General features: G+C 40.2%; 3 protein-coding genes across 5 annotated transcripts; 1 reads left to right on the forward strand and 2 right to left on the reverse strand.

The window, feature by feature from the left end:
- Positions 1 to 10489: 10489 nt before the first annotated feature.
- Positions 10490 to 40815, reverse strand: PARP3 (poly(ADP-ribose) polymerase family member 3). Of its 2 annotated transcripts, XM_070937071.1 has the most exons (12): positions 40246 to 40815; positions 39612 to 40109; positions 28100 to 28326; positions 27141 to 27266; positions 24374 to 24565; positions 20978 to 21113; positions 20105 to 20331; positions 18071 to 18238; positions 17771 to 17857; positions 16738 to 16915; positions 11094 to 11240; positions 10490 to 10997 (listed from the first exon to the last, which is right to left on the reverse strand). In XM_070937071.1, the coding sequence occupies exons 3-12, from the start codon at positions 28298 to 28300 to the stop codon at positions 10828 to 10830; spliced, it is 1632 nt and encodes a 543-aa protein (XP_070793172.1). In that variant the 5' UTR covers positions 28301 to 28326; positions 39612 to 40109; positions 40246 to 40815; the 3' UTR covers positions 10490 to 10827. The 2 variants fall into 2 exon arrangements, with proteins under 2 accessions (XP_070793172.1, XP_070793173.1); XM_070937072.1 differs by lacking the exons at positions 27141 to 27266; positions 28100 to 28326; positions 39612 to 40109; positions 40246 to 40815 and adding an exon at positions 24745 to 24867.
- RRP9 (ribosomal RNA processing 9, U3 small nucleolar RNA binding protein) lies at positions 40781 to 57131 on the forward strand. The gene is made up of 15 exons (XM_070937073.1): positions 40781 to 41041; positions 41615 to 41700; positions 42089 to 42189; positions 44416 to 44483; positions 45768 to 45809; positions 47589 to 47715; positions 49185 to 49309; positions 49860 to 49952; positions 50942 to 51042; positions 51751 to 51885; positions 53216 to 53278; positions 53366 to 53511; positions 54880 to 54959; positions 56133 to 56206; positions 56949 to 57131. Exons 1-15 carry the CDS (start codon positions 40865 to 40867, stop codon positions 57052 to 57054), a joined length of 1524 nt encoding a protein of 507 aa, XP_070793174.1. The 5' UTR covers positions 40781 to 40864; the 3' UTR covers positions 57055 to 57131.
- An 8009-nt stretch (positions 57132 to 65140) lies between these two features.
- Positions 65141 to 110930, reverse strand: GRM2 (glutamate metabotropic receptor 2). Of its 2 annotated transcripts, XM_070933703.1 has the most exons (5): positions 110460 to 110930; positions 80196 to 81033; positions 77800 to 78866; positions 68638 to 68812; positions 65141 to 65214 (listed from the first exon to the last, which is right to left on the reverse strand). In XM_070933703.1, exons 1-5 carry the CDS (start codon positions 110928 to 110930, stop codon positions 65141 to 65143), a joined length of 2625 nt encoding a protein of 874 aa, XP_070789804.1. The 2 variants fall into 2 exon arrangements, with proteins under 2 accessions (XP_070789804.1, XP_070789805.1); XM_070933704.1 differs by lacking the exon at positions 110460 to 110930 and having other exon boundaries at positions 68632 to 68812; positions 80196 to 80901.
- Positions 110931 to 140935: the final 30005 nt, after the last annotated feature.

Here is a 140935-nt window from a genome sequence, read left to right on the forward strand (position 1 = left end):
AGAAGTCCACTGGGTCCTAAGTACCTCCTACAGGGAAGCAAAAGTGCAGGTTGTTTGATTCTGATTTTATAAGAAGAGATGGAGTCTGAAGGCACAATTTTCAACTCTGCAGGCAAGATAAATTGGGTATGGGTGTTCCATTTAGTAAGAAATGAATGAAAAATTTGTAAATTATTGTCCTCATAGGGTGCTGGTTGTAGAAAAATTAGATCAATGGCATTCTTTCTCGGCCCCCTAGGCTCCTCGTAGTATTATCAAATATTCTTTAAAAACACTGATTTGTATTGGCAAATACAATTATATTGTATTATGAATGTATCTTTTAATCTTGCTCTGGCTTTGATGAGAAACTTGACAGATACAGTATAGCCATGTCCATCAGTTTATTTATTTTTCACATTTTTGAACCACCCATTTCCTTCAGACATATACATTAAGTAACTGATAGCTTTTTCTTTCATTTATTATCCTGGATGACTTTGAGTAGGACCAGAGAGTCTGTGCCTTCTAGAGATTTTGCTAATCGACTCATATCGGCCCCAATTAGCATGGTTAATGACTATGGAAATTTGCTTACAATTTGCTTACAATAGTGCTGTCCAACAAGAGAAAATGTCTTGGGGAAAAAAATCACTCTCAGTCATGATACCTATAGAGGTCTTTATCCTTGGATATAAACCTCTCAATAACTGCTACAGTGCTTGACATGTGATGTAAACCTGTCACTCCCAGCCCAGATACATGCTACTAGTTGAATAAACCATTTTCTGGCTTCCTTCCTGCCCTACTTGTATTTTTACAACTTTTAAAATTACTTTGTGCATGAGAAAGAGAGAGAGAGAGAATTGAGAAGCAGGCAAACTGCAAAGCAACATTCTTGTCTCCAGGAACACTACTAAATCCAAACTGGGCCTCAAGCTCTTCCAGTAAATCAAAAGAAAAGGCAGCTGCATCTCAATGTTTTTTTTTCTGAAACTGCCCAAAAAGGACAAAGGCAAGTAGGGGTATTAGAGATCATCCTGCAAGGTGAAGGACTAGAAGGGGAGACAGTAACATTTTGGTAACTTCATGCTTTCCAAAGATACACCATACACCATAGCAACTATAGCGGGGGCTCATCAGCTCAAGAAGATTGGACTAAATAGTATTTCTGGATTTCTACGGTCAGAGAATTAACCAATGATATTTTAGGTTAAGAATCATCCAATTAGTCATGAATGAAGAACATAGGACTTGTGTTCCTCTAACCGGAAAAGATAACATCTAAACATTTTTGGCTCTGGGGTAGTGCCTTCTTACATTGCATTGCACGAGACAATCTGTTTGGAGACTTGTTGGGTCAGATGATGACACCAGATGAATTACCATTACTATCCCAGAGTAGTCAACCAGATGCTTTAAGGAAGTTGAATAACCTGGACATAAAAGCTACAATTATCTCCTGCTGTGGCTTTCAGACATTGGTGTTCCCTTGACTCCAGCCTCCAAATCGGGAACTCTAGAAAGTCAGGTTACTAGGTGCCACTGGGGAGGCATATGGAAGCCAAGGCATACACAGAAGCCAAAGTGAAACAGCAAATTCTGGAGCTCTCCTCCTCCTGAGCAGTGGACCTGCTACCTGTTCAAGGCTTTTTGTCTTCCAATGCCTTGCTTCGAGAAGCAGTTGCACCATTTTGATGCAGATATCTTTCTTAGCATCTCTGCCCTTCAAATTCACAGAGCTCTTGGACTATTGCCACTACTTTTCTGCAGTGGAAAAAAATGTTGCCTGAAGTTTAACAGCTTAGTCAATACAGCAGGTACGTGTTTCTTCTGAGGCAGTAGTTACTGCAAGCCCAGGAACATCCGGGCCCTTTCTTTCTTGGACGAGAGAGTCCTCCACCCAGTCCTTGTTCATCCCCCTGAGAAAAGGAGATTACTTCATCCTCATGGCAGGACCAGCCTTAAACACCATCTCATATATTTCTGTAATTCCCAGTTGAAAGCATCTGTGTCATTTATACAACTTGTGGCAGAAATTGAGACCTAATTTAAAGGCTCCGGTATCCATGGTCCAATGTAATGAACAAAGGAAGAACACAAATGGCACTTATTCTTCATTAATCATGTGTACACTTCAGAGGAGAATTATAACTCTCTCTGTACGATCCACAAATGGCGGCACTTTCAGTTAGGATGACGCAGGACACAACTGTGTACACATTGCTTTACCAAACACAATGCCTTTCCCAGTTTAAATGCTATTTCCTTGACTATTTTGCCATTGATGATTTAGAGTGAGTGAAACCTGGAAAACACTTTCATCTATCCAAAGAAGAGATAATAGAAAATAGAACCAGAATACCAAATATCGTAGACAAACAAGCTCTCTTTGGTTCCTGTAAGACACAGGTGATCTGCTGTTGTTGGTAACAAAACAGTTCTAGCTAGGAGCTTTGAATGGGGTTTATAGTGCTAGTTTTAATAAAGACCAAGTTCTCATACTGTAGTAAACCAAATTGTGGTTTTACTTTGATTTATTTATTGTGCTGTATGAGACCAGCCACCCGTGCTTTATGGTTTAGTGTGTGACTTAGTTTTTCAGATTTATTTAGGACTGGATTGGTGCCCTATGCAAACAGAACTATCATTACCAAGCTATGGCTAAACACAATAGTATACAGCTTTTTATTCTTATATTGAGCTTAGTAAGAAAAGCCTCACCAGGACTAGTAGCCAATTGATAATTCTTAATGAGTTTGTCTAAATCCTGTTTAAAGCTGTCTAGGTTGATAATAATTGTCAGAATATCAATAGTATATACCTTAGCTTACTTAGACAAGTTGATATGCTTCATCACAAATTCTTCCCCTTAGCTTTCTGCTAAAGTTAAAAAAAAAATTGAATATACCTTGCAAATTTGCTGCAGTCTCCTATCAAGGAAAAAGTGGCTAAAAGATTTTTTCTACAATGAGTTAGTTTTCTATTGGGGTGGTGGTGCTTGAGGGTTTTCTGCTTTGCTGGGATTTTACTCTTATACAAAAATAGAATTAAAGCTTTGAGTAAATCTATTCTTGAAGTTTAAAGGGATACATCCCAAAGGAGCTGAATCGCTACAATAGCTGAAACACACTTTTTTTAAAAAAAGAGAGATGATACTCTAAATATGATGAATTAGGTATTCATTAGGTATTTTTTCTACTGGAATTTGTACATAATTAGGTACATGGTACCAACATTGAACAGATGCAAATCTGGGACATTGTGTCATAATTAAACATCGTTAGCTTGTTTATCAATTAAGCTGATTAGTGACAGTTTTCATAGGAATCCAAAAATGAAAGCACCTATCCCAAAGCACTAATTCCAACAACCATAAACACATATAGACAGATAGCAGCATAAAATCATAGGGATAGATTTGAATCAAAATACTTCTCCTTTCAAAAATTTAGGGGCTGATCACAGGGGCTAAACAGTTTATTTAGGAGCTGTGATTTTGAAAGAGATGATCTAATTCTGGCTTTCGGCTGAATCACATCTCCTTATGGTTGGGTTGGGGTTTTATTTTTGGTCAACTACAATTAAAACCATTAAGTTTTATCTTTTGCATTATCAGGCAGAGTGGGATCCTGCACAACTAAGTCCATACAGAGTGTTTCCATGCACACATGTAGGAATAGGAATAGGCATCAGTATATTCAGTGCATGCATGATCAGGGCCAGGATAAAACATAACGGTGATTGAATTAAAATGTACATAAGCTTGAATCAACACAATTGATACAATTATTCCCTGTATTTTTAATAGTTTCCCTTTCTGTCAAATAAAAAAAAAAATCACAATTGGTTGACAACTTTTGGAGAGGCTTTTAAGAGCTGGGTCCATGCCTGTGGTGGGGCCTTGGAACTCTGGCTGGGCACCTCTGAGGTGGATCTATTCTTGGTGGTCTCTATCTACTTTAATCCGTTCTAGTTTTTAATCTCCCATCAACAAAAATATATATATATATATCTATAGCAGCTATTTGCAGCACCCCAAATATTGATTCCGCCCTGGCTATTTCTAAAGCTTTCAATTTCCTTGTAACATCAGGTAGTGATAAGCGTGGTTCTCAGGTGGCTTGCCTTTACTGAGTCTGCCTTACCTCTCTTTCTTTTATCACTTATTTGCATGTAAGAAGGTGTGTTCCTAGACTTTCATGTTTGCTTAATTAATTAAATGTTTGCACAGCACTTGGTGAAAAAGTGGTTCAAAGAAAACAGATGGCACTTGCTGCCTTGTTTCTTTCCAGGAGCACTGATGACAAGTGATCGAACTCTGGGGCTACCAGTTCATTGGACTATTTAGCAATTAGACTTAACAGTTTATTTTAGCACTTTTAAAATGTATTTTACATTGACTGAACATTTATTGCTCTCATTGAACACAACACATCAATATGTATGTTTACAGAGGATAAAACCTTTAGCTGGCCGCTCTTATTCTCTGAGTAGTTTCCATCCAAGTCATAATACTTTCTTTGGCCTGTCTTTAGCAGCTATGTCCCAATGAAAACAAAGAGTAATTATTTAGCAGATAGAACAGATATGAAGATGAGACAACTAAGTCCAAGGAAATATCTGTAGTTGCTTGATGGAGAGATAAGTCATCATTTACTTGTAGACATAATATGCTCCAAAGGAAATTGGAAATAATGGTGAAGCTCTACTGTTGATTGAAGCAGTGTTTTTACCTTAAGAAGCCAACAACCTCCTTCAGTTCAATCATGAGTACACCCTGGAGTACTTCCCGGACCATTTTAGAGGTTGTACCATCAAGTCATGTTTAAGTTCAAGTTTAAGTTTATTTAGATTTATATACCACCCTACTCCCGAAGGACTCAGGGCGGTGAACAGCCAAAGATAAAACACATACAGTATAGAATTAAAAAAACAATTTAAAACATATTAAATAAATTTGGCCCATACTAATTAAAACACCCTTGTTTTTTAAAAATAAATTAAAATTAAACAATTAAAAGGAATTAGATGGCTACTTTAAACAGGGGTAGACATATTCCCTGCCCATCAGTTCTTGGGCAATATCTCTCCTGCAATGCAATTCTGGTTTGAGCTGGAGAAGACTCCAGCCCTTGGTTCTCACCTCTTTGTCAGATCTCAGAGTCAAGCCCTGATACAGAGACTTAGTTTTGATTGGGAGGTCAACATAGATAGCAATGAACTGGGTGTGGGAGCAGGACTGCTCAGACTATCAGGAAGGCTGGCCCTCAATCTGGAGATTTTCCTACACTCGCTCCATAATTTTAGCAGTTTGAAGTGGCTCTTGCTGACAGAAATAGGTGTCTCTGTGTTTAAGGGATTGTGTAGGGCTGCTATAGGGAGAACCAGCTCTGATTCCTTCTTCACTGGACAACTGCCCCCTTCTCTCAGTGCTAATTAGCTGTTTGTTGGGCTCCCTTTGATCTTTAGTGGGGCAGTAAAACTTCATGTTCCACAGTAACCCAAGCTCACCAATAGAGGAGTTGGGAGCTGCATAACACTTTCTCTTGTTGCACCAAACAGCTCCCATCATAAACCAACAATTAGTGAAGCTATATATGTTTTATTGATTTGTTGATAACAGTATTTAAGATATGTTTTATTGTTCTTTTTTATTGTACACTGCCCAGGGACACCTTTGTCAGATGGAAGGCTACATAAATCTGATAGATAACTAAATAAATAAAGCCGGGAGTGCAGTTTGACAGACGGCTAAATAAGCCCTTCTATCAAAACTCTCCTGCTCCCTTCTCCAGTCCCCAGAAAGGAGCGTGATCAGTGAATACCCTCCCACTATCTAGAAACAGTTTGTGAGAAGGAAAGGCAAAAACACCAGGCCAATCCACTAGTCCCCTTCCTCTACTTGCTGAAGACAACACCACTTGCATGATAAACCAGAATGGACAGGACAAGGATGGTTGCAATAAGAATAGCAAATTTATGCTGATAGTTTTCTTCCAGCTAAGCAGGGACTAGTGGATAGTAGTTTAAATTTAAAATGAGGAAAGGAACTTGTTCTCTAACCCATTTATTTTATTGTTTTGTTAGAGTTTGCCCCTCCATTACTAAACCATGAAGCCAAGACAGGCAAACCAATATCGTTACCATTCATTCCATCTTTTGTTTGTTTAGGAAAAGAGAACATATGCAAATGATAAGTCAAAGATAGGCATTATTAAGTTAGAGCTCTGGGTTTGAAATCATAGGCCTAAAAAACTAAAAATAATTGTTTAATGCAAAAGGAAACCAAGTTTTTGGGATTCATTTGATTTATTAGATCTTTAAGATCCAGCAATCAGAGATGGAAAGCCAATCATCATGGAATAAGGGCAGCTCGGGAAATGGAGACATATATAAAATGAAAAAACTGGATTTGTGTTCATATATTCTTCAAACCATAATCCAATAGTCAGAAGAAGCCTCCTATTCCATTTCCTACAAGTCACAGATCAATTTTTAAATTGGCAGTAGAAAAAAAAAATCACATGGCAATTTATATGCATGTGAACAGCACCTGCTTTGAGTGACATATACAATTAAACAGCTGGATTTTCCTAAAGCAAACAGAGTAATGTGGTCTAAGAAAGAATAGGACTTTTACCTCATTGTTCATTGCATGGAAACCTTGACATTTAACATATGGTCTAATGACATTGAGACCTGATATTTCCACTTATTTTGCTATTAAAATTTAGGTTATTTTTTTAACCAAAAGTCAAAAATTGTAATCTAATATTAATTGGGTTTATATCAGGGTTATGGGTTATTTTAATTGAGTTTTGCTGTTTAAGCTAATGTGGCTGGATTCACATTTCGCATTTTCATAAATTACAGTTTACAAGCCACTGATAGTTTGGGCTGGTTTCATATACTGTAACAATGCTAAGCCATATAAATCACATTTTCACTTTGCATGAAATGGCAATCTCAGATTGTGATGAGCATTTCCAGATACCGACTTTTCCTTATTTCTTGGGGTACATGAAGTTCTTCTTCCACAGAATATTCACAAGCAAACAATGTTGCATGCATTTCCAAGATACTTGATTCCTTGCAACTTTCAGAAAACATCTTTACATTTCCCCCCTCCCCCCTTGCTTCCAAAAAAGAAGAAACTCCCGTTTCCAATTCATCCTGTGTTTCTAGGTCTGCTTGTTCTTCCATTAGAGGAGCTTTTTATTTTGCACTCCTCACTAGCATTTCATTCTGTCTAACCTAAGCAGACCTCAAAATGCAATTTTGTTGGCATGCTATTTCTAGGTTTGCTCTGATATATTCATCTGGCACAGCGGCAGAAGTTTTTTTTAGACTGCTCAGTATACTTTTTAATAATTTTAAAAGTCAATATTCCTCTGCTTTACTTCTACCAGGAGGAATATTTTGCAAGCCATTGGACAGATGTATATAAATACATGTGGGAAAATGTATGGACTATGTATATCTATGTATGCAAATGCTAAAATGTTCTTTGCATCTTTGGAAATGGGAAAAGGCCGATTGATAATTCACAGAACGTTTGAAACTTTGGGACAGTGACTCAGGGACTGACAAATTGTAAATAAACAGAGAACAGAGATTTGCTGGAATTCTCCATGCTCAGCTATTGGTTAGCATAGATTTGCAAGGCGTATTGAAAGACACTTTTTGCAAAACTTCAGATTCATAAAGATCTTAAACAAAAGATAGATATGCTTGAGATCTGTAGATGATGAAGATGATATGGAGAAATTACGTGTTGATTTTAAAATAGAAATTATTATCTAATGCAAAGGCTATGGGATGGCAGATCTCTCCATATGCTGGTTTGTTTTGGTTTAGTAGCATGCAGGTTTCACTGAGGGAACAATGGATGACAAGAGACCACTTGTTGTCAGATACAACTTGTTGCAAAAGAACAAAGAGCAGTATTCTTCTTTGGCATGGTACCGATGAGGGCAGCTAGTGAGACACTGTGCTAATTTTAGCTCTGACTTCTGTCACATCCATGCCTGAATTGATAATAGTGCCACTAATGGATGAAACGTGAACCTCTCATGCAATTTAGTTTCTCTGCTTTGCAACTGCTTGAATGGCACCATATAAATATTATTAATGCTAATCCTTTTTGATAGGTGTGATGTGTATTTCTGCCTGTTGAGTAGGTAGACACATCAAAGTTTTCTAGTGATGTTGCACAAAGAAAGTGTAGTTGTTAAAAGAATTGCTTAAAGCAATATAAATTTCCATTTTTAAACGTCAGTACTGTGGATTTAAATACAACTTCTGGATGAGATCTAGGTGAGCAACTCTCCATTAGACCAGGTCAGTGTTTCTCAACCTTGATAACTTTAGATGCGTGAATTTCAATTCCCAAAATTCCCTATCTTAAACTTGCTGAGGTTGAAAAACTTTGGATTAGGCAATACTATAATGAACTCCATGGACCAATACTTTACAATACAGTATCTACAAACTGCTGCTTCTATCAGCCTCATTAAGCAACATCTCCCTCAGAGATGTTTAACTCCCCTGGGTTAAATATCGTCTTTCTCCCAACATACACATTTTTATTGTTATTCAGTTGTAAATCGTGTCTGCCGGACCCCACATCCTCCACTGTCTCCCTCAATCTGCCAAAACTCATGCCTACTGCATTGATACTATCTAGCCACCTCCTCCTCTGCTGTCCTCTTCTTTTGCCTTCAATCTTGCCCAAAATCAGAGTCTTTTTCCAATGAGTTATCTCTTCTCATCTTCGTATTTGAGCTTCAGCTTCAGTGCCAACCCTTCCAAAAGACAATCAAGGCTGGTTTCCTTTAGGATTGAAACATTACACATACCTCGAACCTATAATTGTTTTTTCCTTGTAGTTACATGGAATTTATAGTGATATACGAAGATGGGAACTATTAATGTATAGATAAGAGAAATGTGATGAAACTATATATAGATAAGAGAACTGTGATAGAAATGAAACATATTCATCACAGAGTTAGAGAAAAGCTCTAATGGCCATGCTACCTTATTCAAGTTAAGAGCGTGTGTGCCATACTAATTTTTCTCCTACTATCCTCTTGTATTTACCGTTAGCAGAACTAAAGGAAGAGACAAACTTTGGAAAACAAAAGATAGCTTTTCCAGGCTGACACTTTCAACTCTCAAACAATGCAATCAATATCTTTAATTGTGGCCATGATGTCTGGGAATTCTGGGAGCGGCAGTCCCAACATATCAGCAGGAGAAAACATTGCAAAAGATTGACAAGAAGTAGGATCAGGCATCTGTCACTGTCCTTACACGCCCCTCTAGTGCCCATTTCTCTCAAATTCCTGCACCATAAGTAAAGCTTTCCTGAGGAAGATTGTGTAACAGACCTAAAGAGGATTTTGCAAGAAAAAAAAAGGAAAAAGAATACCATCACAAATGCATAATTAAAATAAATAAAAATAAAACTCCTTGTGATTTCTCCAAACAGAAATAGTCAAGATGATCCTCCTCCATTCCATTCATACATTGGTAAGAACAGTGATGGCTTTAAGCAGGGATTGCAGAGAGAATGCAACATGCAGGAATGTGCCAAAGCCTGCCCCTTTTCTGCTTACTTTTAATTTCACTGGGTCCTTTTTCCCCCTCCCTTCTTGACTGCTCTAGCAATAATTCTTATGTCTGCTGTTATGTATGTGTAACAGCAATTTCTGAACTTATATATGAAGGGAAGATAGTGAATGAAACCTTTAATAATGTGTAAAGCCATTTTTCTCACAGCATCTACATCAGGAGTGTCAAACTAAGGCCTGCAGGCCGAATCCGGCCCATGAGGTACTTAGATCTGGCCTGCGGGGCAGCCCTGGAGGCAGTGAAGGACCTGCCTCTGCCAGTGAAAATGGGCTCCCGAGCTCCGTTTTTGGCTGCGACAGCCTCCTGCAACCCTCTGCCAGTGAAAACGGAGCTCAGGAGCCCGTTTTCACTAGCAGAACTAAATATCATCAAGCTAAATCTGTTGGACAAAAAAATGACAAAAAAGGAAAAATGGTTCAGGAGAATGCATATGTCTGTAGCATAATGTTGGAGAATAGCAATAGCAATAGCACTTAGATTTATATATCGCTTCATAGTGCTTTTAAACCCTCTCTAAGTGGTTTACAGAGTCAGCATATTGCCCCCAACAATCTGGGTCCTCATTTTACTGACCTCGGAAGGATGGAAGGCTGAGTCAACCTTGAGCTGGTGAGATTTGAACTGCCGAACTGCAGCTAGCAGTCAGATGAAGTAGCCTGCAGTGCTGCACTCTAGCCACTGTGCCACCTCCGTTAAAGTGGAGATTTAACCCAACCTTGTTCTTCACAAACAGCTTGCTTCATCATCCTGGCTTCTAATTTTTACCAGATCATCTTAACAAATGAAATTTAGCAAAAGTATTTAAATGTGACCCTATAGAAGAAAATACAGAAGGATGACACTGATTCGATTTAATAGAGTTTCTTTTATTTTCAGACTATTCGGATCCAAGAGATTTCCAAAAGTCGTTAGCCCTTGCCGTGATATCTTTTATATCAATAGTCTGGCAATGATTTCATCTTTGTTTTGCTGGACATCAACAAAGTCTTAATCTGCCTTATGGAAGCCACCACACTTCAAACAAAGTAGTCTCATCACACTCTTCTCTGCAGAATTAGAAGCCATGATTACGGAATGAACTCTGGATGAAGAACTGGGGAATATAACTGACCAACTCAAGGCAGGTTCTTAAGATAGCCACTCAGCACTGGAAAGATGAGAGCCAGCAAATGGTGGAGTCCAGCAGAAAAAGGAGCCCACAAGAAAGCCTCAGAAATGGAGCTGGATCAGGTAGCGGATGCAACATTGATTCTCCTGGTAGATCAAGTACTCACTCTGGCTGAAGTTGCTGTTTTGGTACTTAGTCATAACAATGGGCTTTCCTTGTGGTATCAGCACTTTTTTCCCATCCAGGATAAGCTCTTTATCGCATGCAGGGTCTAAGGACATGAAAGCAAATGCAAATTAAGAAATTGAGAGGATTAGCAAGAGCTAATCAGGCTACAAGTTATTAAACTGCAAGTCTTTAAACTTACCAGGTTCGGTATGGCCACAAGCCTTGACACTATCGTAACCCACTGGGGGCTTGCACAATGAATAGTCATCTTGAGTGATGTTATACACCTTGCCCAGGGCCACTTCATTCAGGAACATGATTCCCTCCCGTTTGGAGGTGGTGCCCACTGCAAAGAGAGAAAGGAAGACAGATGCTCAACTGATTAAATATGGAAAGGGAGCTTCCTACCACCAGGGTTTGAGTCTCATACACTACTGAAATTCAGGTTTCCATTTCACTCTGGGGTCATGACCAGATTTTCCTGCAGCCAAAGACCCTCCAAATACAGCGCATTCATTCATTTTAGATAAATTTTAAAGTTTTTACTTGGATATTCTACTTCTTTGCTCTAAATGGAGACATTTCACATATAACCCTTGACCCAGGGGTGAAATGCTCCCGGTTCGGACCGGATCGAGCGATCTGATAGTGATTGTGGCAGGTGGTTTGGAGAACCGGTAGCGATGGTGGCACAAGGCTCCGCCCACCCGTGTGTCGTTACTTCCTGCTTTTAAAAGGCAAAAAAAAAAAAAAGGCTCTGATGATCGCGCGCCACAGCTGTGATCATCAGAGTCTTTTTTTACCTTTTAAAAGTATTTTTTTACAACCTATTTCCACCCACTTTTTGGGGTGCTTTTTTGGGTACTTTCAAGTGCTGGTTCCTTAGAATCCAGCTTTACATGCTTTGGGAAAATGCCATTTTGAGGTTCTCAGCTGTTGGCCCATGAGGTGGAAACATGATTTATTAAGCTATATTAACCTCATGGTTGGAATTAGGCAACCCATGGCCCGGCCTGACCATACCCCACCATGCTGCCATCAAAACCTAACAACAAAACAGCCTTTTGTCTGTGGAGATTTTCAGTCATCTCATTTCAGTTAATGGCAGGGGGATGGAAGGATAGATGCTGACAGTTGAGACTGGATGGTGGGCAGATGGATGGATAGGTTCTGATAGGATTTGGGAAGGGGATGGAAGGATTACAGTCAGGTCCATAAATATTGGGACATCGATACAATTCTAACATCTTTGGCTCTATACACCACCACAATGGAGTTGGAATGAAACAAACACAATATGCGTTAACTGCAGACTGTCAGCTTTAATTTGAGGGTTTGTACATCCAACTCAGGTGAACGGTGTAGGACTTACAGCAGTTTGTATATGTGCCTCCCACTTGTTAAGGGACCAAAAGTAATGGGACAATTGGCTTCTCAGCTGTTCCATGGCCAGGTGTGTGATATTCCCTCATTACCCCAATTACAATGTGCAGATAAAAGGCCGAGAGTTCATTTCAAGTGTTCTATTTGCATTTGGAATCTGTTGCTGTCAACTCTCAAGATGAGATCCAAAGAGCTGTCACTATCAGTGAAGCAAGCCATCATTAGGCTGAAGAAACAAAACAAACCCATCAGAGAGATAGCAAGAACATTAGGCGTGGCCAAAACAACTGTTTGAAACATTCTCAAAAAGAAGGAATGCACCGGTGAGCTCAGCAACACCAAAAGACTTGGGAGACCATGGAAAACAAGTGTGGTGGATGACCGAAGAATTCTTTCCCTGGTGAAGAAAACACCCTTCACAATAGTTGGCCAGATCAAGAACACTCTCCAGGAGGTAGGTGTACGTGTGTCAAAGTCAACAGTCAAGAGAAGACTTTACCAGAGTGAATACAGAGGGTTCACCACAAGATGTAAACCATTGGTGAGCCTCAAAAACAGGAAGGCCAGATTAGAGTTTGCCAAACAACATCTAACAAAGCCTTCACAGTTCTGGAACAAGATCCTATGGACAGATGAGACCAGGATCAACTTTTACCAGAGTGATGGGAAGAGAAGAGTATGGAGAAGGAAAGGAACTGCTCATGATTCTAAGCATACCATCTCATCAGTGAAGCATGGTGGTGGTAGTGTCACGGCGTGGGCATGTATGGCTGCCAATGGAACTGGTTCTCTTGTATTTATTGATGATGTGACTGCTGACAAAAGCAGCAGGATGAATTCTGAAGTGTTTCGGGCAATATTATCTGCTCACATTCAGCCAAATGCTGCAGAACTCATTGGACGGTGCTTCACAGTGCAGATGGACAATGACCCAAAGCATACTGCAAAAGCAACCAAAGAGTTTTTGAAGGGACAGAAGTGGAATGTTATGCAATGGCCAAGTCAATCACCTGACCTGAATCCCATTGAGCATGCATTTCACTTGCTGAAGACAAAACTGAAGGGAAAATGCCCCAAGAACAAGCAGGAACTGAAGACAGTTGCAGTAGAGGCCTGGCAGAGCATCACCAGGGATGAAACCCAGCGTCTGGTGATGTCTATGTGTTCCAGACTTCAGGCTGTGATTGACTGCAAAGGATTTTCAACCAAGTGTTAAGAAGGGAAAGTTTGATTTATGATTATTATTCTGTCCCATTACTTTTGGTCCCTTAACAAGTGGGAGGCACATATGCAAACTGCTGTAAGTCGTACACCGTTCACCTGAGTTGGATGTACATACCCTCAAATTAAAGCTGACAGTCTGCAGTTAACGCACATTGTGTTTGTTTCATTCCAACTCCATTGTGGTGGTGAATAGAGCCAAAGATGTTAGAATTGTGTCGATGTCCCAATATTTATGGACCTGACTGTATATTGCTTTGTAGTCATCTGGTCATTAGCACTCTCTGGGAGTTGTTAAGACCACTGAGGCCTCAGAGACTGGTAACAACCAGATGATTGCAAAGAAATACAATCCTTCCATCCCCCCATCCCATCAGAACCCATCCTTCCCTCTTCCCACCGTCCAGTCTCAACTGTCAGTATCTATCCTTCCGTCCCCTTGCCATCAGAACTGATGAAGCTTCTTAGAGGAGAAGTGAAACATTTACTTCTTCCTCAAGAAAAAAACAGTACAGTTGCCTTTGGAAGAAAAAAACACCTTTGAGAAAAGACCCAGTTATTCAGCAGAATGATTCCCCCTCTTCCCAAGTAGGCTGAGAATGGTAACCAGAGGTCTACTTTTCATTTCTTAAAACTTATACATTCCTCCCTTAAACCAAGTGAAATTACACCAATGAGATTGAGCCATTTTGCCCCTGAATTTTGGCCTGCAGCATTAAACCACCAGGTCAAAAACTGGGAGATTGTAAATTCTAATCCCACCCCAAACATGAACCCAGCTGGGATTTCTGAGGAAAAAATGGCAAACTGAAGATAGAGCTGCTAAAAACAGAGCTGACAACTGCTGCAGAATTAAGGACCACAGAGTAGACGAACTCTTAGCGATTCCTCTCCAGACAAGGAGAGGATTTGAAATCACCCTCAAGTGCTCCAGACAGTTGCTCTTCGCAGAGACAGTGGTCTCTGGTGGGTTTAGAGCAGTGGTGAAATCCTACCGATTCGCACCGGTTCGGGAGAACTGGTAGTGATAAAAGCTACTGGTTCAGTAAACCGGTAGTAAAAAAAAGCTACCAGTTGGTCCGAACTGGTATTTCCGACAATCAACTATGCTGTGCGATTTATATTCGCTAGAAAGCAGGAAATCCTGTGAATCTAAATAGTGCGGCACAGCTGTTCCCCCCCTCGCTGTTCTACTTACCTTGTTAAGCATCCTTTTCCGTGCAAAGCGTGCGTTTGGCGTGCACTATGCATGCGTGTGCATGCAGCATGTGTTTGGTACACACTACGCATGTGTGTTTGGTGCGCATGCACGTGCACAGCACAGCACATGTTTGGCGTGCACCACGCATGTTTGGGCAGCAAATTGGTAGCAAACCGCGGAGGATTTCACCACTGGTTTAGAGCTCTGGGAGATGAGGGAATAGCCATCTTGCTCAAAACGCAGTTGGGCCTTTGAAATGACACTGGGTTCATGTACTTCCTTTTCTAATGACTTTTGGAAATTGTTTGCTAACTAAATGGTTCAGCTCCTGGGAACCTTTGGGTTGATAGGTTTTATAGCATTGGGTGAGTTTCCTTTAATCCTTAGTGAAAGAAAATTTAAATACAACTTTAAGAATTTAACCAAAAATATTTTTATTGAAATAAAATAGCAAAACAATGATTAGAATTTTGATTTTGGAAATGGATTTGAAATAAAATTTTGGAATTATAAGAATCCTTTCAATGGGAAAATGATTTTGTTTTGAATTATTTCTTTAAAAAATATAGGAAGGGACTTTGAAGTTTGGATACTAGAGGAACTTGAAGGAACTAAAGGTATTAATTAAAGAACACTTAAATTTCACAGAAATTAATACAGAATTGAGCTAAATATTTTAACATTCTACATTTTGAGGGATATTTTTTAACAATGAACTCTGAAATTAATTTTAAGACTGTCTGCCTCTATAGATAGACTTGTGTTTAAAATATGTTATGGAAGAAGAACAGGTTTTACTGGAGAAGCCTGAGGCTGATCTGAAAGTGGATTTAAAAATGACAGGCTATAAGAAAAACCTGCTAAACTGGACATACAAAATAAATTGACTTATGTATTAATAATTAAAAGGAATATACAAATTAGAAACCAAGAGAGTGACCTGGATAATTTACAAAAGATGCTTGTTAAAGTTTTGAAGGATTTGTGAGAAGAGACAAAGAAAAAATAAAAATGAATCAATGAATTAAAGATCAAGATTGTTAAAAATAAAAGGAAGGAATATAAAGTTGGTTTATTTGATAAAGATTAAAATAGATTTGTTTCTATCTCTGGTAACTCTTAATGGACTTTTGCTGACCAGAACTAAAATGACGAGCCTTTAAGGATTTGTTTATAGATAAAAGATGGGATATGGGAAGAAAAGTTCATTGGTTGTATTTTAAAACAATATGTTAATTTGCTACAATTGTTTACACTTGTGTTGAAGTCATTTCACTTCTTCATTATATTCTTATTTCCCCCCCCTATTTTTTTCTTTTCTGCACTTTCTATTTTATTATTTTATTTTCTTATTTGTATTAGATTTTTTGTTACTGAACTGGCATTAATAATAAAATTATTATTAAATAAAAAAAAAATAGGCAGGAACCCAATTCGATGACTTTGGGCCAGTCACTCTCTCTCAGCTCTAACAAGGAGATAATGGCAAACCATTTCTGAAATCTTGCCAGGAAAACTGCAGGGATTTGTCCAGTCAGTTGCTTAGAGTCAACACTGACTGAAAGGTACAAAAATGATAAAACAATTATCAGAGTTGTGCAACCTTTTAGGGCATTTTAATGTGGACGTGATATTGGGAGATAAATTATTATTCCAGATGAAAGAAAGTGACTAGCTCAAGCACACTCAGCTGGTTTGTGTTATAAGGCGAGACTAGATCCCTTGGTTTCTAGCATGATGCCCTAACCACTACATCAAACTGGCTCTTATATATAGTTCCTGCGTATGCATGTTTGTGTATGTATGTGTATGTATATAGTGTATATATGTGTTGAGAGAGAGGGAGGGAGGGAGGGAGAGAGAGAGAGGGAGGGAGGGAGGAGAAAGACTTGTGTATGTGTGTGTGGTTTAGCCACTACATCAAATTGGCTCTCTTGTCTCTTCTTCCCTTGTTTTACTCTTAGGATACAGGTAGCAGTAGCGAGGAGAGTCAATGGGAGAGCAGCAAATGGTAGAATAATAATGAATGTGACCTCACCATAGCCTGCTGATTTACTGTTCTCAGAAGCAAAGTAAATTCCCTTGCCAACACGGCCACCAGAATGGGGCATGATGCGCAAGCCACTCTTCAGGATGGCAGCAACAACAGCTATGTTGGTCCCATGCCAGAGTAGACGCCGATTTCCCAAGTGGTCATGAGTCTTAAAACGTTGGCTCTGTTTAGGAAATGAAACAAGAGAACTGAGCAAGTAACATCTTTGTTCCTCTTCAAGTCATATTTGAATAAAGGAAAGGTAGAAAGCCAAACATGAATTTCCCATGTCACGTTGTTGAATTACAGACTCATTTGCATACCTGACTGGTCATCCTCAATATAGAGTTTTTTTGCTACTGCAGAAAAGGACAAGACTTCTAATTAGTAAATGGCCTTGTTATTACTCTGCCAATGGATACATATAGTCCTTTGAAGTCTTGATGTCTCACAATTGAAAGTGGTATTATTATCTACCTGTGCCCCCCCCTCCCCCCAATGTCTCAGGAGGTAGGTCTGGTCAGATGGATTGCAAGGCTTTTGATCTCAATCATTCGTTTGGAATCTCAAAAATATTTGTGCCTCAATTGGCACATGCCCTGAGAATCAGTGTCTATGGAGATTCTCAGTCATCCAGGCCATGGTTGTCCCAATGGTGCTTTTTCCAGAGGCAACTGGACTTTCTTGTTTTTTCTTTTGAAGACATTTTGCTTCTCATCCAAGAAGCTTCTTCAGCTAAAGAAGCCTCTTGGATGAGAAGAGAACTGTCTTCAAAGAAAAAGCAGAAAGTCCAGTTGCCTCTTGAAAAAGCACCTTTGGGACCTTAGAATCAGAGTTACCAGGATCAAAGAAATAAGACCTTAATTTTAGGTATCAGTTCTGACTGTATGTTCCTATGGGCATTCTTCCCCAATCTGGCACCCTTTACATGTGCTGGAATAACCCTGCTTCCTTCAGCCAACATGATCTTAACACAGAAAGAAACAAATCTTAAATCTTAGAACAGAACAGGGAAGGAGATATTCCTCTTCAGCTTTACCTCACCCTCTCTGTTCACCTTCCAAATATTCATGATACGAAGCTTTTGGTAAGTGGGACCTGTCTTCTTCACATAGGTTTCAATCAGCTAGTAGGGTAGAGAGGAAGAGAAATAAAGAAAGTGAACATCAAAGAACTGAGATAAATAGGAGAGTTAGTTGCTAGCTGTGGAAGAGGCTATCCCACATGTTGTCCTTTATCCTTTATTCACGTGTTCCTGTATTGATTGCCCAGTCACAACTGTTTGAGTGCTACCTCAATATTTAAAGCAAATAAGAAACAGCTTGTAGGGCCATCTTACCTTATAGTCCTCAGATGATGGCGCCACTAAAGTGAGCTCACATTTCAAAAGCCCATAGTCCTTGTCCAGTGGATGCAGAACTTCTTTCACCATTTCCTTCTCTTCCTCTTCCTCTTCCTCCTTCTTTTGGGCTTGTAGACTCTGGGCCAGTTCAATATCTGCTAGGACCTACCAATAAAGTAAGTCAGTCATCACCAACACTGGGATGCAGATGAGATGCACACAGAAGCAGTAATCTCACATTTGGCTGTTATCCTGGATCCATTTCCAGAAGAGCCAGCCCCATTGAAATTATTTGGAATAAACAGATTTAGGAACACGCTACTAGCAATGAATTGAACTAGTTGAATGCATGCATCTGCTGGCTTGAAAAGAAGAATAACAAACTTCTTTTTTTTAATTCAAAATTATGTTTTAGTTATTGGATTTACATCCCATGTTTCGTCAAGTTTACAACACTCCTTCCTCCAAATTTTCCTCAGCATGATCTCTCTGTCAGGTAAGAGAGGACTAAGAGCTAGTGAGCTTTTATGCCTGAGAGTGGACTTCCACTTGGATTTCTTTCTTAACCATCAATTCCTTAACCATCTATTATCTTGATCGTATACTATAGAAGTATAGATATACAATCTACACTTCCATGGCAAAAAGGTTCATTAATTAAGCATCTAGGCGGAAACTCTGATCTGTGGTTTTATCATTTAAGAAGTGCAAGAGCTCAGCTGGCATTTTTGTTGTTTTATGTGTATTACTTCAGATAATACAGTAGCTTTTTCTTCCATTATAAAGCACGTCAGGCTATGTTATTACCACTGACCTAGATGTCCAAGGTCAATTGTTAGGAAGTGCTCATCTTATTCAACTTTTTATATTTCCCTTTTAAATTTTAGGACTAATATGAACACAAAGATGTATGAGATGGAAGGGTGTGAAATACTAGAGCTTTATTTCACAGGATGACTGAATTCTAATCCTTTTTTAAAAAATGCACAACTCTTCTGTGGTTAGGAGCCACCTTTTGAAAAATGTGATTTTTGTTTCACAATCAAGAACTACAGGAGCCTGGTGGTGATGAGCTGTTGCCCTCGGAGAAGACAGGGCCAGAATCGCCTTTTTTTCTCAATTTGGGAGTGTTTTAGTTGGTGCTAGGTGTCTTATTAGAGTATTACTTATGCTTTAATTATAGTAAAATACAGGTAGTCTTCGACTTATGGCCACAATTGAGCCCAGAATTTATGTTGCTAAGTGAGAAATTTGTTAAGTGAGTTTTGTCCCATTTTATGACTTTTCTTGCCACATTTGTTGAGTGAATCACTGCAGTTGTTAAAGTAGTAACATGGTTGTTAAGTGAATCTACTCTTTCCCATTGATTTTGCTTGTCAGAAGGACGCAAAAGATGGTCACGTAAATGCAGAAAACTGCAACCATCATAAATATGAACCAGTTGCCAAGCATCCAAATGTAAATCATGTGACAATGGAGATGCTCTAACAGCCATAAGTGTGAAAAATGGTCATAAGTCACTTTTTCAGTGCCATTCTAACTTTGAATGGTCACTAAACAAACTGTTGTAAGTTGAGGATTACCTGTAGTATACTTTTTAGAAAATTATCAGAAATTGGCATACTATCCTTATCTGCAGTGTTATACTGAATTTCAGCTGTGTGATTGTAGAGGAACTTGAGGGCAATAACAAGGAGTTCAAAGATTGAACGAAGGATTGCCCACCTCTTTTTTAAAGCATAATTCCAGAATATAATGTTTACAGCCACAAAGAAGCACATTTGTTACTCACTTCAATTCTCTGATTTTGTCAGCTAGCTTAGGCATCCCAAGCCAACCAATGACTGCCAGGAGAGGTTAATAAAGATAACGCAAAACCGAAGGCAGGTCATTAATATATTTAGTATCACAGGTTAGCCACATAAAATTTGGATAGAAATCTTCCCTAATGACAATTTATTGATAAAATGATAAATTTTTATTGATAATTGATAAAATGTGAAGGTTGGTCCCTTTCTGAGAACTCCTTACCAGAAGCATATCCTTCTTAGCTTGGACAACCTCCTGTGTGTTGATGGATGGAGGCCGATTACGACCAAAGTTGTGGGGAATAATGGTATAAAAGCGAGATGAAAGTTCCTCCAGCTTCTTCTGGGAAGGTGTTTGCTTCTTTAGAGCTTCTTCAAGAGCTTCCAAAGCTTCAAAGCCTTTGGCAATCTGCTGTTTGCTCAGCTTTCCCAGTGGCATCTTCTTTACATCTGGCAGGAAAACGGACATAATAAATTTCCATACTGATCAATCTAACACTTCCAGGATATTTACAAGTCAGTGGCGAAAGCCACCAGGATTGGAATACTATCGGCAATTTAAATATGTGTTCTTTTTTGGTCTTCACACTGAGCATTAACAGTGATTTCCAAGTTGGACATCATTTGTGAAGAAAGCCAAGAGAAGAATCTGCACCACCATGGCACAGTGGTTAGAGTGCAGTACTGCAGGCTACTTCTACTGACTGCCAGCTGACTGCAATTTGGCAGTTCAAAACTCACCAGGCTCAAGGTTGACTCAGCCTTCCATCTTTCTGAGGTGGGTAAAAGGAGGATCTAGATTGTTGGGGGCACAATTGCTGACTCTGTAAACTGCTTAGAGAGGGCTGTTAAGCACTGTAAAGCAGTATATAAGTCTAAGTGCTATTGCTAGTGCTATTGTTAAACAATTTAATCCCCAGGCTTCCAAACTTTAATTGACTTGACTTGATACTAGACCAACCAAAGATAAAATCATTCTGAAAAAAATATCTGTTAATTGTACAATTGGATTATAAATGACACCTAGAGGAAACAAGATAAAAAAAAGTGATGGTTTTCTTTCATGTGTCAGAGAAGTGGCCCCTCCACCATTTACCTATATTCATGGTCTGCATAGCTTCTTTAAACATGTCATTGCTGAATATGAGTGTCATAAGATTCTGGGTGTGCTTGTCCAAAGTGCAAGGCAGTATCTTTTGTTTAAATGACTTCATTCCATCCACATCGTCCACCTTGGAAGACAAGAATAATAATTTGGGTCTGAATTCACATAATTCAGTTCCTCTAATAGGGCAGCATTAATCTTAAATGCACACTACAATACATGCTTTCCTCAGAATAATAAGACAATTTTTTTTCTGAGTAAATATGCATAAAATTGCATTGGTCAAACTCACATTGTTTCTCTTTCCACCCTGCCTCAAGTTATCAAATGACTGTATTTTTCCTCCATTTCACCAACAGGTACTCTGACTTACACATACTTTATTTTTATACATTTATAATTTTTATTAAAACTTTAAAAAAGAAAATACAAATTAATATAAAGTGTCAGCGTTCTGAGTAACGCATCTGCCAAAAGCAGAACTCCGAGGCAGATAGATTCCTCAAAGAACATGTTTATTGGATACATCATATCGGCACAGCTAGTGAAAACCAACTCTAAAAGTTCCTGTGGTTTTTCCGCTAATTAAAAGAGCAAATATTTCCATCCCCAGATGTCACTGGTCACATTGTCCAATAGCCTGGCAGGCTGCTTAGTCACTCCTCTCCTCCTTCAACTGCCGCCTGTTGGGACCACCATGGTTCCCAGAAAATTTTTTTTTGTTTTGACTATTAGCCAACCTATCAATTCCCCCCTCCCATCCCCCTCTCAGAGTTCGTGGCAATTATGAGGCAGCACAAGATGGCTTCAGCCAGGTTCGCTTCAGAGTTGACATAAAGAAGAAAAAATAATTTGAAGTGGCTTTATACATTCTACATAATGTCTCTGGTGTTGTATACCAACAATACATCATTTTATAAAAATTCTCTTTGAGATCATAATACAATGCAAACAATACTTTTAACCACATATTTTCCCATTGACCCATCTGTATATTATAACCAAGTTCTTAGCCAACTTTATCATACATTCTTAAACCTTTGTTTCAAATTCTAACCAGCATTTATGTATTTTATAATGTTTGTTATCAATGCACAATTTTACTTCAAATTCTGTCTCAGTTTGCTACATGCCATAAGTCTTTTTATCCATTTTAAATCTTTCTGATAATTGTAAATGGGAAAAATATATGTAGTCCTTGAGTTATGACACAATTGAGCCCAATATTTATGTTGTTAAATGAAACATTTGTTAAATGAGTTTGCCCCATTTTACGACTTTTCATGCCCCCAGTTGTTAAGTGAATCATTGCAATTGTTAAACTAGTAACGTGGTTGTTAAGTGAATCTGGATTCCCCATTGACTTTGCTTGTCAGAAGGTCGCAAAAGCTGATCACATGACTCCAGGACACTGCAACCGTCATAAATATGAACCACTTACCAAGCATCTGAATTTGATCATTGCAATGGTTGTAAGTACGAAAAACGGTCAATAAGTCACCTTTTTCAGTGCTGTTGTAACTTTGAACAGTCACTAAATGAACTGTTGTAAATCGAGGACTACCTGTATTGACAACTATCTCTTTCTGCTGTTAATTGCTCTCTTGATCTAAGTTTGAATTACCCTTGATGGTTTTCCAACAGTTCCCACTATGTCAATCACTTGCTTTTGTCTGCTATTTTTCTTTTATAATATGTTTCTTGAGCTGAGATCTATAAACGTGCCTTTGGGTTTATCTACTCCATACTCTCAATATGACAAATGCAATGAAATAGTTTTTGATAACCACATTAATTTCAATTTTACCATAAATAGCCATGTAATCCAAATCATAGGTTATGATCTTCTAGCTCTAAACTTTCTAGGTACTCGATTTCTTAGTTTCTAACTCTAAAAGTCTCTTGTTTTTCAGAAACATCCATTCTTTCATCCAGATCAAATAATAAGCAGTGAAATGCAATTTCAAAATTTAGTAAACCCAATTCTCCTCTTGTTTGCATCTTGTAATATTTTATATTTAAGTTTATATTTTAATTTTAAATGATATACAAAGCGAGTCCTTTATTTCTATCCTGCTGAAATAAATTCTTCTCTCAAATTTTTGCAACTCAAATATTTGATATCTTTCTCCTAATATCAAAAAATGGTTTCTGCACAGAGTTTAGTCTGAATCTCCCATTTAAAAGTAGAACTCGTCTCTTCTGACTGTCAGCACTCCAGTGCTGTCATAAGGAAGAGAAGAGGATGCTTGACTCTTCACCTACTTAATTTCCCTGAAGATATTATCCCCTAGGACAGTGGCTCTCAACCTTCCTAATGCTGTGACCCTTTAATACAGTTCCTCATGTTGTAGTGACCCCCCAACAATAAAATTATTCCTAAAACCATAGAAAATATGTGTTTTCCTATGGTCTTAGGCGACCCCTGTGAAAGGGTCATTCGACCCCCAAAAGGGTCCAGACCCACAGGTTGAGAACCACTGCCCTAGGAGATGGGATGGGAGGGGGGACATTCCTGTGAGCTGAAGTAGTGGATATGGGGAGAGTGACTTGGAAGATGGCCAATGAGACACAGAGAATTGGGGAACGGAAAGGGAGGGTTTGGGGTCAGAAGGTCAGTGCTGACTGCGATGAACTGGGGGACAGATTGTTGTGCTCAATAAATGAAAGATTTCATCAAAGACTATTTGTTTGGAAATGCAATTTATTTTGAGACGACATTGTAACCTGACACCGACTTATCCTATCTCAAAGGAATTTTCTTGTGTTTAGGTTTGTCAGGGAAAAAAATACTCTTTTCTCTTATGTAGTATTCTAGTTGGAATTTCTTTAAATACAATTACATCTGTACTATCAATCCTCAATCTAGTATTACCAACAAAGTGGAAGTTTGGGAAAGTCAGATAGAAGGTATGAATAGAAAAATGGAGAAAGAGTTGGATAACTTCATGTTACTGGAACTGAGAGGAAAATAATTTGTTGAAGATTTACAGCAATTCTAGAACGACATAGAGAAGACAACATAGACAAAATATAGTTATGTTTCTGTCTAATTTTTTGAACTGGGAGCTAACACTGAGCAGAGATTAATCAAGTTTATTGGATTAATATCACATTTTGCAAAATTAAGAAATGTTCCAAGGGATGTCCTTGTGCACTTTGTCAGGAAGAAGACCAGAGATGGTTTTGCAATAGCACTTATACATTTGTCTGAAACAGCAGATGTCCTGAGAAAATATGGCTGAACTGATTATACTTTCTATCCTTAAGCAAAGGTTCTGATCTCAATTCATTTTTACAGAAAACCATCCAGAAATCTATCTATACTTCCAGGTCCACTTACTTCCCAGTGTATACTACTTAAAAGTATACTCTTTGAACACTCACCTTTACTGTCACCTCTTGTTCCTCTTTATCTTCATGTTGTACTTCAATGAGGGTATACTTGCCATCATGAGCAATAAAATTCTCTCGATTAGCCCATTTATTCTTTGTCTTCTCTTGGAACTTCTTCTCAAAAGCATTTATGGCAGCTTCCAAGGTTGGACAACTGCTGAGTTTACATTGCCCTACTTCCCCCTGGAAAGTCACAGAACATTTGTTAGCCTTAAATTATCAGGAAAGTGTTTCCAACATTTGCTGACTTTTTTTTTAAAGCTATGATGGCATCATCTGCCAGGTCTTAGATTATTTCCCAGTTTTGAATACATCTGAACTTTAACCACAATTAGAATTTTATAGAATGAAACTAGGCTTACTTGATAACATGGTTTTTCTAGCCTCAACATATGAAGGCTTGTCTTCATTTCATATTCATTCACTCTCTCCAGCTCAGTACTGACATTTTCACTATCCCCTGTTCCTCTTCACCGAATATCAAAATAAAGAAATGTATTGAGGCCTATAACAAGCCTTTTTCTTTTTCAAATTCACACACACCACACAAAAAGAAAAGACATATTATGATCAATGCTGATAGAAATCAATTCTTTTCAAGCAGAGATTTTCTGCCAAGGTCTTCTGGAAAATTAAAGCCTTATATAAAATCAACTCTGGAGGAAAAGAAGACAACTATCCCAGTCACTAGCTGCAATTTCAGATTAATCTAGAAAAAAAAATCAGGATCTTTGATCAGTAGGCCTAGATGAGGAGTATAATCTGAGCTCTTCCACATGATCAGTATTAATCCAAAATCTTGTCACTAAAGCAGAATAAGCTCAAGCTCTAGGGCAGCACAATTTACTCTTGCATATTTTTCTTCTGACCCATGGATAGGAAGTCTGTATATTAAGGGGAAAAAGTCTGGGAAGAGCCCCAGATTATCTTCTTATGTTTGCTTCCTGCATTTTGTCTTTTTTAGACCAGAAGAACTTATCTCTATGAATACCTTGTGGGCTTAATTCTACTCACACATCTAATTATGAATCCTAATGAATGAATGGCAGGATCCCAACTGGGGATTCTCAAGTAAAGAGATGCTCTTTCAGAAAACGGGTTAGAGATTTTGCAGTTCAATTTGAACTGGATCTAGAAATTAACTACTAACCAGCATGGATGACAAAGGACTGCTATAGATTGTGTTAGCCAAGCCCATCAAGGTACCCTGTTTTGAATAAACTGAAACGTCTCATGGATTTTCAAATAGTGATACCAGTAAAATAATCTAAAGAGGAACTCACCAAATAATCAATAACAACTGCAGGTCTGCTATTTCTGCCCATGCATAGCATATATTTGAGCCACTATGATAACAGTTCCAGAGCACCTCCATGCTACATTTCTGATCCTGGAGAGAATAGATCTCCTTGAAGGACAGTGTTGAACCCTGCTTATTTATTAAAACCAATGAACCACTGATAAACAGCAACATATCACACTAAGCAGGGGTGAAATGCTCCCGGATCGGACTGGATCGCCCAATCTGGTAGCGATCTTGGCCAGTGTTTTGGCAATCTGGTAGCGATGGCAGAGCGTAGCTCCGCCCACTTGGCCAGGTGTCATTACTTCCTGGTTGTAACCAGGAAGTAATGTGTTTTTTACCTTCTGCGTATACGCAGGTCTGCTCGCGCCTGTGATGCGTGCATGCATGCGCGTGGCACGTGTGCTTCCGAACCGGTAAGGAAGGTAAGTAGATTTCACCCCTGGCACTAAGCTAGAAATGTGAGTATGCATGAAGGAGTTATAAAGCAGCTTGGCATTATGCACGAAGTGGACCACTACGACTTATGTAATAAAGAGCTGAAACAAACCATAGCTTAACACAACTTATTATGTATCTCCATTTTATCAAGATTGAATTTTAGCTTACTGGCTCTCATCCAGCTCATTCTTTACTGTATTATTTTATCTGTTATAATAAATTTTGCTTTAGGTTAGATCAAAAATTGTTGTAAAGCATACACTATTGGAAGCATTAGCTAATTATTATTTTCTTGACTTTGACTTTTTTGCTGCAGGCTCATAACCGCTGCTTTGATTGGGAACTAACTTGTTTGATTTTGTATTTTCACAGGAAAACTACACAAAGAGCAAATTTATTTGATTTTTCTTCTCTGAAATGAAATCTTATGAATAATAACCATGGTTATGAATACCGTCTAAAATGTCTGACCATAATACTCCGAGATGAGGTTTTTTATTGTTCAGCAGATTTTACAGGGGGAAAAGCAGCATCAATCTTCCACTTGTAATCCTGTCGTCTTTTCTTGCCATTCCTTTTTCTGTTTGCTTGGTAACAGAAGACCCATTAAGGAAGGGAAGATGGAATTGTTATGTAATGACTTTTGACTTATAATGCTAAGAGCTGTCCATTTGGAGACCAAGATTGCATGTCTCCCCCTGTCAAGGTACTGCGCGTTACAAGGAAATGCCTTTCTTTCTTGATATTCATATAGCAGCAATCACTACCTTCAGCAAAGCAAATTGTCATTTGGGAAACACAGTTGTTCAACTGAGGTATATTTTATGATAGAGGTTTCAGTAATTGTGTACCTTGTCCTGCGGTTAGGAATTACTGGGCATAATGAGGCTAATAATACAAAAGCCATTTTAGGAAGAAGCTGCCTATCATGTCCCCCACTAGACTCCTGAACTGTTGAGAAATAAGGCACCAATCCTTCTGTTTACACAGACAGATTGTGATCGAGAGACTTACTACACGGCCCCAGCGGTTCCAGAAACTATAATTCCCTTTTTGCTCTATCAGCTGGATGATGTAGAACTTGTTGTTGTTGTTGCCAATATTGGTTTGGTTCAGCATACAGTCATAGTCTTCGTAAATCTAAAGTGATAAAAGAGGAAGCAGGGAATATGAATATGCTGCTTTCAAAACACCCATCAATCTCTGTACTTCTGCCAAATGGTAGTTTTGGGCTTTGATTTGGGGCCTTTACCTATTTGGCTTGGGGCCATCCTTATATTTCAAACTATACCTGCATTGAAATAATGGGAAGGGAATAATGACACAGCATCAGAAGCACTATGAAAACAAGGCAAACAAGGCCTTGAAAATAATGTGTTATTGGGACCTGAGCTAGGTAGTATTGTGTCCTGCATTTTATTTGTTCAGCAAGTAATGGAGTCCAGGACCTATGACAGACATGCATTCAAGTTAGAATTTGATTGACATCCCACCCATTACTCCCAGAGAGGCAGCTTCAGCTAACAAGATTTCTGTTTGGCTTGGCCTGGCAGAGAACATTCTAAAGAATGAAGTACAATGCAGTATGCTGGTTTAAGACCATCATGAAGATTTGATTAGATTTGAATGCGATGCAACCCTCTGCCAAGAAAAAACTATTAGCTAATAGGACTTCATCATGGAAAAAACCTCCAGATTTCTGGCCAAGCAATTTTCTTCTCCTTCCAGACTGACTCTATGTGTTTTGAATAGACATGGAAAGAAAAAACAAAACTCTACTTATGTAGAGGAAACCTGAAGAAGCAGGATGCATACAGATTTCTATTTTTCCTCTGCTAGCTTCATCTCCTAGCATTCCTAGCCAATTTAGCCCACTTACAGGCACTATCATCCAAAACATCTGGAAGGGAATACCCCTGTTGTAAGGAAAGCCAGACACAGGTGATCATTTGGCCTAAACTCTTTGCTCTCACCTGGGCACCGTTGTCATGACTCAGCTGACAGGCAGTATCAATTTTGGCCTTGGACTTCTCCTTGGGAGCTGCTTTCAGTGCTGCCATGGTGGACAGGTAATTGTCTTCCTCTGGTTCAGGTTTCAGTTCTGGTTCCTTTTTAACCTTCTTGCCCTTGATGACAGCCCGAGTTTGGGCAGCTGCTTTACGCTTTGGAGGCATGGTTCCTGTCCAATCTTAATTGTTACCTGAAAAAAATAAAACTTGATATTCAGATTTACTTCCTCAGGGTACTGTGGACATTGCACCAATAAACAAATTAATTCCTGACACAGTCCTTATTATTATCAGTTCATATTAATTACAGCAGAATTAAGGCCTCTTCATTGAAGATTATGCATCATAATCTACTATTCTGCTCCAACCATGCTGGTCCAAGCCAGTTGATTGCTTTAGCCCCACTCCTAGTCTAGCATTTTAACCACTACTTCACACTCATTTTCAGTTCTATATATTGAAAGACATAAATTGTACAAAGACAGGGACTTAATTGTTTAATTAAATGGGAAAGGAAAACCCTGCCAGCTAAAATCTTATGTTAGTAACAAAATAAACACAAAATTCCAGGACAGATCTTAAAAAAAAGGGAAGTGATCGTTCTGCTGGTTGGTTAATAGATTAAAAAATACTGGAAATGATGCTGAGCCCTTTGGCAACTACTTTGGCAAAATCTCAATAAAATTTGGAAGAATCACTGATGTTTCAAGGCCCACCATTTTTAACAGCTCAAGTTATTTTGGAGATTAGTGCTAAGCAATACCCAGCAGTCTGTAGAAGCACTGCCATGGTTCTGATATGCTTTCTGTCTTGGCTTGCACATCATTCTGATTCAAATTTCATTTTTCCTTGTACATATATTTATAAATCTTAGTGAGAAACAGGAGTCTATCAGAACGTAAGCTAAAACTGTAAATGTGATGTACTGAAAAACCAAATAAGTCCTGTGAACAACAGCACACACAGTGACTCTAAGAAAAAAATATTTCTTTGTAGGTTGTGTTTTTCCAAGGTATCTTTACTAAGGTGATCAGATTTTAACATTGGTAAAGAGGGACATTGTGGGCGTGGCTTATTTTGTGGGTGTGGCTAGCTGGTCATGTGACTGGGTGGGCGTGGCTAGCTGGTCATGTGACCGGGTGGCCATGGCTATGTGTATAGGGTAAGGTGAACAGATTTTAACATTGGTAAGAAGGACACCATTGTGGGCGTGGCTTATTGTGTGGGCGTGGCTTGGAGGCCATGTGACTGGGTGGGCGTGGCTAGCTGGTCATGTGACCGGGTGGCCATGGCTATGTGTATAGAGACTATTCAGAGGGCTGAAAAGTCATTTCTGACAGGTCCTCACACTTTTGACTGGTCCTCACACACCATCCTCACATTTATGCCCGTGCAGCATTCTTAACAACCATGTCACTCATTTCACAACTGCTTCTCTTCACCATGGTGACAAGATAGGGCAAAAACGTAAAATGTGAGGGCAGTCGTAAGTTCGAGGACTGGTCAAAAGTGCGAGGACCAGTCAAAAATAACTTTTTCAGCCCTCCGAGTAGTCCATATGCACAAAAGGACTAACCAGAGGGCTGAAAAAAGTCATTTCTGACAGGTCCTCGCACTTTTGACTGGTCCTCACACTTATGACCATCCTCACATTTATGCCCGTGCAGCATTCTTAACAACCATGTCACTCATTTCACAACTGCTTCTCTTCACCATGGTGACAAGATAGGGCAAAAACGTAAAATGTGAGGATAGTCGTAAGTTCGAGGACCAGTCAAAAGTGTGAGGACCAGTCAAAAATAACTTTTTCAGCCCTCTGAGTAGTCCATATGCATAAAAGGATACAGTAATAGAGAGGGATGAAGGAAGGGAAGGGAAATTAGAGTAGGAGTGACGGTAAGAGAGGGAGGAAGAGAGGAGGAGAAGGAGAAAGGAAGAGGAAATAGGGAGGAGAAGAAGAGGGTGGGGGGAAGAGAAAGTAAGAAGGAAAGAAAAGAGAGGTGGTAGGTTTGAGGAGAAAGATTGCTATACAATAAAAAAGATGAAAGGGAAGAAAGCCAACCCCAAACAAATATAAAGATATTAAGATAAAGAATGAATTGTTAAACTTTAAAGAATAAAAGAGAACAAATATGAATAAATAGCAATAATTAGAAACACACATACAAACATATAATGTATTTTCTTTGAACAGAATATTTGGCTGGTTCACAAATTTAAACAGTGTTTAGTCATTTCAATTTAATTTACAATTTCTATATTTCCTTTTTGCCATATTTATTCCTCATCTATTTTTTAAAAAAAACAATATTACCCTTCATCCTCATCTCTAATCTTAATCAAATTCAATTTTTCCCTTCTATTCTATATTATACCCCTTCCCATTGTCATCTATTTTTATATCCATCCTCATATTGGTTAATTATGTAATATGAGTTGTTTAATACAAATTCAACATTTTAATATAAATCAATTAGTTATATAACTATCTTTTTTGTATATTAATCAATATGAACATGAATATTCCAATTATTTCCATGCAATCCAATTTCTTACAAATCAATTAATTATATTTACCAATAATAATAAACCAAATAATTTCCCCCATATATTCCTCCAAACCACAACTTAATCATTTCTGCTTTCAACACAGTATACAATTAATAGTATCTCAATTATTACAATTCCCTAGTTAAAAAGAGCTTTTTTTTCTTTTGTGTTTTAAAATCTTGAACTCTCCTCTTTTGCCCTAAATAATTTCCCATTGTTTGCACCTACCTTTTTTGGTGAGGAAAAGGAAAATAAATCTGCTGCCTAATTTTCCAACGTTGCAAGCAAACAGCAAAGCCAACAGCCTGTTTTACTTTCAGTTTCGTTTTGAGCTTGGTTTGCACAAAGAGAAAAAAAAAACTGCTGAGCAATTTAGCAAGAGCAGAGCCCTGCGCAAATCAGCTGAGAGGGGGAAGCCGAGCTAATCAACGTAGGTCGGCCCTTTGAAGCCCCACGGCAAAAGTTTAAACAGGTTTTTTCCCTCTAGCCATCAGCGGGGACTCAGGAGGCAGCCGGGACTCAGGAGGCAGAATGAAAAATCGGGACTTTTTTAAAACGCTGCGGGACGCGGGACAAATTGCTCAAAAGCGGGACTGTCCCGCCAAAAGCGGGACGTCTGGTCACCTTAATCTTTACTAAATTACTAGATAATCATTAAAGGGAAGCTGGAGAAAGGTTCTGCCTTTGAAATCATATTTGAAAGTTACAATTCTAATCTTCCCCTCTCCAATTTTAATTATTTTGTTTGACAGCTTGATTTCAGTCAACCACGTGTATGTACATGTAGTTTGACAGATTCCCCAAAGGAGCTAGTTTTCATTTAAAATTGCAGCCTAATTATGATTGAAGCCACAAAACCACACCACAGGCAAGCAGGAATAGATAATTCATAAAGAGTTTCTAAGTTTATTCACAATTTTGTCCTCAGATTATGTATAATTGTAAATTTTCACCTCCAACTAGCCTTTTTACAATTGTATTCCTTGGAAAGGAAAGATATTACTCTCTTTCTTATAGGTATTTTGAATTCAGTTTTCTCATTAAGCAGATATTCATGGGAATCCCATAAACAGAACCATATTTTTTTTCGCATTGTTTCCCAATGTTAATAAGCATAGTTCTGAATTACTATCATTTTCAACCAAGCATTTAAGGCTACTCAATTAAGTGGCCATCATAATACCACTAGGACTGCCTTCCTCATTCTTAGGAATTGGCAGGAGAAAGCTAATTAAAAAGCATATTCAAACAAATGTAACTTAAATGCAAGTCTTCGGTGCAATTTCTTAACAAGGCACAAACATACAAATGTCAACGTCAGGGTTTCAAGTAACACCCCCAACGAAATCAAAACTCCAAGGCAAGCATTTTCCTCAAAGTTTGAATGTCATATTGGCACATCTGGGAAAACCCAAAGCTGAAAGCCCCGGGTTTTCCCCACCCAAAGTAATGTCCAAGTTCCTTTCCCTGCATCCACATAGGCATCACATGGTCCAATCAGGTCACTGTCCCAACTGTAGTTGACTCCCCAAGTGCAGGTCGTATCTCCCCAGGTGCAGGCTGAACATCCTCGATTCCCAAGGGAAAAAATGTTGTTATGGCTATACACTCCAGACTGTCTCCACCCCCCCCCCCCACCCTACCATTCCTACAGCTTGCCCATCCACTGCTGTGGCAGCCCTGAAGATTCCAATTTAAAGATAACTCCAGAGCTGACAGGCTGCCTCCCCCCCCTCAGCCGATGAGTAGCTCCTGAAATGAGATAAGCAATGGGGTTTAGTGCTGTTGTGCCTAACCACCTTTCCCCCAACCCTCAGGGGGACCCTTGGGCTTACTAGGGAACTTATCATGGAATTGTTTCACCTATCTATCTGCTTTCACATCCCAGCTTTTAACCCAGGTAGCCTCAGACAAAGGGTACCTCTTCCAGTGGACTAAATATTGTAAGTGACTCCTATGTACTCTGGAGTACAATATCTTCTTAATCTCATAGTGGGTCTCCCTCTGTACCACCATCAGTTTGGGTGCTAAACAATCTCTCGGTCTTAGCTGTGAACTGACTGCAGGTTTCAGCAAACTGCTATGGAAAACTGGATGCACTTTCCCTAATAGACATGGGAGATTAAGCTGTACAGTCACTGGGTTAATTACTTTCACTATTGAAAATGGTCCTAGGAACTTAGGTCCTAGTTTCTTGCTAAGCAATTTCAGCTTAAGGTATTTGGTTGACAGGTATACGCGATCTCCCACCCGAAAGGGGGGTTGGAGAGATAGGCGTTTATCCGCCTGTTTCTTGTATGCCTTCGCTCAGTTAATGCTTGTTTGGTGTTCTCCCAACCCAGCTTCAGCGACTCCATCCATTTGACCAGGGTCATGGACGATGGCGGCTCTTGTAGTAGCTCAGGCATGGGGACAAATTCCATGCCGCTAGTGATCTGGAAAGGAGTCAGGCCGGTGCTACTGTGCACTGTGTTATTGTAAGCCACTTCTGTGAAAGGCAGCAAATCTGCCCAATTATCTTGTTGATAGTCCACATAGCATCTCAGGTACTGCTCCATCATGGCATTTGCGAGCTTTGCGGCCCTGTTAGTGCTTGGATGAAAAGCTTGGCTGAATCCATGGGTCAATCTGATGGACTTCAGGAACTCCCTCCAGAATTTAGCAGTGAACTGAATCCTCTGTCAGAGATGATCCTGCAGGGCACTCCATGTAGCTGGTAGATTTGTCTGATAAACATCCTGGCCAATTTCCTAGTTGAGGGCAATCCCGAGCAGGCAGTGAAGCGGGCTTGTTTTGAAAATAAGTCAATCACGGTCCAAATACTGTATTCCTTCTGCTTTCTGGGAGTTCGACTATAAAGTCCATGGCAATTTCTTCCCAGGGCTGGCAGGGGTCAGCCACTTATTGGAGAAGCCCAAGGGTTTTTCCTGGTCTCATTTTCCTGGTTGCACATGTAGCTTAGCTCTTAACATAATCCTCCACATCTGTTTTCATCTTTGGCCACCAGAATTGCCTTCTGGCTAAGTGGAGGGTCTTTAGGAATCTGAAACGGCCAGCTAATCAGGAGTCGTAGCTGCGCTGTAGGATTTGAAGCCTCAAGCTGGCAGGAACATACAACTTGGATCCTTTCCAAGCTAACCCATCTCTTAGGGTCAGGATCATGGGTGAAATGCTCCCGGTTTGGACTGGATCGCCCGGTAGCGATGGAGGCTGGTGGTTCGAAGAACCAGTAGCAAAAATCCCTGCCTCCCCCCCCCCCAATGCCCAGCTGAGCCGTACAATCATCAGAGGCTTTTTATTTTATTTTTAAAGCATTTTTTCTACAACCTCTTTGGCTGAAGAGGTTGTAGAAAAAATGCTTTTAAAAGCCTCTGACGATCCCAGCTGAGCCATGCAATCATCAGAGGCTTTTTATTTTATTTTTAAAGCATTTTTTCTACAACCTCTTCAGCGGAAAAAATGCTTTTAAAAGTAAAAAAAAAGCCTCTGATGATCGCGCGGCTCAGCTGGGATCGTCAGAGGCTTTTAAAAGCATTTTTTCTACAACCTCTTCAGCCAAAGAGGTTATAGAAAAAATATTTTTAAAAGAAAAAAAAGTCTCTGATGATCAGGCAACTCAGCTGGGATCGTCAGAGGCTTTTAAAAGCATTTTTTACAACCTCTTCGGCTGAAGAGGTTGTAGAAAAAATGGTTTTAAAAGTAAAAAAAACCAAAAGTTGGCCACTCCCACCCAGTCACATTACTACCACCATCACCACCAAGCCACGCTCACAGAACCGGTAGTAACAAAATGTACATTTCACCACTGGTCAGGATGTCCCTTTTGTCCCCAAACCACTCGTCGGCTGGGAGCGCAGACTTCAATGTAGCAGTCATCTGATCCCCCCTGGGGTCATCTTGGCTCCTTGTGGTGACTTGAGCTGCCTGTTGGGAGGGGGAATGATCGTGTGAACAACTTCCTCTCTCCGATTATTAAACTGTGACTTTCTTGACAAAGCACCTGCTAGCAGGTTTTTCCTTCCTGGGATATATTTTAGCTCTAAGTCAAACCGCTTGAAATACTGTGCCCAACGGACTTGCTTGGGGGACAGATTTTGTGGGGTCTTTAGGGCCTCAAGGTTCTTGTGATCCGTCCAGACTTCAAAAGGCAAGTTACTCCCCTCTAGGAAGTGATTTCCTACAAGTGCCTTGGAAAAACCTCCCACCAAAATCATAGCCAGGATGAGATCATGAGAGAGGCATTATCTCGTATTTAAAATACCTTCACAAAGTATTCTAGCTAGAGAACTATTTTAATTTTAAATCTTTCCTCTTTTGCCATGTCTTGTATTTCTGCAAAAGCTTAGCATGCTAAAATGACTGACAGATAAGGCTTCTCTAAAAGAAATAGCAGCTCCCTATGCTTACCTGTAGTATATATGGACATGGTTAATTATGAGCTCCTAAAATAGGTTGATATATTTACTTTTTCCATGTACTTCAGTATTAAACAATACAAGAATCTTGTGATTATAAAATCACTAGCTGGATGCCTGTGCTTCACTACGAAACTATGTGCTCGCATTTGATAAATTGACACTTACAGCCTTAAACTTAATGTAGAATGTGTAACTCCATAGCATCAGAGTGTGTTAATATAATGCAACTGGCAGTTGGAACAGAGTGGGAGGGAGAGTAGAATGTCTCAGCCCACAACATCCATCGGTATTCATCATCCTGTCAGTGTATGATTGTTGAGGGGTGTTTGGAACAGTGCTGTGGAGTCGGAGTCGGAGTCGGAGTCGAGGAGTCGGAGTCGGAGGAAATTTTGGGTACCTGGAGTCGGAGTCGGAGTCGGCAAACAATGCACCGACTCCGACTCCGACTCCTACTAAATTTAGATTGGAATTTTTAAAAAAGCAAGTTTAAATGTCCCAATTCACAAAAAGTTATAATTAATGACTTCTCTACTGTAAGAATAAAGACCAATGCATGCAGTGCCTCACGTAACCGCAAAATGAACACGTTAAGTGACCGTGAAGAAGCATGCTTTTCATGTGCTTCACTATAAGGCACGCAACGCACAATTAGGAGTGGCAATACTTATACTTTCCATAGTGTTGTGTTCTGCTGTTACAGGGAACACTGCAACTTGCCATAAGAGATGGATTAAAAGATCGCCATGCAGCTACATTAATTGGCAAATTACGGCAAGTAACTGTTGCAGCCAGGGCCCCAAAAACAGATGCAATTTTGAAAAGACGTGCAGGAAAAGGAGCCATTTTGGATCAAACAACTCGCTGGGGAAGCACTTATTTAATGGTGAAGCGTTTGCTTGAACTTAAAGACTTCATAGAAGAAATGGACAATGAAAATCTTGCATTAACTGCAAGCCAGTGGACACAAACAAAAGAGCTGGAGAACCTTCTTTCTCACCCCTTCACTGTCACCAAGAGGTTGCAATGTGATGATCTAACCCCGGGTAAATTCCTCTTGGAATGGAAGAGCCTGTTATATCGCCTGAACAAAAATGGAGGGTTAATAGCTGAGGGCATTGCATCTTCAATGATGAAAAGAGAGAGTCTTTTGCTGGAAAATGAAATCTTGTTAGCGGCTATTTATGTCGACCCAATGAGCCGACTTTTATTGAACAGTAAACAGATTGCTACTGGGAAAAAGGCCCTCTATGATGTAGCAGTTCGCATGAAGGGATTACGACCTGAAATACCTCCACAGGAGGATGGAGTTCTTTTAAGCAATAGTGGTAACTCAGAATCATCTTCTTCAAACGAAGAATTAGACTTTGATTCCTTCTTAGACAAAATGGAAGTTGCTAAAGGAAAGCGACGTCGCATAAGCGTTACAGAACCAGTAAATGTCCAAATAAAAAAATTCCAACAGGAGTTTTATAAAGCACTAAAAGAAGTTGAAAAGTATGATCGCTCATCAAAACTTACTGTTGAAGAAGCCATCCTTGTTTATCCAGAGATCGTTAGTGATGTGGCCAGAATAGTTACTGCAATGCCACCCACCCAAGTCAGTGTCGAAAGATTATTTTCAGCCCTAAAAATAATAAAGTCTGACTTAAGAGCCTCTATGAAAGAGGATCTGGCAGAGGCAATTCTCTTCCTTAGAACTCTACATTGAATTGATTTGCATTTGCTAAGCCTATAACTACATTTCAAGATTAATATAAACCATTTCTAGGTTTTACAGATTTTGTTTTTGGTTCATATAGATAAGCTTTGTTTTTGTTCTAAAACAACCAAATAATGTGGTTTGTATTTTTGAACTGGTAAAGTTCCTGTTCCTGATGTTTATGCCTGCTGCTACTATCCAGCAACTTGATTAATTAAATTAATAAAAAAAAATTAATAAAACTTTGTTGTTTTCATTGTGTTTGTCTTTTGCTTAAACTGTTCAATACAGTAGACTGTTGGCTTCCCAGCCAGTAGTCCTGTGGTAATGACATGTATGTTGCCTTTCTTTCCTTCAAGGAATGTATAAAATACATTCGCATATTAATACAGAGGAGTCGGAGTCGGGGAGTCGGAGTCGGAGTCGGAGTCGGAAGTACAAAAAACTGAGGAGTCGGAGTCAGAGTCGGAGTCGGAACATTTATCTCCCGACTCCACAGCTCTGGTTTGGAAACTCAAACAGTATTTGCTGTGTGAGCAAGGAGGAGACAGGAAGGAGGCTGGGCATGGCTTAGCTCAACTGTTCTGTAGTAAAGCTGCTTGCTGCTGTGAAAGTAAAAATGGAAGTGCAACTCCTCTCTTTTGCTTGTGTTTTGCATTTGGAACAGATTTCTTTTCAGGGGGGAGGGGGAGTGGAACTCCTCAGCATCAGAGCGTGTTAATATTAATATAGGAAATACTAATGCTCTGATGGTCATTTCGAAAAATCCTTTCTTAGTGAGCACCTAGAAGCCAAGAGGAACATACGTGACAAATTTCAAGTTTGTAGGCTTTACAGTTCTGGAGATTTCGTGATTACGGTGTGAGTGGTTTTTGCTTTTATACATATAGATTCATATATTATTTATTTTATTCTTATGTTTTCCATTTTAAAGACTGCTCATTTACCAATAACTCTGAGTGGTTTGCAAAGGGTGATTTTTTTAAATTAGATCTATATCCTGCCTTTAACTGAAGAACTCAAGGGAGCATCGTAGCATTGCTTCCTCCCATTTTTTCCTATTACAACATCTATATGAAATAGACTGAGCTCTGAAAGGGTGACTGGCCTAAAATCACCCAGTGAGGCCTCCATAGCTAAAGGTGATCTATATGTAGAAGCCAGTCACTATCTATTGGCAGAATAGGAAAGGGATTCTTCAAATAGGAAAGTGACCTATTCATTTTCAAAGCTGTACAAATTTAAAAGGTGGCTGATGAAATGATGAATCAGAAGGAAGGATCCTAAAATGATCAAAGGAACATGTACAATAGAGAATTTTGAAAAGGATGATAAGGCACACAGGTCTCAAGAAGGAAACCAAAATATAAACTTTTCCAAATAAAGATGCTATAAGATATTGAAATGACCAGATAAGAAAGGTCTGCCCAGAATGGTCCAATACTTTTCTGTAGAGTGTGCAAGCAACGGAGTGGCACAAAATAATTCATGTCTGTGCCTAAAGATGTGAACAAATGTATACAATCGTTCATAAAAATATATGAAATATATTTTCTCACGTATTCCATGGGTGAGAATATATGAAAGCACCCAGGACTCTTGTGAAAATAATAGCAATAATATCTTAAAGGTGCTTTTTTCAAAGGGCAACTGGACTCTTCTCCACATTTTGGACAGAGAGGACTACTGGTTTGAAAGAGGGGTCAAAGAGGTCATCTATGTCAAAATTGAACAGCCTTCTCCCAACCGAGAGGGAGGGATACGGCATCATCTATCTCCATTCTACAACGCGGTCCTTTCAACAGTTCCAAGAAGGCTCCACACCCATTTGCACTACTCAGGTGACCCTGATGACACAGATCAACCTCCAGATGGCCTCAACTACTTGTTAAAAGGATGCAAATGACCAGCATTCTGCAAACAGTATAAATCCTTCCCTTCCCCACCATCCAGTCAGAGCTGAAATTTCTTGAATGAGAAGATAAATGTCTTCAAAGAAAAACCAGAAAGTCCAGTTGCCTCTTGAAAAAGCACCTTTGGGACAACCATGACCTGGATGACACAGACAAATAGCAATAATAATGTGCCAGCTGGTTTTCCAAGGAAAAATACAACTTAAAAAGTCTGCACACTGGCTTCTATTCATTATCTTCCAATGGGGAAATCTCTATGGCAAAGAAATTCTCGCTCACAGGTCAGTCATCAATGGCAGATAAGTTACAGTCACTCACTTATTTTACTAGCCACTTCCTTGTATCTACTGATATCAATGAGGTACATCAACAGTCTGCAGGACAGGGAGCAGGAGAAGCGAAATAAAAACCAGCCAATTTCAGATTCTACTGAGGGTATCCTCCGTGGATTAACTTTTAGTTCCTGCGATTTTCTGCCACCATGAGAGTGACCAAGGAAGATGGGAATTGTAGTAGCCTGCAGCTGCAGAAGGCATCAAGATTGTCATGGACAACTAGGTAAACAACTGTTTATAAACAGGATTGAAGTGTGTTTTTTGTCTGAAAGTTTTTGCAGGGACTCTAAGCCTTTCAGAGTAGGAATACTTCCCTACTCTATCCCCTAAATACCAGGAGCAACACTAAATCCCCTTCTGTATGGTGACTCCTGCCACCTTTGACATTGTTTGGGAAACCCTAACATCGCTTTATTGACAAATTCATCCCAGAACAACAAATCAGGGCAGCTGTTGTTAATCTTTCACGGTTCCCTCCTTTGGAAACAAACCATCAAAGCAAAGTTAAAGTGCGGTCTATTTTTAAAGCCCACCTTCTCCTTGCTTGGAGTACAAACTCACCGGAGGGAAGTGTGTGTGTGGGGGGTCCTCCTCGTTGCCCGGAGGTCCCACCGGAGGAGCCAAACGCCGGCACCGGGCAGGCAAGCAAAACAAGCCGGGACAAGCCAGAGGTCGTCAGGGAGCGTCGCTGCTTCGCTTCCCGCCCCTCCTGCCGTGTGAGTTCAGCCTTTTAAAGCGCAGCAATAGCAACACGCCTCTCTGGGGAGAATGCCAGGGCGGCCGAGCGGTAAGGAAAGGGCGGACAGCCTGCTCCCTTCTCTCCTCTCCGCTGGCCGTGGAGGAAGCGCTGAACTAGCCCACGTCGAAACGCGGGAGGGATCCGGTCGCCAATGGCCCGATTGAAAGGGAAGACCCGCTCCGGAGACAAGTCCGCGATGATAAGGAAACAAGCGTCCTTCTCCTGCTTCCACTGCCTCAATTTGGTTTAACGCAGAGGAGTGATGCCGGTCACGATCTTTCGTGAATTCTGGGGTTTATTCACGTTTTTTATTACACATCCTGAAAGCGAAGAGGGAAACTTTTAAATAGGTCGAGTTAGTGCAAACGGCAAATACCCGATGCCCAAAGAATGATTATTTTTCTAAAGAAGAAATTTTCTGACAGCGAGAACAATCAAACCAATGGAACCGCTTGCCTTCAAAAGCTGTGGGTGCTTCGTTACTGGAAGCTTTCAAGAAGAGACTGGACAGCCATCTGTCAGAAATGGTGTAGAGGGTCTCCTGCTTGAGGAGGGGGTTGGGCTAGATGACCTACAAGAACCCTTCCAACTCTGCTATTTTCTATTCTATTCTATTCTATTCTATTCTATTCTATTCTATTCTATTCTATTCTATTCTATTCTATTCGATATTCTAGTCTATTCTCCTATTCTATTTATTCTACTCTATTCTCTATTCTATTTTATATTCTACTCCACTCTACTCTATGCTGTGTAATTTTGTGGACAAGTTAATAAAGAAATAGCCATAACCCTCCTGCATCGCTTCTGAGTTTCTGCATTCAGCAGTCCTCGCTTCTGTCCCTATGCAGCTCGACTGCGTAGGGACGGCTCCAAACCCTGGAGAAGGGCTGCCTCTCCCTATTCGGCATCCACTTCAGCATCTCCGACCTTCCCACCCTGCGCGCTCGAAGCGCTCCCGAGCATCGTCCTCCCGCCGCCGCCTCGGAAGTAGTAACGGGGCCGAACAAGCTCCATTCCTTTTGAACCAACGAGAGGGAAGAGACAGAAGGCCTTTTCGGAAGAACGGCAGCCAATGGGGAAGGCCGGAAACGGTTTTGTCCAATGGGAAAACGCCGGAGGTTGGCTCCGGGAGCCACGTGTAGGAAGCATTCTCCGGAGAATCCGAAGCGGCATGGCGGCCCCAGGTCCGAAAAAAAGACAGCAAAGACAGCGAGGCGCTACTGCTTCGGCCGGGCGCAAGAAACGAAAGGTAAGTGCAGGGAAAATGGGAGGGAAGGCAGCTAGGCGACCGAATGAAGGGGAGCGAAGCGGTCGTGGTAGAAAAGGAAAGTAGTGAAAGCAACAGAACTCCCAGAAAAGAAACTACCAGTCCTATTACTAAGAAACGAATGAATGTCAGAAAGTGTAGTGCATACTTGTTGATTAAAAAAAAAAAAGAGAGGCTAGAATGAAAATAGTACGGTTGAATTATGAAGTAGTTTGGACAAATTTGAAGTTGAGCTGGTTACTGTATGCGATGAGCAGTGAAAATAAATTATGCATACAATATATATAGGACGATTAGCAAATGCAGCAACCTCTGTTGCCTATGCTCTGCTAATGATGAAGATTGTATTAATCAAAATTGACATTCTTGACAAATGTATCTTTTTATGTACACTGAGAGGTATGCACCAAGACACATTCCTTGTGTGTCCAATTACACTTGGCCAATAAAAAATTCTATTCTATGCTACGCTACGCTACGCTACTCCTCCAGCTTTTCAGTAACTGAGTGAAGGTTAATCAGTCTTGATCTAAAATAAGTTTTTTTACTTCCCAGGTCCCTGCTGGCGAAGAAAAGGTTTGGCAGAAAGCTGGCTCCTCCAAGTTGAATGAAGAGATCTCTAGTGATTCTGAACCAGATGTGTAAGGATATGCCAAAGTGTCTTGGTATTTTTCTTCTCTAATTAGGAAGCTCATGTCATAAAATTTAGGAACTTGCATAGAAATTTCCTGTGGAGATGGTTGCATGAAGCTGATGATGAGAGAATTGTGCTATGAGACCTCACGATAATATAACAAGTGGTGGGATTCCTGAAATACAGTTTTTGTGGCATCACCTAATGGCCCCAAAGGTCTGTACTTTAGGAATACCATAAGATGTAACATTGAATAAGGTACTGCAAATTTGCATAAAATTGGGACACTCAAGTATTTTCTTTGAGGGAATTGGATAGTAATTTTCTCTTGTTGATGGATAATTGTTGCGTGATATAAAGTATTTCTGTGTAAATTGTTTCTTTTCTATCTGTAGCTCAGAAAATAAAAATGAAGCAGAAGAAGAAATTGAAGAGACGCCACAAGAGAAGAAACTGAGATTAGCGAAATTATATTTGGAACAGCTTCGCCAACAAGGTGAGGAGAAGCTAGATCTAATTTAATGGACTGTTAAACAGTCAGATTAAAATTTTTAATATCTATCTGTTGAATCTGTTAAATTTATATAGCCTTCTATCTTACTATCGTGACTTTGGGCAGTTTATAATTTTTTTTTTTTTTTTAAAATTAAAAATTCAACAAAAAATAACCACAAAAATAAAAACATTAAAAACAATAAAACTATTAAAAACATAATCAGCAGGAGCGCATCATTCATTTTCCTAAATGTGCAATTTATTAGCAAGTTCTCCACCAAGATCCTCAGATCAGGTGGCAAAGCTATATTTTCAGAAGGCCAGGTGGATCACAACTAATCTTACCTTCTGAGGGTAAGGGTGGGCACGTCAGAAAAAAGAATCTCCTCCTGGGTCCCATCAGATCAGATGACTTTGCACCCACCACATGCCCTTTCTGATGGATGGATAGGTGTGATTGGGTTGAGGCAGTCCCTCAAATACCCCAGCTCCATGCCATGTAGGGCTGCACTTTGACACAAACTGGTAGCTGATGCAGTTTACGGAGCAGAATTGTAACTTGCACTGCTGTAGATGTATGCATAGCTGCCTATGCTTCTGCATTTTATACATTTTATATATAATCAGCACATATGTGCGAGGGGAACATTTACCTTTATAGGTAAATGATTTAGATGCGGGAATAGAAGGGGAATTCATCAGATTTGGGACAACACTGGCAGGAATAGCCAACATTCCAGATGATAGGCTCAAGATTCATATAGATCGCTGGGCCCTATCCAACAAAATGAAATTCAGTGTAGAGCAAAGCAAGATTTTACACTTAAGCAAGAAACACCAAATGTACAGGTACAGTTTAGGTGAAACCTGGCTCAAAAGCAGTAACTGAGAGGGATCTTGGAGTCCTAGTGGACAATCACTTAAATATGAGCCAACAGTATGTGGCAGCAACCAAAAAAGCCAATGTAATCCTAGGTTCCATAAAGAGAGCGATAGAATCAAGATTGCATGAAATATTAGTATTGCTTTATAAAACTTTAGTAAGACCATATCTGGAATACTGCATCCAGTTTTGGTCACCACATTATAAAAAAGATGTTGAGACTCTGAAAAAGCACAGAGAAGAGCAATGAAGATATTTAGGGGCCTGGAGATTAAAACATATGAAGAACAGTTGCAGGAATTGGGTATGGCAAGTGCAGTGAAAAGAAGGTCTAGGGGTGATGTGATAGTGATAGTGATGTTCCAATATTTGTGGGGCTGCCACAAAGAAGAGGGAGCCAAGCTATTCTCCAAAGTACTAGAAGGCAAGACAAGAAACAATGGATGGAAACTAATCAAGGAGAGAAGCTATTTAGAACTAAGGAGAACTAACAATTAACTAGTGGTATGGCTTGCCTTCAGAAGTTGTAGGTGCTCCATCACAGAAGGCTTTTAAGAAGAGACGGGACAGCCACTTGTCTGAAATGGCTTGAGCAGGGGGTTGGACTAGAAGACTTCCAAGATCCTGTCCAACTTATTAGGGCATGAGTGACTGAGCATTGGGCCTCTTGATCCAGAAATAGATACAATTGGCATACAATCTGAAATTACACAAAAGCCAACCTATCTATGATTGCCACTTGAACATTTGAGCAGGAGTTGTGAGTCCAAAAGGACTTCCAGATGGTACATTGGGTTTGTCTGGAGCAATGTCACCCATCCAGAACTAAAGATGGTTAATTGCCAAATCCTGTTGGTCCCAAGACCAGAAGCCACTCAGTTTTGCCAAGGTTAAGTTGAAGTCTGTGCTTTCCCTATATATAATTAACAGTACATTAATTATGTAGGTTACTTAGCCTGTTGTGAACTTTTATTTGCTTCTTTAACTTTACAACTGTTTGAAAACTTTAGTCTCAAAAAAGATGGCTGGGAATTCATCTTGAGAAGTGTGGAGATTTTTTTTAAAAATATTCTTTTGTATAAAGAAGCCATAGAAATCACAATAGTTTCCCAAAATTTATGAACTGGGAAATTTTAATATGTGTTTTTTAAATCAATTTCTCCACTGCTTTAGAAGATAATTTAACTTTTTGAAGCTATCAAATACTTTGGGGCGAAAAACTCTCATCCTACTGGGTAACTGATTGGTTCTGAGCATTTGTTTTACTGAAGGATCTTCGGGATTTGAAATTGGATTCTTTGATTAAGTAAACATAGCTATGTCTATGATTTTTGCCTCTGGCAGAAGAAGAAAAGGCTGAACAAGAGGCTTTTGAGAAAGACCTGGTTGCTGGCCGATTAAAGGAAGATGTGGTGAGTAGGACATGAGGTAGTAGACTGGAAAGAAATTGGTACCTCTACCTATCCTGAATTGGGCATTAGAAATCTTAAACAGCTCCACCTTCCTCATGAAGTAAATGGTATCTTCTCACTGGAAAATAGTGAAATTCATTGTTTCCCATGCTTCAGGCCTTGCAAGGCTCAATTCTAGTGGAGTGTGGGTGTTGGCTTTTATAAATCACAGTCACTCTCCTATATAGAGAAAGAGATTAATAATATGCAAAACACAAACATGCCTGTTTAGCTATGATCCATCTTTAAAATGGCAAAAAGAGTATGAGAACTTTTAGACTTAAAGTCAATGGTTTGACAGGGAAATTGTACAGTCTAAGAAGTGATATGCAGAAAGTTTCCTTCCTCTTGTGAATTAAGCATCCTTTCTCAAAATTCAGAAGTATAGTGACTTCTCTGGCATTTATAATCTGATAACGTAGCGTAATTTATTTTTATATCCACAATCACAATTTGTATTCAGGCTGAAAAACGCTGAGTAATTTTGGAGAAGTGACTTTTTATGGGCTTTTCTCACTTAATCCTTGGAAACCAGTTCCTGCCTTGCTTCCTTCCAATCATAAACCAATAAGGTAATAATAAGTCTGATACTCTCAGTGTCAGTTTGGTAGAAGTATGAGCTAAAGTTCTTAAACGTGAGATCTCAGAAATTTGCCATTTACTCATTGATTCTTTTGTCAAAACTGAAAGGAGATTGTGATCAAGTCCATATAGAAGAATTTAAGGTCATCTTAAAGGAAATTAATCCAATTTAATATTTAGCTATATGTGAGTATAAGAATGAGATCCACGTAAAGGTAAAGGTTCCCCTCGCACATATGTGCTAGTCATTCCCAACTCTAGGGGGCAGTGCTCATCTCCGTTTCAAAGCCGAAGAGCCAGCGCTGTCCGAAGACAACTCTGGTCATGTGGCCAGCATGACTAAATGCCAAAGGTGCACAGAACGCTGTTACCTTCCCACCAAAGGTGGTCCCTATTTTTCTATTTGCATTTTTATGTGCTTTCGAATTGCTAGGTTGGCAGAAGTTGGGATAAGTAATGGGAGCTCACTCCGTTACGTGGCACTAGAGATTCGAACCGCTGAACTGCCAACCTTTTGATCGACAAGCTCAGCGTCTTAGCCACTGAGCCACCGCATCCCATACTTACTTTTTCCTAATTCATATATAACTTTTTCCTAATTCATGTATTTTATGAAGTAGGAAGCAAGAGTCAATCTAATTCTATTTTATTTGTCCCCGATAGCTTGAACAGAAAGGAAAATTGCAGAGACAAATTGCCAACAGTGTAAGTAGAAACTTTTTTTTCCACAATTGTGCAAAATTTCAAAGCACCTATTACTGTTTTCCTCGAACTCCATGTGGTATGACTGCCAACACATCAGCTTATGGAGCCTTTTATTATTTGAGATAATTTCAGGAGTTTGCTAGTTTTTATATGTTATTTCGCTAGGGACAGAATTATTTTATTTAAAACATTTATTCTTACCCCCAACTCTGGGCAGTTAACATTGAATTAACAGCCACAAACAAAAGCAAAAAAACCCCTAAAATACATTGTGCCTGAGGCCATTCATATGCTTATGTAGTCATTTTTTTAAAAGATGAGCTCATCTAATTCCCAGGACAATCCCTGAGTCTTCAAAGCCATGGAAATCTTCAGTGCCTGCCAAGCCTTGAATGCCTGGCAAGGTAAAAGCCATCTAGATCTTGAAGGTTATGTCATTGTACAAAACAGGGGCCACAATATAGGAGCACAACAGACGACATTGTGTAATACAAGGGACAAAGATGCCTATGGGGCAGAGTGAAATAACAGAAGAGAGGTGGTTCTACAGATAATCTGCCATAAAGGCCTTTAGGTGATAACCAACATCTTGAATTGCCTCCCTAATTTCCGAGAAGCCACTGCAGAATAGTGACATGTTGAATCCAAAATAGTGAGGCATACCATGGTGTGCCCAAAACTACCCACCCCAGCACATTGCAATTTCTGAGTAATTTTCAGAGGCATACAGTTGATATCTAAACTTGTGCTGGTGGATAGGCTCACCTAGCAGCTTTATGTATATATTAAATATGAATGGAGAGAAAGTCCTGAGGAACACTGCAAAAAAAGATTGAACTTCTCTCCCTTACTAACACCAACTAGAATCTCCTCTAGAGGAGTGAAAACCACTGCAGTATTACGCCCCCATTCTCACTCCTACCCCGAGCTAGTCTGGAAGGATATCATGATTTATAGTAGAGAGATAAAGAAGCAGCAGATCGGATGTACCATTACTATTCTGATCCCATCAGTGTTCATCTTCAAATGCGATCAATGCCATCTCACTGCAGTATCCAATTCTGAAACCAGACTGAAGAAAGTTGAGATAACCCATTTCCTCTGAAACTATAGTCCAATATTCTTCTCACAAGCCAAAAATAAAAAAATTAAAAGTGTAGACAAAAATTATTCAATAGCATTGTAGGCAGCAATTTTTTGTGAGGAGGAGGCAGGCTACTACCTTCTTCAGTGCAGGAGTTGTCAGCTTCCTGAAGCAGGGATGAATTCTGCGTTGGCCCATCACATATTTTTTTTCCCAGAAGACTTTCATTGATCTAATATATAAGTGGTCCTAGAGACTTAGACATTTTTACACACATTGGCTAAATTCTTTCTTTGTCCTCCAGCAGCACTCCAGGCATCCCTTCTATTATTTTATCTTCCAGAGTTCCTCTGAAAATGAGAGCTCCCAGGGATTCACAAACAGGGAGAGGCTGCCAGATGTAGTCTAATTCAAGACTGTGGTTGTGATTAAGGCCTCCATTGAACTATGCATCAGCAATCCCTAACTCCCTCAGAAAGCTGACAGAATCCGTTAGCCACCTGGGGTAGACCATTTAAATAGATCCTACTTCTATGGTGACGCACAGTTGTTGAAAATCAGGCAATCAGATTCCAGTTAACACTGTGTCATGAACTTCAGTGGTATCTCAGCACTGAACAAGTTGGTATGCTGCAATTTTTAATCATTTGTATTCATGATTCAGAATGCTGATATAACTGGTATTCTCTGAATAGTTGCAGCCTCCAGACATATCTGACATCAAGATACTACGAGGCCACCAATTGCCCATCACCTGCCTAATCATTTCACCAGATGACAAATATATTTTCTCTGCATCCAAAGACTGTTCGATCATCAAATGTAAGTCTTATTTTCTGCAAAAGACAATAAACTACAAAAAAGAAGAGGCATGAAAGAAAGTATTCTGAACTTATATAAATTTATATTTTTATAACCCTATAAACATTATGAGTTTTTTCTATAATGATGGCAGGTTCAAAGGATCAAATTTACATTGCCTGAACTGACTAGAACACTTGGAATAACGGAGTGTCAACTTTAATGCTGATGGCCAAGAATTGTAACCAGCATATTTTTTATAGCTACATTATTCTTAGTATGCTCCTTTCCATTGATGTATTACCAAGCTGTTTTGATATTTTTGACTTATTTGTGTAATCAATCTTCCAATTTTAACTATTGTATAGAAATTTGGGGTTTCTTTATTTATAGAGTGTAAACTATAGAATGTTTATTTATACACCCGGCATAAATGAACACTCTACAGAGTAAAATATTATCTTTCAGCAGAGGATTTATTTGTCAGTCTCTGTTGTGTCTACATATAAGTTGGCATTGTTCTTCCATGCCAAGATAGAGGAAGGTGGGAGTGATCAGTGGCCTGCTGCAAATAAGTTTGCATCGTTCTTTGAGGCCAAGGTTGAAGAGATCTGTTACAAACTGTACTATAGAGTTGGGGTAGCTCATAGGTAATTTTGGAAAATTCTTGATCCATTTTTTAAGAATGTCTTCATCTTGTAAATCTCGAATAAGTGGACAGAGTGTGTGAAAAGATGAGGGCCATACACAGGTGTGAGACTCTTGCCTCTTCTGGGTGATAAATCTGGTTAAGGAAAGTGGTTTATGCCACTATGAGAAGGATGTGTCAGTTCCTCAGTAATAATAATGAGAGTAATAATTGGGGTGGGGAGGTGAGGGAGATGAGGTGTGACTCAGATAGGCTGCTTCTCAATAGAAGCACTTTATTGAACAGCTTCCCTTTAGAAATCAGGTTTGCCCCTAAATATCCCGCTCTTCTAGAAACTTCTGAAAATTGAGTTATCTTTCGGGAGGTAGATTGTAAAGCATGGCATCAAGCCAGCTGGTTTATGAGATATTGGAGTTAGGTTGGATTCTATGAAATAATTAGCTTGGCCTCCACTTGGATCACTTTTGTAAAATTTAATTCTTTAGTAGATCTTGATGTGGTGAACAGCAGCATTCAGCAAAAGTTACCGGGAAGGTGGAATTGGCAGAAATAATTATTAATAAATTAATATGGGTCTGGAGAGTGAGCAGGATCTTACTAACATCATACTTAACATATTTGAGTCCTTTTTTGTACGTTAGTATATTTGCAGTGAATGAAGTGCAGTTCCTGAGTCACTTATTCATGTTTCTCAGGCAATTAAAGCATGATGGAAGATTGATTTTTTCTCAAATTATGGATTTTACTAAAATAATTTTCAATGCTCTAGCTTACTTACTTTAAAGTGTCAGAAAAAGAATTGTAATGTTTGAGACCTGACTTGAGCATCTTTATGCTGCAGGGGATGTTGAGAGTGGAAAGAAGCTCCATGTGATACATAGAGGAAAAAAGGGGACAGAGGACAGCCATGTTGGACATACCGCACACATCATCTCAATGGCTATCTCGTCAGATGGCAAATTCCTGGTAAGAAGAACCTTTTCTTCTGCTATGCTGAGGAAAAGAAAGCAACTCCACACAGTTCTAGCAGTGTTGGCAGAGATTTCTGAAGTATGTTTTCTCCTCTGTGTTGCAAAAATGATACTTTTTGTGGTGGTTGGTGATCTTTTAGTATAGTAGAGACATACTTCTTCATAGTTCTTTAAACTATGTTCAATAGATCCTCCTATATCAGGGGTGTCAAACTAGATTTCTTCGAGTGCCAGATCAGCACTGTAGTTCTCCACAGGCTGGCTGGTGGGGGGGGGGGGGAGATGGGACGGACGCCTCCTGCAGCACTTTGCCAGCCAAAATGATGGGGGGGGGCTCACGTGCCCCAGCTGCACCCCATCTTGGCTGCAGAGGCACGGCGGGCTGGTCCTTTGCTATTTCCAGGCCGGCCCCGCAGGCCAGATTTAAGCATCCCATGAGCTGAATCAGGAGTTTGACACCCCTGTCCTATATCAACTAACAGTTGATATAAGTTATACATCCACCCTGTTCAATGCTGAGCAGGATCTTTCTGTGTCACTTTTAGGCCACGGGTGACAGGAACAAACTCATTATGATCTGGGAAGCTGCAACCTGCGGACACCTCTATAAGTTCACAGGCCATCGTGATACTGTATCAGTAAGTGACCGCAACCTCTATAGGTATTTGTATTTATAGATAAAGTGCATTCCCTATATAGGGGAATGTTTTTATGGATGCTACTACTATGTCTTTCAAAAAGAATTTAATAGTTGAAATGTTCTTACAGCAATCTGCAAAATGATTTGTAGAAACAACTTGCACTCCTCAATCAACCATCAGCCAAAATGATTTGAATCCTTTTTGCTGCATAGATTTTTCTACAGTAATATTATTTATTAACAATTTTGTTCTTTTGTAAATTGTATCACGGGAAAGCAACATAATTTTTTTTTTTAAAAAAAATGGGGAATCAATATTAAATGTATTGATGCTAAAATTTGCATCCCCTTTCCTCTATCACCCCTCCCCCCCATACAAACATGAAAATCTCTGCTTAAAGCAGGGGTGAAATGCTCCCGGTTCGGACGGGGTCGCCCGATCCGTTAGCGATGGAGGCAGGTGGTTCAGAGAACCGGTAGCAAAAATCCCTGCCCCCCCCATGCCCAGCTGAGCCGCGCGATCATCAGAGGCTTTTTTTCTTTTAAATGCCTCTGCCGATCAGGCAACTCAGCTTGGATCGTCAGAGGCAACCTCTTCCCTGAAGAGGTTGTAGAAAAAGTGGTTTTAAAAGTAAAAAAAAAATAAAAATGGCCACGCCCACCCAGTCACATTTACACCCCACCACCACCACCACCAAGCCACGGCCACAGAACCGGTAGTAACAAATTTTAGATTTCACCACTGGCTTAAAGTATAATGAGTATGGTGTAACAAAAATATTATTTAATCTTGTTTTGTTAAACAAGTGTACATGGTGGTTATTCCACCCGTACTTTGTATGTGTTGTTCACTCTCCAATTGAGAAATCCCCATTTCCCTCTGGGACAATTAGATTGGATGTGGTAAAGAAATCAAAGATTAATTCTGCCTGCCCTTGGGCCCATCTCATTCTATCTCTTCCTCTCTTCACGCTTTCTCCCTTTCAGGGCCTATCTTTCCGCAAAGGCACTCACCAGTTGTACAGCGCCTCCCATGACCGCTCAGTCAAAGTATGGAACGTGGCAGAGAATGCGTATGTTGAAACCTTGTAAGGAACAGTTTTTTCATATACATGCAGAATTAGTGATATGCATGTTTCTGATCTATGAAAACTACATTCTATGAAGATCGGAGACAACAGGAGACAGAATGACTGTATCATTAATACATTGATATGGTGATTCGTTTTTACAGAGGAACTCCTATCAACTCGTACCCTAACACGGTAGTAGCATTGCTCCAGACTAGAGTTTCCCAAACTGTGGCCTTTCAGATTTCAGAATCTCTAGCCCAGCATTTCTCAATCTTAGAAAGATATATGGATTTCAACTCCCAGAATTCTGCTAGCCAGCATGTTGGGTAAATGAATTCTGGGAGTTGAAGTCCACATGATTTAATGTTTCTGAGAAACACTGCTCTAAACGGTATGGGGATTTTTGGCTGGGAATTCATGGAGTTGCTGTCCCAATGGAACTTGAGATGATCACTTTGGAGAAAGATGCCCAAGTTCATTGTGACATGCATCTATAGGTCCTCATTGGTATGAAGCAATGATAAATGAGGGAGCTTGTATGTTATTGTTACAAAGCTTTTAAAAGAAACGAACCCCATTCCCCCTTTATTCACGTGGCCATTCAGAGAGCAAGGATTTGCTGAATATGTCAGCGCCTACATAGCTTGCAATATACCCAACTGAAATACTGGATTCTCAAACCTAGACAGGCCATCATTGAATCTCATCCTCTTTTCTCCCAAGGTTTGGTCATCAAGATGTGATTACAGGCCTGGATAGCCTGAGCCGGGAGTGCTGTGTCACCTCAGGAGGGAGAGATGGCACTGTCAGAATCTGGAAAATCGCTGAGGAGTCCCAACTTGTGTTTTATGGACACCAGTAAGTGAGAATCATTGCCTATTCAAGCTTCTTTTACAAAGTGTATTGTTTCAGAAAAAGAAATCTATATGCAGCATATTACAAAAGAATAAGCTACCACACTGCTTTGTTGCATCTCTCGTTATCATCAAAACTAAATGCATTGATGAATGATTTTTTGAAATTAGGCTGTGGTCAGCTGTAGTTCTAATTTATTTGATCAAATTATTTTTAGATCTTTTAAAAATAATTTGATCAAATAATTTTTAGATCTTTTAAAGCAGAGGTGTCCAACCCTGAAGTCCAACTTGTGGACTTCAACTCCGAGAATTCCTTAGCCAGCTTTGCTGGCTGAGGAATTCTGGAAGTTGAAGTCCACAAATCTTAAAGCTGACAAGGTTGGAGACCCCTATTTTAAAGAACTTCTTTTTAATCCTGTCTTGGAATTGGGTGAATCTCTAATTTCATGTTGCAGTCATTTTATGTCTCCCTCCAAGCTATTTGAGAAGGTTGAGGGAATCGTAAGAATGAGGTGAGATCTGATCTGAAGTTAGATGAAGCAAAGTACTAGAACTAGAAGAGGAAATGGCATGGTCAGGAAAGCACTGTTTTTGAGTTGAACCTTTCCCAACAAACAGACTCACAGTTTCTCCGATCCATGTGATTTTTGACCTGTTATGCAAATGTGAATCACTTTTAGTACATGAAATGGCCACTCTGGCGAAAGATAATCTTTATATTTTGCAGCGCAAAAAAAAATGTATCTCATGAAATGGGGACAGGCCCACTTTTTGCAAGTGAGAAATTAACTTTCTAAAACTTTTCCAGTGCTATGTATGTTTTTTAAATGAAAATTTAGAAGTACATCTCTTTAAAGCAGCTGAAGCGTTTTTTTAGGCTTGTGTGAAAGCTTCAGCATATGTGCTGAAGAACCTCTTCTGAATCATTTTTAAAGTATGCACAGTCATGTCCAATATTTGGGGCTTGTTTATAAGTTAGTTTTTGCCAAATACTAGGAGCACAGTGTTTTGCAATATAGTCATGGAGGACTCTACAGGTTACAGAACAAGTTACAGAATGCTACAGATTTCCTAGTTGAAGATTATTTTTCTTGGCTGAATGGATGTTATTCAAATGCTTTATCTCCGTAATAGGAAGATCTTTCTATCTAGGGAATGCTTGAGAGATCTTGCATTTTTCACCTTTTGTACAATATGTAGTTAAAAAGTTGAGTGTCTTTCATTATAAAAAATATGCTCTGAAGCATACAGTGTAGATTGATTACTGGGAGCCTGGAGTATTTGCATTGCTGATTTGTTAGCTGTAAGTATGGTTTTCTTTTTCCCATTAGGGGTTCGATTGACTGCATCCAGCTCATCAATGAAGAGCATATGGTGTCTGGTGCAGATGATGGGTGAGTATACTTTGAAACTGTAACTCAGTAAAAATAAAATCAAGTGATTCCCACATGATATGTAATGATTGTGATTTTGTTTCCAAGGTCAGTTGCCCTCTGGGGTCTCTCCAAAAAGAAACCACTAACAGTAGTGAAGCGTGCCCACGGTTTTCATGGCACGCAGGGGCTGGAACAGCCATTTTGGATCTCTTCAGTTGCTGGTTTGCTGAACAGTGACCTCGTAGCTACAGGTGACAAGAGATATTTGTCTTCCTTTTCCTGTTGCCTTTGGGGCTAGGAATCCGGATAATGCTCTTTTTCCTGACGTTAATAAAAAACCAGTGCAGCAATTCAGCTTAAAATCCTTTATACAGTTCTAGGAAAAATCATATGTATGAGTACTTTGAAGTGCATCCTATTATTTATGGAGAGCTTACTTCTAAGTAGACATGTACATGATTGTCCTGTCACCATATTTTTTTAAACAATCTTCTGATTCCCAGCAATCAGTCAAGGACATTCCAAGATACTTTATGGTATCATAAACTATTCAGAGGCGTTCACTGCTCTGACTTGGCTGTTTCAGGTTTTGCCAGGATGTGTCTCTGGTTAGAGACATTCTTGTATCCCAAAGCAGAGATTTTATTTTTGGAGTTCTGATAGCAATAGCAATAGCACTTAGACTTACATACCATTCCATAGTCCTTTACAGCACTCTCAGTTGACAGAGTCAGCATCTTGTGTCCAACAATCTGGGTCTTCCTTTTACCAACCTCGGAAGGATGGAAGACTGAGTCAACCTCAAGTCCATCAGGATTGAACTCCAGGCTGTGAGCAGAGTTAGCCTTGCAATACTGCACCACCAGGGCTCTAATGTTTTGGTCTTGATGCCAGAGGATAATAATAGTTTTAGATAAATGCTTGGATTTATAAATTTGGGTCACTAAGTTATTCCTATTAAACAGATCACAGAAGCACAGACTGAGAACCAGATATTCTTGCACTTCCCTTAGCCATGAGAGTAGCCACAAGATTGCCTCCAAAATTTACTGCTGTCTTATAATTCTTAAATTATCAGAAAGAGAAAATGATTAAATACATGGGAGGTAATAAAATAATAAAATAAAATAAATATATTAAAAATATGGTTTTGGCCTGAGCCATACTCAGTTCATAGAAGTGTGGTCCATGGCTAGAGTGATGATCTGAAGAAAGGAAATCTTAGTAGTGTAGATTACATGAATGTTCCTAGTATAAATAAAGAGCATGTAATTCTATTCTATTATGGCTAAGAAGCACCAGACTACTTGCTTTTTAGCTAGAATAATAGATAGCTGCTAGACTTTTTAGAATTACGTGTCGTTTATTTGTATATGGTGTACAGTATACTAAAGTTCCTCATGCTTATTTTATGTTCATCGGGGTAAGAAAATAATGGAAACAATTACAATAATGTCTTAAATTAGGAAGGATAAAAGTTAGATTGAGGTTTATCCATTGATCTCTAGCTCTAGGTTCTTTAAGAACATCACTTGAAGAAATAGGAAAGTGTCACTGAACTAGACTTTTTAAACTTAATGTGGACATTTTTAAAACATTATATGCTCTGCTTTTGACAGGTTCCCACAATGCCAGTGTGAAATTGTGGAAATGTGGAGAAGGATTTCGAAAGTTGGCGCTCCTCTTTGAGATTCCCTTGGTGAGGAAGCTGCTTTGAGCCATGGGCTTAACTTCCAATTTAAACTTTTCTAGCTTGAGATTCATATTAAACTAGTTTAAGAAACAAGTGGAGCAAGAGGAAATAGCACTGTGGAGTTGTTGTAGGTGGAGTGAACCTGGGAACTCTATGCAGGAGTTGCCTTGTTAGTTTTATTTTTATTTTATTTTTTATTTTTTTTAATTTGGTTTATATGCCGCCCTTCTCCGAAGACTCAGGGCGGCTTACAATGTGCTCAGCAATAGCCTTCATCCTTTTGTATATTTATACAAAGTCAGCTTATTGCCCCCACAAACTGGGTCCTCATTTCACCTACCTTAGAAAGGATGGAAGGCTGAGTCAACCTTGAGCCTTGGCGAGATTCGAACCCTGCAGTAATTGCAGGCAGCTGGTCTTAAGCAGCTTAATAACAGGGTGCCTTAAACCCTTGTACTACCAAGGCTCTTACACTTTTCTCTCAGCTTGTTCCCCTTCTATCACAGGTTTAACTGTTCCAGGGATCTTCCTAAGGAATCCAAGTGTTACATAGTGTAGATGAAATGTTTTGAACATTACAGGAATCTACTTTAATGATTAGTTGTGTGTATAAATGAGTTCTTCCTCAATAACTTATGGAAGCTAATCCATATTGCAGCAGAACCCAATAGTTAGACCACAAGGCTTTCTTTTGGGCAGTCAGGAGCAATTAGCCTGGTACAGAAAATAGGTTCTGCAGATCACCAGCAGCCCTTTAGTGGCGGTTGCCTATAAGTGGCAGGTTGCTGCAGAGTGTGGTCCTGAGCTGGAAAAGGAGCTTCCCAGCGAATGGGATGTGGAGCAGAAGACCTTCATTGCTGTAACTCAGATGAAAAGTTTGCTCATCTTTAACCTTCACGTGGACTTCTTTTTCAAATTTCCAGAAACTCATAACTGGGATCCATGTAGTCAACTGACTCCTTATGCTTTTGCAAAGCGAAAATCTCTTTCTGTCGCTATCCAAGTAGAGGTCAAAGACTTAAAGATTAACATTTAATGTGACAGAAATGACAGAAGCCAGGCATCCTCCAGTGTGGGCCCCTATAAATATATTAGGACTTCCAAACTTCCCAAGCAGCACAGCAGGGGAAAAAACAATTACCACATTAAAAAAAAAAATCTCTTTTTTTTCCCCTCCAGATTGGTTTTGTTAATAGCTTGAAATTTGCAAATTCTGGAAACTTCCTAGTTGCTGGAGTCGGACAGGAACACAGGTATGTGCACATGGATTCCATTCACATTGGCAAACAGCCTTTACACATAGTCTCTCCCGGATTCAAGGTCAAATATATTCTGTTAAAAAGTGTCCTGTTCCCGCAAGGTTTTTTGAGAACATAGATTGAGTTTTGGGCTCAGCTAAAAATTCTTTTAATAGAAATTATTCCTGGAAGTGTCACCGGCAGGTGATTATGTAGCAAATGCTGATGAACTCCCAAATAGGGATTTATGTTTGTAGCAAAACATTTGCCACAAACAGGGAGAAATTTGGGCAGGGCAGAGAGGTCACTTCCTTTGCTTTAGTACCCTGACTTAGCTAATCATAAGGGTAGCTCTCTCATGCATTAATACCAAATTGTAGATAATCCTGGGGTTTTTTGTTGCAAGGATCAAAACAAAACAATGAGCTTTTATTCAGAATAGAGAACAGTTAAAAGGTGTGAAATTGACTGCCTTCTCCAGATTTGGGGATTGAGATATAAAACCCTGCTGTGAAACCACACGGAAGAAAGAACTGTCCTTGTATTAATGCTTTTAATTCCAGCCTTGTCAGTGTCTTATTGTTTGTCCTATTATAATTTTGGGTTTTTGTTTTTTTTCTGAAATGTGTACATTTTACAGAATAACAGCTAGCATATATGAAATGTTTCCTTCAGCCCTTTTGTAGATTTCCTATTCAAGCTGACCAACAGAATGTTTCATAAGCAGATACTTTATTTTTTCTGGGTTGTATTTCAGGTTGGGTCGTTGGTGGAGGATTAAAGAAGCCAAGAATAGTATTTGCATTATTCCACTCAAGAAGACCACAGCAGGCAATTCACAGAAATTGTCAGAAGGCTCCTAATGCCTTCTTTCTGCAAATTTCACATTTCATGGATTACCTTATATATTATATATTAAAGCTATCTTGTGTTTCTAGAATTTAGAGGTCATTTTGATTTTTTTCATTTTTATTTCACTGTATGGATCAATCACACTAATCTCCTAATGCTCTTCTGGAAACTGAAACATTTTGCGTTAAACCATAAAATGGCTTCTTTGGTCTTGGATTAGCACTTTGTGTTACCTCAGCCATTCTGTAGAGTGTCAGACTTTTTCAGTCCTGGAGTCAGGTAAGGCATCTGTTTCAAGCTCTAGAATCTTTGGCAATTCAAATCTACTCTGGCAATACATAGTGATTTATGATCTCCATATTCTCCTCTTGGGAATTAATAATACAATTATATGCATTTTATTAGAAGACAAATAATTGTTCACTAGGATTTATGTTTCCTTCAGCCCTGAAGCATAACCCTGAAGTAAGAAAAATGTGTTTGATGACTGTCATGGATGATTAGAAAGGAGAACACAAAGGCTGGGGAGGACACACTGTTTTAATTTTTTTAGCGCCTTCAACAATAATTACAGTGGAAAAGTGCAAAAAAAAGTATTTAGGCCTACATGTATATGAAATTACTTTTTCCAGCATTAGAATTAGTCTTTTATTTGCTTGTTTTATTTAAAGCATTTATATAGCTCCTTATTTTATATCGAACTCAGAGAAGCTCCCAATCAACAATTACAACAATATTAATAATACATATATCTATTAAAACCATAAACATTAAAAACCTGGCACCAAAGTCCTTCTCCTTGGCTTGGCCCCTTCAGCAGGCCTCTAGGAAAGCACTTAAGCCCTGTCTTATGTTGATATCTAGGCCAATGGTCTATCTCATCCAAAGTGCTGAAATAGGGTGAAGTGGACGAGAAGATTTAACAATGGTCTGCATGTGGAAGCATAAATTTTGTGCCGGGTTTTTAATGTTTACAGTTTTAATATATATTTTGTTTTATTGATGTTTTAATTGTTGATTGGGAGCCACCTAGAGTTCAGTATAAGACGGGTGGCTACATGAATGTTTTAAATAAATAAACAAAAGAGCAAGACCGGTTTTCAGTCTCAGAAATGTGCTAGAGCTAGTTAGGAAGCAAAATCTTTGGCGCTGTAACCAATTACGGTCTTGTCAATTTCAGGCAGCAGGCAAGGGACCAGATAGGGTACTAAACAATTTGTGATTAAGGTCACAAAGCAATGAGCTTGTAAACTTGGTAAGGAGATGCTTGGCCAATATTTGATTTTAAGGCTATGACTTGGAGAGTAGACATGGGGGCAAAAAGGAAGGCTTGTCTTCCTTTTGCTGTAAGACTGGTAACCCTGTGTAAGAACTTCTCATGATTCAAGACTTCAGTAATAAAAAAAGCACTTTATTTACATAAATTACAAAAAAATCACAAACTGGATCACAAAAAGTCTACTTTAAATTCTGTTTTTTTTTAAACTATGCATCACAATAATACTTTTTAAAATATAGATAATACTTACATTCTCTTTTGTTATTGTTTTGTACAGGAGCACTTTTTCATTCCTATCATTCCTATATTCTGCAAACAATTCTATCCTTTGGCGAAAATGTCCCTATAATTATTGGTCCCATTCAGATGTGTTGACTGCATTTCTCATCTTTAGCGAGACTATATTGGCCCTGATGGTGTGGATGATTGTGAGTGTAGTCCCGCATATCAAATTGGGGAGATTGAGCCATACTTGAACTATCAACCCTTGACCTAAATATTAGTTGGTTAACCCTGAGCCAATCTTAGTTTGAGTTTAATTTGCAAGATGGTTATGAATATAAAAATATGGAGCAGGGCACCCAGGATATACAGTATCTCCCTTGTGGAAGGGAGAAATTAAAATTTGATAAACTGCAGAAGTGATTGGTTTGAATGGCATAGTTTCAGACTTGTATATTTTATCAGAAATGTTTACTTTAGATATCTTCCACAAGGGAGATATATCCTAGGTGCCCTGCTCCATTTTTTATATTCATAACTATCTTGCAAATTAAACCCAGAGACTGGGTTTGGTTCAGGGTAATCAGTTGATATCTAGGTCAAGGGTTGATTTCAATAAGTTGTCCCTTATGATGGTTCAACCACCCCAATCTGGCACCTTTCAGGTAAAAATTGCAAAATACCTAAATTCACATTTCTTCTGCATTTTACCTATACAAGTAATAATACAACTATATTGTAGCAGGACCAGACTATCCTGGCTGTCATTGAGGTTTTAGCAGTTTAGGGGTTTTCTCGCACATTTTACTCCCTTTTACTGAATACATAATAGTGTTCAGCTGAAATAGAGAATTATAAGTGATGGAAAAGTAGGAGTCCTTCAGCTAAGTTCTGAAACTTCCAAACTGAGATTTGCAGTACACAGTTAAAGCTATTCTACTTTCTCTATTTACTAAAACTACAGGCCTTATCCTTCAGATTATAATATATAGTTGAATCATGCTATGAGGCTAAGGGACATTAATAGCCATTTTTTTTCTTCCCCCAGGCTGGTGTGTTTATCTTGTCAGATTTGCAGGTAAATGTCACAGAGTAGCTATTCCAATTACTAGATTTAGAATTTTCCATTCAGGTTTCCATGTTATCTTGGTTTGGTTTTATTGCCTTTTTTCATATGTTTATCAGGAATATGGTATTTCCCAATTCCAGGACACACATTTTTTCTAGCATGTTGAAATATGAAAGATGTTCACTTAATTTAGTAATTTGTAGGCTGTCCTTCATTATAATAATGGATATTTTGGCTTACCATTAAAGACACAGGTTCACAGTCACAGCACGTACAACACTTAGCCAAACTTGGCTGTTCTTGAAAAAATTAAGCTGTTTCAGACCAGGTTAGTTTTTGGTTGGGAGAGAATCGGGATACCAGAGCCATAAACTAGATTGAGAAACGGAGACAATATCGCAAAAGAAGGCAAGGGCAAGCCAATAAACCAACATGGACATATCCATCTAGTCCTTTCGAGCCAAGCTGCGTTATGCAAGAGACTCAATTTTAAAAGGGCAAGAAGGAAGGTGCCATCCATTAGTAATAGCAACACCACTAAACTGCTGTACTGATTATGACTCAAATGAAACTTTCCTTTAGATTCTTCAGAATCTATCTTCCCCAGACAAATTAATCACTCAAGAAACTGCTAACCTAAGGATATTCTTTTTCTTTCATAATCATAGAGGCCTCTACTTCTAGAGATCAGGCTAAGGGAAATGTTTTCCTCCATTGAGAAACAACGGAAGTACCCAGTTGTAGAAGAGTTGATTCTATAAAGCACAGTTATATTCCTTGTGTAACAACTGCTAATGTTTCTTGCTAATGGATTGATATTACAGAATGGTCTGGTTGAAAGGAACCTCAGATGTTGCTTAGTCCGACTCTGCTCAGGACAGAACGCCCTACTCTGACAGATGACCATGAAGTTGGTTTCATCTTCAGTGAAAGAATTCATCACTTCATTAGGCAGACTGTTCCACTGGCTAAAGGTTGCAACATCAGGCAATTCCTCTCAGTATTTAGCCTGAACCTACTTTCTTTGTAATTTATTCCACTGATTCTGCTCCAGCTCTCTGGACAGTGAAGAGTGACAACTCTTCAGATATTTGAAGACAGCTACCTCCCCCCCCCCCATCTTTGCTGTAAGGTAAATATTATCAGATTGTCAGCCACACTCTGTAGACCAAACCAAGAAATCAATTCCACAAAGAGGCCTAAACTACTTTTAATAATATTGGCTATAATAACAAAATTTTGCAAGTCTGATTGCTTTATCATCCCACCTTTTATACTCGTGAACTAGGAAAGGGTCTGCCTTGAGTTGCTGACACATACAATACCTTCTTCTGGTTTTGGACTTAAACCATGTTTTTTTCCCCTTGCCACTTTGGTAATGGCTCTGGCCTAGCTTGTCAAAATGATCTTCCTTAATCGCTACACAAATCCTTTTAATTATTTTTCCTAGGGTTGGTTTTCAGACCAGTTACCAACTTGGCAACCCTCCTCTGGACTTGCTCCAGTTTGTTCCAGAATAGAGTCCTATAAAAGAGAACCATATATCCAAGAATTATAGTTCTTCTCCCGTGCTTGTTTCAGTGAATCTGGAGTTGCCTGAACAGTTTGGTTCCAGCTGAAGAAGACAGTCCTGACACACCTCCCACTGAATCAGAAAGAAGAGTACCCAAGTAGCAGTCCTAAGGCATTAATGGAGCACCCTTGGCAGCCCTGTTTTTTTAAAGGGGGAAATTGTCTGCTTGTATTACATCATGCTGAGCAGCACCTAACAAAGTTCAGGCATGTTGCTATCACTGACTGGCAGATGAAGCATGAAGCATTTCTACTACTCTGTGATAGTAGAAATGCTTCACAGCATCATTTACTTGCAGAGGAACTCTAGTACTGGCATACTATCTGTGTAGCTGATCAACAACAACAAAAACCCCATATTATTTTACACTTAAGCTCCAACAATGATAATTTATCATCCCTTGTCTTGCCTAGTTCAAACACAGGCACTGATAATGCTGAAAAATATTTCAACCTAAAAATACTTTTAGATACCAATAAGCTGTTTTTATCATTTTTGGGGCCATGCTTCAGACAGATCCCCACAGGCAGTTCACATGGGGAACATTTGAGAAATGGAAAATATAGTTCAGTTTTTTAATTTGGTTTAAAATTTAAAGTATGTGCTTTTTAAAATGATATTGGAAAAGTTAGTCTTCCTGGTTGTGAGGTAGTTCTACCTCCCTATCTCACTCCACCTGTGAGCTGCAGGGAGAACTGCTCATTCCAGACCATGAGTAAGGCTTACATTAATAATTGCTACTGGTTCTAGTAGCCTTGTGGTATACAATAAGTACGGTGGTTTTATAAATAGAATTGCTTTAAAGAAGTAAAATTGTGCTTTTGACATTTATGTTAGCTTCCCTTGTGGCTAAGTCCTCAAATCCTTTCCACATTCCTTTGATACACTTTACTCTTGTCCTGAACAAATTTAAGAACATACTGACATAATAACATTTTTTATAGTGAGAGAGAGAAATACGAGAATTCATTTTCTTCAGCTGCCAGGAAATGGATGTTCAAACATTTCACAAACATAAGCTCCATCCCAAATGATTGTCAAGCATCAGAACTAACAGAGGTGTGTAATAAAACCACCAAAGCACACAAAGTAAGAAATAGCTTCTTTCTTTGTGTTACTTTAGTATGAGAGTAAATATTATCTTAAAACAGCAAGCATTGTGATATTTAATTCTTTAAATCTTATTAAAGAAGCCCAAGTCAAAACCACAGGGGGCAGAAGCCTCCAATTCACTCTTGCCCAAAGAAATGTAGGAAATTGTACTGCCATTGTGATTTCACTTGAATTTGGCACATTCCTAAACTTTCTCAGAAAAGCCACAAATGAAGTTATCCCTTTTAATCTAGCACAAGTGCTAGGTTTCTATAGATTGTGCAAGGAATATTTAAATCTTGCTCCAGCTTCTAACCATACAATCTTTTTCCATTCTGGAAAGTTTATGAAAGTTCCTCAAAATCTGGATGAGCACAGACTGTTTTTCCCAATCTAGCAAAGAATTTCATTTGCATTGTAATTTTGCCAGAAGCACTGAAGACCGTCAGCAGCCCGCCACACCCCGTTTTTCACAGTTGAGATTTCTTCCCTGTAAACAGCTATCCGAACAAAGGCTTCTTTTTCTCTCTCATTCAAACCAACATCCCACTTATAAACAACTGCTCTTTCCTTTGTGCTGGCCTCAGTGAAAGTTGGTTGAAGACGTTTTGCCTCAACCCCCAACTTTGGAATAGCCTGAAGCTTTTCCTGTTGTTGACAGTGAGTTTTAGAAGGTTTCACAAGCCGTGATGAAGGATTTAGTGCCCCTCATAGGCAGTATGGTGTAAAATGTGTCCATTAACCAACTGTACAGTCAGTCATAGCAGCTTAGAAGAAACCATGGCTATGCTTGCACAAAGATACCAACTATGGTTAACAGAACTGTCTAATCAATTGGCTTTATACAAAACACCAAGGCATAAATTAGCAAAAGATATTTTTAGTCTAACATACTATGCTAACTCAACAGCCAGTCACAGATGGTTCTTGGCGTAAATTGTAACTGATGAAGTGGTTTGCACCAAAATATTCAGCACCGTATATACTTAGGTGTAAAGGGTTTCCCTTCAAACCCTTCAGCAGCATTTCTAAAGTAGATAAATTTGCCCAGAGACGACAAATGGAATCTTTGAGAGATGAACCTTCCCCAGCTTACAGTTAGGAAGAGTTTGTGATGGTGTTTGGTGGCCCAGTTGCTCTTTCAAGAAAGCCTTTTGGTGCTTAAGAATGATAGATACTGGCAGATCCTGCAAAGAGTGACACTAACTGGAGCACCCAGTTTCTCACTACTTGCATAATATTGTCCCTTGATGCATCTGACAGATTTGAAATGGAAACTCTACGAGCAGGGATATAATGAGGAAAGCATAGAAGACAAATGGAGGCTGGGCAGGCTTTTCCATGGAGAAAAAAAATGTGCTATTAATTAATTTAGCTCACTGGCAACACCGGCAGCTTAAAAGAAGAAATAATTGTGCTATAATAGAGCTGTTGCCAAGAACAGGCTACATGTAGACAAGGGTTCAAGAGTCTTCCGAAAGAGAAGTTTGTCTTTTTTTTCCCAGATCTGTTCCTGGCCCAGAGCAAGTACTAAAGTTCCTTTATAACTTGTTGCCTCTTCCTTTGGATACCAGAAGTTCTGTGCATCCCTTTAGAAATCAACAGAAATGATTGCCATACTACAGTAGTTCTAAGAGCAAAGAACTTTAGCCAATAGCTGTGAAGTAGCAACCAGCCCAGAAGGCAGCCAACAGTTTTTGTGAAACATTAGCTTCGAAGGCAAGCAGAAGAAATATTTTTCATGACAGAAGAAAGTTCTCATTTTTTCCACCTGGGTGTTGTGGTATTTTGTCCATAGTTTTTCTCTCACTTAAGTAGCTTGGATAAACTCTTACTTGCTTAAGATCCTACGTTTTCCCATAACTGAATTCCTGTGAATCATTAGGACACAAAGAAACTATTGGGCTTATATTGGCACTATACCTCTCAATATTTAACTACTGTATAATTCAAGTAACAAGATCAAGGTCTTCTTCCTCTTCATACAACAGAGGAAGGTCTGGAGATTAGGATCCCCTCTGAAACAATGTCTACAGTCCGGAATCATCATGGAAGTTTTCAGGCACCATTTTATTGGTCTATACAACTAGTCCTTTGCTTATTCTGCTATTATTGCCAACAGTATTACCCAACCATCAAAGAAGATTTCAGTGTGCATCTTCTGTATTGTTATTAAAACAACACAATTTCAGTGCTTTTCTTCCTAGTTTTGACCAGCTCTGTGTATTAAATTCCATTTCTGCATTTACTTTCCTTCGTAGATTATGTCATATGTTTATTCATCAAAGAAAGCTCTCACTGAGTGCTAAGTTTGTAAAACAAACTGAAGAATATAACAATTTGGTTCAATGCAATTAAGACGCTGCAATGAATCTCCAGGTTTTTAAATACAAGATTCTCTTCCACCTCTTGCACTGTACCAAATTTTGTGTTAAACCAAATTTTCCTTGGTTTCTTCATAATTTGAAGTCTAACAGAAAGAAAGATGAAAATTAATACAAACAGAAAATGTTAGTTTAGATCACTGTCTTGTAGCCCAAATTATACATTTTAACCAATCCTTTATGTGTCCTACAATATGGAGCCACTGGATTACTTTTTTAAAAAACCATCCCAAACTGTGCTGAAATATCCCTGCCTCTCTGCATTGGTCTTTGTCTTTGAGGATAAAGCTTTGATCCCATTTCTTGTGTCCCTATTCCTTTGCCTTGAAAACTTTTGACCAACAGATGAACTTGGAAACTAGTTGCTGTTGTTATCAGTTAAGGAAAGAAAAGGCCCAGTGAGAAACAAAAAAAGGCATTTGTTTGTAGGAGATGAGCACAACGGCTACAAATACTCATGGTCACCAAGCACAAGTGTTCACAAGGATGAGGTTGTAGAATCCACCACTTCACGGCCATTGCAGACTGTTGGGACATATTGAGAAGTTGACCCTGGGAGATACAAATTGGGAAAAGATTTCAAAGGACGATAATTAAGAATCTCATGCTTAACGATGTGTCAAACATCACCATTCACCAACCAACCAATTATCAGTCCCCTTCCCCACTGATAAAAGAGTTCACGGTAGGCAAACTGTTCAAATGAAAAGACATCAATCCAGGAAAATTGCCAAAATGTGCATAATAGAAAGGGATATATAGAAAAGGAACAGACAAAAGAGTGTATCTTTGGAGAAATCTGTCAAACAAAGCACATAAAATGTGAAATAGTCATGGAAAAGGAGTAGAAATTGGTTGAAGCAAACTTTAAAACAGGGAAGGGGTGAAACTGGTCTTTTCATTAATCATCATTTTTAAAAGAGCTAGAAATTTTACCCAGTACATTTTCTTACACATTGACCTGTTCATCTAGTTTGATTTCCAAAATGACAGCTGGCATGTTCTGTTATTTTTGCCCTTCAGAAGCTCTTGAGCAGCCTGATATTTATCTGATGTGCCTGCAGGGTCTAATCTAGCCCACCAATTCTTCTGTTCAACAGCCTGATTGGATGATGGTGCTTTCTCATGCAGATGAAGAAGGGCAAAGGAAAAGAATGAGAGCAGCAGTGCCAAAATAGTGAGATACTGTTGGAGAAGACAGGAGAGCATCTTGCAAACTACAAACACTATATTCACTAATAATGGTAGGAATTTAAAATGCAAACTATAGACACTGGAAACATAATCAGAGTAGATATTATTATTATTATTATTATTATTATTATTATTATTATTATTATTATTATTATTGAGAAAAGTGTGGTCCATAGATATCGCAATATTAGCCAATAGTTCAATTGACAAAAAACACATGGAAAAAGTAACAAAACATGGGATTTGCAATTTGCAGTTGAAAGGGTTTGGAAGAAAAGGTCAGCTTTAATACCATAGGAATCAGAGCTTTTGAAGCCTTAACAATGGGATTCTCCAAATATTTGGAAATGTACTGGACTTGAACACCAATATCTTTGGGGGTGGGGGAATCCTACCTTGCTTAGAAGTTCCTCCGTGCCACAAAGATGCCTCCAAGGTTCCTAGGCTTTTGGTTGGAACCCAAATACCCAGTCTAAAGGCTGGGATACAAATTGGGTGAATAGACAGTGTAACAACAAGAACAATATATTGGCCAAACATTGTTAAGAAAGTGTGCTAGGAGTGTTTCCTAACAAAGAGATTTAGTTTTTCACAATGCAGGCTATTGTTACTCTCTTTATATTATCATTCTATGACTCTGAAAAGAGTCTTAATTTAACTGTTTTGCCAGGACATATTTACTGGGAAAACAAGTTACTGTAGATAACACAATATCTAATTAAGTGGCCTGCATCACTGAATTTAAATGGCTTACAAAGATGGGTCTTCATTTTATGTCCAGAAGACATAAAAGACAAATTCTGTGACAAAATAACTAGTTTTCATCTTTGTGTAGTTTCTTCTTTTGCTGATTATTTTCACAGATCAATTGTTCTGTGAAATCTTTTGACATGATTTCACATTCAGAGAAGAGCCCAGAATAGTGACTCAAGAGAGGACAAGATGATGACACAAAATTAACACCATTAGTTGATGGTTTTAGCTTAGCTGTTTTGATTAAGAAAAAAAAAACAATGTCACAGATCCTCCTTCTTCATCCTTTATATACCCTCCTTCATCCTGGTTCTTTTCAGGCTTTTTCTATGGTGGCTAAGCTTTATATAAAGCAGGGGTGAAATGCTACCGGTTCACTCCAGTTCAAGAGAACCGGTAGTGATAAAAACTACCGATTTGGGCGAACCGGTAGTAAAAAAAAGCTACCGGTTCAGGCAAACTGGTAGTTTAAAAAAGCTACCGATTCCTCCGAACCGGTATTTCTGGCGATCAGCTGTACAGTGGGGTTTAGCTTTGCTAGAAAGCAGGAAATTCTGCTTTCTAGGAAAGCTAAATCACGCGCCACAGCTGATCCCCCCCTTGCTGTTCTACTTACCTTCCCAAGCCTCCTTTTGGCATGTACTATGCGTGCATGTGCACAGAGCACGCGTTTGGTGCACACTGCACATGGGCACGCAGTGCGCATGTGCAGCCAGTGAACTGGTAGCAAACTGGTTTGGATTTCACCACTGATATAAAGCATACAGTATATTAATTGTTATATTATATTCAAATGCAAAGAGAGTTGTCAGTAGACTAGTTTGTGGGAAAATGGAATCACTTTATCAGGTAAGACATTTAACAAACTTCCTTAGCAACATTGGTTGATACTGAGGGTGAAGGTTCGTTCTCCAAGCTTGTGGGTTGGTTAGGGTGAGGGTTAGGGTAACGTTTCATTACCAGGCTAGGTAACATCTTCAGAGGAATTTAGGGGATGTCAGTGTTCTTCTGTTTATAGGGGCTTCAGGTGTGAGTGTGTCAAGTGAGGGTCTTATGATAGGCCGGGTGTGAGTCATCAGTGAAGAGTCTTGTGACGGGTCTTGTGAGAGGGAGGTTATGTCAGGTCAGGGACATTGGGAGGCGAACTGCTGGTTGAGCGGGAATTGCATGGGTTAGTTGGGGGTTGGTGCTATCTCTGGTTGGCTGTGCAGATGATTCGGATACTGAGGGGTTTGTAGGCTGGTTGTAGGTCAATGTTGATGGAAGTGCCAGCCTTCAATGAACTCACAAGTGTGGCTGGTGGTAGCGTGATTGATGATGTTTGTGTTGCTCCAATCGAACTGGTGATGTTCGATTGGAGCAAGGCTGATTGCTCCATTGACACATTGGCTGATACTGTTGTTATATTGACTATTTAAACTGGCATAAACTTCAGATGCACAAATGATCACTTTGTCTCCATCACAGTTAACAGAGGGAGACTGGAAACTTCCACATTATGTCCAAATCCAAAACTATGATTACTCTAACTACAATTAGTGAAAACAGGTCAGCTTTTTGAACTATGATTTCCACCCAGCACACTTAAGCCTCAGTTCATCAGAGATCAAAGCCAGCTGGGTTGGTCAAAACTGAAAAAAAGAAAAGAAAATCATTCTTCAGAGGAGAAGGATAAGTACTGCAACTTGTCTTCATCCTACCAGATTTATAGTTTTGCATTATGTGTAAATGTAGCCACGGGTGACAAAACCAACAACTATCAGCAGTTATTTTTGTAATTTCCCAGGAACAGTTGTTGCTTTTCAGAGTGGTGCACTTTGCTCTATGCTAACATCTATATGAACTCTCAGTTGTTTAAGACACAGTATATGAAAGACAATTCAGCCATGTGACAGTGAGAATAAATTGCTGCTGCAGACAAACTTATCCACTGAGTACACCGAGTAAGGAAAATCTTTGCTCTCAGTCACACTGCAGATAAATATAAGGTGGGGATCATTGCTTATAAGAACTCTCTCACACACTCACCCTGCGAGTGGCTGGAGCCTGCAGCTGTCACACTGAATCGGTTGGTGGAAACGCGATGGCTGGCTACGTTTTTCTGGGGCTGGAACAGAATGATATGCAGCTTGGGAGTAAAGAGGCAGCCAAGAACTACTGTGCCACTTAGACTAACTGAGATGCACATCGTCGTGGTCTGAACCTGTAAAGGGGAAAAGAAAGAAGCAAACCAATCCAGCAAACCTGAAGCATAAAGCAAGGAGCCTTGGTAGTACAGTGGTTTAATGCACCCTGTTATTAACACAGCTGCCTGCAATTTCTGCAGGTTCGAATCTTACCAGGCTCAAGGTTGACTCAGCCTTCCATTCTTTCTAAGGTAGGTTAAATGAGGACCCAGTTTGTGGGGGCAATAAGATGACTTTGTATAAATATACAAAAGTATGAAGGCTATTGCTTAACGCATTGTAAGCCGCCCTGAGTCTCCGGAGAAGGGCGGCATATAAATCAAATTAAAAAAAAAAAAAGGACATAAAAAACAGGGATGGATCTATGAGCACTTTAACTATCCAGATGTAATAATCCACTGGTCCGCTTTGTGATGAAATGTTCATGTATAGCCCAATCACAACAACAACAATAATCTTTGGGCAGCCTGAAGGACATTTATAGCCCACCAACTTGCTGTCTCCCTACCATGATCACTGAACAAGGTATGGAGCTTCCTTGTATCTCAAAATGCTTTTAGTCCACTTGAAATGAGAGCAAACTGTGTCATAGGTATGGGGGGGCTTAAGATATCTGTGGGAAGTTCTGGGAATGGATGAATAGCCACATTGCTATAGCCCTGTGCTTGCACAAAAGGAAAGGAGGTTCTAACATTTTAATGTCTTTTTTTCTTTTCTTAGAGAAGAACAAACTTGTGGCAGACATGGCTAAGAGGCCTCATAGAGGAATCAACTAAGAAAGGGATTCTGGAGCTCCTGAACAAATGGCTGAAGGAATTCCTGGAGGCAGTAGGGGTGCACCTCTGCTGGTAGGGAATGAGTCCTTGTGGGCAAGATGCTGGAATTGCCCAGATTTGCAGGAGAAAATTTTGCAAGACTTTCCATCAGACCCAAGAGTTGAAATATGACATTCTGGGAAAGTTACACAGGACTCTCCCTTACCCCCTCCCCTCCATACCTCCCAAATAGCCCTGAATTTATTTTATTTATTTATTTATTAAATTTCTATACCGCCCCCTCTCCCGAAGGACTCGGGGCGGTGAACAGCCAGAATTAAAAACACACAATACAAATATTAAAATACATTAAAACAAAATTAAATTATCTTTGGCTTCTCCAATTTTAAAACCCCTTACACATAAAATTCACCCAATTAAAAATTTTAACCCAGCCCGGCTTGCTGAAATAAAAAAGTCTTCAGGGCCCGGCAGAAGGTACGGAGGTCCAGGATTAGTCATATCCCTGGGGGTAGCTCATTCCAGAGGGCGGGTGCCCCCACAGAGAAGGCTCTTCCCCGGGGGGTCACCAGCCGACATTGCCTGACAGACGGCACCCTGAGGAGACCCTCTCTGTGGGAGCGTGTTGGCCGGTGGGAGGTTATCGGAGGCAGAAGTTGGTCTCGTAAATAACTGGATCCTAAGCCATGGAGCGCTTTGAAGATGAGAACCAACACCTTGAAGTGCACTCGGAAGACCACTGGAAGCCAATGCAGCTCGCGCAGGAGAGGTGTCACGTGGGAGCGCCATGTCACCCCCATAAGTACCCGCGCGGCCGCATTCTGCACCAGTTGGAGCCTCCGAGTGCTCCTCAAGGGGAGCCCCATGTAGAGACCGTTGCAGTAGTCGAGGCGGGAAGTGACGAGGGCATGAGTGACCGTGCATAGGGAGTCCCGATCCAGAAAGGGGCGCAACTGGCGTATCAGGCGAACCTGATAGAAAGCCCCCCTGGCCACGGCCGTCATATGCTCTTCTAAAGATAGCCATGTGTCCAGGAGGACACCCAAGTTACGCGCCCTCTCCGTGGGGGCCAATGTCTCGCCCCCAATAGTCAGCGATGGAATAGAACACCCAATGGAATGGATAGAACACCCAGTACTGTTCATGTGCCCAATACAGCTGTGTCTATTCTGAATTATTTTCCTTGTCTAGACAGACATTAAGATAGGCCCACAGCTGTCCAAATACTTCTCTGAGCTCGACCAATATGATGTCCCAGTTCAATAATCCAATTCTAATCTAATTTAAGTTGGAAGAATTAAACTATTGTTAGGTTGCTGCTTAAATGTCAAAATGAATGCATAAAAATACACGGAAAGAAGTGGGTGGTTAAAGTGTAAGAAAGACTAGCTGAGATTTATACAATGTGGTGAAAGAGACTCATCTCAGAAATTAAGCAATCCTTTTTTTTTTTTGCACTCAATCAGTGCATTTGCCATGTTGTCAGAAGTCAGTTCCCACAACATATAAATGGATTTTAATGCAACAGAGTGTGAAATATGAAATAAAAAAATATTATGAGAAAGGCTCAGGAGACCCGTGGCTGTCTTCAGGAATATACAAATAAATTATTTTTAACTTCTTCAGTCAATAAAGAATTAATGTATTTTCACAATAGCCTTACCGATTAGGAGGTAAAAAGGAAAGCTAGTTTTAGCAATATGAAATGAATGTATTGAGAAAAAAAAAACTCAGCCACAATTACTTTTATACTTGTAAATCCTTCTAGTTAATCGTCGGTACTTCGTTTAAAGTTTGTAACTATAGTATGTATCTTCTACTTTAACCCAACAGTGAGTTAGCTCTACACGAGGAAATATTATGGAAACCCTGAAAATGTGGAGACTGCTTTCTATCTAGATAGACTAGATAGAATAGTCAAGAAACTAAAGTCTTGGAAGAAAAATAACCAGGAGTAACTTTGCCTTTCAGAGATTAATTCATCATCTCGATATTTTGCATCCTTTAACTTATTCTAGGAAATTTTCCCTGTTTGTTCCATAGAAGTCTAAACTCATTCAGGAAGCCATAAACCTAAGAATTTATCTCCCAGCACCAGCTATTGTTTAATTTCTCCTGAAAACATCCAAAACTTTGCTCCTCATCTATGCTCCTAGTTTGCTTTTGTGTGATTTATGTGTTTTTTGTCTAAGCTCTTGTATCTAAGCTGCAACCATTTGATTGACAACTAGATGGCAACAAAGGATTTTTGCAGCCCTCTTATGGAAGTCCTATTTTTGCTTCAGTGCTCTCTGAGAGTCTGGTTTATAATTCATTGTAGTACATTACAGCCAGCAACTGTGACTTATTTAGCAATTTCTGATTAAAGTAAGCCAAGTTTTTAGAATGATATGGGAATCCAATCTATTACAAATGTTAAACGTGGTTCCTCTTCAAGGATTTAAAAAAAAAAACTTGTTTAGGTACTTACCTCTACATTTCATGTCCCCCCTCAGATTTTAGGCAATTTACATTCCAAGCAATTAAAAGTCATCAGAAGGTATTAATACAGATCCATGCAGTTTCCTTGGCAACATTTTCCCAAGTGGTTTGCCAGGATCTTCTTCCAAGATGTTTTTAAATTCCCAGATTAGGGTTGAGGGAGTGGCTGGCTCAAAGACCCTCAGCTGACTTCCATGCTTAAGGAAAGTCTAGAACTCAGGTCACCCTGCTCCTAGTCCAGTGAATTTAATCATTACATCAAAGTGGTCTCAACAGTATCATTCAGTTCCTTCTTATTTCTTTCAGAGCAGCCTTCTGGAAGGTTAGCAGGAAGCCACCATTCTAATATGGAGTAAGGGCCAGGCTAAATCAGATTGAGGAGCTTGCTACCAAGGCTTGTTTCCAAACCCTTCTTCTCAAGGCTTGTGAGGGAATTTTCTCAGTCAGCCCTCTTAGCAGGATGAAATGGATGGGCTGGGTGAAAAATGTATGCTCACATCAGTAGTGGGTTGCAAATCCTGTCGCTACTGGTTAGCTTGCGGGTGCACGCATGCTCACTCATGCACGCGACACTTCTACGCATGCACAGAATCATCCGGGCAGGGGGGCGGAGCCCGCCACCACTGCTACCAGTTCGCCTGAACTGGAGTGAATCTATAGCAACCCACCACTGGCTCACATCTATGTGCAGAGATGTATTAATTTTATCTCCCAACAGGTTCTGCTGCTTCTGAGCTATTTCAGTATGCTACATGGAGTAACAGCGCACCAACATCTCCAACTACGTAATGATAATCATTACGTTTCTTCAATAAATCCTTACAACCACAACAATTCTTTCAGATTGCATTTTGTGGGATTGGGTAGCTTTGTCATAACTGCAAATGATATTAGTATTATAATAGCAACGTCATAATCCTGGCTCCACACTAGCAACCCAGATCTTCAGCTGCTGATACTGATTTGTAGAGTGGGATTAAAAACTCTGAAGTTGCTAGTCTGATTTCTCCTTTAGTCAGATGAGATCCCAATGTGAAGATCTCTCATTTCGTGTGGGAAAAATATCTATCTCTGATTATTTTAGAGCAGGGGTGTCAAACTCAAGGGCCAGGGGTGGGATCCAGCCAACGGGGTGTTTTGATCTGGCTCATGGGGCTGCCCTAGAAACAGCAAAGGACTGGCCAAAACAGAGCTTGGGAGGGCAGTGTGCGGTCCTCCCAGGCTCTGTTTTCAGCTGCGACTGCCTCCCGCCGCTCACTGCCAGTGAATACGAAGCTCGGGGGGCTGCATGCAGAGGGCGGCAGGAGGCCCTTGCGGCTGAAGACAGAGCTCGGGAGCCCGTTTTCGCCGGCAGAGCAATCGGGCCACCACAGACGCCCCTGACATGAGTGACATCAAGATGGCCACACCTACCCTGGCCATATCCATCATGGCCACGCGCACCCTGGCCCGGAGGTCAAACACAACCCTGATGTGGCCCTCAATGAAATCGAGTTTGACACTCCTGTTTTAGAGGAAGCTTCGCTGCTGAGATTCCTAAATAGTAGACTCTCTCCAAAAAAAGTTACGGAAAAATCATCTAGATAGCACAAGAACAGCATCTCCCAATCTTGGCTACAGCAGTGAAAACTTTTCAGGTTTCCTCATAAATCTGACAAAAAGAAATTCTACTACTTTAAGAGTCACTTCAATAGCTTGGCTCCTTAAAGCAGCAGCTGCAGTTTTTCAACTATCATATATTTATTATATCTGAGCTACATAAATCCAACTGGCAATAAAGCAGTCTTTGCCTTTTTAATAAGGCTCTCACAGGCCCTTACGGAAATAACACATGCTCAGTCTTTAGTAAATTAGAATTTGCTAATAAACTCATCTTCTGCAAACTTCCTCCCAGAGCAAACCCTCCCACAAACACAGAGGATTGTTAACCAACAACTTTAAGTGACAAAAACATGATACAAGAATCTGCAACTCCAATTAGGCAGCAGAATTCAAATGTATTAGGGGACCATCTACAAGCAGACGGACCACCCGCCCCTTCTCAAGCATTATGTGGAATTAAATTACCCACTCTTAAGGAAACTTAAGATGGTGCTTAATTTGAATGAGCACATGTTCATTTAATATACTTAATACCCAAAGGCAAACAAGCTAACACGAGCTATGCCAGTTGTCCAGTTAAAACAAGAGTAATGCAACCAGAAAACTCATTATATGGCCATTCCTTTTGAAGCCTCTCACACTTGTCGTTTAAAGATTTCCAGTATGAAACAGGAAGAAGCACTGAGTGAACTTTTCAATAGCAATCCAGTTCAATGTCCCACAAGCAGATTGTGATCTTTAGGTCCTGCAGAAGCGTCTCCCACAAGGTGAGCCATAAGATCCTTGCATTAATGGCAGCTCTATTTTCAGTTCCCGAACTCTCAGATATTAAAAAGGATCACCTGAAAAAGCCCTAGCATTTTGTCTTTTTTTTTTGCTTTTTGATGGGCAAAAGGGGTTGCTGTTTCTCTAAAGAAAGAAACACGATGGCTACAAGGTTCAAAGAGACCGGGTAATTGAAGGTGAGGTCTAGAAATGCTTATTTTGAAAATTGCCTTAAGGTTCAAAAAGTAATTATTTCTCAGTTTCTAATTACTCAATTATGGATAATTTGAACACGATGAGAGCCTGCTATTTCTGACCAAAACTGTGAGGTTCTTCTTATGCAATTATATAATTATGAAAACAGTGTGGGTCCATGGCTCCCAAATTACTTGAACTACAATAATTTTGTTATAAGAATAATGCCTTTAAAATGACCTCTTTTATTATATTTCCTCCCCCAAGAACACCAGGGGCTTTTCTAAGTAACCAGCTTTTCCAACTCTCAATTCTCCCGAATCTAATTTCAATGTACCCAAAGTTGATTCTAGCTGTTTTGTTTACTTTCAGTTCTGCTCAGACACCAAGATGCTGTGAGGACAGGCACATTCATCTTCCCAGAGGGTCACCAGCCCATTAAGCATTCACCCTTTGGGCCAATGACTAAGCAAGAAGATGGTCAGCAAAGCCGTTCTTGTTTGTCAGCCTATCAGTTGAGTTGCTTTGTCCCACCTTTCTTGTCAACTCCTAAATGTATTCCTTTTCACAAGAGAGAGGCAGAGACTAAATGGCTAGCATTAACCCATGTTTCTGTGCTTGCTAACAGGGGAAAACCTTAGTTGCTTTCCAAACTCCTCCCGGTGATGGGCTAGCAATGTGATGGTGAACCTATGGCACATGTGCCAGAGGTGGCACGCAGAGCCCTCTCTGTGGGCACGCGTGCCATCGCCAGCTGTTCTTCTGGTATCCCGCTCATACGTGTGCGCTGGCCAGCTGGTCTTTGTGGGTGCTGGAGTGCCGGAAAACCACCCAAACCGGCCGAAAAATGGCCTGAAAATGGCCCAAAAAACAGCCTGGCAAATGCCCAAAAAGTAGGCATGCACACGCCGGCCAGCTGGTCTTTGGGTTTCCAGTGCCCTGGCGTGTGCAAAGACCAGCTGACTGGCATGCATGCACATGCACATGTGCACTGATCTTTGGGTTTCCGGCGCTCCGGTGCATGCACATGCATGCATGCGTGTTCCAGTTTAGGCACTCGGTGCTGAAAAGGTTTGCCATCACTGGGCTAGCAATTCTGCTTTTCCATCTAATGATGCCAGGATATTGCCATGTCTGGATGCCTGAAGTGGAAGGGGGTGCAATTAAGTCAAGCATCCACTCCAGGAGGAGTTCCAATTGCCCTGTCAATCAGAAGGCTGCAATACACTGCTATTTACGGGACCGCCTACTACCATCAATAGCCTCCCACCGACCAGTACGCTCCCACAGAGAGGGGTTCCTCCAGGTGCCGTCGGCCAAACAATGTCGGCTGTCGGCCCCTAGGGGGAGAGCCTTCTCTGTGGGAGCACCGACGATCTGGAACGAGCTCCCCCCAGAGATACGGAGGATTCCGGATCTGCGCACCTTCCACCGCGAGCTGAAGACTCTGTTATTTCATCAAGCTGGCCTCGCCTAAATCTTCTCCCTTTTAAGTGCAAATTTTAAATTTTAATGTATTTTAAAATATGGGTATTTTAAATTATGGGTATTAATTCAGCCAAATTTATTTAATTCATTTTATTCGATTTTAAATTTTGCATATGTATGTGTTTTATTTTATGGCTGTTCACCGCCCTGAGTCCTTCGGGAGTAGGGCGGTATAGAAATTCAATAAATAAATAAATAAATAAATAATATTTCTTGCTTAGCAATAGCAATCATTTCTCTGGCCCACGGATATAATACGTACACACAGGGATGTGGGAAATTCATTTTGTCCCACTGCTACCACTGTACATTCTGGGACTCCTAAACTCTGAGTGCAGCAAAATTCTGTGTCTTAAAAAAAACCTTGTGTCTCACTATATTTGGTGAAGCACGTTCTTAGCTTTGCGCTCCCCAAAGTGCAACATGCTGATGAATAAATAGCTCTATTGTTGTGGTTCTCTATTGTTGTTCTGGTTCTTGTTGCGCTATCCAGGATGCAATTACACAAGCCCCATTGGCACTTTTTGGATAGTTCTTATGCTCTTAACAATAAAGAGCTACAGGTTCCTCCATCCCCACCTGAGCTTTTATTATCTAAGGATATTCCAGAAACTAACTCACAGTTAAGTATATCAAGTGTGGAGAAACCCTGGAGACTTTTATGTATTCTTTCCATAGAGAAAAGATGTTTCAAAAATGGAAAGAAAGAAAAAAAAAGTATGAGTCTTTTAATCTGATATGGTGAAAAACAGCTTATGACTATTACAGTGACAACTAAATTGAGGGTATAGTGTGACACTCTTTGTCAAGTTCTGTTCCAGAAATTCCTAGACGTAGACTGATAAGGGAAAGCACGACTGCGGGGATATTTGTGTCTTGTGCAAGCCTGTAATACAGATATGCAACCGAAGACCTTGGCTGTTTGCCCACTCAAGACCTGGAATGCTGCAGCATTGGCTTTCTGCAATTAATTAATAACAGAATTAACACAGAAGATACTTGTCACATTTTAGCTACTGTAGTGCTAATTATGCAGCAAACCTCTTTCCCAGGTCCAAGATCTTCTTGGAATGTTTGCTCACATATAAGCCTCACAGATAAAGTTGCTAGCACCTTAAACTTAAATTTGACTCTTTACTCTTTTTGCTGTCTTTATTTTCTTATTGATGCATGCTGTGGAATGAATGAATGAATGAATGAATGAATTAATTAATTAATTAATTAATTAATTAATTAATTAATGAGTGGGTCTGTTAGTTGTTCCTTGAACAGATTAACAAAAATTTCCTAGTATTGGGAGAGAGGGATAAAAGTTGACATATGTCAAATAAAAAAAAGATTACTTATGGAACAATTCATAAATTCTGATCGATTATGTTTATTAGTGTTATATCCCACCTTTCATTCAGGAGCTCCAAGTGGCATACATAGCATTCCCTCCTCTTATGTTTCCCCACATCAATCATCTAATGAGGGTGGCTCTTTGATTGAAAGAGAATAACTGGCCCAAAGTCACCAGTGATCTCCTGTAGCTAAGAGTAGACTAGAACTTCAATTTTCCCTCTCCTAGTCCAAACTCCATCAATGGAAATTGTATCCCAGGACATCTGGACTGAATCTGGGAAAGATTCTCTGAAGCTGCCTGCTGTATGTTAAAGATACCTTTTTTATCTTATTCCCAGCAAGAGCTAACTTACGCGGTAATCGCTGGAGGTAACATAGAAGATGGGCAGGAAGGCTAGCCAAATGATGCATGTGGTATACATGGTGAATCCAATGAACTTGGCCTCATTGAAGTTTTCTGGACATTTCCTGGTCTTGAAGGCATAGACTGTACACAACACGATCAAGAGGACATTGTAGGTGAGTGAAATTAGCATACTGGAGTCTCGGTTGTTGCACTTGAGGATGACAATATACCTTTTGTCAGACTCAGTCTCCTTTCGTGTGCCTGGAATCTCCACCATGAGCCAGATAATGACAATAACGAGCTGGCATGAAATAAGAGCCAGGCAGATGACCACTTGGGAGGTGGGGCTTATGAACCGTGGACGCTGCACGCCTTCTTTGACTCCACTGAAAATCCTTGCAATGCGGTTTGTCTTGGTCAAGAGGGCAGAGTAGCAAACAGCAAAGGAGGTGCCCAACCCTAGGCGCCGCAGAGTACAGACCACAGTGGAAGGCTTGGCAATGAAGATAAATGTCATGCTGTAGCACATCAACACTCCAGTCAGCAGGATGTAGCATAGTTCTCGGCCTGATGCTTTCACAATGGGAGTGTCATTATTCCTAACAAAGACCCCCAAAACAAATAGAGTGGACATGAAACCAAGGCAAGAAATTGTGACTGGCCCAATAGCCCAGACATCCTTCCAGTGAATATACTCTTGGGGTAGTTCATAGCATCCATTTAAAGTCGTATTGGGCCAATAGCCAAGGCCACAATCTCTGCAAGTAAATTCATCCAGCAGAAATTCATATGGCTGGCATGGGATACATATCCAACAGCACATGTCTCCTGGTTGCATGCTCTTCATTTCATTCTTCTTGCAGGGGTCACTGCACTGGGAAACAGGAATGGAGGTCTTCACCCATGGAATGAGGCTGGTGTTCAGAAGGAGTCCTTCTGCCCAGTAGCCTACCTTCTGATAGCGATATCTCCCATTGGCTCTCTGGTAGTTGAAAATATTGTAACGACCAATTCCATCTCCACATTGGTCAAATCGAACCATACTTTTGGTGTCTAGTGGTGGTCGAAATGGAGCTGTGAAGTGGAATTGGAAAATTGGATTCAAATGAGAAAGAAATAGCATGATTACAAAACTGAGCTGTCCACATGGAAACTTTTTCCCAAAATTGGTTCTGTTATACTTTTGCCACTTTGCTATTTAAAAAGAGAAGTTCTATTCCTCGTCATTTTTGTATGGATATAAACTACTTCATCACAGAGAGATGCTTATCACCCCCAATGTACATAATTTACTTGCATATTCTCAACAAAGTTTATAGCAATATAATCTGTGCAGAAATCTTAAAAACTGAATTAGACATGGAGCTGAAGTCCAAAATATCTGAAGGGCATGAGGATTGGGAAGGCTATCTTTGGAATCACTGCAGAGCAGCCAGAACATAATAAATAATCTTTTAATGTATCCAAAATGCTGTACATTAGAAGTGGCATTTTTTCAAAGCATGTTAGTACAAACAACACCTCTCTCCTTGAAACACTCAAGCAGCTACATCCTCTGGAAGGCTTGCTGCTTCATATGCAGTTTTGGGTAGTTTTATATATAGATAACACTTCTGTTGGATTGTCAGTGAAGCAGTTTTGTATGTCTCCCTCACACATGGAAGAAAAAACCTTTAAAACAGCCACTGAAGCTTTCTAGAAGACATGGCTGCTGAAATTAGTGCTTTTCAAATGTGGCAACTTTAAGATGTGTGGACTTCAACTTTCAGAATTCCCCTGTGTGTAACTATCTTGCTTTCACTGTAAAATATCAGCAGAACTTATGGAAACTCAAATTCTAGGCAGTCAAATCTCCTGGCCTGAGAAAACTACAGTTTTGTTCCATTTGTACAAGCATGCTAAACTAGCAGCTATCATGCCCAAGAGAACAAGAGTGAGACTTTTTCACTTGATGGCAACATTCAATCAATGAGAGATTTTTTTTTCAATTAATAATGTTAGAGCAATTCACAAAGGAATATTTCTGGTAACCACAGTGGTGGGTTGCTACTGGTTCGCACCGGATTGGGCCAACCAGTAGTGGCTGGGGTGGGAGGCTCCGCCTACCTGCCCGGACACTTCTGCGCATGTGCAGAAGCTTCTGCACATGCGCAGAACTGCCCCACGCATGAGCCCGCGCACAAGCGAACCAGTAACGACAGGATTTGGAACCCGCTTCTGATCAGACAGTTTGTGGTCATATAGAAAACTCTACCTTTCAGGATATTTCTGCCATACTCTGCCCTGAGATTGTACTGTTCGTCTTAATCTGAGGCTCCAGTTCTGTTCTCCACACCCTGATCTTTGTCTGTTTGTGCTCCCCACAACATTCTATATCAAATCATTATCATTACTTTGGCTTACCATCAAAAGTTACGTTGAGCATGAAATCCTTGTAGAACCGCTTACCATTCACCGGCTTCATGGAATCACAGAGCTTGGTGGCATTGGGGCAGAGTGCTTGATGCATGTTATGAAGGGCATGGGCCATCGCATAGACTGCATTGACCACAAACATGATCTTGGATTCCTGCTCAAACTGCCCTGACTTCAAGGAGAAGTGACTGCAGTTCTGGCTGTGGAAACTACACTGGAACTTGTGTTCCCAGAACTCCTGGAACCATGGATTTCGGCTGTTGTTGTGGAGGTTGAGGTTTTGGAAGTACACTGCAAATTCCTGTATTGGGTAGGATGCCAGTTCAATAGTGATAGCACCATCAGCAATTGGCTCACTTCCAGCCACTACACTCTCCAGAGCTCCCCAACCATCACTGGCCACCCAGGTGAAGGACACATTAATCCTTTGAGCAGCTGCTAGCAGCTCCCGGGCATCTTCACTTCGGGTGAATAGCACTACCACTCTTGCACTGGGTTTTTGCATCAGTGCCTTAATCACCCCATCAAAAGTCTTCTTGTTCATAGAGCGTCCCACTTTCTCAGAAGTTGCAATGCAGATGTTGCGGGCCCGAGCCTGTTGTTCAAAAGCTTCAATGCCTGTTTCTCCATAGTCTCCTTCAGAGGCCACGGTGGAGACGTAGGTCCAGTTGAAGAAGCGCAGGATCTCAGACATAGCTTTGGCCTGGTAGAAGTCTGGTGGGACAGTGCGAGCAAAGTAATCATAGCGAGACTTGTCACTCAGTTTGGCACTGGTGGAAGCATAACTGATCTGAGGGATCTGGAACAGCCGTAGGAGATTGGCCACCTGAAGAGAAAGAGATCAAGGAAGAGAGGGAAGATTCTTAGTGAGTAATTGGAAAAAGTGAATGTGCAAAAAGGAACAGGACTATTCTGCCCACCAGTGTGGAAAACATTACTATTTAAGTGTAACCCACTAGAATAATTTCCTGCTATTTTTTAAAGGTGGTGGAGGAAGAATTAACATTTTTCCCTGTCCTGTTTGGGGATCATACAGACCTTCTGTAGACTCTAGTTTTAATAACTGCTACTTAAGGTTCAGTTCTGACATTGCAACTAAATAGGGTAAAATTGCTTAGGAATGGCTTACTCTGAATTTATTATATAATGTTTCCTATAATTGTTTTGCAACTCCCTGCAGATCATGCAAGTGCCCAAACCATAGCTTCTACTTCAAAAGCACTTTGGTAGATATCAGAATTTCATGTCATAGTTCTGATCATTCTTCTGCCTTCAGAAGCGATACCTTCCTGGCTGGAGAGAAGCATGTTCACTTATAAAGTTGTATGTTTACACAATGGGAAATAAAAACAAACATGACATTATTACAGCATGGTTTACCTAATGCGTTACACAGATAGTCTTAATGTCTACCCTTTCTCTGAATAACAAGAGAATTTTACCACTGTCTTCTACAGGTAAGGTAGGTATCAGACAGGATTTGAATCCTGGTCTTCCACATTGAACAGTGACGCTCTAGCAATTACTTCATTCAACTGCTTCTTTATGCTACTACACATAGACAATTATAGTCATAGAATTATATACTATTAGATGACACTGAAACATATTCTATATGCACTTTTTAATTCGGATTCATGCAAAGTACAGCAACTGGTGCTGGAAAAATAATGCCTTAAATCAACCTTGTCCAACCTGGTGTTACCCAGATGTGCAGAGATTGTCTGAAAATTTCACTTGGCAGCACATAGAAAGAATGACAGGTTGAGGAAGGCAGACCTAAATGATCTTGTCCATCAAAATGAAGAGCATTTAGTGGCATGATTTAATTAATACTAGTTTCTATCACTTTATACAGTTAAATGAATTTTTAGATAATTTGATTAAAATTAAATTCCCTCCCCCCCCCCCTCTGGTCCCATAATGATGGACCATCTGGATTTTAATTTTGATCATATCAACGGAAGTAAGTATTTTGCTGCTGACCTCAACAAGTCATGGAGTGGACTTTTTATACATTGTGTTTAAAAATGAAATGAAATGTTATATTAAGTAACAGCTGCATATATTTCTGATACATTTCTGATGTATATATTTCTGATATATACATATCAAAAATATACATAAATATATATTTCTGATATATTTCTGATTGGCTGTTCAGCCTTATCTCTGATTCTTTAATGGCATAGGTAGACATTTATATGCAATTAGGCTAAATTAATTGCACGTCAATGTCTACCTATGTCATTAAAGTTATATTAATAGAAAAACAAACTAGGACCTGTTATATTCAATGAATCACCCACAAATAATTTGTTAGGTGCATGTTACAAACTCTTTATAACTGGGTTGGCAAAATAACAAGTCTATCTTATTTTGATGCTTTGCATTGTGATATCCTTTTTCTTCAGCACTGATTTTCACACAACTGGGCATATTTCTTACCAAAACTGTACGTTCACTTGTAAAGCATGTAGATATACATCATTCAGTGGGTTGTCTTCCTATCTCTTTGCACCTATCACTGATACAAACATCCTTCACGTTTGCAAAAAATTGCCTGAAGATAGCCGTTTGCAACAAAATAGATGTTTACAGTAAAAAAAAAAAATTCTCTTAAAAATACTCAAGGACAATCTTCCTAGAATGCCAATTGTAAGTAGGGTACAGATCAGGGGTGAAATCCAGCAGGTTCTAACAGGTTCTGGAGAACCGGTAGCGGAAATTTTGAGTAGTTCAGAGAACCAGCAAATGCCACCTCTGGCTGGCCCCAGAGTAGGGTGGGAATGGAGATTTTGCAATATCCTTCCCCCAGGAGTGGGGTGGGAATGGGGATTTTGCAGTATCCTTCCCCTGGAGTGGGGTGGGAATGGAGATTTTGCGGTATCCTTCCCCTGCCATGCTCACCAAGCCACGCCCACAGAACCGGTAGGGAAAAAATTTGGATTTCACCCCTGGTACAGATGCAATTTATGGGAAGCAAGGTCACCCCATGGCCAATATAAAGTAGTACATCAGCATTCAAAGCGTTGGAATGTTTCTTCCTTCAAAATTCTCCAGTTTCTTCCAGCTCAACCTGTCAGCCAGAATGCAATAAAGCTTGTTCTAAACAAGTTGTTCAGCATGAGATCTAAGTCCTTAATGGTGAGGGGATGAAATCGTTTGCTCTCAAGTCATGTTCCTTACCAACATTATTTCTCTGGTGGTCTGAAGTCATCCTCCAAATTGTTATGCTGCAATGTTTCATAGATTAATGGCATGCTCTAATTCTTCCAAAGTCATCCTAATATAAAAACCTTGCCTCAGAGGAGCACAATACAATGCCTCTTATCCTTCTGTTACCTCAGATGAAGTGGGAAGAAGCAGACTGTGTCTCAGAAAAAACACAACTCCATTGAATGGTGAAAAAGAGCCATAAAAGACAGTTAGCAGATACCTAGATCCCGCAATATTTCTAGTTCAGGAAGAAGCATTAAAACTAGAGTTGGATGGGCTCGCTAAATCAAACCCCTGGAGGGCAGGGCTGAGGATTTCGGATGATACTTGTATGACGAAATCGCTCAGATCCGGGGGGATTTGGACTCTGACTGGGTAGATTCAGGCAGGGTGACGAGGAACAGTCCTGAGAACGTTATCTGGGAAGCGTTTGACTCTGTGACTCCTGATGACATAGACAGGATTCTGGGGAGACTTAGTGCGGCCACATGTTTACTGGACCCGTGTCCCTCCTGGTTAGTACTGGCTTCCCAGGAGGTTACACGAGGCTGGCTCCAGGGAATTATCAATGCTTCGTTGAGTGAGGGTTACTTCCCCACTGCCTTGAAAGAGGTGGTGGTGAGGCCTCTCCTCAAGAAGCCTTCCCTGGACCCGGCAGTATTAGCCAACTACCATCCTGTCTCCAACCTTCGCTTTGTGGCAAAGGTTGTTGAGAGTGTGGTCGCGCGACAGTTTCCACAATTCCTGGAGGAAACATCTTATCTAGATCTGTTCCAGTCAGCTTTCAGGCCTGGGCACAGGACGGAAACGGCATTGGTCGCGTTGGTAGATGATCTCTGGAGGGCGCGGGACAAGGGTTGCTCCTCTGACCTAGCCCTGTTAGATCTCTCAGCGGCTTTTGATACCATCGACCATGGTATCATGCTGCACCGGTTAGAGGAGTTGGGGTTGGGGGGCACCGTATTACGGTGGTTCCCCTCCTTTCTCTCAGGCCGGTCACAGTTCGTGTTGGCAGGGGGGCAGAGGTCGACCTCGAGGCCTCTCATCCATGAAGTGCCTCAGGGGTCGGTCCTCTCGCCCCTTCTGTTCAACTTTTATGTGAAGCCGCTGGGTGAGATCATCCGTGGCTTTGGAGTGAACTACCATCAGTACGCTGATGACACCCAGCTGTACATCTCCATCCCAGGCCGCCCCAACGATGCCCTTGAAGTGATGTCCCAGAGGCTGTGCGGATCTGGATGGGGAGGAACAGGCTCAAGCTCAACCCTTCCAAGACTGAGTGGCTGTGGTTCCCGGCATCCCGATATAGTCAGTTGACTCCATCACTGACTATTGGGGGCAAGTCTTTGGCCCCCGTGGAGAGGGCACGCAATCTGGGAGTCCTCTTGGATACGCAGCTGTCCTTGGAGGAACATCTGACGGCTGTAGCCAGGGGGACCTTCTGTCAGGTTCGCCTGATCCGCCAGTTACGGCCCTTTCTTGATCGGGATTCCCTGTGCCCAGTCACCCACGCCCTCGTCACCTCGCGCCTGGACTACTGCAACGCTCTCGACATGGGGCTCCCCTTGAGGAGCACCTGGAGGCTCCAACTGGTCCAGAATGCGGCCACGTGGGTAATCACGGGAGCCGCCTGGCACTCCCACATAACACCGCTTCTGCGTGAGCTGCACTGGCTCCCAGTGGTCTTCCGGGTGCGCTTCAAGGTGTTGGTTACCACCTTTAAAGTGCTCCATGGCATAGGACCTAGTTATCTTCGAGACCGCCTGCTGCTACCGATGACCTCCCACCGACCTGTGCGCTCCCACAGAGAGGGCCTCCTTGGGGTGCCATCAGCCAAACAATGTAGGCTGGTGACCCCCAAGGGGAAGGCCTTCTCTATGGGGGCACCTACCCTCTGGAATCAGCTGCCCCCAGAGATAAGGAGAATCCAAGACCTTGGTGCCTTCCGCTGTGCCCTTAAAACTTTCTTTTTTCAGCAAGCCGGGCTGACTTAACATATTTTTAAAATATTTTTAATTGGTTTGTTATTTTAAACTGGGGCCAAATTAATATATATCCTTTTAATTGTTTTTAATGTTTGTATTGTATGTTTTTATCTGGCTGTACACCGCCCTGAGTCCCTCGGGAGAAGGTGCGGTATATAAATTCGAAATAAAAAAAAATAAAACAAATAAATAAAACCACTGCCATTGCTTTACTGTTGGAGAGCCTTTCAATAACCTTAGCTGAAAGCTTACTCATCTTAACTGCAGACGGCAAATAGGCATAAGTGCAACTAAGAAGATAATTGATGTTTTCATAGAACATGTAAATGGACAATACTCATCTATTGGAACAATTTGCCTCTCGTATCAGCTGTGGTTGCTCCCTACTGCCTTGATGTCCCTTTTTTCATTCCAGTAGAAGCAGAGTATAAATAGAGCAGGGAACAGAAATGATACTGTGGCTAAAATAGTAACATTTTGGAAAGTAAGAGGACTTGGTTGCAACTAGAAGTTGCCTTCTTCAAGCATTGTTAGGAAAGACTACTACTGTATCTAAGATAATCATTGCAAGTCATCATAAGATCTGAAGTCAATGTACACCTATTCGTGGCTCCATTTAGGAGAGTTTAATAGATAATGGTATGCATGATCATTCAGAAGTAAATTCTAGGGAATTTTAAATGACTTTCCATAGATATAACTCCAGAGCCATGGTGGCGCAGTGGTTAGAATGCAGTACTGCAGGCTATTTCTGCTGACTGCCGGCTGCCTGCAGTTTGGCAGTTCAATTTTCACCGGCTCAAGGTTGACTCAGCCTTCCATCCTTCCGAGGTAGGTAAAATGAGGACCCGGATTGTTGGGGGCAATATGCTGACTCTGTAAACTGCTTAGAGAGGGCTGTAAAGCACTAAGAAGCATATAAAAGGAAGTGCTATTGCTATAATACAGCCATTGTGGTATAATGGTGGAGATGTCTCCTCAGGGAGACACAGGATCTAATCTACTTTCAGCCACAGAAGCTCCCTGGTCAGCCATTCTCACTTAGCACAACCTTTTTCACAAGGTGATAGTTGTGGGAAAGACTTGGAGAAGGAGCAGATGCTCTCTTGACCTCCTGTACAAAAGATGGGATATAAATCTAAGAAAGTGTGTGTCTGTGTCTGTGTCTGTGTCTGTGTCTGTCTGTGTCTGTGTCTGTGTCTGTGTCTGTGTCTGTGTCTGTCTGTCTGTCTGTCTGTCTGTCTGTAGTCCAAAATTCTGGACCCTTTTGATTATAACATTTTTAAAAAAATATTTAGCATGCTGTGCTGTATAACTGCTTATGAAAAAGAAATACTACTGCATTCACTTCTGCATAATTTTTTAAAAAATTGAGAATTGACCGAAAAGGCTTGTCTGCTATGCCATGTGCTTTGGCACCTGTTTATGAGCCCAGCAAGCTGCTATATTCCATAATAGTTAAACAAATCATTGTTTGGCATGACACATGGATTGAGTCAATTTCTACTTCCAAAACTGACAATGTCCTTCTATCAAAGAACTTCCGTATTTTTCACCAATTTTCTGCCAGGCCCTTCAAATGCTCAGCCAGTTCCATCAAATTGAGGAACAATTCTAAATGTCTACTCAAAAGTCCCATTGAATTACCCATTGAAAGTGGGTGTAGAAGTATTGAATTGATTGTACTGTACTTGAAGTAATTTAACTGGAATTGATGTAACTAAGATTATCCCTGTCGATTGCAACAGATTTACTCACTATACAACTACATTTGGTTCCAACCCATTATGCAACATTGAAGAAAGCTTAATCTGTTGACTTTCCACTTAATTTAGGACCTCCCCAGAAGCGGAGAAAACCAAGAGCAGTAAAATATTTGCTAGCAGCAGTTGCAATGTGCTCCAGACCTGTTGCAGATGGCATCCCTGTGATCTGCAGCTCTAACTCTCCACTTGCTCCAGATGCTCTGCAGTAAGGCTTGCTTTCTTCAAAGAGGAGAAATCCTCACTAATGAGGTTGTTAAAAATACTGACTACAAAAGAGGCAGGCTAGAGAAAAATCTTCATTTCTGCGGAGAGGAGAGCCAGCACAGGCTTCACAGTTTGGGAGGTGTCAAAAACCTTACTGCATAATTAACATAACAATTAATTTGAAGCAGAAAACTATATTCTCTAACTGCAAATAAAAACCCAAGGCTACAAACACTCTTTCAATGACATTGCACAACTGACTTTATAGAATTTCACCCAAAACTAGGGATTGCCAGATCTTGGAAGGTCAGATCTGGCTAACCTCACATTTAACCAAATATGTAGAAACAAACTGCTATGATTCCTTCATCCTTGATTTTTACAATACCTGATTTTTACCATAATTTTGACTTACCATGTCCTTGGTGAAACCTGCAAAGTGAAAATTTTGTTCAGTCTCCATGTGCAACTAACCCCACAACACTCACTGCTTCTCCAAAAAAATGCAGCTTTTTGCTTTTGTTAATGCAAACATTTGGAGGTCAAAATTGTATCGTTAACATTTGGGGGAAAGTAAATGGACAGTTTTCATTGAAGTAGAAATGAAACTCTAAAACGGGCGCTGTACTAGCTCCAGTTAGTTGCATGTAATAATCCTATTTTATTTGCTAGACATTTGTAGCTTCCAGTCGTAGAAAAACACAGATCAGGTAATACTTGGGGAGATAGTTGATTGCATTATTTGCTCTACTGCAGGGGTGTCAAACTCATTGCCCATGGGTCAGATGTGGCATGTTCTGGCTCCGCCCTCGCCTGGTTTAGCAAAAGGGGGGAAAGTCTCGATATATCACGTTACACCGCCGTGACGAAGCGAGTTTGACACCCAGACTGATCTACTGTAATAATTCTTCTGGCTAACAGAGAACTATAATGATTCATTTCAAAATGAAGCAAAGGCATTTTAGTTTTTAAGCACTAATATACTGTAGCTTTTTTTTATTATTATTTATTTATTTTATCTCGAATTTATATACCGCACCTTCTCCCGAGGGACTCAGGGCTGTGTACAGCCAGATAAAAACATACAATACAAACATTAAAAACAATTAATAGGATATATATTAATTTGGCCCCAATTTAAGATAACAAACCAATTAAGAATTAAAAAATATTTAAAAAAATATGTTAAGCCAGCCCGGCTTGCTGAAAAAAGAAAGTTTTAAGGGCACGGCGGAAGGCACCGAGGTCTTGGATCCTCCTTATCTCAGGGGGCAGCTGATTCCAGAGGGTAGGTGCCCCCACAGAGCCTATCAAGTACAAAGAATATTATCTTGAATTAGAAGTCGGTGGATACAAAGTTTAATCAGAGGTGGGCTTCAAAAATTTTAGCAAGGGGTTCTCTGCCCGGTTGCTGGGTGGGCATGGCCATGGTGGGTGTGGCCTAGTCAGCCTCCTGCACCAAGGCGGGGGGTGGGGTGTTTTTGCCCTCCCTGAATTCCAGAGGCTTTCCTTGAGCCTCCAGGAGGGTGAAAATGGCCTTCCCAGACTATGGAGGCCCTCAAGTAGGCCCATTTTTCACCCTGTGCAAGCCTCCATGCACGCCCTGCACTTACCTGCATCGAAAACTGGCCGCGTGGGGACTCCTGGGAGGGGAGGGGAGGTGGATGAGGCCAGCCAGGAGTGAGATTTGCGGGTTCTCCGAACTGCACAGAATCTTAGCTAAAGGTTCTGCGAACACCAGCAGCCCATCCCTGAGCTTAATGGAAAAATAATGAACTCAGGAGCAGAAACTGGGAAATTTGATTGATTGATCAATTTGATTGTTCTACAGTAAAGGAACTTCAAACCGCTCAATTTCAGGTTCCTGAAAAATTCAGTTTTATCTCTGTGGCCAGAACCAAAATCATGGGTTTTATTTTAGTATACTAGTTACTTTATTGATGAATGCCAGGAAGATTGCTTCCCAAATGCTCAATAGAATTATTTTTAATTGCTATCAAGTACCTAAGAATCTCCTCTCATTTTATCTCCTAATAACAAACCATGCATTGGGCTAGGCTAAAAGTTTATAATGCAGTGAACAACATGGTCAAATGAAAATTTGACCTTGAATTTTTCCAGTCCATCCCCTTAATCCTTAGATTGAATTGCTATATATTTTTACAGTTGTGTTTATTGCTGTTTCCTTCCTCAACTTCATCTTTCTTGTTCCTCCATTTCTTTTGTATTGCAGCAAAGTTCATCAATGCTTGATGTGACCAAAAGTTTTGTTTTTCAGTTGGCTTGATGCTGAGAGGAAGTGATTGGCCCAAGGTCACCCAGCTGCCTTCTTTGCCTAAGGAAGGACTGAAACCTGGGCTTCCCCACTCCTAATCCAGCCGCACCTACACACTTTTTTGGTTCTCATCAGTGGTGGGTTGCTCCCGGTTCGGTCCGGTTCTTGTGAACCGGTAGTAATGGCGGTGGAAGGCTCCACCCATGGACAATCTGCACATGTGCAGAAGTGCGCAAGTGCACGCTCCCATTGCAAACTGGTAGTAAGGGTAACTGGAACCCACCCCTGGTTCTCATATGTCCTTTAATATAATGATTGCTATATCTAGGCTTAGAGGATATTCTCTCACTCAATCCACCAAATTATTCTAGGCTTCACCTCCTTAATCCAGACTGTTTTTGTCCCGCCATACTCCCATAATCCAGATTTTGATTTTAAAACATCATTATACTATCTATGCTACAAAAAAACAATTAATTTTTTCTTCATTTCAGCGTCGGTTTCTTAAGTCTTCTAAGACATATGGAAACAATGATAGGGAATTAAGTCTGGATCCTATTCCCCACTCCAAGAAAAAAGTGTATTTCCATGGCCCATGCATGCTCCAGCGTGATCTTAGTGCCCTATATAAAGAACTCGCTTTAGAAACAATTCTGCTTTGCCCAGATTCATTCTTAACTAACAGTGACAGTTGGAGTGATGAGTTCATTGTGTGCATTATGACATCATAGATTACAAGACAACTTGGTGCTGCTATTTTAAGAGAACTTCAACAGTTGGAACTAAATTCTAAACAAAATCTGACTTTTTCTGAAAAAATGGCAAGTAAAGGAATGGTAAAGGAAGAGACTTTGTGGGAAAAAATAAAAGTAAGTGAAATATGGAATAATAGAGTTGGAAGGGACCTTGGAGGTCTTCTACTTCAACGCATGGCTCAAGTAGGAGATCCTATATCATCCTGACAAATGGCTGCCCAATCTCTTCTTAGAAACCTCCAGTGAGGGAGCACCTACACAACTTCTGGAGGCAAGCGGTTCCAGGGATTAATTGTTCTCACTGTCAGGAAATTTCTCTTTAGTTTCTCTTTAGATCTTTCCTTGATAAGTTTCCATCCATTATTTCTTGTCCTGCCCTCAGGTAGTTTGGAGAAAAGGTTGCCTCCCTCTTCTCTGTGACAGTCCCTCAAATATTGTTCTCACTGAGCTCCCAAATTAGCTCTGCTTCTTCCAGTGACATTGAAACCTCACCAGTGTTCATCTCTTTGAACTCCATAAAGATTAGGAGATTTAGTTGTGTCCCCTTATACTTCAAACATTGTCCATCTTTTGATTTATTGTTGATCTAATTATAATTGAATGAATACTTGCAATATGTTAATTCAAAACCTGGTTTACAAATTATATTGGTTTAATATATGTGTAAAAATAGCTTCCATCATTAAGTTAAAACCAAATAGCATTCTAGTTTAATGCAGTGGGAATCTTATCTATGATGGAATGGCTTGCTAGCAGATTTTTATTTGAATCTGTATTTCTGCTTTGAGAGATCCTTCTGGAGTTGACCAAAACACCTTATCCATCTCAACTTTTATCACACCATATATCCTTCTTAGGCAACTAAACTTTGGCTAGATTCATCTAGATACCTAACTGGGTCAAAAGTGGGGGCAACTATTGCACAAATCCACCAATTAGTACTGATGCATAAGTGGGACAGTTTTAACCCCATTGGGAGTCTTGTCAGTCAGATTATCCTTTCTCAATCAATCATGCTGGGTGATGCTAAAAAAAAAACAACAGTCAAATTAGTTTGTGAGTTTGGTGATCTATCATTGCCATCCTGAACTTGCTTAAACAACTTGGGGCTGATAATTCACTAGGATTCAGGTCTTTGTGGATTCCTGTTTTCCCATGAGAGATGACGCATTTTCCTCAACCCAGCCAACAGAATTTTTTTTGCCTCCTTAGCTGCCTTGATTTGCTACCTCCCTTTTTCCTGATGTGGGCTTTGATGATCACATTGCCTATTAAGATGAGGACATGCAGAAGTTTTTGGGCCCAGTCCAGAGGTGGGTTTCAGCAGGTTCTGACCAGTTCTGGAGAACCAGTAGCGGAAATTTTGAGTAGTTCAGAGAACCGATAGTAAAAATTCTGACTGGCCCCGCCCCCATCTATTCTCTGCCTCCTGAGTCTCAGCTGATCTGGAGGAAATGGGTATTTTGCAGTAACCTTCCCCTGGATTGGGGAGGGAATGGAGATTTGACAGTATCCTTCCTCTGCCATGCCCACCAAGTCATGCCCACAGAACCGGTAGTAAAAAAATTTGAAACCCACCACTGGCCCAGTCAATCTTTTTGGATCTTGAGCTTGTCTTCTGGAGTGTTTGTTATTCCTGCCGGTTTATTGTCATCTGCAAATTTGATGACTTCCCCTTCTATTCCCTCGTCTAGATTGTTTATGAAGATATTGGAGTGTAATGGGTACCTTAGGGTACCCCACTGCTTACTTCCCTCCATGTGGCTGTTGTTATGTTGAGAAATATACATTAAATATGATTTGTCAGTTAACATTAACTGCATTAACTGATGTTATGTCTTCCACTATCTGATCATATCACTACTTCGAGACAACGTGATCTATCCAGATCTAATGTGCAGCCACTAATATATATCAGTCCATAATTTATTTGGGACAGGTCCATGGTTACCATGGAAGCCATAAATTCCTGAGCTGCCTTGGACTCAAAGCCATCAAGCAGCAAATTGAATTTCCCAACCATTAACAGCCTCAGGGACTCTATTGCCAGCCCAGCAATGAAATCCAGAGTTCCGATGGGGATGATAATGAGCAGCAGCAGGGATGGCAGTATACCTGCAGCAATCCCAACTGTTCCCTTGAAGTCAACTTTTATCTGTGCCTCATATCCAATTTATCGGGATTACTGGGACAGCAAAGCCTTTAAGGGCCTTCAAAGTCTCATGGATGACAACAGCTACCCCATCCAATCCTCCCAGTTAGTCTCGGTAGATGTAAAACCTGAAATCTCTGAGCCCAGCCAGGTCTCAGATATGTGGGGTTGGTGCCCTTATCCATGATAAGGTCATGAATGAGGCCAGACAAACCAACTTCAAAAGTATAGCTGGAGTTCAGGCCCACTGAGGATCTGATAGTCATGCATTGAGAGAGGAAATTGAGGGCCAAACTGTCAAGCACTAGATCCAATATTATTTAACATGGTGCACCCTGGGTTCTTGTCACACTTACCTCTGCCCATCATCATCCTGATGTTCCTTCTTGTCTTCTCCAAACAACTCCCTCCTCATTCCTTCCTCCTAGATCAAAGACACATTCACCAATCTCTCCCACCCATATTATACATTCACAAACCAATGCTCTGTGTGTCCTCTGGCTACAATTGCACAAGCACTTGATGGCCTTAAAGGGAACAAGCCCTGCAGAGAAAATAATGCACCCAAAGCCCCACAAGCAGTGGTGGGTTCCTCCTGGTTCGGTCGATTCGGCCGAGCCGATAGCGGTGACGATATGACATCACCGAACCGGTTCTCCCCCCGCCCTCCCACCCACCCACCCACGTTATTCTTACCTTTTATTTGGTCCCACCCCCAATCTATTGCTGCCTCCTGAGTCCCAGCTGATGACTAGAGGGAAAAAATCTGTTTAAACTCTTGCCGCGGGGCTTCAAAGGGTCGTCCTACAGCTGATCAATGTTAAAAGCAAACAAATGAGTCGGGTCGTAAGTGCGAGGACTGGTCGTAAGTGCGAGGACCTTCCAGAAATTACTCTGACCAGCTAGCCACGCCCACCTAGTCACATGACCTCCAAGCCACACCCACAAAATAAGCCACGCCCACAGAACCGGTAGTAAAAAAATTTAGAACCCACCCCTGCCCACAAGCCACACACACAACCCATAAGTGGGGAACTTCAGAACTCTGAATGATTAGGAGGGCTGAGGTGACACCATCCCCTAGAACTCAGAGCAGAGTCCCAGTCAGAAACTCTAGAGCCCAAAAAAGAGGGGCTGGAGCCCAAGGAGTGGCTTCCAGCAACATTGGTAGTCCTGGAGTCAGGACCACCAATGGCCTCCAAGTTAGCAAAAGAGGTCCTAGAAAAAATACAGCACCACTCCAGTGTTGCCAGGTTACTGTACAACAACCATCAGCCACCTCAGGACAATCATGTTAAACATCCAAGTATGTCTGTCTTGCCACAGCAAGCTCTAAATGCCTAACAGTCCACAGCACCTTCTTGTCACTGCCAGCTTCAAAAGTGTTGCTGGCTCCATTAATTCTGGCAGACTCCCAGGAGCCCAAGGTGGTTCCCAGCACCAGAGATGGCTCCCATTGTGAACCAGTAGTAAAGGTAAGTAGAACCCACCCCTGGTCTGGGCCCAGACATAGTTTTGATTGCCAGTAGTCAGCAGTTGCAAAATGTGTGTTTCACTCACTGTTTAGCAGACACAGCCACATAGATCTGAAATGGACACACCTGAATCTAGAAGGGATCCTGTCTATCCCCATCCGATACTTCTTAACTAGATGTCTCCAGATGTGCTGATACACAATTCTTGAGATTTCCAAGCAGCATTAGAAATTATGGGAATTATGGGCTAGGAAAGGATGGACTCACCAGTTGCTTCATTACCACCCTTTTGTTCATCAACCTTTTGAAGTATCCAAAAAATACACAGTGACACCTATTGATAAGCACGGTAGCATGGGATTCAGTGTTACCTGAGTATTTGGTAGCATGGGACTCAGTGTTTCTCAGTATTCTCCTTCGGACAGCTCTAAACTTTTTGTAGATTTAACTGATATCTCACTGTCTCTTCTCTCTGCAGAGTAAATTCCCCTGGGCCAAAAAAGAGGAACCCCCACCTCCACCACGACCAGCAGCAGTGCAGACTAAACAGGTTTCTCCACAAAAGAGATTGGAGGTACTGGTCAGGGATTTGATGTTGCCGATTTTGAGAATATAAACTATTTGACTATCCATTAAGAAAAAAACCATAGCATCTGTGTCACACCAGATGTACATTTATGTCATGTACATAAACAAATATTCATATGGAAACTAAAGAATACTTGGAGTGCATCCTTTTCAGTCTTATAAAAGGGTACATTTAATCAAGGTCACAAGCGATCTGATCTGATCACAACCAGTGGTGGGATTCAGCCAGTTCGCACCATTCGGGAGAACCGGTTGTTAACTTTCTGAGCAGTTTGGCAAACTGGTTGTTGGAAGAAATCATTAGGGCAGAGAACTGGTTGTTAAATTACTTGAATCCCACCACTGATCACAACCCACCAATCAGGTTCTGAATTATATGTGAGAATCTGTGCCCCATGCACTGGAGAAATGATCTTAATAAATCTTGGAACTTGTGGTCTAAGAACCCCAAAGAGCCCTTCAGTTTATTAATTTCAAATGTTATGTCTCCATAGAAGATAAACTTAGGCTAGCAATATCTAAACTCAATTTTACTTGAACCATCTGAAAAGAAAGAGTAGAAGCAAACCTTGATACAGTGCCGAGGGCCTGCTCCTGACACAAGGCAAGAGACATATTTTAAGTGTCATTAATATTGGCAGAGAGTGAAAGGCAGAATTGATTTAGCACTGGAAAAAGAATTGAACCAGTTTGACACATTACACCAAAGGCCCAAGGAAGTTAGCATTCTCTTCTTTCTGTTGTCAACACCAAATTTCTGCAGGTGTGCCTACAAGATTTAAGGGCTCGAGCACTCTTCTAATGAGATTGGTATAAAAGAGGTATTGTTCTGACTCAGAAGGTAGTGTCTTGCCATTGTGACTAGAAGCTTTTTATACAGGTAGATCTTGTTTACTGACTTAATCATTCAGTGACTGTTTGAAGTTACAACAATGGCACTGAAAAAGATAACTTTATGACCAATGCCCACATTTATGACCCTTCCAGTATTCCTCAGTCACACGATCACCATTATAGTCAGTATACATTGTCCTGTGCCTGACCTGTTGTTTCACCCACCCACCTACCCGCAGCTTTGCAGAGCAGAGAAATTGAAGAGAAAGGGAATGCAAAAGACTAATCAGGCACACAAAGGGGAATACAACAGCTATTTGTGTAATGTGCTCAAGACTGCTAGTGTCATCGCATTCCTTTCAATGTGGTGTCCATTGTCTGCCCGCTTGTAACCCTTTCTTCTCAAATGAATGTAAATACAAAGGTTAGTTCTGTTCTTCCAATTATGCCATGCAGTAGTGAGCTTTCCAAAGGATAGGAGAGTTGGGAAAAGAAAAGCACAGTCACTGTCATCTGGTTTTCCACTTAGCAACTACTTCGCTTAATGATAGAGCTACTGGTCTCCTTTGTAGTTGCTAAATGAAGACTACCTAGTAGTTTTATCTTCCATGCATATTTAAGTCACTGGTCGGCTGCATGGTTCTTCATATGCAGGTCATATGCTTTCAAGTTGCTGGTTATCACCATATATTGCTGATAGCCAGGATGTCTTCCAGACCGATTATTGTTATTATATAATAATAACATATTATTATATAATAACATATAATATAATAATTATAATTATAATGAACATATAATAATAATAATATTAAAATATGTAATGTATTAATATACTGTATAATAATAAAATAATAATATTAATTAGCTTTATAACACCAATAATAATAAAAATTGGAAAAAACCAGAAATTATTAAGATCTAATTATTAAGATTGAAATCAACAGATTATAGCATAAACCAGCCAAGGAGGTCTCAGTGATTATAGCAATAGCAATAGCACTTAGATTTATATACCGCTTCGTAGTGCTTTTTACAGCACTCTCTCAGCGGTTTACAGAGTCAGCATATTGCCTCCAACAATCTGGGTCCTCCTTTTATCCACCTCAGAAGGATGGAAAGCTGAGTTAACCCTGAGCCAGTGAGAGTTGAACTGTCAAATTGCAGGGAGCCGACAGTCAGCAGAAGTAGCCTGCAGTCCTGCACTCTAACCACTGTGCCACCGTGGCGCATGTTGGCATAATGGGTGCCATTCCAGAAATCTTGGAACGCATTTAGAAAATCTGTACATTGACAAAATTCCCATTGGTCAATTTCTAAAGGCCACATTGTTTGGATCCACATTTATACTGATATATTACAACAACCTAGGGTTCTTGGGAAGAACTTGATGCATATGAAGGTCCATAGCAGCTAAAGCACTCATAGCTGGAACTTCACATAATGAACACCATCAAATAATACCAGCCTATTTTAGATCCTTGGACAGGACTTGTTAGGTGGATAAAAATGCCAAATCCATCCTGAACATCTGGCTGACTATGGGATCAACCATAATAATAGAATATCTTATTGAAGTTCCTATCGTTTCAGTGATGTGATAGAGGGGGCCTGAAAGCAAACATTCTTTTGGAGGACTGTCCCAAAATAAATAAATGCATTCTGATTTCTGATTTCTGGACCTTTTCCAGATATGAAGTATAATTTCTAGACCGGCAACGAGTTTTCCCACTGTAGCTGCTTGTCAAATTAAAAAGCTACGCAACAATAAACACTGAAATGAATCAAAACCAGGGAGAAGCAAAGCATTTAAAAAGTGTGATTGACTTAATATTGCCACACTTAATGAGTGAAAACAGAATCCGCACCATAGCCTGACATAGGGATCAATTAATTATCAATCAACCAGTTTGGTCTAGTGGTTAAGGCATCAGGCTAGAAACCAAGAGGCTATGAGGTTTTTTAAAAAATAAAAATATATTTATTTATTAAACCTTGATCTCCCCAACAGGCAATTTTTGGTTGGAGTTGTAGTCCTGCCTCAGGCATGAAAGCTGGCTGGATGACTTTTAGCCAATCTCTCTCAGCCCAATCCACCTCACAGAGTTGTTGCTGTGGGGAAAATAGGAGGCAGGAATATTAGTTGTCTTAAACTTGTAGTTGTTTTAAACTACCATGTAATCAAGAGTCACCATGATATAAAAAATATTTTGAGACTCTAGAAAGAGTGCAGAGAAGAGCAACAAAGATTATTAGGGGACTGGAGGCTAAAATATATGAAGAAAGATTGCAGGAATTGGGTATTTCTAGTTTAATGAAAAGAAGGACTAGGGAATGACATGATAGCAGTGTTCCAATATCTCAGGTTCTGCTACAAAGAAGAGGGAGTCAAAGCACCTGAGGGCAGGACAAGAAGCAATGGATGGAAACTAATCAAGGAGAGAAGCAACCTAGAACTAAGGAGAAATTTCCTGGCAGAACAATTAATCAGTGGAACAACTTGCCTCCAGAAGTTGTGAATTCTCCAACACTGGAAGTTTTTAAAAAAACATTGGACAACCATTTGTCTGAAATAATATAGGATTTCCTACCTATGCCCAGGATATGTTTAAAAAGTCAATATGATGATCATGAAGATGTGTGCATGCATTACACCTTCAATGTTATTATCCCTTCTCCCTCTATCATGGTAGGAAAAAAAAAGAGAACATCTTTAGAATGGCACCAGGGAGATTTTGTAGAAAAGCTTGTTCCAGAATGAATCCAGGAAGAATAACAAACAATCAGAAGCCTCGTTTTTCTCTCTTGGGTAAAGAGACGCCGGAACATGGATTGATAGTCCCTGTGAATTCCCCAATTAAATTAAAATGTTAAAATGGCCATCATCCCATGAAATCAACAATTCAGATGAAGAGTTGTCCAGGAGTGTGTAGATACAACTGGCAAGATAGTGCCCAGTTTTTGAGATGTTTGTCCCCTCTAGTCCAGAACAACCATATTTTAAATTTGTCGTTTCAGTCTTTTGTCTCTTTACTCTTGTGCAGTTGATAGAAACAATCAAATGGAACACTTGACTATTTAGTGCTTCTCTCTCTTTCCCTCTCTCTTTCCCTCCCTCCCTCCCTCCCTCCCTCCCTCCCTTCCTCTCCTTCTTCTTCTGCTTTTGGCTACATTCTACTGACACTCTGTTAATTGTTTCCTCTTCTCAGACTGCTCTTTTCCTCCAAAGATGGTGGCGGGGTATGCTGGTCCGGAGGTCTCTCTTTTTTGCCGCTGTGTGTGCAATATCAATCCAGAGGTGGTGGCGCCAACGTGTCTTTCAGCTCAAAGAGGAGAGGAGGATTAGGGCCTTGATGATGTATGTTTGGCCTGAGAAGTCGACCGTCCTCTTGCAGTCAAAGTTAAGGATGTGGCTTATAAAAACTCAGTTCAAGAAATATCAAAAGGCAGCCCAGGTTATTCAAAATAACTGGCGGAATTATGTTCTTCAGCAGGAGTTCAGCAACTATTCACTCAACAGCCTGGGTTATGATGGCATAGATTTGAATATTGATATCATTGTTGATTAACAAAAACTCAGGAACAAAGGAGAAAAGTATTTGTAGAATACAACTCCAATCAAATCAATCAATAAATAAATTTCATGAGGTTTTGAGCAAGGTTGACCAGAAAGCAAAGCCCAATCACAGTCTCTGGGATGAAATGAACAAACTCGAATGGATTGTTAAAATACATTTTTAAAACCAAAATTTCTTTGGAATGCTTGGAATGGAAAGCCAGAGTTTGTAGAGAGTGTACATATGTTTATAAAAGCAGCCTGAAATGGGGAGACACACATATTTTGAATCTGAGAAATTCTGGGAGAGGCATAGTGAACTAACATGTCTCTAAAACAGTAAAGACAATGACCATGGCTTCAGACTGGTTCTATGGAACCCCTCAGGAAGCCAGGAAGTCACCTACATGTGCTCTTTGCAGCTACTGTTGCAAGGAGACTGCAATACACTGGTCTTCCATGGGTTTGAGTCAGGGGTGGGTTCTACTTACCTTTACTACCGGTTTGCAATGGGGCCACGCACACACTCTTCTGCGCATGCACAGAAGCTTCTGCGCACGTGCAGAAGCATTTTGATGACGTCAGGGTTGGTGGGTGGAGCCTCCCGCTGGTTTTACTACCGGTTCTACAGAATCAGTCTGAAGCGGGGACAACCCACCACTGGTTTGAGTGCTGAGAGACGAAGGAATCAGCCTCATTCCCACAACCATGGTAGAACCATTTAAAGGACTGTGAGTTCAATAGCCTCATTTTCTAATCACTTTCAGAAATTACCTACTTAACTGTCTTAAGGTTATTGCAGATCTTCAGAATTGTAAATTTGAACAGCCACCCTAACTTCATTCTTGAACAAAATAAAACAAAAAAATTTAAATTTAGCAATTTAAAGAATTGGAAATAAATGCCAAATAGCTATCGTAAATAAGACTTTAATCCAAGAAAGTTATAAACAAATTAAGAGTAAAAATAAGTTTGAAATTTTAAGATTTTTATTATAAGGTTTTGGAACTAATTATAAATCAACAACCTTTCATGGGAACTAAATTGTTTTGTGTATTTTAAGTCATAAGAAAGATATGAGATCTTATGATTTCAGAAACTGGATAGTAGGAGGGATACTAAAGGTTCCAGGGAAAGAAGAAAAAAAAGTACGGATTTACCCTTTGTTCTCGGTCGGTGTTGGGATTTACAAAATGATACAAAATGTTTTGACATTTGAAACACTTCAGGAAATTTTTGAAGACTGAGACCAGAAATTTCTAGCCACAATATCAACATTAATGCCTGTTTCTATGTATAGATTGTGTCTTAAAGTTGTTAACAGAGGAATGATAAATGAAAAACAAATTCTTCTTGATGTAGAAATAGTAGAATCAGAAATACTGGATAATAAAAGAAGTATGAATTGCAAAGTAGAGAAAGTAGCTAAGGTAGAAATACAAATGACAAGCCAAGAGAATGACCGGATAAGGACTTTTTGCTAGAGACGCAAAAAAAAAGGAGGCTAAGGCTTTGAAATCTAAAGTGGAAATACAAATGACAAATTAAGAAAATAAATGACATGAATATGACTTCTTATGGTATTTACAAAAGAGATTTGATAAAGTTTCAAAGAAATCTTTGGGATGGGTAAAAGAAAAACTGAAGGCAGATAGATTCCTATAACAACAACTGAATGAATTAAACATCAAGATTGTTATTAAGTAAAAGGTGAGAATATAAAGATGGTTTGTTTGATCAAGGATAAAATAAAACATGTTTTTATAAATCTGTGGCAATCCTTTACAAACATTTTGCTGACATCAGAATTGAAAAGTTGATGATTTATGGATTTGCATATAGATAAGGACTGTGTTATGGAAACAAGAGATAACCTGTTTGTAGCCTTATAGAGATGAAGATTTACTAAATTAATTTGTATTTATTGTGTGAAGATTGGAAGTTACTTTCTTCAATATTTTTCTTTATCTTTTCTTTTTTCCCCTTGCACTTTTTATTCTTTCTATCTCTCTTTTTCTTTCTGAGTTTTGTTTGTATTTGCTTTTAATACAATAATTAAAATCTTTAATTAAAAATTATAGTAAAAGAGATAGGGTGATGGGGAGGCACACAAACACAAAAAACTGGGAATTCAAAGATAGAGGTCTCTTCAGAGATGAAATCCAGCAGGTTCTGACAGGTTCTGGAGAACCGATAGTGGAAATGTTGAGCAGTTCAGAAAACCGGTAACGGAAATTTTGAGTAGTTCAGAGAACCAGCAAATACCACCTCTGGCTGACCCCAGAATGGGGAGGAAATGGAGATTTTTTTTTTTTTTTTAATTTGATTTATATGCCGCCCTTCTCCGGAGACTCAGGGCGGCTTACAGTGCGTTAAGCAATAGCCTTCATACTTTTGTATATTTATACAAAGTCAGCTTATTGCCCCCACAAACTGGGTCCTCATTTAACCTACCTTAGAAAGGATGGAAGGCTGAGTCAACCTTGAGCCTTGGAGAGATTCGAACCAGCAGTAAATTGCAGGCAGCTGTGTTAATAACAGGGTGCTTTAAACCACTGTAGTACCAAGGCTACAGTATCCTTTCCCTGCCATGCCCACCAAGCCACACCACGCCCCTTAAGCCACGCCCACAGAACTGATAGTAAAAAAAATTGGATTTCACCACTGGGTCTCTTGCTTTCAGGGTGCTTCTCCCTTGAAATCAGAAGTCAAATAGTGACTTAGTATCAGAGATGGCATTCACTTACCTTCGTTACTGGTTCGCAAATGTAAGCGTGAGCGCATGCACAGGGCCTTCTGCACATGCGCAGAGCGCCAAAAAGGTGCACATGATGTCATCCAGGCAAGTGGGATAAGTCTCCCACAGCCACCGCTACCAATTCACCCAAACTGGATAGAACCAGCTGAATACCACCACTGCTTAGTATCGTATATGCAGTTGTTCCACTTATTTGGACATTTGTGTGTTTTAAGATTGCTGTCCTTCCTTAATTATCTGCCCTAGCCCAGATGTCCAAAAGTCACCCTTGAACTTTTTATTGCTTGAAGAAGTGGAAAGTAAGTTACAACATGCTTCATTTTTTCTTAACAGTGCCTTTAATTAACAAGCAAAGTTAAGGTCACCGCTCAGCGTAATTAATAAAACCAGCAGGTAAAATTAGTAAATTAGTACCTATGCTACTGTAGTTTCTATTTTTGAGTAACTAAGTTATGCTGACTTCACTGAACCTTGAATATCAGAAAAGACTAATTTATATTCTGAAAATACGTGAGAAGCTGATCGGAAGAACTTGATATTTTTCTGCAGTGGTTGGTCCAGATTAATCAGGATCTCATCTTTTTCAATGGGTCTATTTCCAGACACAACTTTTAAAAATAGGGGAAAAAATAGCTCAATTGTAATAGTTACAAAACAAGTCTGCTTATTCATTTATTTGTTAAATTTATTTGTTATCAAGCTACTAATGATCTACAGACTGAGATGTTGTTGATTTTGGCCTGTTTTTGATACGTACAATTCAGTAGTCGGTTTCAATTTAGTTTGCTACCAGTTCGCTCATGCATGTGTGTGCGCTCATGCACATGCGCAATGCTTCTGTGCATGCACAGAAGCGTCCGGGCGGGTGGGCGGAGCCTCCACCGCTACCGGTTCGCTCAATCCGGGGTGAACCAGTAGCAACCCACCACTGATACAGTTGCAAAGCTTTTTAACCATGGCTTTAGAATAATCATTTGATTATTTAATTTATTATTTATTTTTATAATAATTATTTATTATGCTTAATAAATTCTAATGGCCCAATTAATTTGTATTAAGGCATATTTTTATTAATATTATTTGTTAACTAAATATTGTAGCCTAATTTGCACATAGCATGACTTAGCATAAGGTACAAACACACTACTCTTTGCTAGCTTGCTCAGAACTAATGTAATACACACACACCCATGTCCCAATTTTCTAGACATTATATATGAGGTCATAGTGGAAAGTGTTTAGAATGCAGTATTGCAGGCTAATTCTGCCAACCGCCAGCTATTCGATTCTCATTGGCTCAAGGTTGACTCAGCCTTCTGAGCAGGGGTGGGTTCTACTTACCTTTACTACCGGTTCACAACGGAAGCGCGCACGCATGCTTCAGCACATGCGCAGAAGCTTCTGCGCATGCTCAGATTGTACGTTATGATGTCTGGGCAGGTGGGCGGAGCCTCCTGCTGCTTTTACTACCTGTTCGCAAGAACTGGACAGAACTGGGAGTAACCGACCACTGCTTCTAAGGTTGCTAAATGAGGAGGAGCCAGATTGTTGGGGGCAATATTCTGACTCTATAAACCACTTAGAGAGGGATGTAAAGCACTGTGAAGTAGTATATAAGTCTAAGTGCTATTGCTATACAGTATCTCCAAATCAAGGAAAAAATGTCAAAAGTAGATATATTCATCCCAGATCTTGTAATCAATGTCACACAAGTTATTAAGCCACAGTAATCAACACCAGTCTGGCTTCCTCTGGGGAGCCATTTGCAATCCTAAAGAAAAGGAATGGCTAGTTTTCTTTGTAAATTTCCTAAAAATATTTTCATTATTGCACTTAGGCTGCACAAATCTGGATGATCCCCCGGATGTTCAAATTTTCCATTTCTCTTTGCCATTATCTAACAGTTATATTTTGCAGCTCAGATATAGAAGCCTTATTTTTACCTCATGTTTTTGAATCTTTCCCCCAAATGACTCATCTGGAACAAACCTGATTAATTTTGGGCACTAACAAGAAGTTTGTTTGCCTAGGATGTTAATGTTTGCTCAGTGCTGTCTTATTGATTATTATGTTTGGAACTGTTAACTTCTGTTCTAATTTTTCTGTTGTGCCATGTTTTAAATATTGATTTAAAATTTTATAAAGTAATCTAGAATCTTTTTAATCTTTTTAACTAGACTTGGAAAACATTCCCCCCCCCAATAATTAAGAGACAATAAACTTACAACTACCATATAGTTTCTGACATAGATGGACTCAGATCTAATGCGATGCTTTATCACTGAATATTTCTCAGAATATTTCTCTTGGGAGGTGATGTAAAATAGTTGAAATAGGGCATCCCTGCACTGGCTAAACAAAAGAAACTCTACGTTTCTAAGAAAGTAGGAATTGTTTTATGGTATATCAAATTAGGTTATTTGACTTGAATCCAAGTCAAACAGTCTTTCACATCAAAAGAAAAGATCAAGTGGCAACCTGAGATTTCTAGATCAAACTCAGAAGATTCTGCCCATGTGTCTTACTAGAGATTGTAATTGATTTGGAGCCATTGACAACAAATATTACTGTGGTGAGTAGAAAACACCAGTCTCCTTGTGAATAAGCCACAGCAGTAGGGTACAATATCTGTTGATTCTGTACCTGCCATACATAAAGGCTGCTCTGAAGAAAAGGTGGCCAGAGGGAGATGGCTAAGAGAAGTTTGTAGGGAATTCACTTGCTGGGTGACCCTTATCAGGCAAGTATAAGCAAGCTCCCCAAACCTTATGGACTGCCTGGTTGGGATTTAGCTCATTGCCCAGGCAGGGAAGAGATGTGGTTCCTCATGCTAGAAAGCCTTCTTCAAAGGGAAGAATGGGCCAGAGACTATTCCTATGCCCAGAGCTAAACGGAAAGGCTTACTGAGGCTGTTGGTGTGAAAACAGGAGAAGATGCCTCAAATAGCTGTGGCTACCAGACCTGTTGACCTCCTTAGCTGTTTTATTTGGAATGTTATTTTGAGGTTTGGGCTGCAGGGGCTCCAAAGGTCTGTTTTGGTTTTCAGCTCTTGTCCCTGACTGTTCAAGGAACTGCAGGGAATAAACATCAGCAGGTTTTCATCTTTTGGGGTAATCTGGTGTTTGTTTCCTGTTACTGGCTAGTCAGCCCCCATTCGGCTATCTACCAGGGTCTTTTGCACAATTTCTATGAAGCTGATTGTTTATGGAGATTCTCAGCCATTCAGGTCATGTTATCTCATTGGTGCTTTTTCAACAGGCAACTGGACTTCCTTTGTTGAAGGAAGACAATTTGCTTCTCATCCAAGAAGCTTCTTCAGTTCTGACTGAATATTGGGGAATAGAAGGATTTATATATGAAGCTCATCTTCCCCCCCTCTAAAACTGAGATCCCTTCATTTATTTATCCTTAGATGAATGAAATATAAGTACCCTCTTGCTTGAAGGGTCCAGTTGCTTTCTTAAATTAGATTTGCACCTGTACACGAGTATATACAGCAATAGCAATAGCATTTAGACTTACATACAGCTTCACAGTGCTTTATAGCCCTCTGTAAGCAGTTTACAGAGTCAGCATAATTTCCCACAACAATCTAGGTCCTCAGTTTACCGACCTCAGAAGAATGGAAGACTGAGTCAACCTTGAGCCTGGTGAGATTCGAACTGCCAAATTGCAGGCAGTCGGCAGTCAGCAGAAGTAGCTGCAGTACTGCATTCTAACCACTGCGCCACCACGGCTCTTATATATGCAGTTTTGCAAAAACTTGCTAGTTGTTGAACTTTTTTTTTCTTGTAAAGAGCTTTTGCAGAAACATCTTAGAAGAAGACATAATAGAGATGTAGAGAAAGTGTTAATTCACTGCCTGCTTTGGACAAAAAGTGTCTTAGCTTATTCGGATGTGTTGCTTTCTCTGCCAATCCCAGGGGACTGAATGGAGAGAACTGGAGACAGAAAGCCCTCAGGTTCTTTCCAGCCTGGAGGGGACACAAAACACAGGGGAGATCAACTAGTAAGAAGAACCCAGAGTTATTAATTTTGTGTTGCTACCACACAGCTCTGTGGAGAGGAACAGCCACCTTAGCTAATTGATCTGCTTACTCTTTCACTAATTATCTTGCCCTCTATAGCTCTTCCACTCTGTATCCCTGCTTGCCCTTCTTTGTTTATCCAACTTTTGGTTTGTTGAGTTTTGCAGAAGATTCCTTTACAAAAATGGCCGTCTGTTGTGTTTTGCTTTGTATTCTGGATCCTGTCTTGCATTCTTTGTCTACTGATGCACAGTGTTAAAGCTCTGAGGGGTGGGTAGACATGGGGTAGACCATCGGCTTTATGTATTTCTTCTATGGCCTTCTTATCCAAAACAAGCTGATGTTTGTCAGCAATATTTGCTCTTTTGGGCAGAGAAGAAACGGACATAACTAGGTTGTCCCAAAGGTGCTTTTTTCAAGATGCAACTGGATTTTCTGGTTTTTCTTTGAAGACGTTTCACTTCTTCTTTGAAATGTCTTCAAAGAAAATCCAGAAAGTCCAGTTGCCTCTTGAAAAAGCACCTTTGCTTGAAAACCATGACCTGGATGATCAAGAATCTCCATGGACACAGTTAGGACATTTAAGAAGAAGCTATCAGGAACAATATTTGCCCCTCTTTATAAATGGCAGCAGTTTCAAAACTCCCTAGAAGTGGGAGGTTAAACAGATGCTGAGAACAGCAGAGTTGAGCTAGGCAAGCAATGTTCTTTGAAATGTACCACTTCAACTTCTGTGAGCTGGGGCCACACATTCTTTGGGGTCACCAAGGGAAGAAGATGCCTCATCCTGATTTGGATGTTGGAAGAGTATTGACTGCCATCTATTCTCTGGGAGCATGCCGATCTTGTGATGGATAGGGAACCTCTATCAGTTACTGGGAGGGCTTAAGGGACATAGAGTACCCATGGGAGTATTGTGAAATAGGGGGCCTTTCAAAAAGTAACATGGCCTTCTGTTAATATTTCACTCTGCATTTTGTTTTTTTATTTATTAAATTTATATGCCACCCATCTCACGGCTCAATCATGAACAAGCTCTTATTCCTTTCCTAGATACGGAATAGAGTAGGCTCTTATGTTACTAGCTTGCATGAATGCCTGGTCCTGGAGAATGAAGAGGCAGACAAGAGAAGAAAGCCAGGAGTCTCTGTATTTCCTTGTTTTCCAATCACATGGCTTTCTTTCTCTAAACATAAATTACTCTATCCCAGAACCAGATACCTTTGAAAAGAGGATTATTTTTTCTGTCTTGGAAATTCACTTACATGTCAGAGTAGAATATAAAGGCTGTAGAGTGCCAAATGGCAGGATGGAGAATGGAATCCCAAGAGAGGAGGCGTACCTAGAGCTGGGGTGGCATCTTCTGCTTTTCCCAGTTTGAAGGAACAGGAAATGGTTGAGCAGTCATGTGATTCTTTCTAAATAAGAGCTGGGGCAGGTATGAGCCAGGATGGCACTGTCCAAATTTTGATTTCAAGAGTCCAACCCAATTCTGCATTTCAGTGACCAATCCCAACTGTGTCTGTGTTGTTCTGCAAGCAGGATCTCCTGCTGCACATATAAGATATGCCTATGAGGAAAGCCAACGTGTAAATGTCTATTAAAAAACAACATAAGAATTTGTTTTGGGCTCATTTGTTTGTTCCCCCAAATATAACCTTCCTTCCACAATTTCCTCTTGGTTTTTTTTTTACGTTCCAGGCACCAAAAGCTGATTCTAACAGAACAGAAATCAGCTCTCTTGAAGTCCAAGGCTTTAGTTGGACTTTGTTCTATTGCTTGTGCTTGCATAATGTTGAATTACAATATTGCATGTTCACCCCAGCCGACCCCCGGTTCCTGTAGCTTCAACATCTTCTATCATTTCATCTTTGTAGTGAGAATTAAGTCCAGTATGGTTAACCCTCTAGTTCCCTTCTCTACCTTTTGGGAGACAAAGTTGTCTGCTAGGTTTGTCAGGAATCGGTTTAATCTGCCACTTGGTGCAGAGTTTGTCTCCCAGTTGATAGTAATTAAAGTCTCCCATTACTACTGTGGTGTGCTTCCTGCATGCGTTAGTTAACTGGACTAGCAAAAAGTTCATCTATTTCTTCTGTTTGGTTGGGTGGCCTGTAGTATACCCCTATGGCAATGTCATTTTTTTTTTCATTTTATATTGACCCAAATGCATTCAAGATGTTTTTCATCATTGTTCTATTTCTGTAGAGATATAGTTATTTCTTATATATAACGCAACTCCACCTCCTCTTTTATTAGGTCTGTTTCTTTTAAACTATTTAATTCCTTTTAGTTGTATTTTCCATTCATGGATTTCATCCCACCAAGTTTCCATAATGGCAACAATATCATATTCTCCAGAGTTGCAGGGTTATTAGACTAAGCAACGAAGGAGGTTTGTCCTGGGATGTTTCCAGAAGATTTGCTGAAATTAAGTGACAAATGGCAGTGGATCCAGGTATCTCTAAAGGAATCTTATGGTTTCTGGGCAACTGGAACTGAGGCCAAATTGGAGACTGAGGCAAACCTAACATGAAACCCTGAAGCTTAATAGAAAAAACTAGGCTGTGAGAGCTCTTTCATGCTAGTGCAGCTTCAATAAGCTCTTCTCAGCCAGAGGTTGTGCTGAATAAAAGTCTACCTTGAAATGCTACAGGCTTGATTTGAAGGAATCAGTCTTTTTTCTTTTTTTTTAATTAGATTTATATGCTGCCCTTCTCTGGAGACTCGGGGAGGCTTACAATGCATTAAGCAATAGCCTTCATACTTTTGTATATTTTTTATACAAAGTCAGTTTATTGCCCCCACAAACTGGGTCCTCAATTTACCTACCTTAGAAAGGATGGAAGGCTGAGTCAACCTTGAGCCTGGTGATATTCGAACTTACAGTAATTGCAGACAGCCGAATGTTAATAACAAGCTTTAGTCTGCTGAGCTATCCAGGCTCTTTATAACTATCCAGTCTTCCTTCCTTATGTCCTGTTTTGGGGAAGTAGGTCAGAAATCTAAGAGCAAAGCCTGGCAACCAGCACTTCCTCCCTCAGTAAATGAGATAGTGACACTCAGTATTCTGTTTCTGTTTCTTTTGGCAGTAGCTCTGTACACGATAATGATATATTAATTTGCATTAATTGTAGCATTAATAGGGATTTTTCAACTGCAGCAGCTAATTATTCTGTCATGTGAAAGCTATGGGATATGGTCTTTACATTAACAAGCTTAAAATCAGAGAGCACTTTTGTGGAAAAGGGATGAGCCCAAAATAAAGGGTGAAGATCTGGCTGGCCTTTAAAGATAGTCTTCATGTTCCTGAACAGGTATTGGAATTAACTTGATTATACATTCCCTGCACTGCGGGGAGTACTACCAGGACATTCTAAAACTGCTAAAAAGCCTCAACTGAAATCCCCAAAGTTTTATACTATTTTCCCTAATGACCAATTTCTCTTCTCCCACAATGTAACCTGTGGGTTCTTATCTTGTTTATTTGTCTATTTGTGTTCTTATCCTGTCTGTCTGTCATTTATATTACAAACACATGATATTAAAATTCTACTCCAGGTAAGAGTTCTATTCCATTTCTCCCCTCCCCCGCCTCAATATTCTTTTTTTCTTCAATATTCTCTTCTTTGATAGTACAGAAAAGGTTTAGAATCCTTAAGTGGCCAGTTCCCATAGTAAATGTGAGGGAGGAGAAGCCCTGAGGCTCATGATTTAAATCAACATTTCATCTATAGAATCCTTTTTGACCCAGAATGAAAGAATCGAGTTTATTTGATCTGTGTATAAGGCAATGCAATAATCTTTCAAAAAGTAATATCAACCTTAAAATGTTACTGTACTTATTTTATCCTCATTATGACTTGTGAAATAATTCCACTCAGTCTTACATTTAATCAAAGAGTAAGATAGTAAGTGCTTCTCATTGAAAATGGATATGCAGTGAGATGCATGGCAAACAAATTTAATAATAAATGCATACTTACTCACACTATAGTCCCATATTACTTGGTCTGAAGTAAATTCATAGTAATGCATTCTTAGTCTTTAAGGAAAAAGAGGTTAAAACTTGTCCAAGTCCCTAATAAATGAAAAGGGATGGGTGAATGGTATCCTTTTGAGTTCCATTACATGTGATATATTGGAAGTTTTATTTCCCGAGTACTGGTTATAAATTACAGTCAGGAAATAAAAGAACTGGAACTTTCACAGCTGTTCATTATTATGTCTCAGCAATCCTTACAACCACCCATAAACCAGAGATGAGCAAATTGTGGCTCTTTAGATGTTGCTGTAATAAATGTCCAACATTCCTCAGTGTTGACAAAACTGGCTGGAATGGAAGTGCTAAAATTTTGTAGTAGAATAACATTAGGGAACCATAGATTTTCTACTACCTGTATGATGTACAGGCCAAGATTAATTTCAGAGTAAAGATGTCCTCCTCATAGTATGCTAATCTTTTCCCCCTGTTTTCCCAAGTCCATAAAATCAACATAAATCTTCCAAGGCCTTTACCCAATGCCCAATTCTGCAAGCCCAATTCCCTTCTTTTACATTGCTCAGCACCTTATCACAACGGTCCAAACATAAAGTCTCTTGGTTCTAGGCATCAACATCCCCACAAACTCTCTCTTTCTCTCTCTTTTGTCCCTTGTACCTGGATTGAGACATCACTGTAGGAACCCCCAATGACACCTGTGATGGCTGTAGGTACATCGTCATGGATGGCGTAGGACCCATCAGGGCAGATGTGCTCAGAGCCATCCACTCTGGTGAGGGAGGCACGGACAAAATCCAGCGACTGCTCCAGGGCATAGGTGTCTTTGGAGCAGGTATCCAGGATGTGTGCCCCTAGGGTAATGCCTGGTAGAATATGATGGTTCTTGTTGATCTCATCTAGGGCAAACAGCATAGCCTCAAGACGCTGGATGCCACGATGTTCATTGATTTTGCCACAATCCTCTGCAGGGCCACCTTTCTCATGAACTGGGAACAGGCCTCCAATAACTAAGTCTCCTTCCAGGCTGATCTCCTTCTTGGTCGCCACATTATAGCTTGGATTCTGACTATTGGCAAAGCATGTAACAGGATAAACCAGCAAAATCCATAAGGTAGCCAAGAATATCATTGCGTTGCTCCAAAAAGGCAGCAAAGGCCTCTCTGAACCACTAGGATAATCCAGTCAACACAAAGGCCTTAGATGGTTTCTCATTTGTTGTGGGCAGCTGAGCCCATAGAGTGCAAGAGTGCAAGTGGGCATGGAGGAAACAGAGCACCTTTGATTCAACTGTAGGGATCAATTGTACCCCTCTCCTCAGGAGAGGGCAGCCTCAGAGGACCTTTAATGGAAATATCCTTGCTTGTTGCTCCAGCTGCTGCTTCTTGGCTGGAGGCTTTTGAGAATGAAAGCCCAACGCCTGCAGGAGGAGAGAGAGAGAGAGAGAGAGAAAGAAAGAAAGAAAGAAAAAGAAGGTGGTAATGGATCATCAGTTGCATTAGGACAAGTTCTTTCTGTTCCAGGTCTGAGTAAGAGGCACCCTCTGGCTACTAATATTACCACTTCTACAGGGGTGTGTGCAGTGGTGAAATCCAATTTTTTTTACTACCGGTTCTGTGGGCGTGGCTTGGTGGGCATGGTGTGGCGTGGTGGGTGTGGCTTGGTGGGCATGGCAGGGGAAGGATACTGCAAAATCCCCAATCCCTCCCCACTCCTGGGGCCAGCATGAGGTGGTATCTGCCAATTCTCCGAACTGCTCAAAATTTCCACTACCGGTTCTCCAGAACCTGTCAGAATCTGCTGGATTTCACCCCGGCTGTGTGCAGTCACTCCATACATGAGCAGTCATTCCATATATGAGAATAAACAGAAGAAGCAAGGGCGATACAGATGACCTGATTTCCATAGTTGCATCAGAGGATACATCATTACATCGGAATAACATCAGTTGTACAATGGCGTCATGACATATGTATCATCATATGGACATTGGCATGGTCTGCTGCTCACTTCACAGCAATGACTTAAAGACCCTCTGTCAAAGAAACTTGCATTTAGTTTGGGTGAATCGGAATCTCCTTTTTCAGCATTCAAAGCAAAGTTATGGGGGAATATGTTCCTCAGGCCATAATGAGGATCAAAGGTAATCTTTCAGATGCCCTTTGGATGCATTGGGCTGTCCCTTCCATGGCCCAGAAATCATGCTTTATGGAACTGGTGGAGATCAGCCCACCTGGAAAGTGCCTAGCTGCAGGAAACTGCTGAAGTCCTAAATTCCCACTCTGCTTGACAGATCCTACAACTTCTCTACTTGAAGAAAATAAATTCTAAAATTTCGATTTCCTTTTTAAAATAATCATTCTTATAATTTTCAAGGGGCATTATTTATTTTCAAGTAAAAAAAAAAAAGGAAATGCTATACAGTTACACCAATCATAATATCCACAAGGATTGTAGGGTATATTTTGTTCATATTTAAAACTGTTCCATAACTATTCCCCCTCAACCTATGTATCCCTAAATTTAATATAATTAACTAATATTGACAAACCTTATTTTCTAGAGATAGCACCAGGGCTCCTGAGTAAGGTAAAAAAAAAAATTCAAGATAGCATCTGCGACCCATGGAATCAAAACTCCTTGATTTACATTCACATATAACAACACACCTACTTGGGGAGGGGTTTGATGACATAATCATGGCAATGTTGACTTCTTTTTTTTTGACAACTCTTGGCAACACTATTTTCCTTTGCTCTCAAAAGAAATTCCAAGATGAAATAAAGTGGATATACTAGAATGTTAGATATGAAAAGCGCAGTTTCACAGAGCTAGAAATATCCCAAACACCAGTGGTGAAATGTAATGTAAAATTTGTTACTACCGGTTCTGTGGGCGTGGCTTGGTGGTGGTGGTGGGTAATGTGACTGGGTGGGCGTGGCCAACTTTTTTTTTTTTTACTTTTAAAAACATTTTTTTCTACAACCTCTTCGGCCAAAATGCTTTTAAAAGCCTCTGACGATCAGGCAACTCAGCTGGGATCGTCAGAGGCTGTTAAAAGCATTTTTTCTACAACCTCTTCAGTTGTAAATGCTTTTAAAAGTAAAAAAAAAAAAAAGCCTCTGATGATCGTGTGGCTCAGCTGGGCATGGGGGGAGGGGCCACAGGGATTTTTGCTACCAGTTCTCTGAACCACAGGCCGCCATCGCTACCGGATCAGGCGGTCCGATCTGAACTGGGAGCATTTCACCCCTGCAAACACCCTTGATTTCTCAGGTTTTTTTTTTAATTTGATTTATATGCTGCCCTTCTCCGAAGACTCAGGGCAGCTTACAATGTGCTCAGCAATAGCCTTCATCCTTTTGTATATTTATACAAAGTCAGCTTATTGCCCCCACAACTGGGTCCTCATTTCACCTACCTTAGAAAGGATGGAAGGTTGAGTCAACCTTGAGCCTTGGCGAGATTCGAACCCTGCAGTAATTGCAGGCAGCTGGTTTTAATAACCAGCTTAATAACAGGGTGCCTTAAACCCCTATACTACCAAGGCTCAGTCATGGATAAAGCTTCTTAATAATAGCAAAATCACTACTACTGTGGAAAGAGGACTGTTTTTAAAGATTCTTGAACAGAGCTGTAAATTGCTTTGTTTTTTTCTACCTTGACTTCATATATCAAGGATGCAGGAACCAATCTCCAAAGCCTTTTCGTGTTTGCTTCTTTTATTCCCGTAATAGAATTTAAAGTTTCCATCTTTTATCAACCCAATCCATTGTACTCTAGCAAGGACCTCCAAAGTCAATGGGTCAAAAAAGCCAAGATGGCATCAGTAACTACCGGTCAGAACCATGTCCCTTTTGTCATGGCTTGTGGATGTGAGGCACTACAAAGTACAGGGTTTGCATCATTCTGATTTTTAGGACACCCCCCCCCACCACCACCATTTAAGGCCAGCCCTGTGTTTTAGAAGCAAGACTGCACACTAATAGCTGTTTGGCATAATTTTTCTGTTGACATTTATTCTTTCGGAAGTTGTTCTCCTAGAATTAATTTGGAAAAATGAATGACACAAATCTGAAGTACCATGTAGTGCTAGGGATGGGCTGTTGTTGTTACAGCAAGCTGTTTTATTTTGCGAGGTCACAGTCCAGTCCGCCTAAGTGTCCTTTCACTTAGGCAAACTCCTCTTCTAAAGGAGCCAAAAAGAGCTGACAAGCACTTGCAGGTAACACTGAAATTGCCTATTTGAAACCGTTGCTGATGATATTGAACAAATTGACTGGGAGTTGAAAATAAATTGACTAGGTGACCATCCTTAGTGCTTCGCTGAAAATAATCTCACTTGTTTGAAAGCATCTGAAGGCTTGCAGGTCATAATAACAAAGCCTTCATTCCAGAGTAACCTAAATTCCAGGGAATAAAAGCCGTGCCTTCCTATTGTTTCTGGTTTTTAAGGCTGAAAATGAAGGAAGTCCCAATTTGGATCACTTGAAAGTTTCTTGTCACCATGGTGATGATCAGAAGGCAGCTTTACTGTGTGTGTAGTACCTACCGTAGTTAAGGAAGTGCCTTTCAAGGGGTTTCCTAGGACAACACTATGCAACGGTAGCATTTTCTTTGGAAAATTAGTATGACCCCCCCCTGCCCCCCCATTTGAGAGACAGGGGCTGACAGCACAGCACAAAGAAGCTTCTAGTTACTGTTGAATTGCTCCATACCCTTTATGAATAGCAATGGATTGTATGAAGAAGGAAGGTGTGTGGAAGCAATTTTCACTTTCCACATAGGGAGTTAAAATATCTAAGACCACCTGTGTGTGTGTGTGTGTGTATGTGTGTGTGTGTGTATGTGTGTGTGAGATCAGGAAGAAGTGTTTTAAAACTTGAACAAACCATTCCTCTTAACCATTTCTAAAAAAGCATGCACTAATATATATGATAATTCTCCACTGTGAAGAATCTCCTGCCATTTTGGTCAATCTACTGTATCCTATTTCCTTGTTCTTTAAATAAATACAGTATCCGCATAGTTTCCTTGGCAAGATGCCTGCAGGGAGTTCCTCTTGAGCCAAGCTTTAAAATTCACTCTGTGAATAAGGAGCCCATGGTGCCACTATGTAGTTGCCCAGTCCATTTGGCCCAGAGTTGAAGAGTAGAGTCCGGTTGTAGGAAAGCTGGTCGTATCGTTAAAGAAGAATGAAGCCATCATCTGAGCAACAAAAGCTGCTGATGGTCTCTGTCACCTAAGGTGCCCTTGCTGAGGAAGCTGTAACTGCCCTTTCAGATGATGTTTGCATTTCGAATCTACAATTATGCTGTGACTCAGACAGTGTAATGCTTGGGAACAGCCATTAGTAAAGATCTCATATGGCCCCAGGCATCTTTGGCATATCTGCTTCAAAACAGGCAAATGGAAAAGAGCTTCTAATGTACAGTAAATCCCCATTGTAGTCCTTTATATAGCAATTGCTCATGATCTCGTAGCAAAGAACTGGAGCAGTTCTCTGTCCCTGATGTGATCAAGGTCTCCGGCCAAGACCTATCATACAACATGGCAATGGTTTTATGCATAATGTGGGGTTTTTGAAACTACAGGAGTGTCTGTAAAGGAGAATTTGGTTTTTTTTTTTAAATTTCAAAAAATGGTCAGCATACTGCAAAGCAAAAGACCAGTCCCTAACAAAATCTTCCTTTCCAAGAAAACCTCTGGGATCCAGGTAGGCTCCACAGCTATTATAAGGAAATAAAAATGATGGATAGCTGCAACCAATGCTTTGTTTGGAAAAATGTCCACTTACACAGAAAAAGAAAAGGTAATCTGTTGAGTGACAGAAAAAGTCCTGGAGGGTTAGAAAGACTGGAGGTGAGCAATGTCACCAGTTCGTTTTTTGATAAATAGGAATTTTCTGACTGCTTTATTAGGAGCCCTCAAGTCTTTTTGGACTGAGAAGATATTGGGAGTTTTGAAAACTAGGTTTGGCAATTTCACAATATTTTCTACTATGGTCCGTGTTACCAATTTTTTCTGGACTAGTAGGCTTCGGACTATAACCACCCACTAATTTATTTTCTGTACTTGCACGGACTCTTTTGGGGAGCCCCAAAACACATTGGGAAATCTATTATGCACGGAAGCTGTGTTTTGCTTTGCAGGATTACTACTTTCCCATTCATTTCTTTTTAAATGAAAAATATTTGTAAAAATATAATGGGCGGCTAGCCTGGTGATTGCCCATGGGTGTGATCATTGGTGCTGAAGAATTATCTTCACCAAGGCAACCATTTCACAATGTATCTATAACTTACTGCCAAAATTCCAAATATGCCTCCTTGTAAATTGTGGTCCTCAGTTGTATCATTAATACTGCCCATGATTCTACCCAATTTTAGCTGATCTGCAGGGACAACTGACTTGTTCCACTAGCCTTGTTTCTTTTCACAGCAGCGGCATATGTTACACGCTATGATAAATCTCAGTTTAATGGGAGAGAGGAAATTTGAACTGTCTGTTAAACCTAAATTTATATAATTGACATTAGATGTGCGTAATTAGTTAAGTTTATTACAGTCATAGAACAGCATTACACAATTGTTATTTTTACTTTGTTTCCAACAATTTTGGCAAGTTGCATAAATGTGCCATTACCTAATTATTTTAGATAACTTTTTACGAAAGTTTTTACATACATAAAAGATAAATGTAAAGAAAAAAATAAAAGGGAAAAAGATGAAAGAAAAATAATGTGGGGAAGAAAACAGGAAAAGAAAGAAAAGGAACTAATTAAAGAAACAAGAATCAGAAAAAGAAAGTGACTTCTGACCTTCTTTTCAATATGTAAACAAACTCATTATTACTCCCCCCTTGTTAACTCTACAAAAGATCCTTTCAACCCTTTATTTAACCCTTTTTCAATCATCAAATCCATCAATTGTCAGTTTTTGTTTCATTTTCAGCAAAAAGTCCCTAAAAAGTTTTCAATCTTTTATAAAAGTATTTGTTTTATTCCTAACCATATAGGTCAGTGCCCTTTCTCATTATTAGCACATAATTATGCAAATAACACACATCACTTGTCCAGTCTATTGGGGAAACAAGACACCTCATACTTTGAGATGGGGGAGCAAGCGGAATTAAATTTTGGATCACTGCATATCAACTCTTCTGAATGGAGATCTGTGGACCAGTTTCTAGCTTGTTTATGTATTTATTTAATTTCTATAGCCACCCAACTCAACCAAGTGACTCTGGGTGGCTTATAATTCTAAAATTCTTATTACCATGGGGAGGGGGGAGGTTGTGGCTGAATTTTCAAGCTCAGCCAATGGATTTTCAACACTCTTGGCTTATGCCCTCTCTTCAGTGTATCCACGACCTACAGGCTTTTAAAGCTTCCCATGAATTTCCCAGGACAGAACTTGTGTCTCTTTGCTACTGCTCAAACTTGAAGAGTTGTCTCAGCTGACAAGTCATATTTGCAGATGTTACAGATCTTTCACCCTGAATCCTTGCTGCAGATGTAGCAGAGGTAATAAACTCGTGTTATTAGCTACCACTAGCCTAATGTTATATGCCTGGAAGTCCATTAGTCTCAGTAGGGATTAGTTAAGTGTAAGATTGCACATTGTGACAATTTCTGCTGCTAGCCCACTTATTGCACAATTAGCCTTGAAAATGGTTATTACTTTTTCGCTTGCAGCACAAATGTGTTTATCGTAACTGCAGTTGATTCAACATTTACACCGTAAGTTCAGAGGAGATAAGAACTTGGCCCTGTCATCTCTTTGGCAGAATGGAGTAATGCAATTCAATCCTAAGAAATTGCATGGCCAAAGGAGGATTTCAAATATTTCCTTCCTGTTGCTAAGATTGATTTCCCCCTTCAAGCACCCTGCATGCCTCACAAATAGCATAGAATGTACTTTATATGTTTTCATTCTTGTTTAAATTATTAGCCCATCAAACTCACAGCTACTCCGAGGCTGCTATTAGTTTTATAATGCTGTCATGCCAACAATTATTTTAAACAGATAATAGCATGTTAAAAAATGTAAGAGAGGCAGGAAGGTTTCTATAAAAGAAAGCATTGTTTAATGAAATGATTGGCATGGGATCCCGGCCATCCTAACTCAATTGTATTAACACAGATGAGATATATTTTAGGGCTGTGCAGAGACCGTCCAATCCACTTCATAGCCATTGAATCTGGAAGTAGCATCAGTCCATGGAGTCTCAGTAAATTCTCGATTCTTCAGCATGAATTGGGAAAAGCAGAGGTTCATCCTCTCACAATCTAGACTGGGAAGACCCACATTATTAAATGACCTCCAATGCATCTCTTCTTACCCCAAGCTTTGGTAAGAACCTTATAAAAACACAAGGAGAATTGTGCTAACTTATTGAAAGATTTCTATCCTATTCTGTGCCCATTGCAAGTGAGAAGCCACAAATGGCAATAGCACTAGCACTTAGACTTATATATCGCTTCACAGTGCTTCACAGCCCTCTCTAAGTGGTTTACAGAGTCAGCCTATCGCCCCCAACAATCTGGGTCCTCATTTTACCCACCTCGGAAGGATGGAAGGCTGAGTCAGCCTTGAGCCTGGTGAGATTCGAACTGCTGGCAGTGACAGAGTTAGCTTGCAATGCTGCATTCTAACCACTGCGCAACCACAGATCTTAAAGCACATCCCACAGGTACCTGGCAAGATTATCAAGTCAGTCATCTTTCAAGACTAACAAAGGGCTTTGCCTTTAGTAGTTGCCTGGCAGAAAGAAATTTAGCCAGTGGAATTGGACCGTGGGAAAGGCATTGAACTTCTGTGGAGGAGACAGGAAGAATGACCGTGAGATGGCCTTCCGTTAGCCCTTTCTATTTGGATAGCCTGCATAAAAAAGTGGGGTGAGGGTAGGGCAGAGGTGAGGGTTAGATTAGGGCAGGGGTTAGGCCATGCCCACCCCAGCTCCGCGAATGGGAAAAAAGTCACGAAACGTCACATGACGGCAATGTGATGTGGCGAGTTTGATATCCTTGGTGTAGGGCAAAAAGCATCTTAAATCAATAGTTCTGATTACAGCTTAGTAGAGAACTTCCTATTTCAGCAAGTAATGCAGAAGCATCTCCCTTTTGCTGGACCAAATCCAGGTTCATCAAGTCTTCCCCATCTCCTGTAATATCCAGTGGGTTGAAGTTCTTGATAGCCAACATGAGGAAGCAGGTCTGACTAATGGTTTCGGTCAGTGGTGAAATCTGAATCGGTTTACTAGCGATTCGCTGGCTGCGCATGCACCAAGTGTGAGGTGCGCATGTGCAGTGCACACCAAAAGGAGGCATCGGGTAAGTAGAACAGCGCGCGGGGGGGTGATCAGCTGTGGCGCATGATCTTCAGAGCCATTTTAAAAGCATTTTTTTACAACCTATTCACCGAATAGGTTGTAAAAAATGCTTTTAAAAGTAAAAAAAGGCTCTGATGATTGCGCAGCACAGCTGTGATCGTTGGAGCCTTTTTTTAACCTTTTAAAAGCATTTTTTTACAGCCTATTCACTGAATAGGTTGTTAAAAAATGCATTAAAAAAGTTTTTAAAAAGGCTCTGACGATCGCGCGTCAGAGCTGTGATCATCGGAGTCTCTTTTTTTTTACTTTTTAAAGCATTTTTAACTACCAGTTCCAGAGAACCAGTAGTAAAAAAAATGCTAAAAAAGTAAAAAAAAAAAAAGTTCCAACAATCGCATGTCATTCAGCTGATCGGCGGAACTTTTTTTTTTTACATTTTTTACTACCGGTTCGGTGAACCAGTAGCCTTTTTTACTACTGGTTCGGGTGAACCGGTAGCATTTCACCCCTGGTTTCGGTGCTTGTGGAGAGTAGCAAAGAGAGAAGGAAAGTAACAGCTTGTGTTTGGTATATATTACACCTTACATTTAGGGATGATAGTTTCTTACACAAGTCTTTTCTAAATTATGCTCACATGATCCTGGGATTGATTTGTTCAATTGATAAACTCTGTTTGGTTTGAATACTATGATAGATGGATGAACCACAAGTCTGGTTTATTGAGCTATCAGTGGTTAAAACAAACCATTGATTAGTGCAAGGCACAAACTCAGTTCTTCTGATGAGGGAAAATGAACCTGTTTAGATATGTATATCTTAAACATTGTTCCTGTTCCCAAGTTATATTATAAAGATTTGTGGCTTAAACCAGTTTAAATTCAGAGGCAGTTCTGAAATGGTATCATGGGAATGTTGTCCTTTCCAGTAATTAGAGAAGGAAAATGTTCTACTTTAGGAAACAGAGTGATTCATAAGTGATGCAGACATATAATAATAATAATTTCTGCAAAATCTAAACTCAAAGCTTATTATTCCTGTACCAAACTTTCAATTCAATGCACATCCTTTTTTAAAGGAAAAAAAAAGGCAAACAAAACATTTACCCTCAGGCAGGATTGGAAAAAAACACACCAAACCACCTGTTTAAGTACAGCACACCAGGTGTGTGCTGAAAGTTTAAATAATCACTATTGTCACCATTTTCTCAAAGCGCCAGCTGATAGCCTGCAATTAAGATGTCAATTTATATGTTACAAGCATTAAAGAACAATTCTCAGCTTGAACCCACCAATGCTAATGTTTCGACAATTGCAGTTTCCAGCTCCTGGAAAGTAAAATTGCACTGTGTAAAAATAACACAGTCCAACCTACTATCTAAGTAACCATCTACTTGTGCGCCTGCTTGTCTGATCTGGGTGTCTACCAAGGGAAAGACTGTTTATGACTTGGAAGACACATTCTTCAGCCAGGGGTGGACAGATTTGAAACTTGTCAGAACAATGTCTGCTTACTTTTGTTTCTTAGTAGAACATTAAGATCCATCGACCAGAGCCAGATCAACAGCCATGTATTTACAATAAATAATATGGTGCCTTTGAGCACATTTGGCACCTAGAAATTTGATTTCAGCACACAAACTTCATTTTTTGGTAATTCTTAAGTTTTATTTATTTATAATGGTTTCTTTTTTCTATTTTTTTTTCCTGTGTAATTGAATAAATACAAAGACTGGGAAAGAGATCGTTTTCTTTATTTCAGCTAATTATCAAATAATTCGCTTTACACTGAATCATTGCAAATTATCCAGAAAGCTGATCTACTTTCAGACCATTCCTACCTTAAGCTCAAACTGACATATTGAAAGCTTTGGTTACCAACATTCAATTATGAATTTCAGTTAAGTTTGGCACCAAAAGGGGAAATGAAGAGGAGGAGGAGGAGGAAGCAAAGTTTTTCCTGTACTGTTTCTCTCTTGATAGGGAATACCATTGAAGCCCCATCCTTTTTTGTGTGCATCCTTACATGTGTAATCCATGTAAAAGAGGCGGGGCTTGGTTGCATGGTTGTGGCTGCCATCTTAACTTTTTTGAACTCTGTGGACACTCCTGAGCCTGTGTTATATTCCTTTCTATAGTCCTGGCTATTTCTTTGTCCTCCTGCCAAAGAGTCCAGCAAAATGACACCAATAATACTTAGAATGATTATTGCACTCCAAAATAGAAATGTATTCCCCCTTTAATAGGGATTATTTGATAGAATTAAACAATTATGTTCTTTTCATTTTCTCCCATTGGATCTATGAACAGTGAAGATTTAACACTGCTCAGAGGCTGTAAATCAGATTTACACTTCAAAAGGTGTAAGATAGGGCCAATTGGTCATATGTTAATGTACAAGGATGCTACTTGGGGCAGCAAGAGTTGCAAACAAATAAGTCTTCATCCTTTAGAAGCCTTCCAGCAAAGCACTTTAAGGTATCAAGGGCTTAGTGTCATCTGCCCAGAAAAACCCAGCTGAAGAGCCCTCAAAACTTGTTGTGACAAATTTGCAAAGCACTTGAGGAATACATTTGCATGCCAAGCTGCCTGCTTCTGGATACATTATGTGCTGTTTTCTTATCAGCACTGCTTTATGCTTGCAGCTATTCAACCTGCAAAATGCATGGATATTCTTAAAGTCATCTCTGATATCTATTCTCAAATTCCATTGAGTTAGCAATTGCTTGAATAACTACTTGACAAATGCAAGAAGATATTCGCCACTATCACAGAATGTGGTTGGAAGTAGCCTGGCTGAAAATGGTAATGCATTTAGGTTACCATTTGGTCCTTAATATAGGATGAAAGTTTGATAGACCCACAAATGTAGGCTTTAAATAGACCAACTCTTTCATTTCATTTTCCCAATGGCAGAAATAGTCAAAGCTTGAGGGCAAAGTATCAGAATAGAGATGGGAGCTTTACTCAGAATATTTTAAGGGGCTTATCAGGATGACAGATTTAAGGGCATTCCTTATTCTTTTGCTTGCTTACATTAGTGAGATGTTTCGCATCCTGAGCTCATAATGCAGGGAAGAAAATACCCAGGAGAACAGGCAAGTGGTGAAAAAATAACTCCTCTGTTTCCCTTTAACCAAATGCATCACTACAGATGCCTCATTCATGGTGCCTTTCAGTGATTTTTGTCACCCACAGATCCATTTCCATAGGTATAGTTTTGAGTGTGGAGTAAGTTAGTAACTGATTCTATATTAAATTGCAGTTGAAAGGCTGGAGGGCAATCTGGTGTGCTACCACATTTCTTCTATATGACAAATTTCTAGCAAAACCCATTCTGGGTACCAGCTGCTGCTACATATCTCTAAAATTAGTTTATTAAAGGTAACATTTGTGACTTCCATTTATTGTTTAGCCCTCAAACTAAGAGGTAAATAAATTCTTTTCCTTTTTATTCGTCACACTTCCAAATGCATCCTGGCCAAAACAAACCACAGCGGCCAAAGGCATTCAACAATCATTGGGAACTTGACAATGGCAACATTGGAGAAACAAATAATAATAATAATAATAATAATAATAATAATAATAATAATAATAATAATAATACCGCCTCTGCAATGAGAAAGATGAGACAGTCGACCACCTGATCAGTGGGTGCAGCAAAATTTCACAAACTGACTACCTACAATGCCATGACCGTGTTGCTAAGGTCATTCACTGGAAATTGTGCCAGAAGTTTGGATTTGAGTACAGCAAAAACCACTGGGAACATCAGGTTGAGAAAGTTTTAGAGAATGAGAAACTCAAGATCTTGTGGGACTTTAGGATTCAGACTGACAGGCACTTGGTCCACAACACACCTGACATAACAATAGTTGAAAAGAAAAAAGTATGGTTCATTGACATTGCAATACCTGGTGATGCACGGATTGAGGATAAGCAGCAAGAAAAAATCACAAAGTACCGGGACTTGCAAATTGAAGTTGAGCGACTGTGGAAAAAGAAATTGTGTGTTGTCCCAGTTGTAATTGGAGCCCTTGGAGCAATACCCAAAGGGCTACCCCGCTATTTAGAAATTCTAAATTTGCCGGACTTGAACATTTTGACTCTACAAAAAACCACCTTACTTGGAACAGCTTACATCCTCCGATGATACCTTAACAGTTCCTAGGTTCTTGGGTAGGACTCGAGCTGCTGAGCTATTAACCAGCCTCAAAGGCTGTGAATCTCACTAAAGATTAAATAATAATAATAATAATAATAATAATAATAATGATGATGATGATGATGATGATGATGATGATGATGATGCATGTAAATTAAGAAATAACCATGCAGGATTTATTTCATTTCTTTTGGATTCTTTTAGATTAACAGGCTTTTACTGTTAGAATTTATAGGACTAAAAATGCCGCTTGTTCTTTTTTTACTGAAAATCTTTTCGTGTAAGTTGATTTTTTAACATTATTTTTCTTCTGTTTGTTTCTATAAAAATGCAAACTAGTGTCAGAGATCAATAGTAATTTCTCCACTTTGCAGTACAGGATGAAAGAAGGAAAAGGGGGAAATTTCTCTTTCAGAACCACCCTTTAAATTCTGAAAACAACAGTGTAATGCCACCTAACAACAATTTATAACTATTACAGTCATTATTTATTTTATTTATTTATTATTTAAATTTTTATACCGCCCTTCTCCTGAGGGACTCAGGGCGGTGCACAGCCACAATAAAACATGTATATCCATAAAGTTTAAAAACAGTTTAAAACATATTAAATAATTTGGCCCTATATTAAAAACTAAAACACCCATTAAAATTCGTTATTAAGCCAGCCCAGCCTGTTGAAACAGTAAAGTCTTAAGGGCACGGCGAAAGGTACGTAGGTCAGGGATCAAACGAATCTCAGGGGGCAATTCATTCCAGAGGGCAGGTGCCCCCACAGAGAAGGGTCTCCCCCTGGGGGTCGCCAGTCAACATTGTTTGACCGACGGCACCCAGAGGAGTCCCTCTCTGTGGGAGCGTATTGGCCGGTGGGAGGCTATCGGTGGCAGAAGGCGATCTTGTAAGTACCCAGGTCCTAAGCCATGGAGCGCTTTAAAGATGGTAACCAGCACCTTGAATCGCACCTGGAAGACCACCGGGAGCCAGTGTAGCTCGCGCAGGAGAGGTGTTACATGGGTGCGCCGTGTCGCTCCCATAATCACCCATGCAGCCGCATTCTGGACCAGTTGGAGCCTCCGAGTGCTCTTCAAGGGGAGCCCCATTACACTATATTGTATTTAAATTTCATATGTTCAGATGGGAGAGTGGCATAACTGCCCCGTTAGCAAAAAGTAGAAATCAGAGAAATCATCATCATCATCATCTATAAAATGATCCTCATTTTAAATCATATATTTGCTTTCTAATCTAACTTTCCTGTCATGAAAAGAAAGTATGCATGTTCATCCTTGATTGACCCCTGGTTTCTTGGCACGTGGCTACTGAAGTCTTTCTGAGAGAAGTAGAGGAGAAAACCCCCCTTCTTTTCACAGTAGTGGTCACATTTGACATTGTGAGGTCTGGCTTGGGAGTCTGGACAAAAGGGATGCCGTGCGTGAGGGTTTGCCATTCACAAAATGTGGCTACCAATTTTATTGTTGTTGTTAGTTGCGAAGTCGTGTCCAACCCATCGAGACCCCATGGACAATGTTCCTCCAGGCCTTCCTGTCCTCTACCATCCTCTGGAATCCATTTAAGCTCATGCCTACTGCTTCAGTGACTCCATCCAGCCATCTCATTCTCTGTTGTCCCATTCTTCTTTTGCCCACAATCTTTCCCAGCATTAGGCTCTTCTCTAGTGAGTCCTTCCTTCTCATTAGGTGGCCAAAGTATTTGAGTTTCATCTTCAGGATTTGGCCTTCTAAAGAGCAATCAGGGTTGATCTCCTCTAGGATTGACCAGTTTGATCGCTTGCAGTCCAAGGGACTCGCAGGAGTCTTCTCCAGCACCATAGTTCAAAGGCCTCAATTTTTTGGTGCTCAGCCTTTCTTATGGTCCAACTTTCACAGCCATACATTGCAACTGGGAAAACCATAGCCTTGACTATACACACTTTTGTTGGCAGAGTGATGTCTCGGCTTTTTAGTATGCTGTCTAGATTTGCAATAGCTTTCCTCCCCAGGAGCAAGCATTTTTTAATTTTTTGGCTGCAGTCCCCATCTGCGGTAATCTTGGAGCCCAGGAAAATAAAATCTGTCACTACTGCCATTTCTTCCCCATCTATTTGCCAGGAATTGAGAGGGCTGGATGCCATGATTTTAGTTTTCTTAATGTTGAGTTTCAAGCCAACTTTTGCACTCTCCTTCACTGGCATCAAGAGACTCTTTAGTTCCTCTTTGCTTTCTGCCATTAGAGTGGTATCATCTGCATATCTGAGGTTGTTGATATTTCTCCCGACAATCTTAATTCCAACTTTTGATTCATCTAGGCCCGCCTTTCTCATGATGTGCTCTGCATATAAGTTAAATAGGAAGGGCAACAGTATACAGCCTTGCTGGACTCCTTTCCCAATTTTGAACCAATCACTGGTTCCGTGTCCAGTTCTCACTGTTGCTTCTTGACCCACATATAGGTTTCTCAAGAGACAAATAAGATGGTCTGGTACTCCCATTTCTTTAAGAACTTGCCACAATTTGTTGTGATCCACACAATCAAAGGCTTTAGCATAGTCAATGAAGCAGAAGTAGATGTTCTTCTGGAATTCCCTAGCTTTCTCCATGATCCAGCGTATGTTGGCAATTTGATCTCTAGTTTGTCTGCCTCTTTGAAATCCTGCATGTACTTCTGGTAGTTCTCGATCCACATACTGCTGGAGTCTAGCTTGTAGGATTTTAAGCATAACTTTATTAGCATGTGAAATGAGTGCAATGGTTCAATAGTTTGAACATTCTTTGGCATTGCCTTTCTTTGGAATTGGAATGTAAACTGACTTTTTCCAATCCTGTGGCCACTGTTGAGTCTTCCAAATTTGCTGGCAAATTGAGTGTAGCACTTTTACTGCATCGTCTTTTAAGATTTTGAATAGCTCAGCTGGAATACTATCATCTCCACTAGCTTTGTTGTTACTCAGATTTCCTAAGGCCCATTTGACTTCACATTCTAGGATGTTTGGCTCGAGGTCAATGACCACCCCATTGTGGTTATCAGAAATGTTAAACTGGTTCTTGTATAGTTCTTCTGTGTAATTTTGCCACATCTTCTTAATCTCTTCTGCCTCTGTTAGGTCCCTGCCATTTTGATCCTTTATCATGCCCATTTTTGCATGAAATGTTCCCTTCATATCTCCAATTTTCTTGAAGAGATCTCTGGTCCTTCCTATTCTATTGTTTTCTTCTATTTTTTTGCACTGTTCTTTTAAGAAGGTATTTTTATCTCTTCTAGTTATTCTCTGGAATTCTGCATTCAATTGAGTGTATTTTTCTCTTTTTTCCTTGCCTTTCGCTTCCCTTCTTTCCTTAGCTATTTGCAAAGCTTCTTCAGACAGCCATTTTGCTTTCTTGCATTTCTTTTTCTTTGGGATGGTTTTAATTGCTACTTCATGTATAAAGTTGCGAATCTCCATCCATAGTTATTCAGGCACTCTGTCTATCAGATCTAATTCCTTAAATCTGTTTGTCACCTTTACTGTATATTCACCAGGGATATGATTTAGTTCATACCTGAGAGACCTAGTGCTTTACCCTACTTTCTTCAATTTAAGCCTAAATCTTGCAATGAGAAGCTTATGATCTGAGCCACAGTCAGCTCCTGGTTTTGTTTTTACTGACTGTATAGAGCTTCTCCATCTTTGGCTGCAGAGCACATAGTCAATCTGATTTCTGTGTTGACCATCTAGTGATGTCCATGTGTAGAGTCGTCTCTTGGGTTGTTGGAAAAGAATGGTTGCTATGACCATCGTATTCTCTTGACAAAATTCTATCGGCCTGCACCCTGCTTCATTTTGTACTCCAAGGCTAAACTTGCCTGTTATTCCAGTTATCTTTTGGCTTCCTACTTTAGCATTCCAATCCCCCATGATGATAAGGACATCATTGTTTTGGTTTTAATTCTATAAGGTGCTATAGGGCTTCATAGAACCAGTCAATTTCATTCTCTTCAGCACCAGTAGTTGGGACATAGATTTGGATTACTGTGATACTGAATGGCTTGCCTTGGATTCAAACTGAGTTCATTCTGTCATTTTGGGGATTGTATCCCAGTATTGCTTTTCCTACTCTTTTATTGATTATGAAGGCTACTCCATTTCTTCTGAGGGATTCTTGCCCACAGTAGTATACCTGATGGTCATCTGAATTAAATTCACCCATTCCTGTCCATTTTAGTTCGCTGATTCCTAAATGTCGATGTTCAGTCTTGTCATCTCTTGTTTGATCACATCCAGTTTGCCTTGATTCATGAATCTTACATTCCAGGTTCCTGTGGAGAAAAAATCTTTACAGCATTGGACTTTTCTTTCACTACCAGATGCATCCACAGCTGAGCGTCCTTTCGGCTTTGGCCCAGTCGCTTCACTCTTTCTGGTGCTACTAGTACTAGCCCTCTGCTCTTCCCCAGTAGCATATTGGACACCTTCCAACCTGAGGGGCTCATCTTCCGGCGTCATATCTTTTTTTCTTTTGGTACTGTCCATGGGGTTTTCATGGCAAAGATACTGGAGTGGGTTGCCATTTCCTTCTCCAGTGGATCACGTTTTGTCAGAACTCTTTGCTATGACCTGTCAGTCTTGGGTAGCCCTGCATGGCATAGCTCATAGCTTCATTGAGCTATGCAAGCCCCTTCACCATGACAAGGCAGTAATCCATGAAAGGGGGCTACCAATTTACCAGAAGGCAAACTAATGAGGTAATCCTCCTTTTCTCTCTCTAATTCTCAGGATCAACACCAGTCTATATCTATCTTTTTTCCTGCTCAGCAAGTAGCCACATTTATAAACGAAGCTCTGACCTGAAGACACTTACAGATTTTATTTTCAAAAAGACCTATGGAAAGTATACAGAACCTCAGGGTTCTGAAAACAAAAGATTATTCTGGAGGTTAGTATTTTGTATTGTACACTGCCAACTTTTTTAATAATTTTTTTTAAAAGTGGAAACAATGTTTTAAAAGTTAAAAAGTTTGTGGGGCAAAACTTTAGTCTCAGTGGTGCCAAGCATCACATCTGCAGGCATATAGTTCTCACACAGGGATCCCAAACTTAATGAATTGATCAATTAAGATGAATTTGGGGTTCATGGTATATATTAGATTTATTAGTATCTATTTTTTAAATTATGACAGAAAAGTAAAATGCAGGGGGAGACAGAGTTCAAATTCTGTACAAGGAAAAACTATGCTTTGGTCGGTGATGGAGAAGACAGCGTTTTACATTCAATGAAGGGCAGTGGTGGGATTCAGCCAGTTCGCACCACTTCGGGAGAACCGGTTGTTAACTTTCTGAGCAGTTTGGCAAACTGGTTGTTGGAAGAAATCATTAGGGCAGAGAACCGGTTGTTAAATTACTTGAATCCCACCACTGATGAAGGGGTACTACCACCTTTCCAGGTAATCATGGCTGAACAGGTATGTGACCTGGGTCCAGGGCCCTCTCCCTCCCATTCCACTACTTTGTCTTCAAAATCCACTCCTTTCATAAAACTAACAAAGCCAGATGTTTTCAAAGGAATGGAGCAGTGGTGGGATTAAAAAAAAATTACTACCGGTTCTGTAGGTGTGGCTTAGTGGGCGTGGCATGGCTTGGTGGGCGTGGCAGGGAAAAGATACTGTAAAATCCCCATTCCCACCCCACTCCAGGGGAAGGTTACTGTAAAATCTCCATTCCCTCCTCACTCCAGGGGAAGGTTACTGTAAGAATAGATGGGGGCGAGGCCAGTCAGAGGTGGTATTTACCGGTTCTCGAAACTATTCAAAATTTCCGCTACTGGTTCTCCAGAACTGGTCAGAACCTGCTGAATACCACCTCTGGAATGGAGAGTTGTTTTGCTGTCCTACTATATGCAATCGTAGAGGGGATATTCCTACAGGACAAAACATTAAAGCACCACAGTAAAAGTAGCCCCTCCAAGGTATTTTTCATATATCACTGCCACAAATGGGTATTTGAAAGAACCCTATTTAAAAAGGTAATCACAACCAGTTCTGGCTTTTTGAAGACTGTTCCTATAACATCAGTTGCTGCATTCACACATTACATTTTTAGCTACCCATTTAAAAATAGAAACATTGGGGGGGGAAATCCCCCAAACATGTCATGTCTGTGCAAGCTGCCAACTCAAAATGACAGTGCCCCCAAAATCCCTGTGAACGCTTTGCATGTAGTAAATTATGCCCTCTACACAGTTAATTAATTCCTTCTCTCAAATACAATTATTTCAGAGTAACGAGAATAATATTATTATTACATATGTCTGAGGGTTTTTTAAAAAGTGTTCCTATTTTCTTAGCCAAAAAGTCATTATTTTGTTCCTTGCCAGTTCTTTCTATTTCACCAGTCTTATAGCATTCCCAGATTATGTACTAATTCTTAAAAAAAAAAAAGAATTAAACATTTTCCCCAAATGAAATGATATCAAATTAAGCATACTTTACAAATCAGTGCGTAGGCTGGTGAAACAACATCTTTTGCAGCACACTCTAGTTTCTCTCTTGCAATACAGTAGAGATTGTTTGTTCCAAACAAAAGAAATGGTTTGTTGTTCATTTAAAATGCCTTTGAAACAAAGTAAAGACTGCCTTTCAAAAAGCTGTGTTTTCTTTCCCCCCATCTCTCCCTCTCTTTCTCTCCTTTTAAAATAAATGCAATAGATATTCTCAAAAGGACATTATCATATACAGAGTTTCTGCTCCTCATTAGCATAAACAGGAAAGGCAAACAGATGGAGGGAAGGAGAATTAAACAGAAAGTATCCACATTGTCGTCCTTTTGATAATCATTGAACCAAAACATTAGTTTTTGATGGTGGAAGGCTGGATTTGCTTTCTTCAAATATGATTCAGATTGATCCCTGAAAAAAATAATGTGGGGGGGGGAGTGTTATGTAAACTAGAATTCTTGATAATAAGGCAAACTAAGGTTGCATCAGCCTTGGGCTCTAAAGAAGCAGTTTTTAATGAACTCAGAAGAAAGATAAATAGGATTCCACTGCAGGAGAACCTTGTGGGAAAAAGAGTTCAAAGCGGGTGAGAATTTGTAACATACAGTTGCAAGAAAAAGTATGTGAACCCCTTGGGATTACGTGGAGTTTTGCATGAATTAGTCATAAAATGTGCTCTGAACTTCATCTAAGTCACAACAATAGAAAAACACAGTCTGCTGAAAATAATACTACACAAACATTAGATGTTGCCATGGTTTAATTGAACATAACATGTAAACATTCACAGTGCAGGGAGGAAAAAGTATGTGAGCCCTTAGCCTAATGACTTCTCCAAGAGCTAATTGGAGCCAGGAGTGAGCCAACCTTCACTCCAATCAGTGTGATGATATTGGATGTGTTGCTGACAGCTGTCCTGCCCTTTAAAAACACACACCTGTTTTGGGTTTACTGGTTTCAAGAAGCACTGTCTGATGTGAACCATGCCTCGCATCAAGAATTGTTGACTTGCATGAAGCTGGAAAGGGTTACAAAAGTATCTCCAAAAGCCTTGATGTTCATGTGTCCACGGTAAGACAGACTGTCTACAAATGGAGAAAGTTTAGCACTTTTGCTACTCTCCCTAGGCGTGGTTGTCCTGTAAAAATGGGAGAGACAGGAAAAGTTACCAAAGTGGTTGCACAAAAAAAGTTAATGAAAGGTTGAAAATAAAAAAAAAATGGTGTAGGAGATGGAAAGAGGAGTCAGGTCACCAAGAAAGAACATGTCCAACTAGCTTCACTTTGTAGGAAAACTGCAGCATAGAACAACCTGAAGTTAATGAAAGATTGCAAGAACAGAACCAAAGGTAACTTTTTTTCAGTTATGTCCAAAAATAAAATATTCAAAATATAAGAAGAGAAAAGAAACAGGTTGCTAGCTGTTGAGTGAAGATGACAAAAGGGTGACAGAAAAGATAGGATTGCACACAGTTCCTATTTTGGCTTGGTCTTTCCAGAGAACATGCCAAGCATTCTACTAGGTAGTTGTGAAGAGAAGCTCGAAGGAACAACTTACAGTCAGGCTTCAAGAAATATGATTAGGAATCACCTCTCAACTTGGAATTCAAATTGCCAGTGGTCAGACAGAATCCATACTAGCATATTGAAAGAAATTTACCATGGTCTTTCTGAAAGGTTAACCATGATCTGAAAAATCCAGGAGATTGGGTGTCATAGTAGATGATAGGAGGAGGACCCATGAGGCCCCTACTTTGATAAAGGACGACCCAAGGAACTGTAGACCTGTTCTGATCTCGAGGCAGCATCCAGAGGTCTTTGGCCTTTGCACCTTTTACCCCCAGGATGTTGAGGAGTAGAGACATTTAGCAAGAGACTCCATCTTCCTCCCTCCCTTGGTTTCTCTTTGGCTTTCCCCTGATTAGACCCTCTTAGCTTTCCCATTCAATCTGCTTCCCTAAGAGAGGAGACTCCTACAATCCTTTTGAAATAGCTGCTTTGCAGAGCTAAAGCCCCTCTCTCTGGAGCCTTCAAGCAACTACTCCTAGGCACAGCTCAAACACCTGCTCTAAAAAGGGTCCCCATGACTTCCCAGGTGTCAGCTTCTTCAATTTGCTGGTGGTCCCAGCAGACATGTTGTCTAGATATCTGCAGTGAAGCAAGGGAAGGCAAGCTTTGCAAACTTGCAAAGGAGACAATCGTTTAATGGTTTGAAAATAGACACCAAAGCTTTGTTTCTGGGAGGCCACAGAACTCTCACAACCTAACTTAACTCTCTGGTTAGTTGGAAGACCAAATTAACAGGAGGAGAAGGGGAAAGCTATGAATCCCTCATGAATAACACAAAAAAGAGACTAGTTACCTTAACAACAAGTACAACTTTATTTACATGTAGAGATTTGATCCTCCTTATATAGATCAAAGAAGATTATACTATAGTGTCTCTGATGGTTGCAGATAAGGAAAGACAGGTAGCTCTGTGGATTTCTCAATGGAAGCATGACTGGTGGGTCATACAGAAATAAGCATTGAAGATAATCCCATACACTTTAACACCAACTTTGGCCTTCTAATAATGAGTGTTTGAATCTTAATTCTAGTTTATGGAACCGGCTGACATCAGCCCTGGAATTGTACTGAATGTTGGTGTGTCTTCTATTGTACCTATGAAACAAACAGATGTACAAAGAGGTGGTTAGGACTGCAGATGAAAGGATAAAACCTCCTGTGCAAAGGAAACCAGATCTTTCTTCTCTTTGGCAAAGTTCCCTAATTACAGCTTGCCAGAGGGGCTTTTTAGATTGTCACAACTTTTGGGTGAAAAGCTATTGTTAACTTTCAGCTTACCCTGCTTTGGGTCCATCCTATCAATGCAGTTCTTCCTTTGTCTCTTTCCTGGTCTTTCTCCAGCCTCCTGACTGAGGTTTCTGGGTCAAGCATTACCAAATAAGAGAGTTTGCTTCAGAAGCCCAAGATATCTCAGTGGTCTACATAAAATGAGAGTGCCATCCAGGTTTTTGTTTCCTCTATTCAGAGAATCAAAATGGGCATTTAAAATTATGCAAGCATGCAATTTAAGCCCAAGGAAATTCAGGCATTGGCCATCACTGGAGCTGATGGCTGGGAGCTGATTATGACTTATGAGTAGGAAATCTCAAATTCAGATTTTGTTTCGGGCAATAAATTTGGCAAAGTATTACTTTTCTCTAGTTCAGCTCTTCCCTAACATTTGCAAATTGCAAATAGAAAGTCAAAATACCCATAAAAATGCAGGATTGGGTGTAAGAATGTTCAGCACGATGGGAAACTTGTCAAGGTCGCCAGTATTCATTCTGTCAAATGTTGTGCAAATTTAAATTGCAACAGGATTACAAATCTCTGTGATCTTGTACTTCATTTTCACCAAGAAATACAGTTTTGTGTACACTTTTCCCAATATTAGCTGGAGTGGCCTATAAAATATATATTTTCCCTTGCCTCTTATGGTAATATATCCTTTTAAAATGTATCAAATATACACTTGATATGTCATTCCCCCCCCCCAAAATGGACATTCTTTTGACTAAATTTGACTAAAATTATAATATAGAGATGATGAAATACTACTGAAGCTATGTGTTACGCTTCTGTGCCACAAAATAATGTAAATGGAGATTTTATGGGACAAGCGTGACATAAGGAAAGTCTGCTTTCATGGCGTGGAATCAATCCTCTGTGTGGTCATTGCCAGAAGAAGAATAATTTATTTCTTTAGGTATTTAAATGTTTATTGTATGATGCTTCTTTTTGCTCTAGCCCTCCTATTCCTTTTGGAAGCGGCCTCATACCAAAAAGGTTGCCCAACTCTGGAGAAAAAAGTATCAATTTACTTAACAAAATAAGGAATGGAAAATGGTTATTTACCATTTATATCTGATTCCATTTTTTCCTTTCAAAATAATCTGATTTATCTTTTAAAAAAAGCATTCAGTATTTTCTGTTTATTCTTTAGCTATATGCATGTTTAGGATGGATTTTGACTTAATGGGAGGTGAGATTATTCATTCATTCATTCATTCATTCATTCATTCATTCATTCATTCATTCATATCTATAAGCCATCAAACTTATAATGATTCTGGACAGCATACAGATAAAACCAGCATTCAGTTCAGTAAAAAGCCAAACAGAGATGAAAACCTGGCAACTGAAATACTAAGGTATTGATTACATTTCCTCCCCTCACCAGAGGTGGGTTTCAATAGGTTGTTCTGGAGAACCGATAGCAGAAATTTTGAGGAGTTTGGAGAACCGGTAACTACCACTTCTGTCTGGCCCCACTCCCATCTATTCTTTGCCTCCTGAGTCCCAGATGATTGGGAGGAAATGGGGATTTTGCAGTAACCTTCCCATGGAGTGAGGTGGGAATGGAGATTTTACAATATCCTTCCCCTGCCACGCCCACCAAGCCACATCCATCAAGCCATGCCATGCCCACCAAGCCACGCCCACAGAACCGGTAGTAAAAATTTTTGAAACCCACCACTGCCTCCCCACCCTAGGGCATACACTACCTACTCCAGGGCCCAAGGAAAGGGTTTGCCCGTTCAAGAAGGACAGGGCAACTTAAACCGTTAGCACAGTATTTCTCAATCTCAGCAACTTTAAGTTGCATGGACTTCAACTCCCCAAATCTCCCAGCCAACAAGGCTGCCTGGGGAATTCTGGGAGTTGAAGTCTACACAGGTTAAAGTTGCTGAGGGGAGAGAAACACTGTTCTAGGGGCCTGCTGTTTTAGAGGCCAGGTGATGTGACAGAGAAAGCATGCTGCCTGCGTCTCATGAGATGACAATGTTTTGTGGACGGGACCTGGAATATGCCCTGGTCTGCCAAATCTTATTGGATCGGCAGACACATTTTGAGAAAGGCACTTTCTCAGAGATCCAGAGATTCCCAGCCCAGAAAAGAATGTAATTGATACATGAGACAAATTGGTACCCTAAGACATAGATACCATCTTCTTTTTGAGTCACAGCATCTCTGAGAGAACCTCCAAATTGCACATCCATACTGTCCTAGGGAAGTTCTACCTTGTTCAGAACAAAAAGGGAAATTCACAGAACTGAGAAGACCAGAATCATATGGCAACTCAGTCTTGTCAAAGTTAAGCCTCAGCTTTTTCCTCTTCAACTAGACCTCTACAGCCTTTAGGAATTGGGACAAGACCCCAACAGCATCATTTGGCCAGGACAGAGTAAGATGTACAATTCTGCATCGTACTTAACCTCTGTTGATGGAGGACCTCACTCAATGGTTTCATGTAGATATTAAACAGAAAGGCTAAGAGTGTCAAGCCCCATGGTGCCCCATAAGACAAGGGTTTCTAAATTAGAAACTGAATGAAAATTATTTAGCAGCATTAGGTCCAGAACTGTCAATGTTTGAGGGGAGGCACCCCCTTGCCACCTACAAGAAGTATAAAACATTCCTTCAAGGATGTATGGTCCCAATCACATTACTCCTTAACAATATTAACTAACGTTACTCCTTAACAATATTAACTAACTACAAAGGACATGGATTTAAAGGACAGGTGGACAAGTTAATGGTCCAAAGATGCTGACAGTTCCTTGGAATTTACAAGGAACATCTCCCAGATACAGGACAAAACAATGCCTCAATTAACATGCACAGAAGCACCCAGCCAGACTCTGAGCAGATTTGAGTGACTTCACCTGACAAATGCCTAGAAGATTGTTCACAGTAGCTTTGAAGATGTTCCTATGACTTTGCCTTACCAAACAGAGAGTGTGTCACCTTAAAAAAGGTTGCTGGTTGCTGAAAATTTTTCAGTTAATAGCTGAAAAATAACAATGTTTCCTGCCCATGTGAGCATGAGGTTATCTGCAATGCATGTTGTTACAACCACTCTTCCTCTTCCTCTAAGGCACTCTAAGCGTCTCTTATATCATTTAAACTCCTGGACTCCTCAGAAAACTAGGAAGTCCTGGGGTCTAATAAACAGGGATGGGCTGCTAATCCAACCCAAGACCCTTGATACTTGTCCATTCCAGGTGGCAACTAACACCTCAGTTAGTTGCCACCTGGGGATCTGGTTAGTTCCCACCAGATCCCCAGGAAAAAGCCAAACTCCCTTTGGAATCCACTTTCAAATTAAACTGTAACAGTTCTGAGGCAAAACTCAGATCCATGTGTGGACCCTTATTGAGTCAGGCCCTCAATAATTTGTCATGATGGCCACTAAGTCCTGAGCCCCTGCAGACTCAATACTTTATGAAGGCAACTTAAAACCACAAAGAAGATCTGATAACCTTGGAGACCTCACCACCAATCCAGCAATGGAAGCAAGTATCCTAGGCAGGAATATTTCTGAGCAACAGATATGCTGGTTCAGCAGCAACAAACTCACCTGATGCTTAGAGCCCTCCTTCAACCACAGTGTCTAACATCCTATTGTCTTTGGTACAATCAAACCACAATAGAGCTGGAAGGGACCTTGGAGGTCTTCTAGTCCAGCCCCCTGCTCAAGCACGAGATCCATTTCAGACAAGTGACTGTCCAGTCTCTTCTTAAAAATCTCCAGTGTTGAAGTACCCACAACATCTGAAAGCAAGCTTTTCCATTGGTTAATTGTCCTCACTGTTAGGAAGTTTCTCCTCAATTCCAGGTTGCTTCTCTCCTTGATTAGTTTCCATTCATTGTTTCTTGTCCTGCCCTCTGGTGCTTTGGAAAATAAATTAACTCCCTCTTCTTTGAGGCATACTCTCAAACACTGGTATCATTACAAGACCTCTGAAAGCCATAAAGGCTTCCAGTATGACAGCAACTACCAAAACACACTGTCCCTGTGGTTGGTACCAAACTCAAAACCCAGTTGGGCCCATTCTGAGAGTGACCATTCCCATAGAATCCTCTTAGACATGCCAGGACAGCTACCTCAGCCAGGATAAATTATGGATGAGAACAGATTTATTGCAGGCCAAACTGGCCTTTAGCAGCAACAGTGGGAGGCCAGGGCTTAATTTCTTAGACTCTGGCACTAATTGTAACTCATTCCACAATCACATGTCTGTCATATAGGCCTGACACTATTTTCAAATCATTAGCGAAAGGTAGAGTAATTGACATATACCTGGAGAGCCAGTAAAAGGTTAGATAATGTCAGGGGGAAACTAGAACCTAAACATCTTTATGGTTTGGTAGCTGTTTAATAGGTCTCTCTTTTGTTTCGATGGCATACGGTTTTGATAATAGATATATAACATATATATTTTTCTGGATTGTTGACCTCTGCTCATTTACAGTCCTAGAGAAAAAAAATAATTCATTTACTGTTTCTGTGTTCTGCTAACTAGTTCCTTGATTTCTATAATCTAGAAAGCTCTTATCCATAACAGATCATTCTGTAGGAAGACTTTCTCTGCCTAAAGCATCAGTGGTAAGTCACTGGCAAATTCTTGACTTCCAGATGTCCTGTCAATGAAGGTAACAAAATTGGACAATTCTGTTATTAGTAATTCCCCATTCATGTCTAATAGAGCTAAGGAAAAGATCTGTGTCAAAATAATTCTAGTTGAGTGCAAATGGAAGGTTCATTGCTCTCCATTTGCCCTTGAAGTGGCAATTCCGTTCTATCTTGTTAAGGCAGCAAGACAAGCTCAGACATTATAAATTTGCCTCGATGGGGTTCCCTATCAGCACGGGACATGAACTAAAATAAAGCTAAATAAAAATGGTCCTTTGAAAGTCTTCATCAAAGTTGTAGGTAAATAACTTGGGTGAACAGTTATTGCTGATTTTTTCCATGGAAATATGTTCTCCCACATCCTGCATAGAAAAATGGCTGCTTTAATAAATAAAGATTCTATATTTCCTTTGCCTTCATGCCAGATTCAAAACATGTCTTTTGAATTATTTTCAAAGTGTACGTTACTATCCAGTGCTTACAGCTCTATCATCTATTTATATAGGCCAAGGTTGGCGAATCTTTTTGGCACTGAGTGCCAAAACGGGAGCACGCGTGTGCGCAGGGGAGTGCTGGAAACCAGAAGAGCAGTTCCCCGGCATGCATGTGCACACCGATCACCTGGTCTTTTGGTTTCTGGTGTACATGCATGCATGAAGACCAGCTGGTCGGCACGCATGTGTACACCTGAAACCAGAAGCTCAGTTTCCCAGTTTGTGCATGTGCGCCAGGGACCTGCTCTTCTGGTTTCTGGTGCTCCTGCGCATGCGAAGGCCAGTTGGCTGGCATGCACGTGCACACCGGAACCCAGAAGAGCAATGGGCGATGGCTGGCATGCCTGGAAAGATGGCTCTGTGTGCCATTTCCGGCATGCGTTGCCATCACGGACATAGGCTATTTAGCCTTATGCAGGTAATGTATATGAAATATTTGGAATTGTGTTTACTCTAAAGGTTGATTGTATAAATGTTTAGCAGTGTGTGTGTTTATGGTGGCACAACATGCCAACTTGGATACTGAATTAATCCAATTTCTGGGTTAACTCAATACAATGAGTCATAAGCTGTCGAATAGCCTGAGTTCCACATAACACTCAAAGCTGCAATTAAAGCTTCACACAACTGCTAGGTCTTTTAACTGATCTGATTAAGCCTGTTCAGTGAACACAGCAGTTAATGTAATATTTTGTCCTATCTTGACCAGTTCCTCCAAAATTAGGAAGGGTACTTTGACTATTCCCTTCCTAAAGGCACTTATTTCAGGATCTAAAATTGACATCTCAAGATTGGAGAGGGTGGGAGCCACAGTTCAGCATCCTTGCCTTATAAAGAGCCATGGGAGTCATCCAATGATGTTGGATGCTCCCATTTCTACTCTCCATGTTTAAGAATTTGAATTAATAAATGTATCACCAAAGACATTAGAGTATTCTTGGATAGCTTGAGGTCCACCATGTGGTACAGGTGACCCACCACTGGTGTAAAAGAGACAACCTTCATATAGGTCTAGTGCAGTGGTGGGTTTCAAATTTTTTTTACTACCGGTTCTGTAGGTGTGGCTTGGTGGGCGTGGCATGGCTTGGTGGGCATGGCAGGGAATGTTTACTGCAAAATCCCCATTTCCTCCTGATCAGCTGAGACTCGGGAGACAGGGGATAGATGGGGGCGGGGCCAGTCAGAATTTTTACTATCAGTTCTCGGAACTACTCAAAATTTCCGCTACCGGTTCTCCAGAACTGGTCAGAACCTGCTGAAATCCAACTCTGGTCTAGTGAAACCTGAAATCCATTTATGACATCTTTGTGATGCTCCCTTCATCATATTTACCCTTCTACCTTTCTGAGAAGCCTTTGAATTCCCTGTTCTACTATAGATGGTCTAAGGTTAAATTGTATGGAAACATATACAAAAAACACACACACTTAAAAATTAAGCCAGCTCATCATTTACATAAGTCCTTTGCCCTGCATGCCCACACAGAAGAAAACCAAGTTATTGTAAGAAGAAACAGCCATGCTCTTTGCCATGCCTATTCAGCTATGAATCTCCTAAGTAATTCCAAAGTAATTACGCAGCCTCCTTAGAGAGGATCCAATTACAAACTCATCACTAACACAGCAGCAGGTTGTTTTTACTCCTGCATCTTTTTTTTTTTTCCTGGCCAGTACAAAGCCATCTGTTTTTCCCCTACGGAATGTTTGGATAAATTGCTGTTGGCATAACGCAATCCTGTTCATGTCTATTTAGATGGGAGTTCGATGAATTCCATGAGGCTTGTTCTAAGATATGAAGCTAGTAGAAGTGCAGCCTTTTAAAGTAAGACTGATAAAACTACAATGAGAAAGCACTGATTTCCTCTGCAAATTTTATAACCATTTCGGGAAAAACGCAAAAATCCCTTTATCTCCACTTCAGACCTTTTCTGACCATTGGCTTATACAGGTAGTCCTTGATTTAGGGCTGTCAGGGTTTCTACTGTGGGAAAATGGGACAGGCCTGAAGGCCAAAATGTAAAAGATGGCTTCCAGGTCTGACAAGGGCCACAATTGAGCCCAAAATTTCTGTTGCTAAATGAGACAGTTATTTATTGAGCTTTGCCCAGGGGTGAAATGCTCCCAGTTCGGACCGGCTTGGGCGAGTAGGTAGCGATGGTGGCAGGCAGTTCGGAGAACCGGTAGCAAAAATCCCTTCCCCCCCAGCCTCCAGCTTGCTTATCTTCGCACGCCTGCCTTGCTTCGCTTGCTGTAATCCCTGCAATCCATTGCATCAGCAAGCAACTGAATCTCCCTGCCTGCAATCAAGCTCACCGGTGAGCAGCTCTTTCTGCCTGCCTGCCTGCCTGCCTGCCTGCCTGCCTGCCTGCCTGTAAGTTTTTTTCCCCTTTGGGAGCTTTAAAAAAAAAGTTAATTGGGGTTTTTTTTATTTGTTATTTTTTTAGACCTAGCCATTTAAAGTTTAGGAAGTTTTAAATTTAGCTTTCATATAAAAATAAAAATAAAATAAAATAATATTTGTGCAGCTTTCTGAGATTTAGTGTGTTTTTGCAGTGTTTCACTCTAACTACACAAACACACAAAATCTCACAAAGCTGTATGTGGAATTTTGTGTGTGTAAAGTGTGAAAGTTGGTTTTTTGGACTTTTTGTGCCTGTGTGAGGTTCCTGCTTGTTGCAGGGGCCATTTTGGGTCTAGCACAGCTGCTTTTACATTGTGGGTGAGCCAGTTGTGTTGTGTTTTGTAGGTTAAAAAAGGGCAAAGAAGTGACATTGACTTGGCCACGCCCACCTGACCAACAAGCCACACCCTCCCAGTCACCTTACCACCAAGCCCCACCCACTAATTAAGCCACACCCAGAGAACCAGTAGGAAAAAAATTTAGATTTCACCCCTGGTTTTGCCCCATTTTACGGCCTTTCTTGTCACTGTTGTTCAGTGAATCACTGCAGTTGTTAAGTTAGTCACATGGTTGTTAAGTGAATCTGGCTTCCCCATTGATTTTGCTTGTCAGAAGGTTGCAAAAGGTGATCATATGATCCCAGGACACTGCAACCGTCATAAATATGAATCAGTGGCCAAGTATCTGAATGTGATCAGGTGACTATGGGGATCCTCCAACAGTCACAAGTGTAAAAAATGGTCTTAAGTCACTTTTTTCAATGCCGTTGTAACTTCAAATGGTCACTAAACAAACTGTTGTAAGTTGAGGACTA

The sequence above is a fragment of the Pituophis catenifer genome, unplaced genomic scaffold, assembly GCF_029215685.1.
Source record: "Pituophis catenifer annectens isolate HBS135680 unplaced genomic scaffold, rPitCat1.0.hap2 SCAF_2, whole genome shotgun sequence".
NCBI classification, from domain to species: domain Eukaryota; kingdom Metazoa; phylum Chordata; class Lepidosauria; order Squamata; family Colubridae; genus Pituophis; species Pituophis catenifer.

Coding starts and splice junctions, on each gene's coding strand:
- GRM2 (XM_070933703.1), bottom strand. CDS start 110,930: ATGATATTCTTGGCTACCTTATGGATTTTGCTGGTTTATCCTGTTACA. Junction 78,867..80,195: donor GCTCAACGTAACTTTTGATG/GTAAGCCAAAGT, acceptor TCCACTTCACAG/CTCCATTTCGACCACCACTA. Junction 68,813..77,799: donor TTACCTCCAGCGATTACCGC/GTAAGTTAGCTC, acceptor TCCCCTTTACAG/GTTCAGACCACGACGATGTG.
- PARP3 (XM_070937071.1), bottom strand. CDS start 28,300: ATGCCTCCAAAGCGTAAAGCAGCTGCCCAAACTCGGGCTGTCATCAAG. Junction 24,566..27,140: donor GGAACCGCTGGGGCCGTGTA/GTAAGTCTCTCG, acceptor GTGACTTTCCAG/GGGGAAGTAGGGCAATGTAA. Junction 16,916..17,770: donor AGGTGAACAGAGAGGGTGAG/GTAAAGCTGAAG, acceptor TTTCCTAAACAG/AGCCAACGTTTTAAGACTCA.
- RRP9 (XM_070937073.1), top strand. CDS start 40,865: ATGGGGAAGGCCGGAAACGGTTTTGTCCAATGGGAAAACGCCGGAGGT. Junction 47,716..49,184: donor AGACTGTTCGATCATCAAAT/GTAAGTCTTATT, acceptor TTTATGCTGCAG/GGGATGTTGAGAGTGGAAAG. Junction 51,886..53,215: donor CTTGTGTTTTATGGACACCA/GTAAGTGAGAAT, acceptor TTTTCCCATTAG/GGGTTCGATTGACTGCATCC.